Here is a 144,179-nt window from a genome sequence, read left to right on the forward strand (position 1 = left end):
CCGGTGCTGTGTGGGTGTAGCTAGATCCTGTTAGATTCTGGCATTTTTTGGAGTACACTCTACTTTCAGCCTTTTCATAACTTGTCTGCTTATGTACTGCTTTTCAATGAAAGCAGAGTAGCTAACCTGTGGTAGAGCCCTCTCCACTTGTGAAGACCACCCCCACCCCCATCTGCTCATTGTGCTAACCTCTGTGCTCTACTTCCCTGCCTGGGCTGTCCTGTTCTCGGCAATGAGGACAAACCTTTTCTGGCAATCTTCCAGATTATCTTCGGGTGGGCTGGTAATTTGTTGTACTACCAATATTCGTGGATTTTACGAGTCAAACACTATTTCTGAGGGTGAATTTGGTAATTAGTAGTGAGGGTAGAAGAGGAGCTTAGAATGATGCATGTTTCTTCTCTGCCATTTTGGATCCACCTCCATGTCCTCCTTATCTAGAGGGATAGAATAGAAACAAGCCTTAATGTCTATAACCCCTAGAGATCATTCTTTAGGCAATTGAGTAGGAGATGGAAGTGCAGATTGAAGAGTTCCCATAATTTCCATCTGTTAATTTACTTTTCTTATATTAGTCAACATTCTCCATTTTCCAGATTTGTTTTTTACAACAAATACAGGGGGATTCCAAGGACTTACAGAAAGTTGTAAGTATCCTTGGTCAAGTTGCTCTTGTACTATATCTAATAAGGCCTGAATTTTATCACTTGTTAAGGGCCACTGTTCTACCCACATTGGGGTATCTATTTTTCATTGAACAGGAACAGGTAAGAGTGTTGGCAGGCCTCGAACAGCAGCCCTGCCTAAAAAGCCAAAGTACTCATTTGTAATCCTAACTGTGGTAAGATGTCTCTTCCCCACAGATTGATGGGGATCTTTTCAAATACAAAAGGAGTAAAAACTTCTTTTTCATCTTCAAATATCCATCTCAAAGGGTTAGCATTAACTTCATCTGCTATTGATCCTCCTATGCCAGACATATAGGTGTCTGCCTTAATCTTTGGCCAATAACTGGGTCAGCTGGCACTCTAATGACTGTATAATTTGCAGCCACATCTACTAACCCTTTCAATGGTATTCCATTTACATATATAGTGAGCATAGGTTGGCCAGCTGTAACAGCTGCAATCCAGAATATTCCTAGATTCTGCTGTTGGGAGTCAGAATCTGGGTAATTATCACCAGATTGCTTATTAGGAGTCTGTATCGGTAAACCTGATACTACTACTTCTCCTGGTAATAAGTCACACATTGTCTACTTTTATTAGTGAATGGGATGTTATCTACACATTCCCCATTTTCTCTCATCAGTGTATGGATGGACACTGTTTTGTAAGCACTCTTAGGAGGTGAACTGGTCAAGCTTATTGTGTGTGGAGGCAAGTTATCTATAGGCCAGAGAAGGACAGATTTCACCTCTCCAGGGGATATCTTGGTAGCCCCAGCTACATACACCTCTATTCTCCTGAATTGTAATTCTTTTTTCCCATCAGGTTGCTTCTTGGCTAACTGATTATGTGATCCCTTTCTCCCATCAGATTTCTTCTTGTCTGGTTGGTCATGTTCGTGTACTGAACTTCTAAAGACTCTCTGGCTATAGCATCAGCTGCCATCATGACCCAAGTATTTTTTGCCTGGGGCCCTAGTGCTGGGCCTTTCATCCCATTTCTCTGAATCAATCTACATTCTGATGCTCAATGGAAGCCTCTGTTGCAGTTTGGACATGGGGTTTTGGTTCTTGTTCTCCCACCCTGTTTTCTCACTCTACCTTTATGCCAACATTGAGCTTTCAAATGCTCTGCTTTACCACACTGAAACATTGATAAGTCCCTCTGGAAGTCCCTTGCCAAAAGGGACCCTGTCTTCCCATGTTCATATCTTGGGAAGTCTGTATCATAGCCTGAGTACAAAAGGAATTTGTGCCCACTGTGGCACAGCATCTTATGATCTCATTTAAAGGAACATCTTTGTGTAGTCCTAGTATAATCCTTCTACAAACCTCATTAGCATTTTCTTTAGCAAGTTGCTTTCATCATAATTTCTGTTGCTATATTTTCACCAATAGTTCATATGACAGCTCTCTGCAGACTTCCCACAAAATGAGCAAAGGATTCCTTTGGATTTTGTGCTATTTTCATGAAGGCTTTTCCTCTATTTTGCCTTCCTAGGAGAGTGCCCCATGCTTTTATAGTAGCAACAGCAGGAATTTGCTCATATGTTGCTATAGGATAATTAATCTGTGATAAAGTGTGTGCATAAGGACTTACACCTGTTAGTTATTCAGAGGTGGGTATATTAACTCCAGGTTGCCTATTTCATTGGGCTTGTATCCTACAGAGTTCACTATACTTAGAAAGTCACAAGTTTTGTCTGGACTCTAAATATGCCCTTGCTACAGATTTCCAATCATTAGGGGTTAAAACTTCAAAAGCCAAATTTTCTAATAACATCTTAACATAAGATAATGTAGACCCATCAAGAATGCAAGATTTTTTTCAGATCTTTGATAATTTCTAGATTAAAAGAAGTGTATCTTTTCCTTTTTTTTTTTTTTTTTTTTTTGACCTGAAGAATCAAACTCTTCAATCACAGGGTACATTTCTGTTCTCAAATTAGATGTATCCTGACCTTCTTCTTCTTGGGCTTTAAGTAGTGCCTTTTGTAATCAAGTCATCATGGGGGACAGGTTGCTGTGGGTGCAGTGCTGATGATATTACTGCCCTTCCCACTTCTCCTCATCCCTCCACCTAGGAAGGTGAAATTGATGGGGAAGGTCAAGATCCTGAGACTCTGCTTAAGTTTCTTCAAATCTCCATGCCTTTCAGTTATTTTTTTTTTGGTACCATCCCTCTCCTCCTCCTCCTCTTTCTCCTTGCTTACTTGTCTGGCTGTTCTCCTTTAAACTTTTCTCTCTTTTTTAGAACTTGTGGGATCCTTTAAGACCAACTGCATTATGTATACATAATACATAAAAGTATATATGTATATATAGAATGTTTTCTTAGAAATTGAATCAGGACCATTATCACTGTAATATTCAATTACTTGCTCTCCCACTATTTTCCACTCATCTGCCTCTAATTCTTCCTTAGAGAACAAAGGGTTCATGCATTCTACTGTTTCTAAGAGTCCACCAACCTGCTCCCAAGTTACAAGCAAACTTTGTCTCTTTATTAATCTAAGTATTCTTTCTATAGACCTCCCTCAGGGTGTGGGTGGGTTGGAGGAGATTCTTTTCTTACTACCTATCCCATTTTAGCTAGAAAATGAAAGTTACCAGCTTAAGCATTAACAAAGTTTACTGCTTGTCTATTTTAATACTCACCCTATTTCTGGGTCACAGGGACTTCTTCACTGAAATTACGATCGAGCTGTGTGCAGGACTTTAGTCCATCCACATTGGTGACAATATATAATTGCTAGGCTAGCTCTCTGGAGGGCCTCAAGATCAGTGAGAGTCAGGATCAGTCAAAGTCCTTGGTCTTTAGGAGGAGAAGTGAAGGAGGTAAGCAAGCTGCCACATAGTTCATCAAAGATGGATCCTGGATGCTGGAGTCTGGATCCTAAAGTCTTTCTTCCTGAGCATGCTGCAGCAGAGAGATTCTGACCCTCTCTCTCAACCCTCCAATCTTTGCCTACGATTACCTCACCATAACACATTCAGCAAGGGCCAATCTTGAGGAGAGCCATCACCTCACCATATCATTTAAGTATATGTTGATAGAACTATTATCTCACATTGAGTAGGTACTTAGCCTTAAGTGCTCTGCTGTCAAGTACATCTTTTCAGAGTTCTAGCCCTCTACACATTTTAATGCTAGTACCATTTTTAATAATACTACTATTATTGTTACTACTATTTTTACTATTGTAGCCAGAGTCCTAAAACACAGTGGTCTGAGACTCTCACATTAGTGGAGATCAATGTCTCATACCTCTATGAGGAAGAGACTGGGCAAGAAAAGATCTGCTCTTGAATTTCTTCCAGCTCTTTGGCTTCCAATTTTGAGAGAGAAAATGAGCAATACAATTATTTTTTCAGGTCAATAAAAAGAGAGGAAAAAGACTATGAAGAAGTTAATATGTAAAATTTTGATTGTATCTCTGTTTTGAGCTTATACACAGAGAATTCAGAGGATTTTTCTTTGGGTGAAATCTAGTACTTTCTTTTGTTTGGGTCAAATTATCTTAATCTTAGTGGGGGAACCCTTTCTATATCTATTTTCTGGCATATATTATCATATGTATACTTTCTCTGAGTTTTACTCATAACTTGGAAAAATGGGTTTATTTGTTGTTTGCTTTTGTAGAGCTCATTTATTGGAAAAACATTCAAATATTGGACATAAAGATTGGAGTCTTTCTTTTCCTATTAGAAAATAATGATCAGGAATTTAACAAAACTTAAAATTACATTCCCACGACTAATAATATTTATGGAAGCAAATAGATACAATTCTATTTCAATATGTCCTTTCTCTGAGTACAGAATGGTCAAGTTCTGCTTTCTACTTCCTGCCTCCTTTTCAGGTAGAAATTAAAGACTCTCTTGAGAAAAAATAGGGTAGAGGGAGGGAAGAAAACAGAATGTCTATTATTGCCTCTTTGTAAGCCTAAACAATTCCCATGATTTTTGTGGGGGTATTCTTCTGGGGGAAATCCAGAGAGATTGAAATTTTCTGACCTTTTCAATTATTTTCCCAGAATCCTATCTTGTGGTATATAGTTATGATGGAATACTATTGCATGAAAACATATTGTGTTAGAAATGATGAGCAGGATGATTTTAGAAAAGACTGAGATGTATAGGAAGTATGCAAAGTGAAGTGAACAGAACTAGGAGAATATTGTATGTAGTAGTAGTAATAATATACGAATAAACAATTGTGAAAGACAAACCATCCTGATAAATACAATAATCCAAGACAATTCTAAAGGATTCATGATGAAAACTGCTCTTCACTTCAAGAGAGAGCACTACCAATCTCTGTGTATGATTTGGATTATAATATTTTCACAACTTGGATAGTATGGAAATATGTTCCACATGATTTCTCATATGTTATTGATATATTTCTTGCCTTCCCAATGGGTGAGAGAGGGACTAGAGAAAGGATGAGAATTTGGAAGTCAATTTTTTTTAATTAAAGCTTTTTATTTACAAAACATATGCATGGGTAATTTTTCAACATTGATCCTTACAAAACCTTTTGTTCTAAATTTTCGCCTCTCTTCCCCTACCTGCTTTCCTAGCTGGCACATAGTCCAATACATGTTAAATATGTTAAAATATATGTTATATCCAATAGGTGTATGTATATTTAGACAGTTATCTTGCTGCACAAGAAAAATCAAATCAAGAAGGAAGAAAAAAACTGAGAAAGAAAAGAAAATGTAAGCAAACAACAACAGAAATAGTGAGAATGCTATGTTGTGGTCTACACTCATGGAACTCAAAATTAAACAAAAAAAATGTTAAAAATTAAAAAAAAGGTAGAGGGTACTATTAGAATTTGTTGATCAGGATGGTTGCCTTGTCAGACCTGTGGCTCATGAATATCATTTTGGCAGCTGTGTGGAAAATGGTTTAGAAAGGAAAGACACTTGAAGTAAAAAAAAAAAAACAGCAAATTAGAGGCCAAAAGAGTCAAGGTAATAAGTCATGAAAGCCTGAATTTGAATGATGGCCATATAAGAAAAAAAATAGGGGATAAATTCACAAAATGTGGAGTTTCATATAGTCAACATGATTTAACAACTCAGCGTATGTGTGAGACAAATAGTTAGACTTGGAAGCTACACATTTTTTACATGTTATATTTGACTCTTGGAAACAATCTATAAAGTCTTTTGGAGATACATCTGTTAAATAAATTGTGTAATCAAGCTAAGTAATATAACTTGAAGTTAAAAGATGCACTATAGTTTTAAAGTAATGAGATATACTTTCTTGTACTGGATAAAGAAAATGAAGAAATTTCTATAAGAGTAACATCTTGAACCATGACATTAAAATAAGTATATAAGCCTCTCATGGTGAATGTACTGAAGAGTACTTGATTTTTTAGCCTCTCAAAATTTGCTTACTTATAATGCTACTACAATATTGTATACTCATAACATCTCTCACTCTTAACTTTTCTCTTTCTTCTTTTTAATACTGAACACTTCATCTGTCAATGCAGGAGTTATTTGCCCCCTTTTGGAAATTACTATGAATCTGCAGATGTGTATCTAATCTTTACTTTAATGATTACCAGTTCTGTGAATCAAAGCCCTTCTTTTCTATCAGAAACATTTTCCCTTGCCACAATCACCTTCAATTTTTCACTGAATAATTTCAATCTAAGCCCAGTCTTAAAATATTATACAATCTATTGGCACATTGCTTCAGTTGATCTTGTCACTCTGCTTTTTGTAAAAACCTCTGGAAAATGCCTGGCTTTTGCTCATAGCAATCTGAAATACTATTATTCATTTTTAACAAGTGTCAGATTTCACACTGTTTTGTGAGAAGATATTTCCTAGAAAGAACACTTATCACAAATTTTGCTTTCATCCCTTTATCATATGCTGTTTTAATATGCCCTGTAGTAAATATCCTCTGTGATAGAATGTTTTAGAGAGTAAGTGATGGGAAATATGACTTTATTTCTTCAAGATAGAGTTCTTTTTTTCCATTTCAAGTCAGTTATTCATAGAGAAGGCATATCTTACTCTGAAATTTACCGTGAAAAACACTTGTCAGCTGTTTATTTTGCTAAATTATTTTACTTCATATTTCTTTCTTCTCCCCTTCCAAACATTGAATAGTAGATTCCTTGCAGAAATCAAATTTCTTTAAAATATTTCCAATACACAAAGCGTTGAATCCCTGTCCAAATCTTAAATTTACCATTATTTTTCATTTTTTTTTCTTATACTTAGTTTTTCATATTACTTTTTCTGAAGTGCTTCAAAACTAAAAGTGATGGCACATAGGATAGAAATATTAAAGATGAATTATAAAAATGATGGAAAAGCATTATGAAATTAATACCGAATCTATGACCTGGACCTGTTACCTGCAGAGAAACAAAAATTGCATATATTCAAATTATCCAAAAATTTTATTTTATTATTTGATATTTATTAATTTAATCAAATTTTGATTCCAAGATTCTTTTTTCTAGAGCATATTGGTGTAGTATCATGAAACTCAAAGGAGATTAATATTAATCAATAAAATATAATTAGGAAGATAAATTTAGTATTATGTATCTATGTATATGTATATAAATACATATGTATGTAAATTTGTATGCCTAACCATTTAAAAATTGCTTACTCATAGAACTCCAGAGATTCTACTAAAAAGCTATTAGAAATAATCCACAACTTTAGCAAAGTTGCAGGATACAAAATAAAGCCACATAAATCCTCAACATTTTTATACATTACCAACAAAATCCAACAGCAAGAGATACAAAGAGAAATTCCATTTAAAATAACTGTTGATAGTATAAAATATTTGGAATCTATCTTTCACAGGAAAGTCAGAAACTATATGAGCAAAACTACAGAACACTTTCCACACAAATAAAGTCAGATCTAAACAATTGGAAAAATATCAAGTGATCTTAGATAGTTCGAGCAAATATAATAAAGATGACAATACTACCTAAACTAATCTATTTATTTATTTAACAGACTCGCAAGAAACTATTTTAATGACCTAGGAAAAAAAACAAAAACAAAAACAACAAAATTCATATGGAAGAACAAAAGATCAAGAATTTCAAGGGAACTAATGAAAAAAAAAAATAAAGGTGGCTTACCTGTACCTGATCTAAAAATATAATATAAAGCAGCAGTCACCAAGCCCTTTTGTTTTATTGGCTAAGAACTAGACTATTATAGAAAGAAATATTATAGAAAGAAAGAAACTAAATCAGTGGAATAGGTTAGGTTCACAGGACAAAATAGTCAATAACTGTAGCAATCTAGTGTTTGTAAACCCAAAGATCCCAACTTTTGGGATAAGAATTCACTATTTGACAAAAACTGCTGGGAAAACTGGAAATTAGTATGGCAGAAACTAGGCATGGATCCACACTTAACACTATTCACCAAAATAAGATCAAAATGGGTTAATGATTTAAGTATAAAGAACAAGATTATAAATAAATTAGAAGGACATAGGAACGTTTACCTTTCAGACTTGTGGAGGAGGAAGGAATTTGTGACCGAAGAAGAACTAGAGATCATTACTGATCACAAAATGAAAATTTTGATTGTATCAAATTAAAAAGCTTTTGTACAAACAAAACTAATGCAGACAAGATTAGAAGGGAAACAATAGATTGGGAAAACATTTTCACAGTTAAAGGTTCTGATAAAGACCTCATTTCCAAAATATATAGAGAATTGATTCTAATTTATGAGAATTCAAGCCATTCTCCAACTGATAAATAGTTAAAGGATATGAATGGACAATTTTCAGATGATGAAATTGAAACTATTTCTACTCATATGAAAGGATGTTCCAAATCACTATTGATCAGAGAAATGCAAATTAAGCTACTCTGAGATACCACTATACATCTTTCAGATTGGCTAAGATGACAGGAAAAGATAATGATGAATGTTGGATGGGATGTGGGAAAAGTGGGACACTGATGCATTGTTGGTGGAGTTGTGAACAGGATCTATTGAAATTCTTACAAGGTGCTAAGTAAGTGGAATTGAGGAGACAGAGGTTAAATCTAGTTTAGCATTGATTTAATCCTACAACAAATAATGCTTTCCTAGTGATATATTCATTAGTGTATACTCAGTGTGGGACATATAAGGAGGAGTTGTCAGGGCCAGAAAGAACATCAGCACTAGAAGCTTTCTGAGGTGGAGATAGATTCATTCCATCTTCCACCTTTGTGCTGGCTGCAGGCTGAAGCTGGCAGAGGCAAAGGATTAGCGGCAGAAGCTTTCTGAACCAAGGGGAGAAACAGGAAAGCTAACCAGGCCTCAGGAAAAGAGGCAAGACTTTGAAGGAAACAATAAAGGATTTGGACTTTAACTCCTGGCTGCATTTGGGGGGGGGGGAGAGAAGGAGGGCGGTTACTGAACTGAAACTAAGGCTGCCTCCAGAAGCCCTCCCCAAGAAACCTACTCCCAGAGAACAATACATTTTAGAGAAGAATATTATATTTCTGATCAAACCATTCCAGAGAGCAATTTGGAACTATGCTCAAAAAATTATCAAACTGCATACCCTTTGATTTAGTAGTTTTTCTACTGGGCTTATATCCCAAAGAGATATTGAAGAAGGGAAAGGGACCCATATGTGCAATAATGTTTGTGGCAGCCCTTTTCATAGTGACTAGAAACTGGAAATTGAATGAATGCCCATCAATTGGAGAATGGCTGGGGAAACTTATGGCATATAAATGTTATGGAATATTTTTGTTTTGTAAGGAATGACCAGCAGGATGAATTCAGAGAGGCCTGGAAAGACTTACATGAACTGATGCCAACTGAAATAAGCAGAATCAGGAGATCACTTCAACAACAATAATATCTGAGGATCAATTCTGATGGAAATGGATATCTTTGGCAATGAGAAGATCCAATTCAGTTCCAACTGATCAGTGATGAATAGATCATCTACACTCAGAGAAAGAATTCTGGGAAATGAATGTGGTCTGCTTGCATTTTTGTTTTTCTTCCCAGGTTATTTTTACTTTTCTAAATCTGATTTTTCTTGTGCAACAAGATAATTATATAAATATGTACACATATATTGTATTTAAGATATACTTTAACATGTTTGACATGTATGAGACTGCCTGCCATATAGGGGAGAGGGGAGAGGGAAGAAAGGGAAAAGTTGGAATAGAAGTGATTGCAGGAGATATTGTTGAAAAATTACCCATACCTATGTTCTGTCAATAAAAAGCTATGATTAAAAAAAATCTACTCATATATTACCCATAATGCTTTACTCTTCTGTGAAAAATTGAATATCTCCTATATATATTTTGTTTTCCATCTATGTGATCCTACCTGATAGAGTGGGAGAATATTTAAAGTAAAATTTAATCATCATTTTTTTACTGTTTTCTATTTACCATTTAATACTTCTTTGAATTATGTTTTAATGAATACCAAGGAAAGTAGGCGAGAATAATACCTGGCATTTTTTTTAAATGACAGCATTTATTAAACTTCAAAAAGCATCTATTCTTGTTTTATATAATAACTTATTTTTACTCTGCTGGCCATTGATTTATCAATTTCTCTACTTCTATTTCATGTCAGGAAAATAGTGACTTCTCTACTTCTAATGTACCTCAATAGATGTTTTTCAAGATACTGCAGCCTGCTTTTTGACCTAATCAAAACTTTGCAACAGATCTCGTCATTAAATTGAGAGAGATTCCTTTTCTCAGTTAAGATCAGAGACAGCTCTGCTTCATCCTTTATCATAGATCACAGAACACTTGAAGGAGTATCTCAAGAATACTTGAGTGTTTTATTTTCATTTGTACGGTATTCTCATTAGGAAAGCTACTAGAACCTCATCCTGAAACTATAACATTTTATTTTGTGCTATATTTTCACTCCATAAAGTGTTCTTTTGATAAATTTATTTTTTTTAAATTATTTTACCCCAAATATTTTTCCAAAAGGAGTGGTGATAATTATAACCTCCATTGCAAGTGAAAGTAATAGGATGAAATTCGGTCTTCATTGACACCATATATAAATGTTATAATCATAACCCGATCATAAATCTATTGACATAACGGGGTTGGTCCTCATATGAACCTTTTATCTTTCACAGGAATAGTACCTGGAATCTTTCTACCTTAATAGTTAATTCCAAGAAAGCTGATGCCCCAGCTTACTTCCATAGTGCTTTGAGTCCTGGGAGGGGTTCTCATGATAAAAGTAGCTTGAATATAAATTATTGAGCTTAAGTAAAATGTCTTGCAATTGTTTTGTGGAGTTTAATCAAATGTTTTTTCTTGGTAAGAAATCCTGAACTAAAGAATTTTTTTGCGTGATTTGTATAGTCATAAATTGAAAAATATGACAAATATATTAGGGACCTCCACAGAATTAAAATTATTGTAAGTGTATAGGATTTGTAGCTGAAAAGGACCCTAGAGTTCATGTAATCCAACTTCTTCATTTTATGTCTAATATATTTATCAACTACAGCTAAGTTGGGAAGGGCTTAAGGATGTACCTCACTTCAGCCCCTGTTATATAGAGACAAGGAAACTAAGGCTGTGACCAGTTAAGGTATAATAACAGAACCTCATCATAAGTGGTGTGCTTCTTCTGGGTTCATTCTCCTAACTAGCAAGGGCATCAGCATAGGATGATTGGGCTCCCAAATAGGTAAATGCTATAGTGCATAGAATTCTAGGAGCAACCTGCTAAACAATTTGCTAAACAACCTGCTAAACAATTTCTCATGATTTGCCAATTTGTCACAATTTAACCATCAGCTTGTAGATTTATTTCGTTAGCAAAAACATTTATTCAAAAGGATAGGAAAGCAACAAGAAAACTGTTCGGTTCTGCACACATATATTGTATCTAGGATATACTGTAACCTATTCAACATGTAAAGGACTGCTTGCCATCTGGGGGAGGGGGTGGAGGGAGGGAGGGGAAAAATCAGAACAGAAGTGAATGCAAGGGATAATACTGTAAAAAATTACCCTGGCATGGGTTCTATCAATAAAAAGTTACTTTAAAAAAAAGGATAGGAAAGCAGTAGGTTATAAAATGAATTTCCTATCATAAATCTGAATCATCCTCTTCCATAAACTTATAGATGTAAAATTGTCGTAAGTTACATATGTAAGGAAAATCTATGGCCAAGACAACACATGAACTTGAAATAGGAAGGCTAGAGTATCTTTTTCTTTCTGAAAATAATCTCAATGAATTTCTCTGCAGAATATATTGGTGGCAATGAAGGAATTGCCCCATTGCTCTGTAGGCCAATTAATCTTCCTTTAATGGGTGGTTCAATTGTACTTGCTCAATTAAAGGAACAGTCTTATGGCTACATCAGTCAAATCATTGGGCTGAGAGAAGTAAATCATTCTTGTGTTGGTCTTCCATACTTATGTAGACTGCATTGGACAGATCCCTTAGATATTTTGTTGTTGACAGGAAATGGCATCTGTGCTGGATAAGTTAATTTCATTGAGTTCCTTCATTCACTTTTAATGGACAGCTATAGTCTTTCAATATTTTATCACCAGCTTGTTAGGATGACATGCTCTCTTCAGCTGTTTTTTTGCCTTGATATCCCCATATGTAGTGTTAATTTGCTTTCTAAGCTAGGTCCCTAGACTAGAAGCATCCCCTCTTCTGACTCCATCAAGGTTTCAGCTCTATTTTGTTACCCATAGACAGAAAGTAGAAGTTTAGTTCTACTATTTGACATTTTTTTTTGAGAACCATGAAATTACCTCAAGAAGAGCCTCTACTTTTCTTTAATGGAGGTCAGAGTTGATTCATCCATTTATTTTTTTAGACTATTGATGGTATTTTATGCAAATAAATGAATGGCTACAAATATGAGTACAGTATGTGCTCTAAAGTAAAGCTAATTATCTCCATGACTACTTTTGTGCAGTCAAGCTATTCAAACCTCAGATTCATTCTAAATATAAGCCTTTTCTTCAGTATCTCTTTTCTTTTCAATGCCAGCTTTCACTCTTTCCGTGCTACTACTTTTCTTTGTCTTCATGGGTCAGAAAAAGTAAGAGGCTTAAAGTAGAAGGGATTGAGATCAGGAGGTTGAGATCAAGCCGGGTTGAGTAACTACAATACATTTATAGCCAGGGCAGTGAAAATAATCCAAGCATGACCGATATCCTTGGGAAAATCTGGACTGCTGATTTATCTTAGGCACAGAAAAGTACCAGTTATCACCTTTCAGTCAAAAGTCAGCAAATAGCTCAAAAAGACATTTGTATATCTCCCCAGGGAACAGGAAAGGGAGAAAAAAGAGAGTCATTGGCTCATAGACTGGCATGCTCAATCAGTAGTAAAGGTTTTACTCAGTACATTTGTTTCTCATTGGTTTATCTTCTCCCTAAGGCCTAGAACTTTCCAGTGAATCTATCAATCCAAGGTAGACATTTGGTATGAAACAAGTTGCTAAACATTTTGGGAGTGAAATGATTCAATCACTGTATAGAGTTAAATGATAACCTGCAATTTGTGTTTGCCTAAATCAGATTCACCTCTGCATTTTTGAACAATATAATTAACTTGTTTAGCATCAAATATTTCAGTGTCAGTTCAGTTAAGGTATAGAGATTAGATCCAGTGGTAAAAAAAAAAAAGTTTTGAGACAGAATAGCCATTCATGGAAAAATGTATAAAATGTATTACTTTTTCCTCAGTGACTACCTGATGACCTTGTGAATTTAAATCAATATATCTAGATATCCTATCAGCTGTGCTACTATGTCCCCCTTGAACATCAGTGGGTGGTGGCAAGATCTGCAATAGGAACTGAGAGAAATACTAAGATGGGGAAAAGCATAAATAAGGACATCAACCCTTGAAACCAAGATGGACCAAGGTAAAACTCCATAAATGCTCCATGAAGAGAGAAAAAGACTTCCAAAAAGTTATGTTTCCCTTTGGCTACATATTCCCTCTAGTTTTGACTTCATTCTCCTCAGGGATTTTGTGTTAATAAAGAAAAAAAGTATATCCTTGATTTAGAGGGATATTTCTGTAATAAATATCTTTGATACATATGTTTAATGAATGCCCTTTCTTAAAAAGAAAGAAAAGAAAAGTGAGAAATAAAGATAAGGAAAGGGAAGGGAGGGAGAGAGGAGAAGGCAGCAGAAGAAAGAGAAGAGAAAAGAAGGGGAGAGAAGAAGAGATGGAGGAAAAGAAAAGAAAGGTTAAGGAATAATCTTAAAAAGATGGGGTTTTAACCCCCCAGATTGGCAAGTCTGTTGACACTTAAGGGTCTTAGAATTTCCTGGGTAATTAGGAAGTAAGGCAACTTGTCCAGAGTCATACTGTCATGTCTCAGGGGTGAAAAAATTGAATCCATGTCTTCCCAGCTCATTAAATGTTTCTATCCACAATGTTACATTATTTTTTTTCATTTTTTTAATGCTACATTTTCTACTTCATCTTTCTTCATCTTCTTCCATATATTTGTCACACTAAATAAAGTCATTAAAAAGAAAAAACAAATGTTGGCAAATATCAGATTGTACCATAATGTTGTTAGTTCTTCAAATATCACTCAAAAGGATGTTTAAGGATACTGTGGGTTCGGATAGAATAGATTTTATCAGCAGCATCACTATCTGTGAAAATGGTGTTTCATGTAACTTACTGCTTTTGGCAGAGTTTCGAAGTATTTTTGTCACATCTAATTCCACTGTGGGTGCTGACCTCATTTTGGCCAATAGTACTTTGCTCTAAGTTGAAATAAGAGGAAAGAAAGTCTGCGAGAAAGGCCAAGTACATGTAGAATCTCATAGCAGGTGCTTTGCATTTATTTTTCCTGTCAAACTTGTAGTTCTGAACTGCTTGAAGAGGCAGAAAACTGAAAAAGAAAGATCTGAAAGACTCAAAAAAATCTCTGTGAGAAAATGCCATTGCTAAGAAAGATGACCTTTATGAATTTTGCTTTTCCTTCATGTTATTGCAACTGCTTAAGGAGTTAAATTTTGAGAAGAGTAAGAATGTACTTATCTGTAGTCTGGTGAAAGGCCATTTTTGCTAAGTAACTTTAATGTTAAAGTTAATTAGGAAATAAATTAAAGAGGAATCCATTTTTGTTGTTGAAAGTGAATTGCTAAGTGCCAAAGGATATTCCTAAGAGAAAAAAAAAAAAACTACTTTTTACTACAAGAATTTCAGTTTCTCAAGACCAATCACATTATTTCTTTATATCCCATTTTATATTTCTAGATCTGTAAGGAAATCAGTTTTTTAGAAATCATTTCAAAGGAAAGGGCTATCTGAAAAGCAATACAGCCTTCTGTGTTTTTATCTGGTAGCCTCTGTGATAGTGTCATAAACTCAAAAGCATCCAAACTTAAAACTGTAGCTGACAACAAAAGAGTAACAAACAAAAAATCACTCCTCATGTTTTGCCCTTCCCCTACTCCCTTAAGAAGGAAATGGTAAATAGGAAACTGCAAATGGGATCATGAAGAATGGAACAGGACTAAAAGGCTTGTAGAGAGCTCTGGAGAAGTATACTTGAAACAAGATGTTAACTCAGTGGAATTGATTAAATAATGGTTCTCTAGTTCACATATATACTTAATACTTAGTATGGTGATGTAATGGTTTTCTAGTTCACATATATTCAGTATGCTGTAATGATGTAATTATAATAGGGTATTTAAACTGGGGACAAAGTCAGAGGACAAAGTCAGACTCACAGGGAGACTGGTTGAGACTGGAAGATTGTCAGACTGCTGGATGAGACTGGGTCAGATTATGACAGACACAGATGGTGTAAGAGACAATAAAGACTTTGGACTAGATTCTTGTCCATTCTTGTGGTGTCTATCCTGTTGTGACCAAGACCCTTCTGGAGGACCTCCAGAAAGCTAGCCAGAACATTACAAGGACTGAACAAAAACAATCTCCTCCCAGCCCCATACCCTCCAAAAAAAGGGGGGGGGGGCAAAGCTAGGTGGTGTAGTGGATAGAATACCAACTCTGAAGTCAGAAGGACCTGAGTTCAAATCTAGTCTCAGACATTTAACATTTCTTGGTTGCACGACCCTGGGCAAGTCACTTAGCTCCAATTGCCTCAGTGGATAGAGTATCAGCCCGGAAGTCAGAAGGACCTGAGTTCAAATATGACCTCAGACCTTAATACTTCCTAGCTGTGTGTTCCTAGGCAAGTCACTTAGCCCCATGTTGGGTGCCAAAATGTAATGTCCAGACTAGCTCTCTGGAGGACTTAGGGATCAACTCAAGTTCTTGATCTTAATGGGGAAGGAGGCAGGAGAGCTACTATGTGACTGATCAAAGAAGGCATCCAGAGTCTAGAGTCTGGCATCTTCTCTTGTGTCTGTGTCTGAGAGCCCTGTCTGAGAGAATATTCCCAGTTGTCCCAGCCCTTAAATACTTCAATATGATTACATCACTATACCACACTGAGTGGAATGGTACATCACTATACTAAGGACTAAATTATATGCTTAACTATAAGTACCTTGCTGACCTAGATTCCAAGCAGAAAGAGATCTGTGTATGCATTCAATGAGATCGTTTTTTTTTAAACCTGCCTCTTGAACAAGCCATCGTAAAGGAACAACTGGGAACACTCTTTCAGCCACAGACACAAAAGAAGATTCCATTCTCCAGACTCTGGACATCATTTTTTACCAGCCACATGGTAGCAAGCCATTTAGTTTCCTTTGGCTGCATCTTCATCATCAAAAAAATAAATAAATAAAAATAAAAAGTAGGAATTATGCTAGATAGGCTCTTAAGTCCTCTTCAGTGCTAGCTATAAAATTATATAATTTTCTAATTGTAGACTTCTACCATGTGAAAGTACATGGCATATCCATTGCATGAAGGGGATGGAGGAAATAAGTTTCATTTTAAAAATATCTTTTCTATTTTACCCTGTTAAATTATCTTCTTAATGATTCTCAGAAGTTCTTTTATTTTTTAATGTTTTTTCTAAATACATGCAAAACTAATTTTCAGCATTTACCTTTGCAAAACCTTGTGTTCCAAAATTTTCTCTCTCCTTTCCCCCAATTCTTTCACAATAAGCAATCCAACAATAAATAAATAAATAAAAACAGAAATAACCAAGCAAATAACAACAAAAAAGATGAACATATTATGTTGTGATCCACATTCAATTCCCATAGTTCTGACTCTGCATACAGATGACTCTCCATCATAAATCTATTGGAATTCTCTTGAGTCACCTCAGGTTTGAAAAGAACGAAGTCCACCACAGATGATTCTCACATAATCTTGCAGTCACTGTGTACAATATTCTCCTGGTTCTACTCACTTCACGTAGCATCAGTTCATGTAAGTAATTCTAGGCTTTTCTGAAATTAGCCTGCTTGCCATTTCTCATATTCCATTACATTCATATCATAACTTATTCAGCCATTTGCAACTGATGGGCATCAAATCAATTTTCAATTCCTTGCCATTATTAAAAAGGCTGCTACAAATATTTTTGTACATGTACTCTTTAAATTATTAAAGAAACAAGTGAAAGTACAATGATTATTTGGATAACATGTATTTGAATAAGTCAATGAATCTCTCCACCGTTGAAGATTATAACCCATCCATCCCATCTCATTCTATGTGACTCTTTTCTATATTTTTACATAACTTATCTATTAAAGTTCTTTCCAGCATGGTGGGTGCTTTCTTCTTTTTTTTTTTTTTTTTAAACATTTTGTAGATAGAAGTACAGCTCTAACAGCTTAACTGCTATTCTTAATTCTCACTACATCATGTATCATGAATCTACAGATTCATTCATTTATTCATTTAATTATTTATTTAGATTTTTGGCAGTGAGGTAAAAGAGGAGATTCTTTGTCTCAATTGCTTATCTAGCCTTAATTCCTTATTGTGTGTAGCCTCAGTCAAATTGAGACATGTTGAAGACTTTAGCTTAAGAAGTCCAAGGTCTCCCATTTCAGCCAAGGTCATATCCAGTCATCTTGATCTATATTTTGCTACTGGATCCAGATGGCTATGGGCAGGGGGAGGGGGGGAGTGAGACAGGTGACATTGCAGAGCCCTCCTTCACTTAAACCAATTTACTTCCATGTGAGGGCATCACTTTCCAGATGTCATTGGCCTCTTTAAGAATGAAGGAGGGAGCCAAGATGGTGGAGAAGACATATGCAGCATTCTAAGCTCCTCTCATACGCACTTCTAATTATCAAATTCAGCCTCAAAAATAATGCTTGACTGGTAAAATCCATGAATATTGGAAGTACAACAACTTACCAGCAGAAGACAATTTGAAAGATTGCCAGAAAAGGTTTGTCCTGATCAGCGGGGATAGGCCAATGCAGGCAGGGAGATAGAACCAGAGGCTAGCATAGTGGTGGCCCACGGAGGGAGTTGTCTCCATGGCTGGAAAATTTACAGGGAGAACTCTACCACAGGTTGGCTGCTCTGCTTTGGTTGCAAAGCAGTAGATCAGCAGAGAAGTTAAAGCCAGTAGAGTATACTCCAAAAAAAAAAAAAAAAAAAGCCAGAATCTAACAGGATCTGGCTACACCCACATAGTACTGGAACTCAGTGACTCAGCACAGACCACAGGGCAGCTGTGCAGTTGCATTCTGCAGCGCAGGGCTTTTGCCCTGGGCAGTCACACTTCTGTACTGGAGCGGGGCTCAGCACAAGGAAGCCACAAATCTGCATGGGGAAGGGGGAGCTCTGCCCAGGGCAGCCATAAATCTGTACAGCAAAGTGGGGGAGAAGGAGGCACAGTTCTTCTTGGGGCAATAGAACTTCCTCAGCACCACTATGCTTCCCAGGGCAGAGACACTTCTGGTGCGGGACTCTTCCCAGGGCAACTGCTAATCCCCATAGCGGGAGTTCTGCCTGGGGTGATGACACTTCACTGCTCAGCCTCTAGTCCCAGAGCACTTGTTAATCTGCACAGCAGAGCTCTTCTCAGGGTACTTCCACAGCTTGTGCTACCCAGGGCAGAGACACTTCCAGTGTGGGGCTTTCCCCAAGGCACTTCCACAACTCTGCAGATCTTAGCAGCCTGTTTGTAGGACAACTACTGTCCATATATCTACCCCTGCTCTGCAGAGGAAGCTGGTAACCCCCTTGCCCTGAAGGCAGAACCTAAGGGTTTTTTTTTCAAAAATGAGTAAGAAGGCCAAACATATGCTAACCATCAATAGCTTCTTCATAGAAAGACAGCAGGTTTTCAAACCTGAAGAGACTAATAGTAGTCTCCAGACAAAATGCAAAAGGGGATGTAATCTGGCCCCCATCACACAAGGCTTTCCTAGAAGAAATTATAAAAGGTCTTTAAAAAGAGCTAGAAGAAAAATGGGGAATCGAAAGAGTTTGGCAAGAGAGTATAGAAAAGGTAATATCATTCACTTAAAGAAAAATTTTGTAAAGTAGAAAAAGAAAACAACTTCCTGAAATGTAAATTGGAAAAGGTAAAGAACTCCCAGGAAAGTAGGATTTGTGAATTGGAAAAAGAAAATAACATTAAAAAATAGTGAAATGGAAAAAAATTCCATAGAGCAAAACAACTCACTTAAAAACTAAATTGGACATATTCAAAAAGAAGTAAAAAAAGCTAATGAAGAAAATAAATCATTAAAAATAATAACTGAACAAATAGAAATGAATGATTCATTGAGACATCAAGAATTAGTCTAACAAAACCCAAAAAAATAAAAAAAAATAAAAAAAAATAGAAAAAAAAATGTTAAATATCTACTTGGAAAGACAACAGACCTGGAAAATAAATCTAGGAGAGATAATCGGAGGATTATTAGACTTCCTGAAAATTATGATAAAAAAAGATCCTACATATTATTTTATAGGAAATCATCAAAGAGAACTGCCAGATATAAAAGAATCAGAACGTAAAATAGGCATTGAAATAATTCATCAAACATATTCTGAAAAAGACCCTAAAATAAAAATTCCGAAGAATATTGTGGCTAAATTTCAGAACTATCAGACTAAGGAAAAAATATTCCAAGCAGCCAGAAAAAAAACAAAAACAAAAACAAACAAACAAACAAAAACAATTCAAATACCGAGGAGCCACAATAAGAATCACTCAGGTTCTAGCTGCTACCAGGTTAAAGGATCAAAGGACCTGGAATCTGATATTCTGAAAGGGAAAAGAACTGGGAATGCAACCAAGAAAAAACTACCCAGCTAAGCTGAGCATTTTCTTTCAGGGAAGAAGATGGGCATTTAATGAAACAGGTGAATTAAATTCATTTCTAATGAAAAAAACAGAGCTAAACAAAAAATTTGACCTCCAAGTATAAGACTCAAGAGACATAAAAAGAACTCTTGAGAACTCTATTTTTGTTTTGGATATACATAAAGAATGTATGATTTGATTTTACTGATATTAATAAAAAAGGGAAGTAGAAATGGAAAGGGGATAGTATCAGAAAAAGGGAAAAGGGGAGATAAAAAGGGGGAAATTACATTCCATGAAAAGGCAAATCTGAGGTAATACAGGGAGGGGGAGGAATATTGTGTGAATCTTACTCTCATCAGATTTGGCTCAAAAAGATAATAATTGACTATTTGCTTTACAGAGAAACTTCTCTCACTTCATTAAAAAGTGGGAGGGGAAAAGGGAAAAGGAAAAGAATAATAAGGGAAAGGTATAAGAAAAGGGAAGGGGCTCAAAAGGGGTGGGAGGGAGTATAAAGAGGGAGAGTTGTGCGACACAAGTGCTGCCCATAAGCATAATACTGGGGAGTGGGGTAAGAGGGGAAAGAAAAAGAAAAGCTTAAACTAGGGATAATAAGATGGCTGGAAATACAGAATTAGTAATTTTAACCATAAATGTGAATGTGATGAACTCTCCCATAAAATAGAGGCAGATAGCAGACTGGATCAAAAGCCAGAACTGTACAATATGTTGTTTACAGGAAACATTTTTAAAGCAGGGAAATACATACAGAGTAAAGGTAAAAGGCTGGAGCAGAATCTATTATGCTTCAGGTAAAGTCAAAAAAGCAGGGGTAGCCATCCTTATCTCAGACCAAGCAAAAGCAAAATTTGATCTAATTAAAAGAGATAAGGAAGAAAATTCTATCTTGTTAAAGAGTAGCATGGACAATGAAGATATTGATTAATACTAAGCTTATATGCATCAAGTGATATAGCATCTAACTTCCTAAAGGAGAAGTTAAGAGAATTGCAAGAAGAAATAGACAGCAAAACTATAATAGTAGGAGATCTCAACCTTGTACTCTCAGAATTAGATAAATCAAACCACAAAACAAATAAGAAGGAAAGTAAAGAGGTAAATAGAATATTAGAAAAGTTAGGTATGATAGATCTTTGGAGAAAACTGAATGAAGACAGAAAGGAGTACACTTTCTCAGCAGTTCATGGAACCTATATAAAAATTAGCCATATGTTAGGACATAAAGACCTCAAAATAAAAAGCAGAAAGGCAGAAATATAAATACATTCTTTTCAGATCATGATGCAATATGAACTACATTCAACAAAAAGCTAGGGGTAAATAGATCAAAAAGTAATTGGGAACTAAATAATCTCATCCTAAAGACTGATTGGGTGAAACAGCAAATCATAGACACAATTAATAATTTCACCCAAGAGAATGACAACATTGAGACAACATACCAAAATTTGTGGGATAGAGTCAAAGCTGTAATAAGGGGAAATTTCATATCTTTAGAGGTTTGCTTGAATAAACTATAGAAAGATAAAATCAATGAATTGGGCTTGCAACTTAAAAAGCTAGAAAAAGAGCAAATTAAAAACCCCCAATCAAATACTAAACTTGAAATTCTAAATTTAAAAGGAGATATTGATAAAATTGAAAGAAATAAAACTATTGAATTAATAAATAAAAGTAAGTGTTGGTTTTTGTTATGGGCCAGAACTCTGAACTTGAAACAATTTCAAGTCAGTGGAATTGATAGAGACAATAGTTATTGAATTTAGCATGGTTGAGTGTAAAGGGCTAAAACTCTTGAGTTGATGCACTGAGGTTGGACAACCAAGCAGTTAAGGCTAATTACTGATTGGACAATACTCCATTAGCATATGCTTGGAAAATGGCCCTTCCCACTATTCTATGCTGGTTCAATCTTTTGGTGTGTACAGAGAATTGTGGGAAGGATTAGAGGATGGAGTAAGACAAGCCAGAGTCACTTTGGCAGTAGATGAGGAAGAAAGAGGTCGTGGAAATCCTGCATACATCCAATTCACTTCTACCCCTGAAGACCAAGAATAAAGACCAAAGACTTTTGCCTATCCTGATTCCAGCTGATGCTAAGGTATCCAGGGTGCTAACTCAGTCTTCACAGTTGAGTATGATTTCTTTAATCCTACAAGGAAATGTTATGGATCATAACTTGAAGCAAGGTACTAAGTGGAATTGAGGAGACAATAGTTAAATCTAGTTTAGTATTGATTTAATCCTACAACAAATAATGGTTTCCTAGTGATATAATGATTGGTTTGTACTCACTGGTAGCATATAAGCTAGACATTGAGAGAAAAGCAGACAGAAGGCTGTAGGCTAAAGGTTGGAACACAAACCCTTGGACTCAGACAGATTTATCCCATCTCACACCACCTTAGTGCCAGTTTCTCCTCCTTTGCTTTTCCACTGAAACCAAGACTCCAGAAGGTCCCGAAAACAAGTGAAGGAGATAAGACTTTGAAGGCGACAATAAAAGATTTTGACTTTAACACCTGGTTATATTTGTGGTGATTACTGAACTGAAACGAAGGATGCTCTAGAGACCACAAGAAAACCTCAACAGAGAACATTACATTTTAGAGAGAATACTACATTTTGGCATCTGAATGTGGGATGGACATGATCCTGCTTTCATTCTAAAAGTCTCTGATCCTGATTTCAGTGAAAAGTCTCCTCAACCCAGAAATTACGGTGAGTACAAAAATAGACAAGGAAAGTTTGTTAAAGTGCTAAAATAGTACATCAGCTAAAATGGGACAGATGTTTAGAAAACAGCCTTCTTTTCCAATTCAAGAAAAATATGTAGAGAGTGTTGTCAGACTTATGAAAAGCCAAGATTTGATTGTAACTTGGGAGCAGATCATTGAATTTTTAGAAACAGTCCAGTACACATCTCCGTGGTTCTCTAAGGGAAAAAAATAGAATCCAGGTGAGTGGAAATTAGAAGGAGAGCAATTATGTGAATACTAATGATTATGGACCTGACTTAATTTTCAGAGACACACTTTATACATATAATTTAATATAACTGGCTTTAAGAAAGTACTTAAGTATTAGAATAAGAAAAAAAAAAAAAGAAAAGAAAGAGCAAGAGAGGGAGGATCCAGACAAACTAGGTGAAAAGGATGAAGAATCAGATAAGAATGAAGTACAATTCTGAGTGTAGTGCTTCACAGCAGAAGCCATTAGGGAATTCCCTATCCCATGACCTACTTCCCTCAATTAACCCTTCATGGGTGGAAGGAGAAGGAGGAGGGGGAGAGGCAATAACACCATCAGCACCACCTCTGAAGCAGCCTATGACAAGATGATAGAATGCACTGGTTAAGGTTAAAAAAGGAGAAGATACACTCCTTTTGATCTGGAAAAAATTAAGGATTTGAAAAAAGGTTGCACTCTTTATGGGGTTACATCATCTTATGTTAAGCTGTTACTAGAGAATTTGGCTTATGAAATCTTAAATCCTAGTGATTGGAAATCCATAGCAGGGCATGTTTAGAACCTGGACAAAAGTTGTTGTGGCTTTCTGAATATAGTGAATTATGCAGGATACAAGCCCAACACAATAAGCAAACTGAAGTTAATATACAGATCACCTTTGACCAATTACCAGGTGAAGGTCAGTACACAGACAATTCAGCACAAATTAATTACCTCATAGCAGCATATGAGCACATGGCTACTGCTACAATCAAAGCTTAGTGCTCTTCCCAGGAAAAGATGCAGGGGAAGCCTTCACAAAAATAGAGCAAGGTCCCAATGCATCTTTTGCTGATTTTGTGGGATGTTTGCAAACAGCTGTCACAAGAACCATTGGAGAAAATGCAACTACAAGGATTATGATAAGACAATTGGCTAAGGAAAATGCCAATGAAATTTGCAAAATAATTATATGGGGACTACACAAAGATACTCCTTTAGAGGAGATCATAAGACTCTGTGCTGCAGTGTGCACAAGTGCTTATTATACCCAGACTATAAAGAACATTGGAAGACAGGGTCCCTCTTGGCAGGGACTTCTAGAGAGACTTGCCAATGCTTTCAATGTGGAAAAATTGGACATCTGAAAGCTCAATGTAGGTAAAGATATGTAGTTAAAGAGATCACCATGACAAGACAGGATAAGAGCAGATACAAAACCCTATGTCCAAAATGCAAACGAGGTTTCCACTGGATCCCAGAATATAGATAGACCCAGGGAAATGGGAGGCAGGGCCCAGCTCTAAGATATCAAATAAAAAACAGGTAGAGCATGATGGCAGCAGAGGTTACACCTTTAGAAGTTCAGGCCTCTGATGTGATCAAGCAGCAAAAAAGCAATCAGATGAGAAGAAGAGATTACATAATCAATCAGCAGAAAAGCAGTCAGATAGCAGAAAGGGTTTACAATTGGGAGAATATAGGCTTTTTTAACCCGACAGAAGGGCACTTGACCAGTGCAAGTAGCTTCAATATAATCTCCAGGTAAGGAAGAGAAATCTAGAAAGTGGAAAATGGAAGGTACTAGATAGGTTAACTGCTTGGGAGAAAGAGTTTGCTTGTATTTCTACAGATGGAGAAGGAAACAGATGGGAGGCAACGAGCACCTGAACAGAGACAGAAAAAGAGAAAAACCTCGAAACAAAGGAGAAGATCTAAGAACAAAATCTGCAGGAATCATTGGATTCCCTAACACAAGATGAGACTGGTGCAGGACTTCAAAACTTGCAGGAATTATTGGATACCTGACAAGTGAAGTAATGGACAATAGATTCTTTTTGAACTATTTCTAGGACTTATGGACATTTATAATTCCTCATGTTGATTCATGTTATTTGTTTCATCACTACTAGCCTGTGTTATATTGCTATGTGCTTTATGTAATTATGTGTAATACCTCCCATATTGATGGATTTATGTATATCTGTTTTAAGAGTGAGACCCTTCAGAAACCCACTAATCTGATTTGATTTCCTATTTCCTTTGGTGTTTTCATCTCCCTTTCTGAGACGTCAGGAAGGGTATGATCACCCTTTTTTGAGCAGTCAGGGAAGGCGTGATCACCTCCTTTTTGGGGGTTCTCACCTCCTTGAGAAATCAGGGAGGTAATGAATACCTATGTTCTAAAACAGAAGAAAGCAGGAGATGTTATGGGCCAGAACTCTGAACTTGAAACAAAGGATTCTTACAAGGTACTAAGTGGAATTTATAGAGACAATAGTTATTGAATTTAGCATGGTTATTTTATTGACCTAGAAAAAATGACAAAAAAATTCGTATGAAAGAAGAAAAGGTCAAGACTTTTAAGGGAACTAATAAAAAAAATTCAAATGAAGCATTGACCCACACTTAACACCGTACACCAAGATGAGGTAAAAATGAGTTCATGATCTAGGCATAAAGAATGAGATTACAAATAAATTAGAACAACATTGGATAGTTAACCTCTCAGACCTGTGGAGGAGGAAGGAATTTGTGACCAAAGAAGAACTAGAGATCATTATGGATCACAAAATAGAAAATTTTGATTATATCAAATTGAACAGTTTTTGTACAGACAAAACTAATGCAGACAAGATTAGAAGGGAAGCAATAAACTGGGAAAACATTTTTACAGTCAAAGGTTCTAATGAAGGCCTCATTTCCAAAATATATAAAGAACTGACTCTAATTTATAAGAAATCAAGCCATTGATAAATTGTCCAATTGATAAATGGTCAAAGGATATGAACAGACAATTCTCAGACGAAGAAATTGAAACTATTTCTAGCCATATGAAAAGATGCTCCAAGTCATTATTAATCAGAGAAATGCAAATTAAGACAACTCTGAGATACTGCTACACATCTGTCAGATTGGCTAGGATGACAGGGAAAGATAATCCGGAATGTTGGAGGGAAGGTGGGAAAACTGGGACACTGGTACATTGTTGGTGGAATTGTGAATATATTCAGCCATTCTGGAGAGCAATTTGGAACTATGCTCAAAAAGTTATCAAACTGTGCATACCCTTTGATCCAGCAGTGTTACTACTGGGCTTATATCTCAAAGAGATTTTAAAGAAGGGGAAGGCACTTGTATGTGCAAGAATATTTGTGGCAGCCCTCTTTATAGTGGCCAGAAACTGGAAATTAAGTGGATGCCCATCAATTGGAGAATGGCTGAATAAATTGTGGCATATGAATGTAATGGAATATTATTGTTCTTTAAGAAATGACCAGCAGAATGATTTCAGAAAGGCTTGGAGAGATTTACATGAACTGATGCTGAGTGAAATGAGCAGGACCAGGAAATCATTATATACTTCAACAACAATACTATATGATGATCAATTTTGATGGACGTGGCTCTCTTCAGCAAGGAGATGAACCAAATCAATTCCAATAGAATAGTAATGAATTGAACCAGCTACACCCAGCGAAAGAACTCTGAGAAATGAGTATGAACCACTACATAGAATTCCCAATCCCTTTATTTTTCTCTGATTGCATTTTGATTTCCTTCATAAGTTAATTTTACATTTTTTCCAAAGCCGATTCTTTTTGTGCAGCAAAATAACTGTATGGACATGTATACATATATTGTATTTAACATATACTTTAACATTTAACATGCATTGGTCTACCTGTCATCTGGGGGAGGGGGTGGGGAGAAAAAGGAGGAAAAATTGGAACAAAAGGTTTTGCAATTGTAAACACTGAAATATTACATATATATATATTATAAATAAAAAGCTATTAAAAAAAAAGAATGAAGGGTAAACAACAAGAAAAATCAAATTCAAAGGGAAAAAAATAAGAAAAAAACAAGCAAACCAACAACAATAACAAATGTTGAAAATACTATGCTGTGATTCACATTCAGTCTCCATAGTCCTCTTTCTAGATGCAAGTGGATCTTCCCTTCACAAGTGTATTGGAATCAACTTGGATCATCTTATTATTGGAAAGAACCAAGGACATCACAGTTAATCATTACATAATCTTGTTATTGCTGTGCACAGTGTTCTCTTGGGCCTATTCACTTCACTTAGCATCAGTTTATATAAGCCTTTCCATGTTAAATTGGGATTTGTAATATTGATTTTAGATATATTTTGATAATTCTATTTTATATACTATTTTCTTTTATAACAATGGAATTTTATATTGCACATTTAAAATCATTCTGAGGTGGATTTTAAATCCAAAAGCTAGATTGCCAAAGGAGGCAATCTAGGACAGAAAATGGTTAAGAACCCCTGCTCTAAAATGTACTGGTGTGACATGGTCCCAGAGAATGATTATCAGCAGTAGAGTCAGACCAACTCAGTTCAAATCCTGTGTCTGATATTCCCTACCTACATATTTTTGGACAAGTAGTTTAACCTTCCTTTTAACATATAAAATGGAGAGAGGAGTTGCCATAGATGATTTCTCATTTCTTGCCAGCTTTAGATATGGTGATTCTTTACAAAAGCCATCATAGAGATTTTATTGAGTCACATTTTATAACAGTTTTTCAAGAGTAATACATGGAAAAGGCCATTAGTTTGTTATAAATAATAGAAATATAATAGTTCTATATTATGAAGATTCTCTTTAAATAAGGTCAGGAAGTACTATGTATTTTGAATACCAAATAATGTCACCAAAAATGAAATTGTATTCTGGCAGGAAATGACTAATTACTGATGAGAGGATCATTTCTCTTCCCCATAAAGTTGCCCCCATAAAATAAGGTTTATTGACTTGAGAGTTAGAGCAAAGACAAAAATCAATATCAAATTAGAAGAACAAAAATAAAGCTATTGAAGTAAGTTCAAACTAACATATTTAAACAAATTTTGGATACTTAAAAAAGTTATATATGGATGAAAGAATGGATATTAACATAACTATCTTCATTTCCTTTGAAAATTTCATTGTTAAAAGTTAATTTCTACAAGAGGTGGTTAATACAGTACCAGTTTTGGAGTCAGGAAGATTCCTTTTCCAGAGTTCAAATCAAGCCTCTAGTACTTACTAGCTGTTTCCCTGAACAAGTCACTTAATTCCATTTGACTCAGTTTCTTCATCTATAAAATGAGCTGGAGAAGAAAATGGCAAGCCATTCAATTATCTTAACTAAGAAAACCCCAAATGACATTATGGAAAGTTGGACATGACTGAAATGTCTAAACTTATAATCATTCTTAGCAAGTCAAAGTTTGGCCTAGGTCATCTCTGAGAAAATTCATTTAAAAGGCAATCAGCAAAAACGACTGGGCATACAGCCTGGGAATTTTGAAGCTAAAAAGATATCTGAAATAACAGAAAGAAAACTAAAGGAGAGCAAAGCTTTATTGAAAAACAGTGAAGAAGCCTCAGTTGAACAGTAGTAGTATTGGAGGCAGGGACCCATCATCCTCTGTAATTTTGGGATATAGCAATAGCTGTGGTGATTGATTACGGGTGATTGATAATAGTTACAGCAGAGTAGGTCTACAAGGAACTCAGGGCAGCACTCTCTTGAATAGCTATGGAAGGATAAGTTAGGAGATATGAAGCAATACATCAGGGCAATCCCTTCTTCCAATGACTTTGGAGCATTATTCCCCTTCCCTTTAGCTATTTGTTTCTTTTTTTTCTTCTGGCACAAAAATCTTTAGAAGATTTGTTTGCTAATTGTTTTCTGAGGGAAAATGAACAATTTTATCATGTGAGATTTGCTATTAATTGTGTTTGTCTATGTGATTGAATTAAATATTTTATCATTTGATTTCCAGGAATTTCTCTGATGTATGAGTAGAGATTGGGTCTGGGTGGGGTGGGTCTGGAAACAAGAATATATTTCATTTTCTCTTTGTGGACTTCAAGTCAAAAGAATTCTCAAAGTAGAACAGAAACACTTTTTACACTTCCGTTTGTATATAAGGAGGAGGTCATTTGGGTTGTTAGAGGTTTTGCTTTATTTTGCTTTGTTTTAATCTAAAAATAAGGTAAAGGATCCCTTCCCCCACCCTTACTCCCATTATATTGATTTCTGTAAAAGGTCAACTGGGATGGTATTGTTAAGATCAAGCTAAATCTACACATACTAGCACTATAAGCAACCATTGATTAAAATTTTTATTTTTTCCCTCAGAGTCTAGGCGGTATATTAGCAGGAAGCTTTTCAGAGTTTTGTGGTTTGTTTTTGTATTAGGGCCAACTCTACTAGCCATCCAAGCAACTTGAATTAAGGACAATACAGTGTAGTGTTATATTTGTGAATGGCCACCATGGGTATCTAATTATTAGAGAGCTAGTGCTCAGTGGCAAGATTTAACCCACACTGAAGTTTATTTGTTTTATAAATGCATATTAACTGTGATAATGATGATATCAAAGGGACTTTGAACCATACTATGGAATCTTGGAAAATACTGAACAAGGTAAATAAAAAAGAATATGACAATGTAATTGTAGTGTGTGATCTGCCTTAACTTTGTGAGACATTCCCAGATACCCAAGGTGATAATTGACTATCATGGTATGTGAATAAGGCTCACTGAATCTGCTGTTAAACCAGGCAGATGAATGAATATATTGTTCTCATAATGAGAACAAAGTGAGTTGAGGATGTTATAAAATGCCCACTAAGGGAAAAGATTCCCTCCTCAGCATCCAAGTGACCCAAGACCAAGAGCATTTTCCTTAGCAGTCAGAGTCCTCATAGCAATAGTGGAAGGGGTTAGACAGGCTTTCAACCTACTTATTTATTAAGGACTCAAGATGCAAAAGTCATGATCATTCTCAGGAGGACATTCTCATTACCTAGAAAGTGAATCTTTTCAGCCTTGCTTAGAATAGATATCCTAAATAAAGATAAAGTAGAACCATACTAATTTTGAAAAATAAAGAACCTTAGGGTCTTTTATTTTTAATCTCACATATTCTTTGAAAACAGCAATTTAAATTCATGATTCTATAGTAACAACAGATGGCACTGAGAAAACATCTATGTCAAGTTTCCAACATGTTCCAACAGAAAGGAGAAAGAACTTCTAACTTTGTACTATGATTGAAAAGATGTGGAGCAAATAATCATAACTAGATTGATACAGGTAACCATGGATTGGTATAAAATACAAATCTAAATAAGGCTGAACCAATTTGCCCCATTTACTTGAAACTGACAAGACTGATCAGCAGAATTAGGGTGAAGTTAATGACCTCAGAAACGTTTTTCCAAGCAGTCTCCTGAGGTATAGCTTACAAAGACTAAGAAAGATATGAGTTCAATTAAACAGATTACAATAATAATGACAATAATAAAATTTTAATATAGTACTTGAAGTTTGTAAAACACTTTACATACATTATCCCATTTGATATTCACAATAACCCTTAAAGGGAAGGGCTATTATTATTTTAGAGATAAGATTTTTCTTATTCTTTGTCCTTCATTCTCATAGCAAAACAAAGACTTCTTGAGGGTGGTGTCTTGACTTCCTCATGGGTTGTATTTAAGTGAGACAGAGCTGTGCAAAGTTAACAGGGTAAAACTAAACAGTACCAGCACCTCAAACTGATAGCATACAACAACTGTATTTCTACTTCTTTGATTATATTTGCTTTCTGGGTCTGAAAAGAGAGAAATAATTGGCTAAAGAGAAATGGGTGGAGCTTTCTTCATTTCTCTTTGAGCAATAGAAATACATCAGAAGACTAGCAGGATGGAAAAGAAGCTCAGAGGATCTGTAAGAATCACTCCAAATCCTGGAAAACTTTTCTCTTGTGGATTTTTAGGCCACCTTTTTCCATGTTTCTTTCTCATCATCTGTATGCTGAAAATAAACAGCCAAGAGCTCTGCCAGGATTGTTTGGTGAGGTATATTTTGCATGGTTTTAATTGAACCCAATTAGGAGCTGACTAGTTGGGTCAAAACTTCTTAGAACTCTGCATGAAATTTAGTGTTTTTTTTTTCCCTTTCATGTTTGCATGTTAAACATGCAAGGGGATTCCCAAGAAGAGGGATATCCCCTAGTCTAAGAATCATTAGTAACAACCAGAAATTTCCCTTATTAATCTTTTTTAGATATGTTCAATTCCCAAATAATTCCCCCCCCCATTTACTGTTCTGTTTCTTTGTCTTTGCTTTATTTATGTTATATATGATTACACTCTATTTTTTGCCTCAAAATCAATATAGATTGATTATCCATTACTTTAGCAAGAATTATTTTTCCTCCTTGATCTTCTTTCTGATTAATTTTAAAATCAGAAGTTGGTGGTTTAGGGGTACCCACAAGGACATTTTGGGAAATGAATTATTTTGATTGCATTGGTTATACTCCTTGAATTAGCTTCCAACTGTCCTCTTTTGTTTTAGTATGCCTTGTCTAGGAGTTTATCATAATTACAGTTCTTAAGGATTATGCAAAAAAAAAAAAAAAAAACACCAACAATGCTCTTTGAAAACATATATTTGTTAGTTTTTATTTTAAAATATTAGCAGTTTTTTTTTCTCTTAAAGCATTCTTATAACTTTCTTAATGTTATAGCTTGCATTAAGCTATAACATGGAATTATTTTGGCATAGAGAGAACAAGGTTAATTATAGTGGGTTGACACAATAATTGATTTCCTTTACTTGAAATAAAGCATTATTCTAAAAATTTAGTGAAATGACAAATAATGTATAAAATAATTAAAAATCATTATAGCTACAAAGACATCCTTTCTCTCAATAGTTACTGGAAAGGTGTATGATTTGTTCCACTAGTGGTAAGGTTACTTAGCAGCAGGATTAGTCATGTTTATTCCCTAGACACAAATAACTCCTTTGTTCATTTGGATGCAATTAAAGATTGGAATGCAGTAGCTCATACCACATTTATTAAGAAGCTGCAGGAGAGTTTTGATTTCTGAGCCAATCTTAATTCCTTAAACTATTTAATTTTGATAACTGAAAACTGGGTAATTTAGATTCTTAAATTTTCTCCTCAAAGATGAACCCCCCAAAAAAATTGGACAAGAAATTTTATTTGTATGTATTTATGTTCATCTTCAAAAGCTATGCATATAAACTTGGTAGAACATAGTGAAGTGCCCAGGTGAAAGAAAATACAGGATAACCAAAATAATGAAAATTTAAGAGCGTTTATTGCTACCGAACCCCACCAGAACAGGGTAGTCAGTATCAAGCGATTTCAGAGACACATATTTATAGAAAGAAACATAAAAGTTCCCTAATACATTTCTAATACTAAAGAAATTTCATCCTAGACAGGAGACAAAGATTATCACACTAAAGGTGCCATTCCCAGTCAGGCAATAAGACAATGAATGTTTATCAATAAATGTTATCAAGGGTTTTTTAGGGAAGCAAAATTTGGGGGTGTAAAAAATACTATCTGCATTAGGGGCGGAAGAGCTAGTAACAAACTTCTAAATACAGAGTTTCAAGATTATGTTTCTCATAATCCAAAGGGGTGCCCTTCCATTTCAATAGTTATGTGCAATTCATACATGGTACTACATTTAAAGAATCCCTTTTATTTGCTTATTACAATATGAAACATTGGTTATTTGGCTTCATCAGTTTCTTTTTCAGTTACTTACAAATTTGTTTTTGTGGGATACAGCTGTGAACTTTAATAGTTTGTAAATAACCTTTGCTTACCCACCTCCCTGTTGCTTTTACTCTCCAAACAGTATGTAATAGTGTGCACTGAGTCTGGGGTCAGAAGAACTAGGTTCAATTTCTAAAACAGCTGGTTACTTATAGGGGTATAGGTCTTGAGGACCAGTTTTTGATACTGTTATAACTATCTCCCTGTTTATAATGCTAATAACATATTGTAATTCTTTAAAATTATGAGGTTAAAAGTTAGAAACCTCTTTTATTTATGTTTTAAAGAATAGGATTTTAATACATACAATTATGATAGTGAAGAATAGTAACTTACATTACTATCTTGTGTCATTCTACTGGGAAATCTGATTTAATTTGTATTTAATTATTTATTTTTTTATAATTATTTTTAAATTATTTATAATTAATTTGACTTAACCCGAGATTAGAACTTGTATAGAAATAGATGCAATCTACTTTAGAGTCACATTGAAGATGTTCCTATTTTTAAAAGAGATTCTGAAAGCACTAGTCTGTGTTTATAGCCATGTAAACATGGTTATAGATAATGTTTAATATAATCTGTTTTTTGAATACAATTTGGGATTATTCTATTTATAGATCCCATCTAGTGTTGTTTGTTATTAAGTACCTTAAAGTAAAATCAGGTAATGGATACATTCTTACTCATTATATTTGTTCAAATAAGTCCTTGGAAAATGTTGATTCTTCCTGTTATCAAGACATATGATGTGGAAAGTGATGTCTCTTTAACCAAGATTTGAATGCTCTAAGTCACATACTCCAAGATAGCCCACCTCCTTTTTGATTAATAAGTCAGAAGTGATTAGACATCCTTAGGGACTACCTTCTCTTGAAAAGGCCTTTAAACTGTGATCCCACTGTCATTAGAGGCTTTGGTCTAAGAGAGATAGACAAAGGACCATCCTTCATTAATAACTTGCTGGTCTTATTAATAAAATAATGAAATTCCCCAGACACTATGTCCCTGGAACCTTTTAAAACATCATAGATGTTTTATAGATGCATATATAGATGTATATATGCATATATGCTTATACATATTTATATATTTTGTGTATGTGTAAATACATGCATATATACATGCATGTATGCATGTATAAAGTGTCAAAAACAATCTTTATTTATATCTATATAAATTTATATATAAATGTATAGCTATGCATCTATACATATATGTGAATACACATACAAATACATATACACAATATGTTTATTTATATCTTTCTAAATATGTTGAGTTATTTACACTGGAAATATAGCAGTCACTCACAGTCCCAATCCCAATATTGATGATCATGGAAGCTTTAATCTTCTCTGGAAAAGTTCGTTTTTTTCTAGAACAAGACTTCTTAAACTTTGTGGAGTTGCAATCTTTTTTTGCCTGGCAAATTTTTACATGACCCAGGGCATATAGGATTATAAAATAGGTATAAAAATAAAAATATACTGATAATACATTTTAATTTTGTGATCCTCACATTCAGTTACCTAACCCCACATGGGGTCAGAAACTAGAATCTAAGAAGCTTTGCTTTAGACCCAATTGATGATTTTCCATTCTTGGAAAATCACTCTATTGCTGCTATATTTAGTGTGGATACTTAAAAGGATTAGCTCTACTGTAGCTCAAAACTGGATGTGGTAGTATCTATTTATAGTTCTTACTTCTGGGAACTGAGGCTGATGGAGGATAACTTAAATATGGGAGTATCTACACAAATTTCTTTCTCTATCTACATATATGTATGTATGTATACATGCATACACAATATATGTATATGTACACTGACAAATATGTGTTTGTGTGTGTATATATACATAAATAATTGTAGGGCAGCTAGATGGCACAGTGGATAGAGTTCTAGACTCAGGAAGACTTGAGTTCAAATATGGCTTTCCTTGCTGGCTATGTGATCCTGGGCAGGTGCATTTAATCCTGTTTGCCTCAGTTTTCTCATCTGTAAAATGAGCTGGAAAAAAAAAATAGAAATATATATATATGTTTTTTTTTTCCTGAGGCAATTGGGGTTAAGTGATTTGATCAGAGTCACACAGCTAGGATGTGTTAAGTGTATGAGGTCAGATTTGAACTCAGGCCCTCTTAACTTCAGATCTGGTGCTTTATCCACTGTGCCACCTAGTTGCCCTTAAGAAATGGAAATCTTTGTAAAGAAAGCCCAAATGAGTTCAAAAAGAGTCAGATATAGTTGAAACAACAAAAAGGCAATAACAAATATATAGTTGTATGTAATATGTATGTGTGTGAGTAGGTATATAAACATACATGTGTATATACATAATGAGTGTGCAAGCATGCCAAAATACATATGCACATATAAATTTATTTTTTTTTCTTCCCAATAGAAAACAAACTCCTCAAGGGCACTGATCTTTTTTTTTTTTTTTTTTCATATTTAAGTGTATTTTCAACACATTGCATGCCTGACATGTATTAGGAACTTAACAAATGGTGGTATTAAGACAAGGAGGGTAAGACAGATTACAGTCAGGATAAATCTGGATATAGGGTTGCTTTGTGGCTATTATAATACACAATTTTAAGGATTTTGAGGGTTCAAGTAAAACAATTGCTTGCTTCAAGCTCAATATTTCACTCAAAGGAACATGAATTCTAATATAAAGGTACAAAAACTGAGTACCTGATCGTGTTTCAAAAGTACTGATTTCTGGCTTTCTCTAACCTTATGATGTACAATATATCATAATTAATAGTTAATTATGTCTTGTGATTGTAGAAATATTCTGGTTACCCATAGGAAATATTTTCAAAGAATGATGATGCATTGTTCATGTTCACATGAATCACCACATTTTTAAATTACCATGACTTTTAAAATTCCAGATAGTTTCCAAGCATCTTGAATATATAGATTACTCTCTGAATGCATATCCTTTTTATTCTTGGATTCTGTTCAACATAAATAGCAAAATGTCCATGTGGCTTTTAGGAATGAAAAATATAACTGTAGTAGCTGAAGGAGTGTTGATAACCCTTTGATTATAACTCAAGATTTTGCCCCATGAATAGAGAATGAAAACTAGTAAGAAGGTACAGATAAATCACCAACTTTCTTGGGAGTGTTTACGTATGTCCCAGCCAATTAAAAATATATTTTATATGATGATTAAAAATAACTATTAAAACATCATGGGAACATTTTTTGATGGTTAATAAAAGCAATAAATCTTTAAGAGTTGGAATTGATCTATTCAAGTTCATTCCTAATTTGTCCACCCTGACAAACATTTTAAAAACAATAGTTGAATATAAAATAAATCTCTGATGATAAACTTTTATTTTTTAGCAAAAGAAGAGAAATGCATTTCTCTTTTCAGATGCATTCCCTTATTTATTTTTCTCTTTTTTAAATGGAAGTTATTTATTATAACTTTACCCTTTTTTTTTTTTAAAGAATGACAGCCTTCTTTATCACTGATATTCTGCAATAACTTGGATTTTGACAGTCATGGTACTGTCAGCAGGTGTTGAATTGCTGCTATAAAGTCAGTAACACATGAAGTTGCTGATTTTTTGAAAAATGAATAATTCACAATGAAAAACACCTGTTTTTAACATTACTTAATTCTAAAGCTGAAATCGCAAAATTAATATTTTTGTGAGTCACAAAAATTTTAAGTAGCTGTCTTTAGATTATAATTTGTCCTCTTGTAAAATATGAAGTAAAATGGAATTGGAAATTATGAGGATCCAGGTTGTGGTAGAAATTGTATTAGAAACTGAACTGTAAGGCAGATTTAAGTCCTGACTAGATTCTGATAGTGGATGATCACTGGTTACCAAATTTATTTCCATTTCCTTCCAAACTTGAAATTTTTCCCAAGGTCAGACACCTAATTTTGCTGTCCCTTGATTTCTTCATTTGTAAAATGTGATTACCAATATTACCTATCACATGGAGTTGTTAGGAAAATCTAATAATTAGCAAACATTTAATACTTATCTTTGATATATTTAAGGCATTATGCTATATGCAAAACATAAATACTGAGCATCCTAATACATAAAGAACTTACAGTCTTCTAATAAGCTTATATACTTGAAAATTTTTTACAAAAAATAAAAATAAAAAATAGGAATAAGATATATATTTTCACTAGTATTGAATAAGGAAGCTCCCATTTGAGGGAATTTCTCTACCAATGCAGATTAGAATTTTATTTTAATCTTAACAGTCTTTATAGATTTGCCTAAAGGACTAAAAGGTTAAGCTTATGGTTACACAACTAGTATGTGTCAGAGGAGGGATTTGAATCCAGGTTCTCCTGGTTTTGAGAATAACTCTGTGAACTATTGCATACTGCCTTGGGTATGGAATAAAAACTATGTAAATGTAAATTTAGACTACACAGACAATGAGGGTAAGTTGTCCTCAGTGGAGAAGATAAAAACGTAAGGAATTCATGCTTTTCTTTTGGCTTCCTTTTCAACTAACTTTAAAAAACCCAAACTTTGCTGTTCCTAAACATCTAAGGGGAAAGTACATTGTTACTTTTATAAAGTAATTTTTGATACTTAGATGAAAGATCTTTTAGAGACAGAATAATCTCTCTAATGAATAGATTAAGCTAATGGATGTTGAATTCATGCTATTTTAATTTTACATTTTAAAATAATTATGACTTTCATTTTAGATTAGAATGAGTTAAAATAACTTAATATTTTATAAAGAAATTCCAGGTATCTGGAAATATTTTTAAAAATTCTGTCTTCTTTTAGGTTTAGAACTTTGCACACTTTATGTTATTCATTAAATAAATATTTGTTAAGGATTTGTAAGTTTGTAGTTTAAGATCCTTGCTACATGGAAAGCACTTTGTATCTCCCTAGCACTAGAAAAGTCCAAGGGAGACATGATTTTATGGAACATCTGTAGGAAATGTTATATATAATGATACCACAACAATATGTGCATGGGAGAGTTATAAAATAAAATGTTATATGAGATGCAATGGTGAAAATATCATTTCTGACTAGAGAGATCATGAAGAAAATCAAATTTGAACTGGGTTTTAAAGCTTTCATAAAATTTCATGGGGAGAAATTTCTAGACATAGTTTTTTAAGAAGTATAAGCACTGAAAAGTGTGGGATATATGCAAAGGACAAAAAGCAGTAAAATTTTGAATCCCAAATATGAGGTAAACGGGTGGCAATAGGTTTGAGTGGCCTGGAAAACTCATCAATAAGTAGATAAGATGAGTCAAGAAAGATTCTGAAGAGAGGAATTACATGTTCAAATAAAAAAAAATACAAATGTCCTTGTGAGAGTAGTATGAAGGTTGGATTGGGGTGGGAAACAAGAAGCTTAAGTTGCTGGGCTATTTCAAAATTCCATATGGAATTCTCTAAACTAATCTATTTATTTAATGCTATACCAATCAAACTCCCAGGAAACTATTTTAATGATCTAGAAAAAATAACAACAAAATTCATATGGAACAGCAAAAGATCGAGAATTTCAAGGGAATTAATGAAAAAAAAGTCAAATGAAGGTGGCCTAGCTGTACCTGATCTAAAACTATATCATAAAGCTGCAGTCACCAAAATCATTTGGTATTGTCTAAGAAACAGATTAGTTGATCAGTGGAATAGGTTAGGTTCACAAGACAAAATAGTCAATAGCTATAGCAATCTAGTGTTTGACAAACCCAAAGATCCCAACTTTTGGGATAAGAATTCATTATTTGATGAAAACTGCTGGGAAAACTGGAAATTAGTATGGCAGAAATTAGGCATGGACCCACACTTAACACCATATATCAAGATAAGATCAAAATGGCTCCATGATTTAGGCATAAAGAACGAGATCATAAATAAATTAGAGGAACATAGGATAGTTTACCTCTCAGACTTGTAAAGGAGGAAGCAATTTGTGATGAAAGAAGAACTAGAGATCATCATTGATCACAAAATAGAAAATTTTGATTACATCAAATTAAAAAGCCTTTGTGCAAACAAAACTAATGCAAACAAAATTAGAAGGGAAGCCACAAACTGGGAAAACATTTTTACGTTTAAAAGTTCTGATAAAGGCCTCATTTCCAAAATATAGAGAGAATTGATTCCAATTTATAAGAAATTAAGCCATTTTCCAATTGATAAATGGTCAAATTATTATTGATCAGAGAAATGCAAATTAAGACAACTCTGAGATACCACTATACATCTGTCAGATTGACTAGATGACAGGAAAAAATAATGATGAATGTTGGAGGGAATGTGGGAAAACTGGGACATTGATGAATTGTTGGTGGAGTTGTGAACGAATCCAACCATTCTGGAGAGCAATCTGGAATTATGCCCAAAAAGTTATCAAACTGTGCATACCCTTTGGTCCAGCAGTGCTACCACTGGGCTTATATCCCAAAATGATACTAAAGAAGGCAAAGGGACCTGTATGTGCCAAAATATTTGTGGCAGGCCTGTTTGTAAGTGGCTAGAAACTGGAAAATGAATGGATGCCCATCAATTGGAGAATGGCTGGGTAAATTGTGGTATAAGAATGTTATGGAATATTATTGTTCTGTAAGAAATGACAAGTAGGATGAATACAGAGAGGCTTGGAGAGACTTACATGAACTGATGCTAAGTGAAATGAGCAGAATCAGGAGATCATTATAAACTTCAACAGCAATATTGTATGAGGATGTATTCTGATGGAAATGGATATCTTCAACAAAGAGACCTAACTGAGTTCCAATTGATCAATAATGGACAGAAGTAGCTACACCCAGAGAAGGAACACTGGGAAATGAGTGTAAACTGTTTGCATTTTTGTTTTTCTTCCCTGATTATTTTTACCTTCTGAATCCAATTCTTACTGTGCAAAAAGAGAACTGTTTGGTTCTGCACACATATATTGTATCTAGGATATACTCTAATATATTTAACATGTATAAGACTGCTTGCCATCTAGGGGAGGGAGTGGAGGGAAGGAAGAGAAAAGTGGGAACAGAAGTGAGTGAAAGGGATAATATTGTAAAAAAAAAAAAAAATTACCCAGGCATATGTTCTGTCAATAAAAAGTTAAATTCAAAAAAAAAAAAAAAGAAAGAAATATGATAACCGCTATACATGTGAAGTCATGCAAAACATTTTTTTTTTCATATTAACCATGTTGCAAAAGATAAAAGGAAAAATAAATAAAAATGAAGTGAAAAAAATCCATATGGATAGTGATATGGTACTAAATGGCAAAGTTGGAATCCATAAAATTTGATAATATACCAAGATGTAAGAAGAGATGCAGATGAAAAAGTTCAAAATGTCATTAAAGTTTCAAGCAAGGGAAATTGCATGACTAGTGATCCCATGATGGATGAGCAGATTTGGGGAAAGATGATAAGCTCAATTTTGGATATGTTGACTTTTTGGTGCTAGTGATAAAATTAGGTAAAGATAACCTGAAGATCAGTGTCTGACCTTTGGAACAAATTCAAGATAGAAGAGAAAGAGAAGTAGATTTGGTAAGCCACAGTCAGAATCTCATAAAATTGTTTTATTTTACAAGCAATCAATTCAGTTGACACTTTAAGGGAATGTGATGTAGATATCAGTGGTAAGTTTGTCAAGTTGAGAAAGGAGCAAACTATGTTGCTAGAACTTTTAGTACATTCCTTAACTTTCCAAGTATAATTAAATAAGATTTTGAGCTAGAGTTAAATCCTTTTGAGAAGTTTCCTTTTTCCAATTTAACATTGAAATGTATGTCACTGTATATAGCAATAATTTTAAATTTCCCTCCAAAAAGGTTTTCTCAGACTAAAAGAGATTTTTTTTAAAGGAAAGTAAGAGTCTTAAGAAGACTTTATTGTGATCTCCTGCAACCCAATGATGCATATCAACAATTTAAAAGCAAATTCTTTCCTGTGGAAGCTATTTTAATTTCTATTGATTTTACTGCTATTGTGTTTCCAGAGAAAACATGTTATAGAATGCAGTGAAATTAACCATTGTCTGTTTACCTTGGTACAATAAATGTCTTTTTTTAAAGCATTCTTAATACTTGCATGGTTTATGTCATCACCTTTACCATATTATCTTGAGGTTTATGTTTCTCTGTAATTCATATGTTTATCTTCTCTATCTTGATTATCTTTTGTTATTTGGACATTCATGAACTGGTGAAAAAGAAAAAAAGAATATATGATAAATGACAAAAGAAAAAAAGAATACATGATAAATGAAAAAAAGATTTAAAAAAATCTTTTTTGTACTCACTGATACTGTTTCTCAAATGAGCATTTTAAGACAAGGAGCAAATTCTTGTCATCATTATCATGAATATGTTAAGACAGAGATGGGAGCTGATGCAAAAGGGTTTAAATTCAATTATAGATAATTTTTTTTTATTTATTCCTTGCTTCATTTGATATTTATATACAATCTATCACTGTACTATGTACTATAATATAAGAAATATTTGCCTGGTGATCTTCAGCATCTTCCTAAGGCAATTCAAATGGAAGTAAATCTGACATGGTACTGGTATATAGTTCAGATTTCACAGATAAACAACAATGAGGTCAGCACAATGGCTCTGTGGATCTTTAGTTTCTTAGGCATTCTAATCCCTTTTTTTCTTCTACACTTTTCTTCAGAGCCTCCAAAACACTGAAATAGCTCTGATAATGTATTTGTTAACCTCATCATCTGTGTGTGGATTCCTGGAAAATATACTGTCAAATATGAACTTAACAACATCATTTACTATTTTTCCTTTTGCTTCAAAAGATGATTCCATGTATGGCTGGTTTACTTCTATTTTCTTGATGCTAATTGTTAAACCAAATTTAGCACAAGTGGTAGATAATCAATTCATTTCATGAGAACAATAAAAAAATCATGCATCAATTATTTCTTCATTTTAGTCTTGACTTGTAGCCTTTTCAAGTTAAATTATTGATTGGCAGTGTTGTAACTGACCTTGATGTTGTTTTTGTCCTCAATGAAGGCCTTAGCAACAATGCTAAAAACATCATTCATAGAAGCAAGTACCTAGCCTGATTTCACTTTATTGGTGGCTGGAAAAATATAAGAGTATTATCTATTATCCAGAACCTGGGCAAGCTTGCTGTCATGAAACTGACACACAATAATGATGAACTAAATTTTGTCATAATTTTCCCTAAGTCCTCATGACTGATAGCGTCAAAGACTTTGAGTGGTGTGAACATTGTGTACAGACCTCTGTTCTACTCTGGTATTTCTTTTAGAGTTGTCAGGCAGCAAATATCATATTAATCATTACTCATTTTTTTCTGAAGTCACATTTGCTCTCAGGTAGATGACCATCTTCCAGGTGAAGGATAAACCTATTAAGGATTACTGGCAAGAATATTTCCAGCAATGACTAAGAGGGCCAGTGATTGTCAGACTTTTTATAAACCAACAAAGTCAGATAATGGCATTCTATGTAGAAAGAATCATATAGCAAGGATAGAAAGGTGAACAGTAAAGATTTGCTAGAGCTAAAGGCAGGTTAAATAGCTCAAAAGATGGAATGCTTATCCTGGAGTAGGGAAAATTTAAGTTCATATCTGACCTTAGATACTTACTAATTTTATGACCTGGTACAATTTCTGTTTGCTAGTTTTCTCATCTGTAAATTCTATGTACATATGAATATATGTAAATATTAATTAACTATTGTTATGCAACATGAGATAGAACTGAATCCCTTATGACATGTGATTTTCTCAATTGTTCTTTTTTATTTTATTATAAATTTTTATTGATAGAACATATGCCTGGGGAATTTTTTACAACATTATCCCTTGCACTCACTTCTGTTCCGACTTTTCCCTTCCCTCTCTCCACTCCTTCCCCTAGATGGCAAACAGTCTTATACATGTTAAATATTTTAGAGTATATCCTAGATACAATATATGTTTGCAGAACCGAACAATTCTCTTGTTGCACAGGAAGACTTGGATTCAGAAGGTAAAAATAACCCAGGAAGAAAAACAAAAATGCAAACAGTTTACACTCATTTCCCAGTGTTCCTTCTCTGGGTGTAGCTGCTTCTGTCCATCATTGATCAATTGGAACTGGGTTAGATCTCTTTGTCGAAGATATCCACTTCCATCAGAATACATCCTCATACAATATCGTTGTTGAAGTATATAATGATCTCCTGGTTCTGCTCATTTCACTTAGTATCAGTTCATGTAAGTCTCTCCAAGCCTCTCTGTATTCATCCTGCTGGTCATTTCTTACAGAACAATAATATTCCATAATATTCTTATACCACAATTTACCCAGCCATTCTCCAATTGATGGGCATCCATTCATTTTCCAGTTTCTAGCCACTTACAAACAGGCCTGCCACAAATATTTTGGCACATACAGGTACCTTTCCCTTCTTTAGTATCTCTTTGGGGTATAAGACCAGTAGAAATACTGCTGAACCAAAGGGTATGCACAGTTTGATAACTTTTTGAGCATAATTCCAGACTGCTCTCCAGAATGGCTGGATGTGTTCATAATTCCACCAACAATGTACCAGTGTCCCTGTTTTCCCACATCCCCTCCAACATTCTGCATTGTCTTTCCCTGTCATTCTAGCCATTATCTCAGAGTTGTCTTAATTTGCATTTCTCTGATCAATAGCAATTTGGGACACCCTTTCATATTAATAGAAATAGTTTCAATTTCATCATCTGAAAATTGTCTGTTCATATGGCTTAATTTCCTATAAATCAGAGTCAATTCTCTCTATATTTTGGAAATGAGGCCTTTATCAGAACCTTTAAGTGTAAAAATGTTTTCCCAGTTTGTTGTTTCCCTTCTAATTTTGTTTGCATTAGTTTTGCTTGTACAAAGGCTTTTTAATTTGATGTAATCAAAATGATCTCTAGTTCTTCTTTCATCACAAATTGCTTCCTCCTCCACAAGTCTGAGAGGTAAACTATCCTATGTTCCTCTAATTTATTTATGATCGTGTTCTTTATGCCTAAATCATGGAGCCATTTTGATCTTATCTTGGTATATGGTGTTAAGTGGGTCCATGCCTAATTTCTGCCATACTAATTTCCAGTTTTCCCAGCAGTTTTTGTCAAATAATGGATTCTTATCCCAAAAGTTTGATCTTTGGGTTTGTCAAACACTAGAGTGCTATAGTTATTGACTATTTTGTCTTGTGAACCTAACTATTCCACTGATCAACTAATCTATTTCTTAGCCAATACCAAATGGTTTTGGTGACTGCTGCTTTATAATATAGTTTTAGATCAGGTCCAGCTAGGCTACCTCCTTTTTCATTAATTCCCTTGAAATTCTCAATCTTTTGCTGTTCCATATGAATTTTGTTGTTATTTTTTTCTAGGTCATTAAAATAGTTTCTTGGGAGTCTGATTGGTATGGCACTATATAAATAGATTAGTTTAGGGAGTATTGTCATCTTTATTATATTTGCTCGGCCTAACCAAGAGCACTTAATATTTTTCCACTTATTTAAATCTGACTTTATTTGTGTGGAAAGTGTTTTGTAATTTTGCTCATATAATTTCTGACTTTCTTTTAGTAGACAGATTCCCAAATATTTTATTCTATCTACAGTTATTTTGAGTGGAATTTCTCTTTGTATCTCTTGCTGTTGGATTTTGTTGGTAATGTATAAAAAAAGCTGAGGATTTATGTGGATTTATTTTGTATCCTGCAACTTTGCTAAAGTTATGAATTATTTCTAATAGAATCTCTGGGGTTCTCTAAGTATACCATTATATCATCTGCAAAGAGTGATAGTTTGGTTTCCTCATTAACTACTCTAATTCCTTTAATCTCTTTCTCGACTCTTATTGCCAAGGCTAGTGTTTTTAATACAATATTGAATAATAATGATGATAGTGGGCAACCTTGTTTCACTCCTCATCTTACTATTAATTAATTATTGTTATGCAATATGAGATTGAACTGAATCCCTTATGACATGTGATTTTCTCAGTTTTTCTTAAACTTCATTTGTTTAAAATTCATTTGTTTGTTATACAGCATATATCCTTCAAAACAATTCCTGCTATTCCTAGTTTTTGAATATAAAGCAACATTAATATAGACTTCTAGTCGGGCTTTTTTATATAAAATTAGATTTCATAAATAACTTTCAATCTAACAATCAATGAGATTGTTGCATATATTACGCATTTACTATATGGCAGGCATTTCTGTTCTGAGCGCCAGGAATATAAATAAAAAAGTAAAATAGACCCTACCTATTAAAGGCTTACATTCTCATGGGAGAGAAAAATACATAACTTCAGAGAAGCTGAAGCAGCTGAAGGAGAAGTGAAATGGCTGGCAAAAGCACTCAGCATAAGATGGTATTTGAGATGAGTCTTTAATACAAGTGAATATTCAAAATAACAATGATGATGATGGAGAGCATTCTGGGCATAAGGAACAGTCAAAACAAAGGCCTAGAGATGAGATATAAGGTATTATGTATGCAAGACACAAATAGGCCAGAACTGAGGGATCATAGAGTATACAGACGAGAGTGGTATATAAAATGATAAGACATTTGTCAAATATCTAGCAGATTTTAGAAGGATACAACAAGCTAACGAAACATAACAGAGATAGATATACCTATATAGCTCACTATTACATATTTGGAAGATCATTATAATTGTAACCAGGTTGTTAGAGGTGACTAAGCTATTTAATTCAAAATCTTACTGATTCAGGAAATTTTTAAATCAAGTATATTTTTCAAATGTTAGTAGACAAATATAAGACAGTATAATTCTTAACGTATGTATCTCTTTTTATTAAAAAAACTATATAGCTAGATTTTAAATTCAAACATTTGTTTTGAGTTTGAAAACATTTTTGTCATAGCTTAGAGATGGTCTAGATATAATGTAAGATCAAGTGACTGTTCAAGAATATACCCCCAAAAAATCCTTATTCCATGTATCTCAGAAGGTATTTCAAACAAATGAAGGTCATAGTGTAGGACATTTCAATTATTTGAATACCATTTGAAGTGTTCACACTCTCTCTCCTTTCTTTCTCTCTATCTCTCTCTTGCTTTCTCTCTATGTGTGTCTCTCTCCCTCTCACTGTTTCTCAAAAGTAAACCAATTAATGATTCTTGCCCTGCTGTAGTCATTTTATTCTTCAAATGTTGGAGGATCAAAGAAAGGAAAACTTGTCTCAAATTTTATTCTCGCCAAGATGAGAAGCTGAATTTTGGGCTGGAAATCATGGGAAACTTGTGATGAAGAAATCAGTTCATTTGAGAATTTGTGAAATAGAAAGGAAAACTAATAACATTTGGATATTTAGCCCAGACTTTGGGAAATCATATATAAAGAAGGTTAAGAAGAGACATTTCTACATCTCTAAATGACCGCAAATTCCTTAGAAGTCAATCCAAGGAAGATCTGACCCTCTAAATAATGAAATTATGAAAATCAGCTCCCACTGAAGAGAAAAGATGGAATTGTTTAAAAAGGAGGAAGGTGGGGTTTGGGGACTATATATCAGCAAGACATTTTAAAGGTTATAACGAACCAAATATGAAAAGAAAGAAGAGTACTAGATGAATGCAAAGGCATTTAAGGGATCTGTCAGAATAATGCCAGGTGTACTAAAAATTACAATGAATTGGAAATGAAAAAGAAAACAAAAGGTACTGGAAATTTTTTAGCTACATTGGAGAAAAGATGAAAAGACATCAAAGAAAGATTATTCCTTGGACTACATAAAACAATGATAATGTATGACAGATCAAACAGAACTGCTCAAACTTTATCTTTTTTCTGTCAAAGAAAATTATCTTTGGATTGAAAAGATTAGGGGGAAAAGTGATTTCTGGGTAACTGATCTATTTTCCTTAGTCCAAGTAAGCCTTGATTTTAACCCAAAGATTTTTAATAATCAGGAAAGTTTCCAAGTCAGGGAAGCATATTAGGAACAGATCAGAAACATTCAGAATTCTTGATTGTGAAAATGGAACATGGATATGGCCATTCCTAAGAGCATCTGAAGTGAAGTAAAGGAATACTACTAAGTAAATTGAAGAATTCAGAGTTCAAGGTGTTTGAATAAACACCAATATGTTTTTTTTTCTTCACATTGTTTCTTTAACATCCAAATTCTATGCCCCCTTCCCCCTTTTCCCTCCTGCTCTCTGAGCAGTTAAACATGTGCATTATATAAAACATTTCCAAATTAATAATTTTGTACAAGAAGGATGAAGATGTTACGGGCCAGAACTCTGTATTTAAAACAAGGATTTTTGCAAGGTGTTAAGTCAGTGGAATTAATGAGACAATGGTTATCTAGGTTAGCATGGAGATTAATAATTCTCTACTTCAATACATGGACTTAGTACTTAATATAGTTACACAAGATTCACACCTATGATAGCATAATTAGAATAGAGCATATAAGCTGGGACAGACTCAGTCAAGGTGGGATACAGATACAGATTCATTCCATCGTCCACCTTTGTAGTGGCTGGAGGCTGAAGCACAAGTCCTCAGACTGAGAACCAGATTCATTCACTTCATCTCATGGTGATGAGATGGTGGCTGGCCTCCTGCACTTCCCCAACTGAGACCAAGGCCAGTCTGAAAGGCTCTCCAGAAAGCTGCCCAGCCCTAGGCAAGGAGACAATAAAGAATTTGGACTTTAACACCTGGCTATTCTCATGGTAATTACTGGACTGAAATGAAGGCTGGTCCCAAGACCTCCAGAAAACCAACAACAACACTACATCAAACAAAAGAAAAAAGAGAAAACATGTGAAAAATAGCATACTTTAGTCTGTATTCAAACAATACCAGTTCTTTCTCTGGAGCTAGAGATTATGTTTCATCAGAACTTTGAAATTGTCTTGGATCATTGTATTACTTGGAATAGCTAAGTTCTTCATTGAATAATATTATTGTTACTGTGTACAACATTGTCCTAGTTCTGTTTATTTCCCCATGACTTACTTTGTATAAGTCTTTCTAGGTTTTTCTGTAAATATTCTGCTTGTCATTTCTTATACCACAATGATATTCTAATACAATCATAAGTAACAGCCTGTTTAACCATCCCCCAATTGATAGGTATCTCTTTGATTTCTAATTCTTAGCCATCACAAAAAGAGCTGCTATAAATATTTTTGTGCTAAAAGGACCTTTTCCCTTTCTTTAATGTCTTTGAGCTATAGCCTCAGCAGTATATATATATATATATATGTTGAAGTCCCATAGTATGAGGATTGGTGTGAAAGAAATGTTGTAGGCATGGTAGTATATATACTATATAAATGATGTGGGAAATGCAAATGTCATGTGGTTTTGAGGCAATATAGATTAACTCTTTAAAACTGATCGTCAATAATTGATATCAATCATCAAAGAAAAGCTGGAAAGTAATGTATTTAAGCTTTATACTACTCAGTTTCTCTTGCCAGCATACTTCCAGGTCTCATCCCATTATACTAAAAACAGACTCTCTTGTATTTATGTAATTATACAACCAGGGAAAGAAACCCTAAGGAATATTTTTACTTTTTGTTCTTACATGTTACCTTGATTCCAGATTGAAGTCTCATGTTCTAAATAAAATGATGTTAAATTTGTCTTCCTATTAGAAGGAAGCTCACTGAAAGGGCAATAATCCTATGGGGCTGATATTTTAATCTCACTAAACTATAATTTTATTTTGTTCCATTAAAATCATGTCCTATTAGTCCTGCTGTGGGTAGTATTTAGTGTGCTTCAGGTATACTGAGAGAGAGGATCACTGCCATTTTAAATGATTAATAGCTTAGAAATTACTGATATTTTCTTTTAGTCTTACTTCACCAATTGAAGAGTAGATCAAGCATATTGTTCACATGGAATATGTATTTATAGAAACTCTAATGGGCAAACAGCAGTACAGAACAATTTGATTTCTGTCATGCTGGCATGACTAAGAATATATTTATAAATTGATCTTCATGAACCATATTTCAGAGCTAAAGATATGGATAAAGCCTGAAAATACAAATTTTATGAATCTAATCAATATCAGAATAGAGAAAGGATGTGTGGCTTCAATAGTATAAGAACTCACTGCACTGGTGGTAATAGCAACCCCTCTCTAACTTAATAGGTAATCTTTGCACATGATTATGATTTTATATTTCTTTACCTTGCAGTTAATTTATTGTCAACTTTTTCTGAGCAGAACTGGGCTTGTACTCAGAAGACTGATATAATGTGTCATCAGAGTGATAATAAAACCTTTTCCATCTTAATAGGAATCACTAAAGCTTTTGATTAAGTTGAATTATCTTTGTAAACCCAAAAGCATCTCCATGAAACAATAAAGTATTTGAGAAGCAGGTTAACAAGGGGTTATATTAATTAATTTGTTAAATGTCCCAGTATTTTATCAAAAATTAGATTTATAAGATTTGTCTTTAAATACTCTTATAATTTACTTGTCAATTACAATTTTGCCTTAGATAATGTTAAATGAGAAAAAATGGACATTCAACAAACTTGCAGATTTTCAGGACTTTATATCAATCAAACCTGAACATAATAGAAAATTTAACATACAAGAACCAACATCAAAGATCTGTTGCGAGGAACACAATGTGGAAAAATTGTTTATGCTTTTTTTTTTAACATGGAAAATGTATACTGTATGTTCAAGATCGACATCAAAAAAAGGGTAGCTCAAAAGAAAGATTGAGACAGAATTAAGTTAAAAATAATAATTATGTTATAAAATGAAGTGCAGAGGAAAAATATAACAGAGGCATTATAGGGGGAAGAGGGAGGAGGCCTTGTAGCTGTGAAAACCTACTCACATGAGTTAAATAGGCAACATTAGAGAGAAAGAGAGAAAGAGAGGGAGAGAGAGAGAGAGAGAGAGAGAGAGAGAGAGATGCTATGAAGAATATAGGACCCTCCAAAATCTATAAAGAAATAAGAGGAGAGGGGCAGATGGTGGGGGAAGAAGACAAGGCAGGTATCAATGTATGGGAAGAGGTCAAGTGTCACTCCTTCCAATAAAATCAAAGGTCTGGTTGACAGCAAGTGCAGTATGAGATAGGAGGCAAGGATCTTAGTGAATAGAATGGTTACAGATGATTGAAGTCCCTTTTCTCACATTAAGAGTCTGGCAAGGAGGAAATAGCAGGAATGAGTAAGCTCTCTGAGCAGGAAGTCCCCTGGGGCTGCTGTCTTCCTTCAGGGAACCCAGCAGGAAACAGAATATATTTTAATGAAAAAAATAGGGAATCTTATTTGAAAATGAATATCATTTTTGCCTCCCCCTACTTTTTCTTAAGATGATCCATACCTGCAAAGAATTTCTGACATCAACTAAGAAAGCCTCAGGCCTATAAGACTTTAGCTACATGTATTCCATGACTTGGATTTCATTCTTTTCCAAGTCTGTAGCTTTATAATTTATTTAATAATAGCTATTTAAACTTAGTTTAGGACAACATAGCAGTCCAACTCTCTATTTTTTGCTGATTGTGAAACCTTTTTTCTCTTCCTATTTAGTTATATGACATCTGAATCTGTTCCTTCATCCATACACATGTTCCTTATTACTCCTTTTTTCCTTCCTCTTCCCAGCATCCCCTCCTCTTCCAGCCACCATTGCTAGAGCAAAGAATTGCTTCAGGCTGCAGGCCTGTACTTAGTACTCGCCACTAACTTATGGAGGAAGGGCTAAAAATTCTTTCCCCTTTCTATTCTTCCTTTTAACCTTTGTCAATCTCCTTAGCAGCCAGCACTAGTCCATTCAGCATACTTTGAAGAGTGGAAAGGTCTGAGAAAACAAAAGAAACACTGAAGTGGTTAAGAGAAAAAATTCAACAGTCACTGCTGACAATCCTGAAATGAGAACTAATATTCAGGTTCCCTGAAGAGCTTCCTTTCCTCAATATAGCTAATAAATTTCTTTTCCTTACTCTTGTGTTTGCCCCTTTGCCTCATTTTTGAACTGTAGCAAATGGATGCTATTCTTATAGGACTATGCAATATTTTTATATTCATTCTATTATCTGTCCTTATTTCAACCAATTATGCCTTTTAAAAATTTACCCTAGTTGAAAACTTTTTTATAAATCTATTTTGTTCTTTTTTATGTACAAGTCCTCCCTTTTTTCCTTCTTCAAAGTTGTGCTTATTTCTGTTTACAGTTACACATTATTCAGTTTACCATCTGAATGGCCTTCTTCTTCTATTGTATTTTGGGTTCATGACATGAGATATTACCTGTACTTTCTTTCAATCTTCAAGTTACACTCTCCCTAAATCTAGGATGCATATCTGATTTAGTAATTGCAGGTAGAACCATAATGATAGATAACAGTGCTTTAAGGCTTGCAAAATCCATATATGTTATCTTATTTGTTCCTAAGAGCAATCTTATAAGGTAGATGCTATTGTTATCATCATTTTTCACATAAAGAAACTGAATCTGAAAGGAGATAAGCTACTTAGATGGTTCACACATCTGGTAAGCATCTGAGGGCAGGATAAAAGTCCCAATCTTCCTAACACAAGACTAACATTCTATTCACTATTCCATCCAAATGTTACAATGTTGTGTAAAGAACACTGAATTTGTTACCGGAAAGCCAATGGTCAAATTCTTATTCTACTCTTTTTGAATTTAGATAAGTAACTTCTTTAGGGTTCAGTTTCAATCGCTGTAAAAATCAGAGGCCAAACTATATGGTCCCTGTGCTCTTTTATTAGGGTATCTGAAGGGCACAATGGATAGAGTTATAGATGTAAAATGGAGTCAGAAGAGCTTATATTCTGATGTTCAAATCTGGTCTCAGACACTCATTAACTGGGTCACCTTGGGCAAATCACTTAATGTTTGCCTCAGTTTCCTCCCCTGTAGAATGGAGAAGGAAATGGCAAACTATTCCAGTATCTTTTCCAAAAAACCCGAAAATGTAGTCATGAAGAATTGAACACAATTGAAAAAATGAATGAACAAGTGCTACATTTCCTTCAAAATTTATGATTCCATTAGCCTATGGAAAATTCTAAAATTAACTATTTGCTTCCCCTTGAAGTTCCCATCATTTCTTTTCCATTAATCAGTTCCTTTTTATTGGTGAGATTCATGTACCAAATACAAATTTTCCTCAATAATTTATATAGCTCTTTGAAGTCAAAGAAATTATTGATTGCTCTGCTTTTGGCATATATGTTTTTTAAAGATGTTAATTGAATGCTTGTTAAATTTTCTAATTACTGAACTAACAAATCACACAGTTTTTCTTGTGTTAAGATGAATCATATAGTTCAGCTATCATGGTATAATTGAGCTCACTGAGAAACACCATCACTCTACTCCAGTTGCCCCATTATAATCACTACATTGATAAAAAGAAATATTTTAGATCTTACAGCTGAAAGAGACCTTAGGGATAATTCAGTGCAATGTCTCATCTTTCAGGTGAGGAAACTGAGTGCCAGAACAATTAAGTTACTTGCCAGTATCCAAAGCTAGCTAATTAGATAGTAAAGACTGGATTAGAATTCACCTCTTCTGATTTCCAGGTCAGTACTCTATCCATTTCATTACATGGTATCTATTATTGCAGAAATGTGAACCAGGATTGTTTGGGAACCTTGATTTTTGTATTTTTTAAAAAATAAAGTTTGTACCCATGAATGTCAAGAAGTGGAGGCATTATAGAGTTATTAACCATTTTTTGGGAAGCTAGCAGTTAAATTTAAATCAATTCAAAAGTTGTGAATTATATGTGGTTGCCAAGATATTTGAAGGTGACCTGGGACATGTGTCTAATGCAGAGCTTATCTTGTTATCACTGTGAGATTATGATACTTTGGAATCAGCATCCTGGAATTGTCACCTAAAAAAATCCCTTAATTTAAAAAATGGTCTTTAAATGCATAGCAAAACAGAAGGACAATTAAAGGTAATCATTGTCTATTATCATTACCATTGGTTCTACTAATGAGTTCTGTGACTGGTTTCAGAATTAAAATGCTACTCCTGAGAAAGCTTATCAACCTAAGTAAGTGACTCTTTATCACTTTGCCCTTAAATAGCTTGTGTTCTGAGCCTTTGAGTTTGGGGAGCAGTACTAAAAGAAACTCTTTATAAAAGAGCTATTAGTCTTGTGCAGTCTAGTATTTGACAGCTCATGAGGTTACACAGACCATTACATTACCAACATCATTTCCAATTCCTTTGGCATCTCCTCTAGCAACTCCGCAGAAATACCTCAGCTGTTTTTGTTTCTAACCTATAACAGATTATGAAAGAGAAATATCTTTGTTCAGGATTTTTTTTCTTAAGTGCTTTTTTAAAGCACTATATTTTTGTGCCATCTCCATAATTCAGGTGGGAAAAGATCAATAAAGGTAGTTTGCAAAAGCATTTTCTTCAGCTTATTAGCTTTTTAGAAAGAACTTATTTGGCAATCAGAATTTATCCAAATAAGGCTGAATATACTTCACCTTTGTAGAAGTATTCTGAAGTAAGCTATATTTGAAACTATAGATAATATTTGAATGAGCTATTTGTCTTTGATTCATTTTCTTCAATTACTTTGATCTATGATCTCACTGATATAGGTATTCCCCTCAATTACAAAGATTTTCCTCCTCATTCATGCCTGCCTAACATGTGCAAACACTTATTCAAATCCTCTGGTAAATTTGCCACAGAGAGTCTGTCAAATGTCCTGGAAGCTTTCCTGATTTTCTCCTAATATCAAGAATACTAGTAGAGAACAGGCTGTCCACCTGTTATTTCTTTACTATGTCAAATGAATAGACGAATAAATCAAACAATCCATAAACATTTAAGAGCTACTATAAAAACAGTTCCTGCCTGCAAGAAACTCTCATTCTAATGGGGAGAGGGTATTATGGGTTTTCCTGAAGTTATGCTTTATTCTAAGTCTTTCTTCTAGTTCTGGATGTTGATGCATCTCTCCATTGCCATTTGAATTATAGAGATTTTTTTTTTTCTTCAGAGACTGGTGTTCTGTATTTGGTAGCCATACAATACTAGGAGAATATTGATTTTTTTTTTTAAATGGGCCTTTGTTTCCAAGAGAAAGAAGGGAAAGGAGCTTTGTAATTTCCCAAAAGCATTCTAGCCCAATTTTTAGTGAAACAAAATCTGTCTCTCTTTCTGGGCAGACAATGCATTTCATCCATACATTTGAATGGATTAATATAACTCATAAATTGAGATAGTCTTAGAATTTGAAATTGATCATTTTTCAAAAGGACTAACAACCATATCTACCTATGATAAAAGGCAGTATAGCATAAACACTGTATGTTTGTAGTTTTAGAATATACTTCTTGTCTTAACATTTCTATGTATCTTTCTAAACTAAATTTAATCTGAATAGATATTGCCATATTTATTTTTTTAAAAATAGATATTATATGTTTCTTAATTAAATTTGGTTGGGTTTGTTCAAAACATTTCTATGGTGCTTAAAAATAGTCTATAACCATTCTCTACCAGATTGGGGAGACCAAATTGCAGATTGAAAGATATCAGCAAGAATATGAATAGCTATCATTCACAACAATTCAGTTAATTGGATAATTTAAGTTTAATTTTACTAATGAAACATTTTAGGTTCAGAGAGTTTAAGTGACTTTTCCAAGATCACACACACAGTGTCTGTCACATAGTAAATACTTTATAAATACATATTGACCGATTAATGTGGCTGGTGTTTTGGGATGAGCCTGACTCAAGCAAGGAGTTTGGTATTTTATGTTCAATATTGGAATGAAATGAAACACATACAGATTGTTCAAATATTTTTAAAAGACATTTAGTTAGCCATAGTCAGAGACTAGGCTCAGATATTATTCTCAAACAATAGATGAACAGAAAAGTCAGCCAATCAACTAGTACAGATATTTATTGTCTCCTTTATGCCAGGAATTGTGCTACATGCAATAGGAATATTCAAAAGGAATATGAAATGGAGATACCCCAAAATACCTAGCTATCTGAAGCTCCTGTGTTGCACATTTTCAACAGGCAGGTATGACTAAAGTTCCTTGTGAAATTTTTTATACTCAAGTAACCAGAAAGTAATGTCAGCAGTCTTTAGTCTTCTGAACTAGACAACTTTCCAGGATGATTTCAATACTTTTAAGAAAAAGCTAACCTAACTTTCATTGGGATAAATGAAAATATTCTATTTTTAAAACCAGTTTTTCTGGAACATTAATTCATTGTTGGTGGATTGTGAATGGATTCAGCCATTCTGGAGAACAATTTGAAACTATGCCCGAAGAGCTATCAAACTGTGCATACCCTTTGATCCAACAGTGTTTCTCTTATTTGAAGAATTTGTAATGGTCATTCTTTTTGGCAAAAGATAGGCTTCTTTAGGAGAAGAGGTTGCAGACAAAATGAAAAGGTATAATAGACACCAGGAATGGTAAATGTGAAATAGAATTTGGGAGAGCATATAGTTATCAAGGAAGGGATTTTAACAATTAACAATGGAAAGGATAAATTCCCTAGTGAAACTCACAATTAACCAGGAGAAATGGATTACTCCATGAGGTGAGAGAATATCTTTAACTCTCAGGTCAAATCCATAGGGGAGATTTAGTACCCTAAAAGATTTAATCAGTTAGTTATAAGAAAGGAAAAGACACCATGAAGCCTAGGAGGGGATGAGATGAAAGATATTTTGAGGTATGGATTGGGGGAGGGAGGCGAGGACAAAGATACTACAAACTGTGGTAGGCTTAACTCAAAGGTGTTCAGCAGAGGTGGTTTATAGAGGATAGATTTATAGGAAAAGTTTCTGACTGAATACACTAAGGTGGGGCTACCTACAGCCTTCCCAGAGGGAATCTCCCTTAGTGAACTTCCTCTTATCAGTACTTCAAACATTCTCTACCAACCCCACCTAGTTACTCAGGACCTCATCATTACCACAGCTAATATAGCAGAGAATTGGGATTTAACCATTATTCCAACACTGTATCAGAGCAGTATCCTTTCTTATATTTCCTCACAGTCCTCTTTGCCCCATTACACACATACCCCTTATTTATTGCCTCAAGTTCAGTCAGGACTACCTCTAAGAAATGATCTTCTATATTATTATGAAAGATAAGTCTGATATAGAGGTCACATAGTATTGCTTGTGAGACTGGGTTCAGATGTTATTCTCAAACAATAGATGAACAAGCTATTTTACAGAAAAGTATAGAATTACCCAATAAGACTGAAATAATTCTAAGAATTGGATCAAGGTTCCATGTGCTTTCCCAAGTTAATCTGTGACTAGACTTTAATTAAGAAATATATCCTCAATAAAATACAAGAAAGTTTTGATTTGGTTTCTTAGCAGCTTTCTTGCTTTAGTGATTTTATTCTATTGATCTTAAATTTCTAGCATGCTTTTATATAATCTATAAAGAAAAAGGTCATCATATGTGGGTACCATATTGCTCTTTTCCTTTGAACAATGTCTTATTTACCATATAAGTTCCTGAGAAGTTTTCCTATACTAGCTGTTAAATACATAGATCACATTCAAGTTCAAGGCTAATTCTAGACAAAAATCATCATAATGTATCCAAAAATCTATGTACTACACTTATGACATCTCACCTACTTACTCCTTATCATTCAGAGTGCCTCTCCTGTTAGTTTTCTCTTGAGGTTTTAATCTCTGCTTAAGTTTTGCAACTATTTCCTTAATAAATATAATGGTTATTTTAATAGGTGGTGATTAGTATGACCAAAAATTCTATAAGGACCAATAGCTAGATTTTCTAATAGTAGAATTCCAGATATCTTGACAGTAAATAGGAGAGAGATTTTGAGCAGGCAAGAGACCTAACAAATCATATCACTTAAGTTGTGACTCATTCATGGAATTGCTGTTAAAATATACTTTCACAATAAAAGGATAAATAAACTCTTTAGTTCTGTCACTTGTGAGGAGAAGCAAACCTATAGAAATAAGGAAGAAGAATGAGAATGATTGAAACCATCTGACATGATTTCCCTTGTAAATCTCTGTATTCTCAGTTGTTCCTCTGTATTTTCTTTCTTTCCGGTTTCAATCACTGAACTTACTACCTATTTTGTTGTCAGACACTGTGCTAAGCACTGGGGGATGTTGGAATCATTACAAATTGTTAAGTCATTAGAGTTGATAGAGACAATAATTATCTAATTTAGTATGATTGATCTAATCCTATAAGGAGATGTTATGGGCCAGAAGAAACAAGGTAGTAAATAGAACTGATAGACAATAGAGAGCTCATATAAGCAAGAAATATTTAAGTACTCATTGGAGTTCACATATTTGGGAAATTTCAGGGTTTAGTATGAGATATCTGAATTCACACCTCCCTTGAAGCTTTTAGGGCCAGACAGCACTATGGGAGATACCCCACAATTCCTCTCTCTCATATATAAGAAACAGACAGAGGCTCTTGGACAGAATTCAGCTGAATTACATGGAGAGGGGAGCATCAAGTTGGAAGAAGCTATGAGTGGAGAGTTCAGCTGAATTACATTGGAGAGGAGCACTCTGGGCCAAACACAGAGCACTCTGGGAGAGCCAGAACTCTCGGAGGCAAGAAAGATTCATTACAACTTTTACCTTGGTGCTGGCTGGAGGCAGAGGCAGAAGCAAAGGACAAAGCTGCAAGAGCTCTTAGAACCAAGCAGAGAGATAGGCCTCTAAGCTAACCGGGCTATATTGGAGACAATAAAAGATCTGAACTTTTATCACCTGGCTGCATTTGGGGTAAATATTGATCTGAACTGAAACTAAGGCTGTCTCCAGAAAACCTCCCCGAGAAACCTGCTTTCTCCCAGAGAGAATCTTCTCATATTATATTTTAAAGAAGAAAAAGATCACCACAAGGGGATATAAAAAAAAAAAAAAAGCAAGAGATAGTTATTGTTTTCAAGGAGCTCATACTCTAAAAGAGGGAGGAAGAAAACAGAATCTGCAATCTCTAGATATCTAGAATTTCACTTTAATTCTTGGGAAAATTCAAGAAGTGATCATTAAAGAGATCTTAAAAAGGTAAAAGGTGATTATAAAGAGTCAGTATCATTTCATCACTACTAAATGATGACTAAAATCATAGTTTAAGGAAATGTTGTGAATATTTTTAGATTTTAAGAATTAATTTATTAATTAAATATTACCTAGATTTTGGCAACACTTTTGATAATATATCTAAAGTTTTTTTTTTTAAATAACATGACAAGATGTGGATTAGCTAATAAGTTAGTCAGATAGATTTAGACCTAGTTGGATTGTCAAATTCAAAGATTTTCTATTAATAAGTAAATATCACTATGACAAGAAATCTCCAATAGAGTACTTACTCCACATATTTCTGCATATTTGAGTTCTCCTTAACACTTTTAACAACTTGGATAATGGCATGATGGCAATTTCTTCAAATTTATGGTCATCACAGAAACAGTAGGAATACCTAATGATATATATATATACATATATGTATATATATATATATATATATATGTATATATACTTATATTCTTGTTTTTTTCAGTTGTCAAATCTATGATTCTATGGGGGAAAAATTGAATAGGAACAAAATTAAAAGAAAATAGAATACTTTTGGTAGAAAACTACCAAAACTCTCCACCAAGCAAGTGGATGATCTGGAGTCACATTGTAATATTTTTGAACACAATAAATAACATGGAATAATGATTGCTGTTTTTTTCCTAATACTATGAGATGCAGTAACTTTGAATGTAAAACAAATCTCTCAATTCCAGAGCATTCCAGTTTTAGCGGTTTTTTGTTTTTTTGTTTTTACCAATTATACAAACCATTCCCTGTCTACATAGGTCTTTCTAATTTATTCCCAGTCCTAGCTCAATCCTCTATGAACTATACACTCAGCTTCCAAACCTCTCATAAAAACAAACAAAACATAGAAATATTCACATAAAAAAAATACTGCCCTCTCTCCAAAATTTTCTTTGGTCATGACAAATTTCAACTTGAAGAAACACAGTGGGATTTAGTTAATCTGATGTTTCTTCACTCAAAATTCCTTGTTTTCAGTCTTTTTGCCTTTTCTTTAATTTTACTGGGTTTCATCCATTGTATCTAGTTTTAGATACCTCTAAATTGAAGTTGAATCTTTCCTTCAGAATTTAGGGATGTAAAAGTGAATCTTGAAGGAAGGCATCATGATAACCAAGAAAGAAATCTGAATTTGTAGAATATCTGGATTTGATTACCTCTATCAGTTAGTATTTTGTGTGACTTTAGGCAACCTGAAGAAAAGGTTGTCTGGGTCATAGTTTCCTTATCTGTAAAATCATAACATAGGATTGTGTATCATAAGGTTCCTCTGAATTCTGAATGGTATGATTTTATGACAAAAATAGTTTGAACTTAACATCCTCTGACCCTCTTTATCCTGGAGCAACTGCTTCAAGGGAGTATCAGACTCCAGAAAGTATATGGAGTGTCTTCAATCCAAAAAATCAATTCAGAACTCCTGGTTATATTTATAGCAGGCTAAAACAAAAGTTGTTTTGCTTTATGTTTATTTAAATACTTATAAATCATGGAGTAGGAGGGAGACTCTATTCTTCCCAATATTTTCTCTTTGTAGAAAAGTTTATTATGTAATGATTATTTGTATAGAGTATTTGTTCTTGTATCTATGCTTTTAACTATTTTATGGGCCATCATAAGGAAAATACATTTATAATATTTAAATCTTAAAATTATAAATTAATATAAATATCTTAGAAAATTTCAAATATATCTATTAAGTTACCCAAATACAGAAAGAGGTATATACTGTTCCCCATTAGTTTTAGGAAAACAAATCATACAGTATATAAGTAGAAAATAGAATATGTGAATAAAGTATATCATATGGTAAAATGTGAAAAGTCTCTCTCAAAAAGTGATTATGAAAGGCAACTCAGTCTTTCACTGTTCTTATTCTGATGCTGTATCTGTTACTCAGAGTCTGACCCCAGGTCAGGTCATCATAGCTTTTCCATGACTCTGTTTCATCTGTAATATGGAAATAATAGTATTTTAACTATTTGCAATATTGTTGTAGAGAAAGAACTTTGCAAAAACAATTTTTTAAACTAAAATTTCTAGGGAAACTATAGCTGTATAATAAGGCTTCTTAAACTTTTTCCATTTATGCCCCTCCATTTTTTTTCATTTTTAATGGTATTTTATTTTTCCAAATACATGCAAAGATGATTTTCAACATTCACTTTTGCCAAACCTTGTGTTCTGATTTTTTTCTCCCTTCCTTTCCCTCTCCTTCTATCCCCTCCCCAAGATAGCAAGTAATCTGAAATAGATTAAGCACATGCAATTCTACTAAACATATTTTCTCATTTGTCATGGTATGCAAGAAAAATCAAATCAGAAATTGGGGGGAGGGGGGACCATATGAAAGAAAAAACAAACAAGCAAACAAACAACAAAAAGGTGAAAATACTGTGCTTTGATCAGTCTCCACAGTTCTCTCTCTGGATGTGGATAGCACTTTATTTTTTTAATTTTTTATTTATTTTATGGGGAAAAAAAGAGTAAAAAAAAAAAAAAACAACAACAAAGGAAGACAAAACAAAATAAAACAGAACAGAATAGAATATTGTCAGATAGCCATTAGAACATCAGGGAGGATTCAAAATATATAACAATAAATTACCAGTTCAAAAATGGATATATGATAATAGAAGAAATTATATTCATGAGTGTCCATTTTTCCTTTACTTCCTTGTAGGTTGTTCTTTTATTCTCTGTTGCTCACATTTTTACTTTATTCTTTTTTTTCCCCTTTTCATCCCCTCCACCTATAGCTAGGCAGGGATATATTTATATAGTTAAGACTAAAGTTAAGCAAGGATATATTTATTAAGCAAGGATATATTTATTTATACATATATAGATATATACACACACACAGACACACACACATACAGACACACACACACACTAACCCCCCACATACACAGGCACATATCTTTCCTTTCACTTCTTAACTCTTCACATTAATTCTGCTCCTTAACTTGCCTTGCAATTACTTAACATTCTCCACACATGAATTCTTCTTTTCTTCTAACCCCACCCTTTGTTTCTCCTTGTGCCCATCCCTCCTCCCTTATTTCTTTATAGATTTTGGAGAGTGCTATAGTCTTCATGATACACACACACACACACACACACACACACACACACTTGTCTATTTAACCTATTCCTGATATAAATAGGTTTTCAGAACTATAAGCAAGCCCTCCTCTCTCCTCTAATCCCTTTGTGTCTATTCTTCCTCTGCACCACATTTGTATAACATAATTACTATTTTTACTGTAATTTTGCCTGAATCTTTCTTTTGATTTACCAATTGCTGATGTCAATCTTAAACATACTTTTTCATGTAAAAAAAAAAAAGATAAACAATTTGTCCATGTTAAGTTCCTTGAAACTGATTTTTGATATTGCTTTTATGTTAAATTTTCTATTGAGTTCAAGTTTGGTTGAAAGAAAGTCCTAAAAATCTGCAAGTTTGTTGAATGTCCATTTTTTTCCACTCAATATTATGGATGATTTTCCTGGATGTGATAATTTTAGCCACAGACCTAGTTCTTTTGATTGCCACAATATTTGATTCCAGGACCTGCATCAGGCCACATCTAAAATATAGTTTTGATTTCTTTCTTTGAAAATTTTCCATTCATATTCTTTGATCACTTCTCAATTGGGGAATGAATCGTATTCTTATAAATTTGAGTCAATTCTTTATATATTTTAGAAATGAAGCCTTTATCAGAAACACTGGTTGTAAAAAACTTTTCTAGTTTTTACTTCCCTTCTAATCTTGATTGCATTGGCTTGGTTTGTATAAAACCTTTTAAATTTAATGTAATTAAAATTATTCATTTTGCATCATCAGTTCATGTAAATCTTTCCAGGCCTTTCTAAAATCAGCTTGTCCATCATTTTTTATAGAATAATAAAATTCCATTATCTTCATATACCACAACTTGTTCAGCAGTTCCGCAACTGATGGGCATCCACTCCTTTTCTAATTGTTTGCTACCACAAAATAATCTGCTAAAAACATTTTTGTACATATAGGTTTTTTTTTCCCTCCTTGATGATTTTTTTAAAGATACAGCCCTAATGGCATTGCTGGGTCAAAGGGTATACAGTTTTATAGTCTTTTGTGTATAGTTCCAAATTCTTCTTCCAAATGGCTGAATCATTTCACAACTCCAGCAAAAATCTTTTCATATGGTTAGAAATAGTTTCAATTTCTTCATCTGAAAATTGATTTTTTATAAATTAGAGTCAGTTCTCTCTATATTTTGGAAACGAGGTCTTTATCATAACCTTTGACTGTAAAAATGTTTTCTTAGTTTATTGTTTCCCTTCTAATTTTGTCTGCATTAGTTTTGTTTGCACAAAATCTTTTCAATTTGATGTAATTAAAATTTTCTATTTTGTGATCAATAATGATCTCTAGTTCTTCTTTGGTCACAAATTCCTTCCTCTTCCATAGGTCTGAGGGGTAAACTATCTTATGTTTTTTAAAATTTATTTACAATCTTATTCTTTTTTTTTTTTTAATTTGATAGCTTTTTTTTTTTTTTTTTACAAGATATATGCATGGGTAAGTTTTCAGCATTGACAATTGCAAAACCTTTTGTTCTAATTTTTCCTCTCCTTTCCTCACCCCTTTCCCCCAGATGGCAGGTAGGTAATAGAATAATGATCTCTAGTTCTTTGGTAACAAATTCCTTCCTCCACCACAGGTCTGAGAGGTAAACTATCCTATGTTCTTCTAATTTATTTATAATCTTATTCTTTATGCCTAGATCATGAACCTGTTTTGACTTTATCTTGGTATATGTTATTAAGTGTGGGTCAATGCCTAGTTTCTGCAATACTAATTTCCAATTTTCCCAGAAGTTTTTGTCAAACAGCGACTTCTTATCCCAAAAGCTGAGGTCTTTGGGTTTGTCAAACACTAGATTATTAAAGTTATTGACTATTTTGTCCTTTGCACCTAATCTATTCCACTGATCAACTAGTCTATTTCTTAGCCAATACCAAATGGTTTTGGTGACCACTGTTTCAGAATATGGTCTTAGATCTGGTACAGCTAGACCACCTTCATTTGATTTTTTTCCATTAGTTCTTTTGTTCTTCCAGATGAATTTTGTTGATATTTTTCTAGGTCATTAAAATAGTTTTTGGGAGTCTGGTTGGTATAGCACTAAATAAATAGATTAGTTTAGATAATATTGTCATCTTTATTATATTTGCTCACCCTATCCAAGAGCAATTAATATTTTTCCAATTGGTTAGATCTAACTTTATTTGTGTGGAAAGTATTTTATAGTTTTGCTCATATAGTTCCTGACTTTCCCTTGGCAGATCAATTCCCAAATATTTTATACTATTGGCAGTTACTTTAAATGGAATTTCTCTTTGTAACTCTAACTGTTGGGTTCTGTTAGTGATATATAAGAATGCCGATGATTTCCAGCTCTATCCTTCCTTTTTGGTTTTGTTTCTGTTGGTTTTGTTTGTGCAAAACTTTTTAATTTAATGTAATCAAAACTGTCCATTTTGTCTTTCATAATGTTCTCTAGTCCATCTTTGGTCATAAATTGCTCTCCTCTCCATAGATATGATAGATAATTTCTCCCTTGTTCTCTTAATTTATTTATGGTAGCATCCTTTCTTTCCAAATTATGTACCTATTTTGATTTTATTTTGATATGGGATATAAGATGTAGATCTATGCTAAATTTCTGATATATTTTTTCCAGTTTTCCCAGAAATTTTGAGTTTTTTTTTTTTTCTCCAGAATCTGAAGTTTGGGGATTTAGCAAATACTAGATTGCTATAAGCCTTGATTATTGTGTAGTGTGTATCTAATCTATTCCACTGATCCACCACTCTATTTCTTAGCCAGTATAAAATGATTTTAATGACTGCTGCATTATAATATAATTTTAAGTTTGGTACTGCTAAGCCATCCTTTCTTTTTTTCATTAAATCTCTTAATATTCTTGACTTTTTGTTCTTCCAGGTTAATTTTGTTATTATTCCTTTTAACTCTAAAAAATAATTTGTTGGCAATTTGATGCCTATGGCATTGAACAAGTAGAGCAATTTAGGTATTTTTATTATATTTGCTAGGCCTACCCATGAGCAATTGATATTTTTTCAATTGTTTATATCTGACTTTATTTGTATGAGAAGTGTTTGTAATTATGCTTGCGTGGTTCTTGGATTTGTCTTGGTGGTAAGTTATTTTGTCTACAGTACTTTTTTAAATGGAATTTCTCTTTCTGTCTTTTGCTGTTGGACTTTGTCAGTAATACATAGAAATGCTGATGATTTGTATGGGTTTGTTTTATATCCTGCAATTTTGCTAAGGCTTTCAGATCAACAAAAGCAAGGAGGAGACAGTATTTTGTACAAAGGATACTGAATAAACCAATTTATCTAAAGCAATAAAGTCAATTAAGCCTTACATAGAGATCTCTACAGGCACAGTCTGGCTTAGAAAAAAAAAAAAAAATATATATATATATATATATATATATATATATATATATATATATATATAATATGTTTGATTGTATTTTTATTTATTTTGTTAAATATTTCCTGGTTAAAATATAACCTGTTTGGAGCATACTAGAGAGTATTATAGATAACCAGCAGCTCAAAAACTGTGTTTGGATGAACACATGGAGTATGTGAAGTGTAGTAATAATAATTCTGTAAAGCTTGTAAAGTGTTAATGTTTTAGCTAGCTGGCAAGTAGGGGAATCTGTATTCCATCCTAAAGATAACAGGAAATTAGTGAAATTTCTTGAGCACTGAAGTGAGTGTGAAAACATAAATTTGACATTTTTGTAAAGAATAGATTGGAAAGGGGAAAGACTGAGTGCATGAAAATCAATTAAAGGGTTTTTTTATCCATAAGAAAAGTGTTAAGGTATAGACTACCACAATTGCTGACAAAACTTTGAAAATGTGTTTATATGTTTAATGAGAGAATGAAGAGCAATTATAGAGGTAGCTATGCCATCAGTAGTGTAGTTAGGAATTGCTGTAGGTTAATAGGAAAAGATGATTAATTTAATTTTGTATGTGTTGAATTTCAGATAACTATGAAATGCTAAGTAGATATTGAGAAAGTTTGTATAAATGTGTGACTTGGTTTCAGAATATTTGACAATATATGATAATAGCTCATGTCTTCTGATACCACTGAAATTTAATTGAAAACTCTCAAATATTAATATTAAATATGAATAATTAGTTTTTAAATAAAAATTTTAAAAATATTACTTTAATTTAGGATATTTTAACTCATTGGGCATTTCAAATAATGGACATCTGAACAATTCAAATCAATTAAGTTCAAAAGACACTAGTAATTTGATTTTTCCTCATGTTAATGCATAAAGGTCAAGGATAAATTAAGTGTATTCTAGGATGATTATGGTTATTGTTTATTTTAGTTTAAGAATTTACAATACTTTTTTTAAAAAGTGATTTCAATAAGAGAGTATCAGAGCATATTCAAAGTATGGAAAGGATTGTAAGGAACATGGTTCTTAAGGGCTATGGCAATAAAGGTTAAGATCAAAGGGCTTCTACCAAGCTGGAAAGGCTTTATAGGTAGTGTTTACTTCACTGTAAGTCTTTGAATAGATTAATATAATCACTTGTCAGGTATATTATATATGAGATTCCTTTTTAATTATGTGCTATGTGAATTTAAAGTCTTCACATTAAAGTATTCAATCTTATCCTTTCCCTATGAAAATTTCACAACAGAAAAGTTTATCTAATCTTACCTGAAAATCCCTATTTCCTTTCTCTGTATGTCTGGATTTCTTATTTTCATAACCTAAGAAGTAGTAGTTCAATTTCTGCAGTAAGTGATTGGACAAATTTAATGATCTTGCTCTTGTACAATAGGATGTGAGGTTGCTATTAAAAAGAGAGGAAGGGAAAATGACAGAAGACAGTTAACAGCCCAGCTAAACTCTTCAAAATTCATCTAGAAACTACTTTAGAAATCTCAACTCTGAGGTACCACCACATACCTCTCAGATTGGCTAAGATGTCAGGAAAAGGTAATGACAAATGTTGGAAGAGATGTGGAAAAATCGGGACACTGCTACATTGTTGGTGAAGTTGTGAACTGATCAACCATTCCGGACAGCAATTTGGAAACATATGAAAGAGCTATCAAAATGTGCATACTCTTTGGTCCAGTAGTGTTTCTATTGGGATTATATTCCAGAGAGCTCTTAAAGGAGGGAAAGGAAGTCACATATACAGAAATGTTTGTGGCAGCCCTTTTTGTAGTGGCAAAAAACTGGAAATTGAGTGGATGATCATCAGTTGGAGAATGGCTGAATATGTTATGGTATATGAATGTTATGGAATATTACAGTTCTATAAGAAATGATCAACAGGATGAATTCAGAGAGCCCTGGAGAGGCTTATATGAACTGATGCTGATTACAATGAGCAGAATCAAAAGATCATTGTACATGGAAACAATAAGACTGTAAAATGATTAATTCTGATGGATGTGGCTCTTTTCAACAATTGAATTGGTTGAGGTCAATTCCAATGATCTTGTGATGAAGAGAGCCCAGAGAGAGGATTGTGAGAATTGGATATATATCACAACAAAGCATTTTCACTTTTTTTTGTTATTATTTGCTTACATTTTGTGTCCTTTCTCATTTTTTTTTCTTTTTGATCTGATTTTTCCTATGTAGCAAGATAATTATATAAATGTGTATACATATATTGGATTTAACATCTATTTTAACATATTTAACATATATTGGATTAGTTGCCATCTAGGGCAGAAGATGTGGGGAAGGGGGTGAAATGAAAACAAAACAAAATAAAAGAATAATATCCAAGACTAAATATGACCAAACCATAATATTTTCACCTTTGTTGTTGTTGTTTGCTTGCTTTTTGTTTTCTTTCTCATTTTTTCCTTTTTGTTTTGATTTTTCATGTGCAGCATTATAAATATGGAAATATGTATAGAAGAATTGTACATGTTTAACATATATTGGATTACTTACTGTCTAAAATAAAAATCTATTATTGAACAAAAGAAAGTGTCTTAAATCAAAGTTTGAAGCAGAGGAATAAGCAAAAGTTTGGGATAAGATTTTTTCTAGCCCAAAATAGCTCAGGTGGAAGTGTGGAAATTTGCAGACAATGATAGCAGAAGAAGGAAGAGTCTGCCTTTGGAAAGTCTCAATTAAGAGAGATAGTGAGGTGGTCAGATAACTAGTTAGAAAAAAATTACAGGTAATCCTTTCTTGGCACCGAATACAGCTGGTATTCATTGGCAACTTTTTTGCAGAAAAGCTCTAATTTCCAGTTGTAGAGAGGAGAAGAGCACTTGTGACTGTTCACAGGGGAATAGGAGTTCTGATCACAGTTCCAAAGCAGAGAGGAGCAGACCAGGATAGTAGTAACTACATGATTTTGGAAGCATCCAAAATATATAGAACTTCAGAACTAGTTCTGAAAAGAGCAAAAAACCCCTAAAGTTTAGTCCTTCCCAATCCACACTGAGCACAGTTGAAATTCAGCATAAAGTTCAGAAATAAGCTAGGGGGAAGAAAAAGAACTTGGTCATAAAAAGCTTCTATGGTGACAGGGAAGATCAAAATACAAACTCAAAAGAAGACAATAATGTGAAAACAGCAATAATCAAAGCTTCAAAAATGAATTTTGGGAAAAGCTAAAGGAAAGGCAAGAGTGGTAGATGAAAAATTGGGAAAAGAAATAAGTGATGCAAGGCATTTTCAACTGCTTGGTAAAGGGTCACATAAAAAAGAATACCTCTAAACATTAACTCACTGAAAGAACTCAAAAGATTTTAAAGGATGGAAAGGGTCCCACATGTGCAAATATGTTGGTGGCAGCCCTCTTTGTAGTGGCAAGAAATTGGAAACTGAATGGATGCTCATCAATTGGAGAATGGCTAATAAATTATGGTATTTAAATGCTATGGGATACTATTGTTCTGTAAGAAACAACCAGCAGGATGATTTCAGAGTCTTGGAGAGATCTACATGAACTGACGCAAAATGAAATGAGCAGAACCAGAGATCATTATACACAGCAACAAGAAGACTATATGATGACCAATTCTGATAGATATGGCTCTCTTGAACATTGAAATGATTTGAACCAGTTCCCCTGTGCGGTGATGAAGAGAGCCATCTACACGAAGAGAACTATGGGAACAGAGTGGGGAACACAACACAACTCTCTCTGTGTTGTTATTTGCTTGCATTTTGTTTTCTTTCTCGATTTTTCATTTATTCCTTCTTGATCTGATTTTCTTGTACAACAAGATAACTGTATAAATATGTACACATATATTGTATCTAACATGTGTTTCAACATATTTAACATATATTTGACTTATCTACCAGAAAAAGAAGTGGGGGGAAGAAGGGGAAATTTTGCAATAAAAGGTTATGCAAGGGTCAATGTTGGAAAAATTATCTATGCATATGCTTTATAAATAAAAAAGCTTCAATAAATTTTTTTAAAAAGAAAAGAACTTAAAAAGCAGAATTGAGAAATAGAAAAGGAAGAAGAGTGGGCAGGATCAATGAAGATGAAATTAGAGCAATAATTAGGAGTTACTTTGCCCAACTTAATTCTAACAAATTTGACAACCTAAGTGAAATGGAGAAATATCTACAAAAATATAGATTGCCCAGAAGAATAGAAGAGGAAATAAATTACATAAATAGCCCCATTTTGGAAAAAGAAATAGAACAAGCTATTAATCAACTCCCTAAGAAAAAATTCCCAGGAGCAGATAGATTTATATGTGAATTACAACAAACATTTAAAGAACAATTAACTCCAATACTACATATAACACACCAAGATAAGGTCAAAATGCATTCATGAGTTTATAAATAAATTAGAAGAATATAGGATAGTTTATCTCTCAGACTTTTGGAAGAGGAAGGAATTTATGACCAAAGAAGAATGAAAGATCATTATTGAACACAAAATAGAAAATTTTGATTATATCAAATTGAAAAGTTTTTGTACAAACAAAACTAATGCAGACAAGATTAGAAGGGAAGCAATAAACTGGGAAAACATTTTTACAGTCAAGGGTTCTAATAAAGGCCTATTTACAAAACATATAGAGAATTGACTCTATAAGAAATCAAGCCATTCTTCAATTGATAAATGGTCAAAAGATATGAACAGACAATTCTCAGATGAAGAAATTGAAACTATTTATAGCCATATGAAAAGATGTGCCAAGTTATTATTAATCAGAAAAATGCAAATTAAGACAATTCTGAGATGCCATTACACACCTGTCAGATTGACAGGGGAAGATAATGTGGAATATTGGAGAGGATGTGGGAAAATTGGGATGCCGATACATTGTTGGTGGAAGTGTGAATATATCCAGCCATTCTAGAAAGCAATTTGGAACTATGCTCAAAAAGTTATCAAAATGTACATACTCTTTGATCCAGCAATGTTACTACTGAGCTTATATCCCAAAGAGATTTTAAAGAAGGGGAAGGCACCTATATGTGCAAGAATGTTTGTGGCAGCCCTCTTTATAGTGGCCAGAAACTGGAAACTGAATGGATGCCCATCAATTGGAGAATGGCTGAATAAATTGTGGTATATGAATATTATGGAATATTATTGTTCAGTAAGAAATGACCAGCAGGATGATTTCAGAAAGGCCTGGAGAGACTTTGCATGAACTGATGCTGAATGAAATGAGCAGGACCAGGAGATCATTATATACTTCAACAACAATACTATATGATGATCAATTTTCATGGATGTGGCCCTCTTCAACAATGAGATGAATTAAATCAGTTCCAATAAAACAGTAATGAATTAAACCAGCTACACCCAGCAAAAGAACTCTGGGAGATTACTATGAACCACGACATAGAATTCCCAATTCCTCTATCTTTGTCTGCCTGTATTTTTGAAGTCTGATTCTTTTTGTACAGCAAAATAACTGTTTGGACTTGCATACATATACTGTATTTAACTTATACTTTAACATATTTAACATGTATTGGTCAACCTGTTATCTGGGGGAAAAGGTGGGGGAAGGAGAGGAAAAATTAAAACAAAAGATTTTGCAATTGTCAATGCTGAAAAATTACCCATGTATATATCTTGTAAATAAAAAGCTATAATAAAAAATAGAGAAGAAAAAATATTAAGACAACTCTGAGATACCACTACACACCTGTCAGATTGACTAACATGACAGGAAAAGATAATGATGAATGTTGGAGGGGATGTGGGAAAACGGGGACACTAATGCATTGTTGGTGGAGTTGTGAATGAATACAACCTCTGGAGAGCAATTTGGAACTATACTTAAAAAATTATCAAACTGTGCATAGCCTTTAATCCAGCAGTGTTACTGCTGGGCTTATATCTCTTTATAGCCCTTTTCATAGTGGCTAGAAACTGGAAATTGAAGGGATGCCCACCAATTGGAGAACGGCTGAATAAATTGTGGTATATGAATATTATAGAATATTATTGTTCTGTAAGAAATGACCAGCATTATGATTTTAGAAAGGCCTGGAGAGACTTACATGAACTGATGCTGAGTGACATGAGCAGAACCAGGAGATCATTATACACTTCAACAATAATACTGTATGAGGATATATTCTGATGGAAGTGGATATCTTCAACAAAAAGATGATCTAATTCAGTTCCAATTGATCAATGATGGACAGAATCAGCTATACCCAGAGAAGGAACACTGGGAAATAAGTGTGAACAGTTTGCATTTTTGTTTTTCTTCTCAGGTTATTTTTACTTTATGAACCCAATTCTTCCTGTGCAACCAGAGAACTCTTAGGTTCTGCACACATATACAATATATACAAGGATATATTATGACATATTTAACATGTATAAGACTACCTGCCATCTAGAGGAGGGAGTGAAGGGAGGGAAGGGAAAAGGTGGAACAGAAGTGAGTGCAAGGGATAATGTTGTAAAAAATTATCCATGCATATGTACTGTCAATAAAAAGTTATTAAAAAAAAGAAAAGGGAAAAATAAACCTCCTAGATTTAATAATTTGGAAAAGTGTATATAAAAAAAAAAAGAAATGACCAGCAGCATGAATACAGAGAGGCTTGGAGAGTTATACATGAACTGATGTGATGAAATAAGTGAAATGAGCAGAACCAGGAAATCATTATACACTTAAACAATAATACTACATGATGATCAGTTCTGATGGATGTGGCTTTCTTCAACAACGTGATGATCCAAATCAGTTCCAATTGATCTGTAATGAACAGAACCAGCTACACCCAGAGAAAGAACACTGAAAAATGAGTATGGGCCACAGCATAACATTTCCATTCTTTCTGTTACTGTTTGCTTGCAATTTTTCCCCCCTCAGGTTATTTTTACCTTCTTTCAAAATCCAATCTTTCCTGTGCAACAAGATAACTATATAAATATATTGTATTTAACATATACTTTAACATATTTAACATGTATAGGACTACCTGCCATCTAGGGGTAGGGGTAGGGGAAAGGAGAGGAAAAGTTAGAACAGAAGTTTTTGCAAGGATCAATGTTGAAAAATTATCCATGCATATATTTTTTTAAAAAGAATTAAATATTTAATTTCCAAATGATTTTTAGTCTATCTTCCCGTGACCCTTTATTGAATATTATTTTTATTGCATTGTGATCTGAAAAGCAAGGTATTTACTATTTCTTCCCTTCTTCATTTGATTGTGAGACTTTATGCCCTAATACATGATCAGTTTTTGTGTTGGTGCCATGTACTGCCAAGAAAAAGATGCATTTCTTTCTCTAGAGGTCTATCACTAGGTTTTCTAGCATCCTAGTAACGTCCTTAGTTTCTTTCTTGTTTATTTTGTGGATAGATTTGTCTGATTCTGAGAGGAGAAGGTTAAAGTTCCCACTAGAATAGTTTTGCTGTCTATTTCTCCTATAACTGGATTAAATCTTCTCTAGGAATTTACCTCCTCTACCACTTGGTGCATACACATTTAATATCATTATTATTTCATTATTTAAGGAACCCTTTATCAACATGTACTTTCCTTCCTTATCTCTTTTAAACTGTTTTTTTTTTTTTTTTTACTTTTGCCTTATCAAAGATCAGAATTGCTTTTTTTTTTTTTTTTTTTTTTTACTTCAACTGAAGCATAATGAATTCTGTTGGAGTCTTTTATCTTTACTATGTATGTGTCTTTCTTTCTGTGCCAAATCTGTTTCTTATAAACAGCACATTGTATGATTCTGTTTTTTAATTCACTCTGCTATTTCCTTCCATTTTATGGGAGAGTTCATCCCCATTTCATTCACAGTTATGATTACAGCTCTGTATTTCTCTCCATGCTATTTTTTCTCCTATATATATACTTTTGTTCTCTCTTTCCACTGTGTCTTTAGTTGTTTTTCTTTTTACCTACCCTACCTTCTCTCCATCAATCCTCCCCCTTCTCTTAATAGTATTTTTTTTTAATTTACTTCAGCCACTACCTTATCTTCTATCATCCCTCCCCCCTTCTCTTACCCTTTTTCCTTAGTGTTTCTGCCCTCCCTTCTATCCTATCCCTCCCTTTTCTTTTCCACTTTCTCCTTCTCCTTTATAGTGTAAGATAAATAAATAGCTATACTCAGTGAATGATTTATTTTCTCTTAGAACCAAAACTGATGAGATCAAGCTTCAGACCATGCTAATCCCCTTCCTTCTTTTTCTTGATTGTAATAGGTCTTTTGCACCTCTTTATGTGAACTAATTGTCCTGTTATACTTTTTTTTTCTTTTCTTTATTCTACTTTTTACAGTACAGACCTTTTCTCACTCCTTATTGTCTTTTTCTGTAATGGGTCAGAACTCTGGAGAAATATACTTGAGGCAAGGATTCTTACAGCAAGGTGTTAACTCAGTGGAACTAATAAGCCAATGGTTATCTAGTTTAGCATGGTGATTAATAGTTCTCTAGTTCAGTATGATTGATTTAACCTTACAACAAATAATGGTTCCCTAGTGATATAATGATTGGCTTATATGATGAATGGATTTAATTGTAATAGAGTATTTAAGAGGTCAGAGTCAGACCTAGAAAGAGACTAGGAGATAGAGAAGACAGAAGAGTGGAGGCTGGAGAACAGACTCAAAGATAAAGACTCTCTTGGTGGCTGTCCTGTCTCCTTCACTTCTCCACTAAGATCAAGCCCCATCTAAAGGTCCCCCAGAAAGCTAGCCTTGACACTACATTTTTCTTTGATGTCATTCTCAGAGTCCATTAACAACCACACCCTCAATCCATGTGATACCCCCTTCTGTCTGCCTAGTGACAAATACAGTTCTTAAGAGTTACAGATATCATTTTCCCATCTAGGGATGTAAATAGTTTAACCTTTAAATAATATATAAATATATATTTTCCCCTGTTTACTTTTCTATGCTTCTCTTGATTCCTGTGTTTGTAGATTAGATTTTTTTTTGTTCAGTTCAGTTTTTTTAATAGAAATGATTGAAAGTCTCTTACTTTATTAAAATTCCATCTCCTCCTGTGAAAGATGATGCTAAATTTCCCTGGATAGTTAATTCTTTATTGTAACCCCTTTGCCTTCCTGAATATGGTATTCCAGGCCCTCTAATGCTTTATTGTAGCAGCTGCCAGATTCTGGGTAATCCTGAATGTTGTTCTTTGATATTTGAATTGTTTTTGTCTGGTAGCTTGTAATAATTTTTCCTTGAGATGATAGTTTTGGAGTTTTGTAACAATATTCTTTAGGGTTTTCCTTGTGGGATCTCTTTCCAGAGGTTAATTGATAGATTTTTTTCAATGAGCATTTCCCCCTTGTTTCTAGAATATTGGAGCAATTTTCCTTAATAATCCTTTGTAGTATGCTATTCTGGTTCTTTTTTGGGTCATGGCTTTGAGGAAGGCCAATAATTTTTAAAATTTTCTTTTCTGGATCTATTTTTCAGGTCAACTGTTTTTTTCAATGATGTATTTTACATTTCCTTCTATTTTTCATTTTTTTTTTTAGTTTGTTTGATTTATTCTTGCTGTCTCTCAAAGTCACTAACTTTCATTTGAACTGTTCTAGTTTTTAATGTGTAAGTTTCTTCAGTTAACTTTTGTATCTCTTTTTCCATTTGTTAATTCAACTGTTTAGAGAGTTGTTCTCTTCAATTTAATTCCATTTAATTTCTTCAGCTTCAACCCCTTCCTTTTCCGAGTTCTTGACTCTCATGCATATCTCTCATTTCTTTTCTCATTTTTCTTTTATCTCTCTTATTAATCTTTTAAAATCTATTATGAGCATTTCCAAGAAGCCTCTCTGGGCTTAAAACCAATTCATATCACTCTTTGAGATTTCTTCTATGCACATTTTGTCTTTTTCTGAATTTGTGTTTTGGTCTGCCCTGCCACCATATAGCTTTTTATGGTCAATGTTCTTTGTGTTTCTTATTCAATTTATTTCCTTTTCTTTTGGTATTTCCTCTTTTTTACTTTTTCGATTGAGCTCTACTCTTTGGTAAAGGTGGTAATGTCCCAAATTTTCTGTGCAGATCTGAACTTTGGCTTTGAGCACAAAGGTCCTTTGTGTTTGTGGGGGTTGGCTTTGCCCAAAAAACACCCTAGTTTGGTTTTCCAGACTTTGCCTTCTGAGCTGGTTCTTGGGACTATTCCATTGATTTGCTTTTCTGCTAAACCAGGAGTGAGGGTCTTACTTGTTTATTTGCTATGGTTAAGACCCTCTCACTGGTTTTCCTAGGGTCTTTCTGAGCTGGCCTGAACACTTTTTTTAATCCAGACTTTCCTTGAACTTTTTCCAGTCTATCTTAGATGTAAAATTAAAATGCCTATAGGAAATCTAAATTTGAACATCAGAAGAAAAGCTAAGTGTAGACAAATAGGTATGAGAATTATCTTCACGGAGATGATAATTGACTATATAGGAAGTGATGCAATCACCAAGTGAAATGGCATAGAAGGAGAAGAGAAGCCAGCATAGAGATCTGGGTGGCCCTACAGTTACAAAACATGAATTGGGTGAAGATCTAGCAAAGGAGAAAATGTAGTAAGATTTCAGAAGGGAATAATGGTACAATGGAGAAACTAGGGAAGAGAATCCTTAGTGGCTTTATGTATCAAGTTTTCTTTCTGGAATCAATAAGACATGCATTTTAATATGGACTCATTCACTCACTAATTGTGTAACTTTGAGGAAGTCATTTAATCTCTCTCTCAGTTTTCCTCAGTTGTAATATAAATGTGATAATATCACCTTCTTGTTGGGATCAAATGAGACAGTATTTATAAAGAGCTTAACTCCGTTCCATAGTATTTGGTAGATAATAAATGCTTACTTGCTTTCTTTCAACAAAAATCTGGAAAATGTCTACATTTAAAAGGAGGGAGAAAGAGTTAGCACAAGTGATAGAAAAGACCTCATAAAACAGATAGGGAAAGCAAGCCATGAACTACAGAATAAGAGAAACCTTGGCAGATAGAATTTCAAGAAGCAAGATGTGGTAACCAATGTCAAAAGGTCTTTTTAAACAGCAAAATTGGTTGTCAATAACTCAACTTTTAAAACTATTATCCTATTACTTGCAAATTGCCTTTATGAAAACTTAGAGATCAGGGGCAAAATCCAAATGGTTGGAAAGGGAAAGAATTTAATTTAGATGAGACTGAAGCCCACAGACCCTTTGACTGATAATACTGCTTGGTCTTAGGTTTTAGCTGTTTCACATGAGAAACTACCTACAATCCATCATTATATAAAGCAGTTCTTTGGATTTTACTCCTATAATATATAGTTGCATTTCCCGCCCCTTAAAACATTGATGATCAGTGAGTAGTATATGGGAGCAATGGAATTTATACAATTGATCTTCTTGTGAAGCTATATTCCTAATTCTTTGGCTTTCTCAGCTTTGCTCTTGAGAGATATGCAATAAATTACTGTAGATGTTCAGTACATTAATCAAACTGACATTTGTCCTGGACAAATACAGTCAGGGAGAAATCTGCCAGTCCCTGCAATATTTTAACAGATTAACACAAAGAAGCATTCTTAATCACTGAATTTATTTCTAGGCTTTGCACTTAAAAGCCCCGGCATATCATCATTGATCTTTTAATCAAACTCATCAGCATTTATTAAGGAAGAAAAGCTTAAGGTTTAAATGGGAGCCAAAAAGCCACTTTGTTTCAGGTGTTCTTATCAGAGTCATAGAGTCAAAGGCTATCTAGTCCATACTTAAACACTAAGTTCTTTGTTAGGAAAAAAAAATATATTATCCAGATTTTACTGGAATACTTCCAATAAAGGAAGTAACTACAACCTCCTAAAGTAGCCCATTCCACAGTTGAACAACTCTGACTCTTAGGAAATATATTTCCTAAGAAATCCTTAGAAATATATTTCTTTTCAATGTTTACTCACTGATTCTGTTTCTGCCCTCTGGAACCTGTAAAGAATCATCCATTTCCTCTTCCACAGGAAAACTCTTAAGATACTTGATGCTATTTCATGTATGCCTTATTTCCCCTAATTGTTATTCAGATTAAATATATTCATTAATTAATATCAATGACATTAATTAATGTCAATTATAAGTACTCAAATTTCCTCACCATCCTGATAAGCCCATTCTGGAAGTAATCTTTATTATTAGTGCTTTTTGCCTAATGTATAGAGATAAACATGATATTCTAGATATGGTCCAACTAGGATTTAGTACTTTAATATACCACCTCTCCAGTCATGAATTTCAAGATGGAGACTAAAATTCTATTTACTTTCTTGGCTAGTAAATGGCACTGTTGGTTCTTTTGACCTTGAAATCCACTAAAAAAATTATTTTCAAACAAACTGAATTGTAATCAATATTATTTTTTAAGCTTAAATCTGTTAGTATATTGAGATCTTTGTACATTTTTATGGTTTGTCAGAAAATGTCTTTTCTTCAATAAAGGGAGATTAAGCCTGATTATAAAATATCTGCTGAAAATATGACCCATAATAATTGCTCATCATGTTATTGTGTCTATAAGAAGTATAAGAGCCAGATATTAGTCACATACAGCCCTTGACAAAAACACAGGGTGCTAATTCTGTAGTAGTGCTTCCAAGATACTCTGGTCAGGGGCTCATCCAAAAATTTCAGGGAAAACAGGAAAGATAGGATGTAGACCACCATAATCAAAATGCTGAAAAGTTTTTGAGGTCTTACCTAACAATCAGGAAAAAGTAGCGATAGACTGACTTGTGTACCCCAACATTGGAGGTAATGCAAAGTAGGGTTAAGTGATGTTGCTATACTGCATATTGTTAGAATTTCTGATGCTTGTTTCCAGTACCTGGCCAAAACTAAATTTTTCTACATTTACCTTGATTTCTAATACATATACATACATAGTTGTAATAGAACAGAAAACAACCAGGAATGTGATCATTTGGTCTTTTTTTGGAACTGTTGCAATTTAATTGTGAAACATTCATTTTCCTTATTTTCTACATCTGTAAATTCATAGCCATAGAAGGAACATAAGTAACAATTTATTCCAACCTGTCTCACATATACATTTAATGTGGTGAGAAAATTGATTCAAAGAGGTTATGAGTCTCTGGCCCAAGGTCACACAGTCAAGGGGCAGAGGCAGAATTTGAACTCAGAGATCTTCCAACTCCTGAACCAATTTACCTTTCCATTGTATTATGCTTTTATTAATATATAGCGAGAGTATTAAAATTAATTTCATTTTAGTTCTTTTAATTAAAAGTATTTTAATAATATATTTATGACAGTCAAAAGTCTTCTTATTATTTTGTTGTTTGGTGAATATAAAAGTTAAGTTTCATTAGACATGGAAAATCATTTTTGCAAAATGACAATATTTCAATTTTTGATAGTTCCTACCCATGGTAAAAAGGCTTCCAGTACAGACCCTGGGATGGATTATGTATCTGATGTTCATAGACTAGATATAAGGTGACCCCTAGGAAGTTGGCTGTATCTGGCGATGAAAATTGTTTTTGCCATAATGTGCCATAAATAGGGGAAAAACTCAATAATTGCCTTCTGATTATTTGAAAAGTAGTTTATGGAATTGAAGTAATTTTAATTACATTACTTAATATAGTCAAGGTTTTTAGTTAAGAGAAAATGGTTCTTAATTGAAAGTGGCTATTTAGAAATAAGTGATAATTTTATCAATAGAATATCACCACTTTTTAGACAATTTAACCATGTGAAGCCATATCTAACAATTCTACTACACAAAATTGTCATTAATGAAGTTTTCTATAGGAGCTATCAGCTAACTCTTGTGAAATGATGAACACATTATTCCAGAGTAAGATTCAGCAAATGTTATCTTCATGATTAGAACACATACTTTTGTTTTTGATGTTTGCAAGTTATTTTTTAATCACATGATCTCAAAGTATACTTATTTACTACATGAGAAGAATGTAGTCTTGATTATTGATCTATGTACTTGTCACTAGCAAGGGCTGTAACAGTTGGTCTGAGAGAAAAACTAATACTGAAACATTGTTACCAATTTGTTCTTTTTTTAAAGTAGTTAATTATGCAGAAAATGTAAATTAGCTTTTAATTTACTTGAAAAAACGGGATTTTTTTTTAATTAAGGAAGAACTAATAGGAAGTTGGGAATATTTGGGTGTCAACTTCCACTAAAGAAGTATCCAGCAATATAGGATAAATTTAATTTCCAAAAATGGAACTCTTGACATGATAATTAAAAGCTAGAGGGTGAGGTAAGCATAAGCGATTTCTGACTTTGAAGGTACAATCCTACTAACAAGTCCAACAATATATTTGCATTTTAATAGAGTCTGCATACAGTTCTAAAATGCTTCATGACAACAAATTATAGAAAAAAGGTAGCCAAAATGTGACATGATACTCACAGAAAGTGCATTATAATAATACATTTATTAATCACCTTAAGGCTAATACATCTTGCTCAGAACAACCCTGTGAAGTAAAGGCAAAATTCCCATTTTGTAGGTAAGAAAAATGAAGATAAATGAGTTTAAGTTTCCTGCTTATGTTCATATAGTCAGTCAAGAAATATTAATACCTATTAAGTGCCAAGCATTGTGATAAGAGTTGAGGATATCCCCTCCAAAAGAAAAAAAAAAAAAAAAAACAAAACAGTTCCTCCTCTCATATAAGTAGGAAAAGTCAGAATGGACATTGATTAAAAAACATTTGGCCTCCTGATTCACAGCCAATACTTAAGATCCTGTTTCTGGGGTCCAGCATTATATATATATATATATATATATATATATATATATATATATATATATATATATATATTAGTTGTTGAATAGTAAACATTTGCCATTAGGTATTTTGTAAAGCAACAGACATATTTAAAACTGGTTCATATGTAGAAAAAGACTCATAAGAACAGATTCAGAGTACTGACAGGAGAATCAGGAAAGGCATCTATATAAAGATCATAAATGTTAAACTATATTTTATATATGTATGTATATATGTATATATATCTTTATTACAAATATATATATATACATATATGTGTATGTATTCCCATAAAGAATAATATTGACCCCTGAGAAGAAATGAGAAAATGACTTTTTTTCTGTTTTCATTAGGAAACGAGGGAGACAATGAGTGTGAAATATTTATGTGCTGTCAAATGTTTGATGCATAAATAAATTTTGTTTGAAACATTCAAAAGGTTATAATAAGAACATTTGAATAGCAGAGAGAAATATTCAGAAATTTATTTGATTTTTAACTGTTTTATTTAAGGAGAGTGTTGATAAGTTGAAGAGTGCTCATAGGAGAAACCAAGGTGGAGAAAGATGTTGAAATTATGATAGGGTGTTGCATTTGGGTACCAAAAAATGAATATCTGATTAAATAATATTGGAAATGCACAAATAGATAGTAATTATTCAGGTGGGCAGGACTGAGAGTAAGTAGTATAATGTAGCAGCCACAGTAAGCTTATGTGATCTTGGATTCCATTAAAAATACTATCATATCTAGAAGAGGAAAGTTATTGCATTTACTTTCACAAAAACTCATCTAGAATTAGTTATAACTGCCATGATTTAAAAGGGCATCAAAAGGGTTTAGAAGAGTTCAGTCAGGATGGTGAAGTATTACCGAATGAATGAGGATATATATATATAGTCAGGAGAATACTGTAATGGGTGTATGATACTTGTTTTCTAGTGTTTAACAGAGTTTTATGTAAAGGAAGTATCATCATTTTTACTTTTTACCACAAAAGACAAAACCAAGTAAAATGGTTCAAAATTGTAAATGGGCAAATTTATCTTGGATATCAAGAAAATTGTCTTAAAATTAGAGTTACAATGGGTTGCCTGGAGAACTTATGAATTCCTCTTCCCCGAAGGTCTTCAGTTAGAGTCTACATGACCACTTTATGTGTATGCTACAATGGTAATTCTCATTGTGTACAGATTGGGTAGATTTCAACTGAGGTAACTTCTAACTTTCAAATTTTGTGATTCTATTATTGTCATATAGTATAACCCTTACTGAACATTAGAGAATTTATAATTGGGTAGAATAATTGTATACAACTAAATCTATGGGTATATTTGCATTAAATTTATTTTCCAGTAAAATAATGAAGTCTTGTTTCTTAATCCATTGTGCAACTTTAGTTTCAGAGAGGGAATATAAAAATTCCTCATTTGTTGTTTTAAATAATAAATTTGATGTGCCTTTGGATACATTCTTTTCATTGCATATGTTGCCTAAAGGGAACTAATTCTCTCTTATTCTATAGATATTACATTAATTACAATCTATTCACAAAACAACAAAAAAGGAAAAATATGACATAAAAACAAAAAGTGTCATTTAAAAAAGGGGGGAAATGAAAGTGAAGAATTTGTACTAGGTATTCTAGATCCTCATAATCTGGGTTAAAAGAAGTAACCCAAACAAAAAATTAATAAATTTATTTTCATGAGTATGAACTATTTTTTAAAAAGCAGTTTAAATATACACATTTCAATAAAATTTCACAGTAAGGAAAATTGGAGTACAAATCTAAACAGTTAGTATAAATTACAAATATATATTTTCACGTTATTCAATATCTTGGAAAAAATATAAAATGTTAAATGTTGGAATCTTTACAAACTACTAACTCATTAGAGTTGATAGATTATTGAACTGATCTTACAAGAAGATGTTTTGGGCCAGAACCTGAAACAAGATACTAAGTAGAACTAATTGATACAATGCCTGTGTTCACACCTTTACTCATTGGAGTTCACACGTTTGGGAGATTTCAGGGTTTAGTATGAGATATCTGAATTCACACCTCCTTTGAAGTTCTTAGGGCCAGAGAGCACTATGAGAGAAAACCCATAATCCCTCTCTCCGATATATAAGAAAAAAGCAGAGGCCCAGAGGAGAGTGGAGCTGAATTTAGATTGAGAAGGGAGCGTCAAGTGACTTCATTCAGAAGCCCTCTCTGAGTGAGGAGTTTTACTTTGGAACATTGACTGAGGTCGGAAAGGAGCACTCTGGGACATTGAGAGCTAGAAGCCCTCTCTCAGAGGCAAGACAGATTCAACTTGGTGCAGGCTCTGGAGGCTGAAGAAAGCAGAGGCATAAGCAAAGGACAAAGCTACAAGAGCTCTTAGAACCAAGAAGAGAGATAGGCCTCAACTAACCAGGCTATTTTGGAGGCGATAAAAGATCTGAACTTTCCGCACCTGGCTGCATTTGGATGATTATTACTTTCAACTGAAACTAAGGCTGCCTCCAGAAAACCTCCCCAAGAAACCTGCCTTCTCCCAGAGAGAACCATTCTTGTATTATTATTATAAAGAAGAACAAGAATCCCACAGTTAAACAGTTTTTAAAGGCAATACCTCTTTTTGTTGTTCTTTTTTGATAACTTATATTACTGCTATAACAAAATCTAGGCCAAGGTTTTTTTTTTGTTTGTTTGTTTGTTTGTTTTTTCTTAGTAGTTGAGATCACTGTTTCTCACCAGAATCTTTCTCTAGCTGGTCTTCAGGTGTAGATCTTCTTTGAGTCAGTGGCTCTTTCTTGGTCACAGAAATATTCTATTCATATTCTTCCTTGCTTCTGAATTCTTGAATCTCAGGAGTTTTGTTGATGTTAAGTATATTAATGATATAATGTAATCCATTAATCAACAGACATTAATGATCTTCATTAGATAAGGACAAGAATGTGTTCAATAATTTTCCTACTCTTATCCTCCTCCTTGCCTTCCTTCCACTTATTTCTTTTTCTTACATACCTTCCCTGGTAATTGAAAAGGTCTCTAAAATGTCTTCTTTTCTTTAATGGCAGAATACCAATTTCACGGTAGATGCATGAGAGAGTTCATTTCATGGATGTATATAACTATTAATCTTTTTTTTCTTTTTTTCCCAGTTTTCTCTGTTTTAAAGAGAAAGTTCATCTTACTGTAGATTCTCTTTTATTAACTTTTCGTCATTTAATTTTTTAATTATAGTGGTGACTGGATACTAAGCAGATTTTTCTTCTCTTTTGAAGAGTGAACATTGTTTCTACAATTAAGCTTTAAATAATGTTTTTCATTTTAGGGGAGGGTTAAGGAAGAATGGTAAATCAGCAAGTTTTTATCAATGAATTATGCTAGTGAGACAGCAAGAGTTTCTCCCAAAATAATTTGCAAATTAATGGCTACTACTAACATTGCTACTCTTTTCTCACTTGATCACTTTATGGCCTTCACTTGTGAAACTTTTTCATTGTTTGTTTTAATTTCTGGATGACCATTTGAAAATTCAGAAGTGGTGATCTATTTCAATATGTTTCTGATTATTACATTGACTAGCTTTATTGTTTGCTGTTTTTTTATGTGTTTGAATTAATAGTTGTTTAACAGTTCCTTCCAAATATGTTCTTGAAATTGGTTTCTACTAAAGGCACAAATGGATAACTGAACAGTTGTGTAATTAGCCTCTGTGAAAAGGCATATTTGATTTTCTTTTAATATTTAACCTCTAATAGGTGCATGATTTAGGTATAAAGGATGAATACAAAAATTAGGGGAGCATCAAATATTTTAACTGTCATCTCTATAGTTAAGGAAAGAATTTATGTCTAATTAAGATATAGAGAGGGATGTAGAAGGTAAAATGGATAATTTTGATTATATTAAATTAAAAATGTTTTGCATAAACAAAACCAATGTAGCCAAGATGAGGAGGAAAGCAGGAAATTGAAAAAAAAAAATTATAGCAAGCTTCTCTGATAAAAGTCTCATTTCTCAAAATATATCGAAAATGGAATCAAATTTATATAATTATAAGTCATTCCACAATAGATAAATGGTCAAGGGATATGAATAAGCAGTATTCAGAAGAAGAAAATAAAACTGTCTATACTCATATAAAAATAATAAATGCTCCAAATCACTATTGATTAGAGAAATACATTCTAAAATAACTCTGAGATATGCTTTATATTTATCAGATTGATTAATATGACTGAAAATAGAACTGATCAATGTTGGTAGAAATGTGGGGAAATTAATGCATAGTGGAGTTGTGAATTGATCCAACCATTCTGGAGACCAAAGGGCTAAAAAATGTATATACCCCTTGATTCAGCAATATCACTACTGGGTTAGTATCCCAAAGAGAGCAAAAAAGGAAAAGAACCTGTATGTACAAAATATTTGTAGCAGTTGGAAAAGAATTGGATATTGAAGAGATGTGCATCAATTTGGAAAAGTCCAAACAAATTGTAGTTTATGATTGTGATAGAATACATTTTGTGCCCCAAGCAATGATGAGCAGGATGCTTTCAGAAAAACCTTAGGAACATTGGGGCAGCTAGTTGGGGCAGTAGATAGAGAACCAGCCCTGAAGTGAAGAGGGCGCTTTGTTCAAATTTGACTTTAGACACTTAATACTTCCTAGCTATGTAACCCTGAGCATGTCACTTAATCCCAATCGCCTCAGCAAAAAAACAAAGCAAAACAAAAAAATATTTAGGAACATTTATATTAATTGATATAAAATGAAGCAGAAGCAGGAGACCATTGTACATAGTAACAACAACGTTGTGTAATGATCAGCTGTGAATGACTTAATTATTCTTAGCAATACAATATTCCAGTTGTGCAAAAAGCTGAAAAACTTATAGTGAAAAATGCTCTCCACCTCCAGAGAAAGATCTGATGGAGTCTGAAGCCAGATTGAAATATACTGTTTTTACTTTCTTATTTTTTTTCTCTTTTTTTGTCTTTGTTTTCTCTTGCAACATAGCTAATATAAAAATCTGCTTTGCATGATTGCACATATATATAATCTAGAGTAAATTTTTTTGCCTTTTCAAGGAGGGGTAGACTGATAAGGAATTTGAGACTCAAAATTTTTAAAGTACCTATTTGAAATATTAACAGCATTAGCAAAGTTGCAGAATATAAAATAAACCTGCATAAATCATCAGCATTTCTATATGTTACTTATAAAACCGAGTAGCAAGATTTAGAAAGGGAAATTACATTTAAAATAACTGTAGACAAAATAAAATATTTGAGTGTCTACTTGTGAAGACAAAGCACTTTTCTCACAAATAAAGTCATATCTAAACAATGGGGAAAATATCAATTGCTCATGAGTACATTGAGCTAATATAAGAAAAATGACAATTCTACCTAAATTGGTCTACTTGTTCAGTGCCATACCAATCAAATTGCCAAAAATTATTTTATACAGCTAGAAAAATGTTTGACAATTTATTTGGAAGAACAAAAGATCTAGAATATGAAAGGAATTAATGATAAAAAGATACAAAGGACAGTGGTCTACCAATGCCAGACCTAAAATTCTATTATAAAGCAGCAGTCATGAAAAATATATGGTATTGGCTAAGATATAGAGGAGAGATCAGTGGAATAGGTTAGATGCACATGACTAAATAATCAATGATTATAGTAATCTATTATTTGATAAACTCCAGCTTCCATATAAGTACTCACTATTTGATAAAAATTGCTGGGGAAACTGGAAAATAATACATCAGAAATTGAACATAGACCTACACATCATACCCCAAAGCAAACTAAAGTCAAAGTGGGTACATGATTTGGGAATAAAGGGTGATACTATCAGCAAATTATAAGAGCAAGAGATAGTTTACCTATCACATCAATGAAGAGAGGAATTTATAGTCAAAGAAAAACTAGAGAACTTTATGAAATGCAAAATGGGCAACTTTGATTACATTAAATTAAGAAGTTTTTGCACAAACAAAACCAGCACAACCAAGATTCCCATTAAGCTGGGAAAAAATTTTTATACCCAAAGTTTTTGATAAAGGCCTCATTTCTAAAATATATAAAGAACTGTATCAACTTTATAAGAATACAAATCATTCTCTAATTGATAAATGATCAAAGGATATGAAAATTTTTCAGATAAAGTAAAGCTTTCTATAGCTATATTAAAAAATGTCCAAAATCACTATTGATTAGAGAAATGTAAATTAAAACACCTCTCATATTGGCCAAGATGACAGGAAAAGATAATGATAAATGTTAGAGAAGATACAGGAAAAATAGGACACTAACACATTGTTGGTGGATCTGTAAAATGATCAATCTGGAGAGCAATTTGGAACTATGCCCAAAGGGCTATAAAACTGCACATGCTTTGATCTAGCAGTGCCACTACTAGATCCCAAAGAAACCATAAAAGGGGGAAAGGACCCAGATGTGCAAAAATATTTGCAGCAGCTCTTTTCATGGTAGCAAAGAATTGGAAAATAAGTAGATACCCATCAATTGGGACAGCTGAATAAGTTTATAGTACATGAAAGTAATGAAAATAATAAATACGTTGATTTTAGAAAGGACTGAAAAGATTTATCGAAATTGATGCTGAGTGAAACAAGAAGAAGCAGGAAAACAGTGTACGTCACAACAGCAAGATTTTGTGATGATCAGTTAAGACAGACTTTGTTCCTCTCACACTGTAGTGGATACTTTGTGGATTGTTAGATCCAATGGTTCCTTTAGAATTACCTTGGATCATTGTCCTTTATTTATTTATTTATTTTTCTATTAAACCTTTTTCTTTTTTTAATTAAAGGTTTTTATTTACATAACAGATGCATGGGTAATTTTTCAACTTTGAGCCTTGCAAAACCTTTTGTTCCAAATTTTCCCCTCCTCCCTACCCCTTCCCCTAGCTGGCAGGTAGTCCAATACATGTTAAATATGTTAAAATATATGTTAAATCCTATACACACACACACACACACACACACACACACACACACACACACACACATTTATACAGTTATCATGCTGCACAAGAAAAATCAGATCAAGAAAGAAGAAAAAGTAACTGAGAAATAAAACAAAATGCAAGCAAACAACAACAGAGAGAGTAAGAATGCTATGTTGGGGTCCACACTCAGTTCCCATGGTCCTCTCTCTGTATGTAGATGGGTCTTTTCATCACTGAATGAGTGGCACTGGTTTGAATCATCTCATTATTGAAGACAGCCATATCCATCAGAATTGATTATTGTATCGTCTTATTATTGCTGTATATAATGATCTCCTGGTTCTGTTTTTTTCACTTAGCATCAGATCCTATTAGTCTCTCCAGGATTTTCTGAAATCATCCCATTGGTCATTTCTTACAGAAATATAATATTACATACCATTCATATACCATAATTTATTCAGCCATTATCCAATTAATGGGCATCCACTCAGTTTCCAGTTTCTTGCCATTACAAAAAGGGCTGCCACAAACATATTTGAACATGTGGGTCCCTTTCCCTCCTTTAAGATCTCTTTGGGATATAGGCCCAGTAGAAACACTGCTATATCAAAGGGTATGCACAGTTTGATAACTTTTTCAGCATAGTTCCAAATTGCTTTCCAGAATTCCACAGTCTCACCAACAATGTATCAGTGTCCCAGTTTTCCCACATCCCTTTGAACATTCGTCATTATTGTTTCCTCTCATCTTAGCCAATCTGAGAGGTGTGTAGTGGTATCTCAGAGTTTTCTTAATTTTCTTTTCTCTGATAAATTGGTATTTGGAGCACCTTTTCATATGACTACAAATAGCTTCAATTTCTTCATATGAAAATTGTCTGTTCTTTCCTTTGACCATTGATCAATTGGAGAATGGCTTGAATTATTATAAATTTGAGTCAATTTTCTATATATTTTAGAAATGAAGTCTTTATCAGAGTCTTTAAATATTAAAAAAAATGTTTTCCCAGTTTATCCCTCCTCTAATGTTGTCTTTATTAGTTTTGTTTGTACAAAACCTTTTTAATTTAATATAATGAAAATCATCTATTTTGTGATCAATAATGATCTCTAGTTCTTCTTGGTCACAAATGTCTTCCTCTACAAATCTGAGAGGTAAACTCTCCTGCGTTCTTCTAATTTATTTATAATATTCTTTATGTCTAGATCATAAACCCATTTCAATCTTATCTTGGTATATGGTGTTAGGTGTGGATCAATGCCTAGTTTCTGCCATTCTAGTTTCCAATTTTCCCAGCTGTTTTTGTCAAATAGTGGATTCTTATCCCAAAAGCAGGAGTCATTGGGTTTGTCTAATACTAGATTGCTATAGTCATTGGCTATTTTGTTTTGTGAGCCTAGCCTATTGTAACTGTTCTATTTCTCAGCTACTACCAAATGGTTTTATGACTGCTGCTTTATAATATAGTTTTCGATCTGGTACAGCTAGGCCGCCTTCATTTGCTATTTTTTTTCATTAATTCCCTTGAAATTTTGTTATTATTATTTCTAGGTCAGTAAAATAGTTTCTTGGATGTTTGGTATAGCACTAAATAAATAGATTAGTTTAGATAGTATTGTCATCTTTATTATATTCACTCAATGTATCCATGAGCACTTAATATTTTTCCAATTGCTTAGATCTGACTTTATTTGTGTGAAAAGTGTTTTATAGTTTTGCTCATATAATTCCTGATTTTCCCTTGGCAAATGGATTCCCAAATATTTTATACTATCAACAGTTATTTTAAATGGAATTTCTCTTTGTATCTCTTGCTGCTGGATTTTGTTAGAAATGTATAAAAATGCTGATGATTTATTTCAATTTATTTTGTATCCTGCAACTTTACTAAAGTTGTGGATTATTTCAAATAGTTTTTAGATGATTCTCTAGGGTTCTCTAAAGTATACCATCATATCAACTGCAAAGAGTGATAATTTAGTTTCCTCATTACCTACTTTAATTCTTTTAATCTCTTTTTCTTCTCTTATTGCCAAAGCTAGCATTTCTAATACAATATTAAATAGAGATGATGATAATATACAACCTTGTTTCAATCCTGATCTTATTGGGATTGGTTCCAATTTATCCCCATTACATATGATGATTTTTAAAAGAAGCTATTGACTGTTTTAAGGAAAAAATAACTTATACTTTCTAGTTTTTTTTTTTAATAGGAATGTGTGTCAGATTTTATCAAATGCTTTTTCTGCATCTATTGAGATAATCATATGGTTTTTGTTAATTTGATTATTGATATAGTCAATTATACTAATATATATTTTTTTAATATTGAACCAGCCCTGCATTACTGGTATGAATCCTACTTGGTCATGCTTTATTATCCTGGGGGTGATTTTTTGTAATCTCCTTACTAATATTTTATTTAAGATTTATTTAAGACATCAATATTCATTAAGGAAATAGTTCTATAATTTTCTTCCTCTGTTTTCGTTCTACCTGGTTTAGGTATCAGTACCATGTCTGTGTCATAAAAGAAATTTGGTAGGAGTCCTTCATTCCCTATTTTTTCAAATAGTTTATATAGTATTGGAGTTAGTTGTTCTTTAATGTTTGGTAAAATTCACATGTAAATCCATCTGGTCCTGGGGATTTTTCTTAGGGAGTTGATTAATAGCTTGTTCTATTTCTTTATCCAGCACTGAATTGACATTTTTAGGGAAGATATTTCAGTTGTACAAAAGAAAAAAAAAACTTTATAGATGGACAGTGTAATAAAGCACTGGAATAGGTTACTGAAAAAGTCATTGGATTTTAATCCCTAAAGATCTTAATCAAACAATATAAAATTCTAACATATATCATTTAGTAAGCACTTAGGAAATACTTTTGGCCATATTCAAAACAAATATTTGTGTCATCAATTTTCTCATCTGGGATGAAATAATACTTAGTTTTGCAAAGTCCAAAGATTGGTTCTATATGAAGGTTTAAAAAATATATTGCTTCAGCATTAGGGATTTGGTCTTTTATTGTTGGTTTAATCACAAACTTATTATCTTTATTTTACTGATGAGGAACTTAAGCAGAGGCCAAGAGACTTACTTGGTGTATAACAATTAGCAAGTATCAAAAACATGTATTCCTAACTTAGTATACAGCATTTTATTCTCTCTGCCACCTAACTCTTAGCTAAGAGAGAGATAATAGGAAAAGAGGGACAGGGAGAGAGAGACCAAAAGTATGAGAGAGAGAGAGAGAGAGAGAGAGAGAGAGAGAGAGAGAGAGAGAGAGAGAAAATGTACTAATATTCCTAAAGAGAAATTCATTTTCTAAAAATTCTATGACTTAGGAAATATTTTAGCTGAAACAAATTACCATTTCAAAAAAGGCATTAATTTGTAATGGAAGCATTCTGTAACTGGAATGACTCAGGTATAATATCTTCCATGTTTCTCCAGGGCACCATTTTTTTTCAGTTTTTCCTGATCAACTTTCATATAACCAGTCAAATAGAAAATCTTGTGATCCCTTACAGCAACTCCCTCTCTACTTACATAGTAAACATCTTGATCTAGGTTCTCATCCTCTGACTATTGCAGGACTCCAGGACCAGTGGAGATTAGGGTGGCCTGGTTTAGTTGTCTTGGGATAGTGTCCACTTTTAATCCTAGAGAGGGGACAGCTCATGCATGAAGTATATCCTCCGATGAGATTAGCATTCCAATTGGAAGTTCTATGGGTAGAACTACTCGATTGTCTCCCTCTAATTGTTGGAATTGGCTAAGTCTTGGGTGGATACTATGTATAAGTCAAATAAAAGGTCTTCTTAGTCAGTGTACTCATAGCTTCAGTGTACTCTTAGATGGCCCATGGCTTTGACTGTGAGGTAGGGATATTGGGATTATGTCTATCATGTATAAGATGTATAGGGATGGGAGGGCATTAGGACAAGGATAACTGCAGGTATGATTGTTCAACTAGTTTCGACTTCTTAGATGTCCATGGAGCTGGTATGGGTTAATTTTGTTGTGAGTATAAGAATAAGAACATATAGCACTAATGAGCTAGTTAAGAAAACGATTATTAGTGTGTAGGCATGAAAATATAGGAGTTCTTCTATGATGGGGGAGGTAGCATCTTGAAAGCCCAGTTGCATAGGATAAGGCATAATAAGATATACAGGGTTTAACCCATAATTTAACTATGGCAAAGTTACGTAATGGTTGTTACTAATATCTTCTTGAGAAAGTCATAAAAGTTATGGGGTTGACTTGAAATCAATTTTTTGAGGGTTCAATTCCTTCCTTTCTCGTTTTAGGATTTAATGAATACAAGTTGCTCAAATGTGATATAGGGGAGGGCAGCTATAAAGTCATTCAATGTTAGTAGTAGTTAGTCCTCTTTTTGGTGCGAAAGCTTCTCAGATGATGAAGATTATTAAGATAACAGCTGTTAGATAAAGGAACCAATTGAAGATAGAACATTTCATGCTGTATAGGCATCTGGGTAGTCTGAATTTTGTTGAGGTATTCCTGAAAGTCCTAGGAAGTATTGGGGGAAAAAGGTTATGTTGACTCCTATAAATATAATAGAGAAATGGATTTTTGCTCATAGGTATGTAGCCTGTGAAGAGAGGGAATCAATGGACAAAGCCTCCTATAATTGCAAAGACAGCACCTATGGATAGTATATAATGGAAATCAGCTATCACATAGTATGTGTCGTGAAGGACAATGCCTAGGGATGTTAGCAAGTACGATTCCTGCGAGGCCTCCGATTGTAAAGAGGAAAATCAAGCCTAGGGCTCATAGTATAGCTGGAGATCATTTAATATTCCTTCCATGTAGTATAGCTAGTCAGCTAAATACTTTAACACCGGTAGGGATAGCAATGATTATTGTAGCTGATGTAAAATATGCCCATGTGTCTACATCTAGACCAACAGTAAACATATGATGGGCTCATACAATGAAGCCTAGGAATACAATGGATATTATTGCTCATACTATTCCCATGTAACCAAAAGATTCTTTTTTGTCTGCATAGTATGTGACGATGTGAGAAATAATTCTGAAGCCTGGTAGAATCAGAATATATACTTCTGGGTGTCCAAAGAATCAAAATAAGTGTTGGTATAAGATTGGGTCTCCTCCTCCAGCAAGGTCGAAGAATGTTGTGTTTAGGTTGAGGTCTGTTAAAAGCATTGTAATATGGGCTGCTAAAACTATCAGGGATAGGAGAAGTAGAAATTCTGTAATTATCACGGATCAGACAAATAATGATATTTAATATTGGGATATTGCAGGGAGGATAGAGGAAACTCCTGCTAGATGGAGTGAGAAAATGGCTAGATCTCCAGATGCTCCTGCGTGGGTGAGATTGATTACTAGAGATGGGTAGATGGTTCACCCCGTTCTAGCACCTGCTTCAACTGTTGAAGATGCCAGAAGTAGGAGGAATGATGGTGGGAGCAGCCAAAAACTTATGTTGTTTATTCGGGGGGAATGCTATATCTGGGGCCCCAGTTATTAGTGGCACTAATCAGTTGCCATTACTTTGTAGATTTGATCATCAGAGATTAGAGTTCAGGGCTGGCCAAGGAGACTCAGGGTGGTACCAATTATGCCTGCCAGGCACCGAATAGTAAATAAAGAGTGCCCATGTCTTTATGAATAGTCATTGAGTAATGAACATAGGTAAAATGGCTGAGCATAAGCATTGAACTGTAAATTCAAAGACAGAGATATCTCTTTTTACCAATAAATTAAAGCCAAATATCAAGGCTATTAACTAAGAGTTAGGGAGATAGACATCCTCCAGTTTAGAGGCCCAGGTAACCCACTGAGCACCCAAAAGGGCCTCCCCACCTTTTTTTTTTTTTTTCTTACAAGGCTGGGAGGCTCTGGGTGTGTTCAAAGATTAGGTGGTTTAACACTTGCTTAAGGCTTTGAAGAACTTCAGTCTAGTTTGCATCTAAGCCTTTGAATGGGCTTTGAAATATATATTACATTGAACTGCAAATTCAAAGAAGTAGATTAAGTGCTACCAGAGTTTGGGAGAGAGTTTAGCTTAATTAAAGTGCTCGATTTGCATTGGAGTGATGCAAGATAAAGCCTTGTAGTTAGTTCTTAGTTATGAGAGTGTAATGAATAGTGGGGGTTAGGGGAAGTGGGAGAGATGAGATGATTGTGGTTGCTGGGATTAATGTGGTGGGTTTTACTGAGTTGGTATATCATTGTATTTTTGAGTTGTTGGTAGAAGGGAATATGGTAAGGCTGGATGCATAGATAATTCCTATATAGAAGAATAGGTTTAGCAAAGCTGAAAGAACTACAATTCATAAAACTGGTGAGAGGCGGCAGGACTCCCAGGGAAAGAAGTGTGAGAAAGATGATGGTTGTTGGTGTTGATTTGTTTCACTGGGCTGCCAAGGGATTTGATTCTGGTGAAGTTTGAAAAGTTGAAGGTTAAGAATGTGGTGAAGGTGGCTATGCTATAGATAGTAAGGTTTAGGATAGGTGGGGTTAATGTGGACAATAATTGCTATTCAACCCATGTGGGCAATGGATGAATAGGCTAGGATTTTTCGTAGGTAGGTTTGGTTAAATCCTTCTCATTTGCCTAGGATAGTAGATAGAATTGCGAGGGTAATGTGGATATTTATATTTAGACAGGGGGCAATTTGGTAGAGGATGGTCCCTTATATTGTACACTGGGTACTGAATGAAACTTTGTTTTTTTCTTGATAGATCAATCTAGAGTAATTGATTTAAACAATTCTGAACTTTCATTAAATCTCACATTTAAATGGAATAAAACCACTCTATCTTCCAAATGAGTTTCAAATGTGACCTCAACCATTACACTAAAGAAGCCTGCCTGAAGTATAAAAACTTGTGGGATTCCCATTAGGGTCTGTGGTGAAGTACTGTTTAGCTATGGAGCAATTTACTAAAGTCTGGGTTTCCTCTTCCATTTAATAAATGAAACTTAAATGTTGCCATCAAAAACTGCTGGTCTGTTGAGCAGTGATCCATGTGAGAACAGTGAACTTCTGTCTCTGTAAATTTGTTAGTCATCTCTGAGGGAAAGGAAAGCTGACCCCATAATGTCAAATCCCATTTAGAGCTGGGGAATAGGTTGAATGAAGTACTTGATATCTTCTGAGTGGTATTAAGAAATATGCTGCAATGTAGGAGGATGAAAGCTTTGATAAATTAATGTGGAGAATATGACCTATACATATAATTTATAGTTGAATCCTATCTTTCAGAAGAAAAAAATACAGTTAATAAAGTTTCTGACTTGAATAAACAATTTGGGACTACAGATGCTTTTAAATGAGTATTTGAAACAGTGACTTTGCCCTTCCACCTTCACAGTTCCTGCAAAGGAAAAAAATTTTTTTTCCTATAAAAATGTTATTAGCTACTGCACTCTACAACTTTTTTAACAAGAACTTCCCAGATCATTGATAAAATGGCAGATGTTATGGCACAACATTAACTGTGTTTTAAAATCCTATTGAGTATTAGAATGAGCAGAGAGTGCACAAAATCACTTTCTAGAGCAATATTGATAGTCTTTTGCCTCCTCTATGCACCAAAAGCCAAGTGCGGAACTTAAGAATTTTATGGTTTTTTATTAAAGCTTTTTATTTACAAAACATATGCATAGGTAATTTTCCAACATTGACCCTTGTAAAGTCTTCTATTCTAAATTATCCCCTCTTTCCCCTACCCCCTCCCTTAGATGACAAGTAGTCCAATACATGTTAAATGTGTTAAAATATATGTTAAAACCAATATATGTATACATATTTATACAGTTATCTTGCTGCACAAGAAAAAATGAATCAATAAGGGGGAAAAACTGGGAAAGAAAACAAAATACAAGCAAACAACTACAGAAAGAGTAAGAATGCTATATTGTGGTCCATACTTAGCTCCCATGGTCTTCTCTTTGGGTGTAGATGGCTCTCTTCATCACTGAACAACTGGAATTAGTTTGAATCATCTCATTGTTGAAGAAAGCTACATCCATCAGAATTAATCATCAATTCTGTCGTTGTTGCTGTGTATAATGATCTCCTGGATCTGTTCATTTTACTTAGCATCACTCATGTACATCTCTCCAGGCATCTCCGAAATCAACCTGGTGGTTGTTTCTTACAGAATAATAATATTTCATAATATTTATGTACCATAACTTATTCAACCATTCTTCAATTGATGGGTATTCATTCAGTTTCCAGTTTCTAGCCACCAAAAAAAGGGCTGCCACAAACATTTTTGCACATGTGGGACCCTTTCCCTCCTTTAAGATCTCTATGCTCAGTAGAAACACTGTTGGATTAAAGGGTATGCACAGTTTGATAACTTTTTGAACATAGTTCCAAATTGCTCTCCAGAATGGCTGTATCTTTTCACAGTTCCACCAACAATATATCAGTGTCCTAGTTTCCCCACATCCCCTCCAATATTCATCATTATCTTTTCCTGTCATCTTAGCCAATCTGAGAGGTGAGACAGTAATATCTCAGAGTTGTTTTAATTTGCATTTCTCTGATAAATAGGTATTTGGAGCACTTTTTCATATGACTACAAAGTTTCAATTCCTTCTTCTGAAAATTGTCTAGAACTTAAGAATTTTGAAAAAATTACTTTTAACTTTTTACAATTTCTTCTCTCTCTCTCTATATATATATTTCTTCTTTATACCTTGCTCAAATCTGAATATATCTCCTCTTTGAGTTTTTTTCTCCAAGCAACACTTGTAACAAAAGATTTAAAAGAAAGATTTTTAAAAGCACTTTAACAAAATCAGTTACAAAAACAAAAAGTTACAAAAACTATGTGCAACATTACATACTCATTGTTTCCTATCCTTTTGAATGAAAGGGGAAGGAATATTTTCACAACTCTTCCCTGGAGCCAAAATTGGTCGTTATGCTGGAGCAATGTTAATTTTTCTCAAACTAAATTTTAATTTATGAATTTTAATTAATTTTGTTTGGGGTAAAATGTATTTACCTTGAATTATCTGAAGAATGCCTCAATAACATATAGTAAATCAATAAATAAAATATGACTTAGTCCTTCAAAAGAAGAAATGTTTTCTAGCCAATTGAAGAAAAGCAAATAAGATTATTTAATTCTCTTGATTATTCTTGTCCCCCAAAGAAGAGAAGAAAAATTCATATTCCTCTCTTTGTTGCAGAGATGAGAGACTATGAGTGCGAATCATTGAATATATTGTCAAAATTTGAATAATGTGTCACTCAGGGTTCCTAAATTGCTTTTTATTTTTATTTTTTTGTTATAGGGGATAATTTTATAGAAAAAGGAGATGAGAATGTATACTAAGAAATATAATATAAAAAATTAAAATCAATCCATCAAAATGATTTTAAATTATATCTTTGAATTTTGGATGTCATTAGGGACACTTGCAAAAGAAAAGGAAAATTCCAAAAAGTGATAGGGCAGGAGATCATGTCTAATTATATGCTAAATCATTTCATTATTGAAAGTAAACTTCTTAAGAACAAGATGTTTTGAGTAGCCAAACATCTTGATCATCCCAGTACAATAATTCTTTCCTTGATCTATTCATTCATTACTGAAGAAATATATCTCTGAAAGTATTTGAGAAGACAACAATTTGTGCCAAAGGAAACTACATTTAGTTTTAATTCAACCACTTGGGCTTTAATTCCAATTCTAAGGATTACTATAGCAATGGTCTTCAACCTTTTGGCCTTAGTTTCCTTACCTGTGAGGAAAAAAAGAAGAAACTGAATAATACTGCTTCAGAGTGATATAATATATCTGATATAAATAAGAATTCAGCAAAAGGTCACATTCTTTAATTTTCTGTGGATAGCAATGAATTATTTGCTCATTTTAAGATCTAGAAATAGCATGGAACCTTGTCTCTGATGAATTTCATAAAAGGAATACTCAACTATTATATAGTAGTACAGTCTCTGTACCATTACTGATTATTTCCTGATTTGTTGAGCATGGAAAGGAAGTTATTAATGTTTTTCATATCAATGGATCTATTTTGTTAGTCAGGTAATGTCTATGAATGCTTCTTAGAATGTTTTTAAACAAATAAAATGAAATTAATAGAATGATAAAAGAAACTACACAGGTGCATATGTATACATGTAGTATATACATATGCACCTGTGTAGTTTCTTTTATCATTCTTTTATTCTATATTATCATTTTATCATTCAAATATTTTAAATTATATGTATGTGTGTGCACACACATCTAATTTGTCTTAATGACATGATAGGGGACATAATTTCTTTATTGGAGAAAATATATACAATGAATCTGATAATAAAGTTGTAAATTGAACAAATATATTATATGCATGTATATACACTTAAAATATGTGTATAAAAGAGAGAAAAGAGACAAGAGAGAGCTAGAAACAGAGGCAGAGAGACTCAAAGACAGAGATAGAGATAGAGATAGAGACAGAGAAAAAATAAGTAAAGAACATTTGGTATAGAAAATTGTTAGGATTTCTCAATATTAAAAGATTTCAAATGCACGCTAATTCATCTTGGAGCACATGCTGATTTCATTTTGGGGAAAATAAGCAAAATGAATCTGGAAACAAGATTGCATATTTGAACAAACAAATTTATATTCTTATTTCACCATCAATAGAGAGTTAGTCTGGAATTGTTAGTCCCCAGGAAGATAATAAATGTTTTCTTCCTGTCTTTTCTACTGAACAAACTCAATTTGATTGATATTAATCACTTCTGGCAGGTGATGTTCAAGTTGGCTAACAGCAATCTTTTGAGAAGTTTGTCATCAGTATTAAATGATGAACTGAAATAATATAGAGAACATGAGAAGGAACATTTCCATTTTTCTCATCATCAGAATGAATGTCACAATTAAATAAGTATTTGTTGTGATTTTTTCATTTCAAATGAGCAGCTTAAAATATAAATATTTAATAAAGTTAAATATTTTCCACTTATGCTCATTTTTTAAAGGAATTTTTTTTTACAAAATTTATAAGGAGTACTTTACTGATTCCCTTTTCCTTTTCACAATCTCCACCAAATCTAAGACCAAAAAAAATCCCATTATTGTACAGAGAAATGTGTGCAAAGTAAACCCAGTACAGTAAGTCTGGAAAATGTGGATGACACTCAAGTATGACCTAATTTAAGAGACCAGTTCAACAATATATCAATCAAAATTGGTTGAAATTACTTTATACCAATTACCTTACATTAATGATAGAAAATGATAGAAATTCACTTAGGATTCTAGGTCTCTCAGAGGCATCTTAAAGATTATTTAATCCAACTCCTTCATCTAAATCATTTGCTGGAGGTGATACAGGTAGTACATGGCACAACCAGGATTTCAATTCTTATCTTGTCACTCCAAATTCAGTTGGTTATCACTTTGTTTATATTAATAGGCTACCATTGTAGTCATTAACACATTAGTCTCTATAGTTTAATAAACTTGTTTTTCTCTTAAATATGTTCCTCTCAAGAAATTATTTTGATGGAAAGGAGAGAAGAAATTTTAGGGGGAAGACTAGTGGAGGACAGACAAGAATGGGGTACATTAGGCAAAATTAGGGGGAGATTTGGAAAACCTGGAGCCATTATATAGAAAAATAAAAAGGACATTTATTAAAATCTATTGCTCAAGGCACTGTATTACTTGATATCATCTTCCCAATATCACTTTGGGAAGATATTACTATAATTTCCATTTTATAGCTAAGGAAATTGAGGTAAACAAAATATGTCACAACACTAGAAAGTTAAGATTGCACCATACAATAAAAAGTTTAAAAGTCAAATGTGTTATAAGCAGTTAGAAAAATCCACAATTTTTTTTGAGAGTGGAACACAGAAAGGCAGGTCTCAGGATTACAAAGGCAATGGTTGTTGATTTCAAATTTTTGCCCCAGTTGAATTCTAGAGAAAGCCTTGTCTCTTTTGTCTCTTTATCAGTATCTTTGGTAATTATTACTATTTTTATTTAAGATTGGTAAGAAGATTCATCTTCCTGAGTTCAAAGATAGCCTCAGATTCTAAACAATTGCAGGACTCTGAGCAAATCATTTAACTCTATGTGCCTCTATTTCCTCATCTGTAAAATGAACTGGAAATGACAAACAACTTCTGTATGTTTCCCAAGAAAATTCCAATTGAGCACATGAAGAGTCAGACATGATTGAACAAAAGCATAAAGTTATGTTTAAATGACTGCTAGATAGTATAAGATAGTACAAGAAGTAAAATAGTGAAGGGGGAGGAATATAACTTTCCTCCAAAAAATCAAGGAAGTTGATAACATTACTTAGTTTAGTAGCAGCTTGAGCATGGTGAAGTGAACAGTGACCTTGGAATTAGAAAACCAGACAATTTTTTTTATAATATCTTTTTCTTTTAAAAAAATGTTTTTTTCTTTTCAAAATCTAGGCAAAGATAGTTTTCAACATTCACCCTTACAAAATCTTGTGTTCAAAATTTTCCACCTCTCCTTTCCTCTGCACAGGAAGTAATCCAATAATACGTGCCATTCTTCTAAACATAGTTCCACATTTGTCATGATGCACCAAAAAAAAAAAAAAAAAAAAAAAAAATCAGGTCAGAAAGGAGAAAAACAACAACAAAAAACAACAATAAAAGATGAAAATACTATATACTATATTGCAATCCACATTCAGTCCTCACAGTCCTCTCTATGGGTTCAGATGGCTCTCTCCATCACAAGTATAGTGGAGTTGGCCTGCATCACCTCATTGTTGAAAAGAGCCAAGTCTGTCACAGTTAATTATCATATAATCTTGTTATACAATGTTCTCTTGATTTTACTCAGTTCATTTAGCATCAGCTCATGTAAATCTCTACAGACTTCTCTGATATCATCCTACTGATTGTTTCTTATAGAACAGTAATATTCTGTAACATACAGAACCATATATATATATATGTGTTATACCATATACCATAACTTATTCAGCCATTCCCCAAGTGATGAGCATCCATTCAGTTTCTATAAGACATGATCAGCATGATAATTTTGGAAATATGCATAGAAGAATTGTACATATTTAACATATATTACTTGCCATCTAAGGCAGGGGATAGGAGAAGGGAAGGGGAAAATTTTGTGACACAAGGTTTTGCAAGGATGTATGTTGAAAATTATCCATACATATGTTTTTATAATAAAAACTTTAATAAAAAAGTATATTCCTTTCTGTTCCTCTTCAAATTTCTGCAAAAGATTATACCTAACTTTTCTAAAATTCTAATTTACCTCATTTAACTTCTTTATTGCTTATTTTGTAGTTAGCTTTATTTAGTTGTAATAAAAGGAGGTTAAGATCCCCTACTAGTGTAGTTTTGCTGTCTATTTTTTCTTGCAACTCTCTTAACTTCTCTAGGAATCTGGATGCTATAATACTTGGTGCATATATATTTAGTACAGGCATTGCTACATTATCTACCACAAACAAGATGTGGTTTCCTTCCTAATTTCTTTTATTTAGATCTAATTTTTCCATTTGCTTCATCTGAGATTAGTATCCCTGTTTTTTTTTTTCTTTTAATTTCAACTAAAATGTAGTGGGTTCTACTCCAGTTTTTTACCTTTACTCTGTATGTATCTCTGTTTCAAAGGTGTTTCTTGTAAACAACATATTGTAGGATTCTGGTTTCTAATTCAATCTGCTTTATGCTTCCATTTTATGGGAGAGTTCATCCCATTCACAGTTAAAATTCCTAACTCTGTATTTCATGCCATCCTATTTTCCCCAAGTTATATTTTTCTCTCTCTTTTTCCCCTTCTCTCCTCACCAGTGTTTTGCTTTTGACTGCCTCTTCCCTCAATCTACTGTCCCCCTTTTCAGCTTCTCCTCTCTTTCGTATCCCTTTTCTCTTCTATTTCTTCTTTACCTTTAAGCCTCCTTCTTGCTCTTCTGCTTTTTCCTCCAACTTTCCTAGAGGGTGAGACAAGTTTGCATTATACTTCTGCTTTCACCAAATCCGATGAACTTAAGGTTCAAACAATGCTCATCTCCCTCTCTTCTTTCCCTCAGTTGTCATAGGCTTTTTTTTTTTTTTGCCTCTTCATTGATGTAATTTATCCCCATTTTACCTCCATTTTTCTTTTCTTCCTGAACAGGACTGAACAGTCCCTTTTCTACCCCTTTTCTTTTTCATATCATCACAACTTATATCTTCACCCCTAATAAAAATATACTTCTCAAGCATTACACATATCACCTTCCCATGTAAAGATGTTATCACTTTAATCTTCAAAAACATTTATATTTTCTTTCCCTTTTACCTTTTTATGCTTCTTTTGAGTTTTGTATTTGAAAATCAAATGTTCTGTTCGGCTCTGGTCTTTTCATCAAAAATAATTGAAAATTCTTTGTTTCATTGAAAAAATAATGCTTGATTTTGCTGAGTAGTTGATTCTTGTCTACAGTTCAAATTCCTTTGCTCTTCTGAATATCATATTGCAGGTCCTTTGATTTTCTAAAGTGGAAGCTGCTAAGTCTTGGTTAATCTTGATTGTGGTTCCTTGATATATGAATTGTTTCTTTCTGGCCACTTGCAGTATTTCTCCTTGATCTGATAATTCTGGAATTTAGCTACAAATTTCATTGCAGTTTTCATTTTAGGATCTTTTTCCAGGGGAGAACAGTGGATTCTTTTAATGGCTATTTTACTTTCTGGTTCTAGGACATCAGGGCAGTTTTCATTGATAATTTGTTAAAAGATGTTGTCTGAGCTTTTTTTTTTTTCTTCTTTTCACCATTGTTTGCTGGTAGTCCAATAATTCTTAGATTGTCTCTTCTGGATCAATTTTAAAAATCAGTTGTTTTGTCAATGAAGTATTTTAGATTTTTTTCTTTTTTCATGTTTTTGGTTTTGTTTGATTCTTGATGTTTCATTGAATCACACTCTTCCATTTGTCCAATTCTAATTTTTAGTGGATCATTTTCTTCACCTAGTTTTTTTTTTTTTGTTTTGTTTTGTTTTGTTTTGTTTTTTACCTCCTTTTACATTTGGCTGATTGTACTCAGTGATTTCCCCCCCCCATTTCACCAGTTCTATTTTTTAACAAGTAGTTTTATTTATTCATTTCACCATTCTATTTTTCAAGGAGTTGTTTTCTTTTTCTTTTTTTGCCACATCTAGTTTTTATGAAGTGTTTCCCTTCAGTGAATTTTTTCCCATTTCATCAAAGTATTTTTTAGTTGTTTCTTTAATCAATTTCTATGTTTCCTTTTCCAAATTCTCCTGCAAAGCTCTCATTTCCTTTCAATACTTTTCTTCTAACTCTCTTTCTATATACTTTTTGAATTCTTCAAAGAGAACTTTTTGAGTTGAAGACCAGTTCATATCTCTCTTTGAGGTTTCATCTAGAGACATTTTGCTTTTAGTGTACTCAGAGTTTGAATTCTGTTCTCCCCTGTCTTCATAAAAGCTACCTCTAGTCAGAGCTCTTTTTGCTTGTTTTTTAAAAGTTGAAGTCTATTACGAGGACACAGAAAAGATTGTCTTGAACTTTGTCTACAAAGCAACAGCAGTCTTCATTCTGTGCTGGGATCAGTGCTACTGCTGGCTTACTTTCTGTGCTAGATGACATGCCAAACTCCTACCTGTTATGCTGGGATTCAGGGGCTCACTATTTGTCTTATATATTTACATTGGAGATCTCAAAGCTTGTCTATTGATCCACTGGCTTCTAAACCAGGACAGAGTAACCAAAGCTTCTGCATTTTCATTAAGAACTTCCCGTTATATTCTTTACTTCTGCCCTGGTCATCCTATTCCATGTCTGCACTGGGCAACTTCCCCCCCTTGCCCTATTGAGACACTTTTCTGGAAGTCCTTCCAAGATATCTTCTGCTGAAAATTGTTACATTCCAAATATTTATGGATACTGTTACTCCAAAATCATTTAGAAGCTTGATATAGAGTTGATTCTGAGGGAAGCTAGCAAGAGCTCAGGATAGTTCTCTGCCATCTTTGCACTTCCTAGTCCCCCTCAAAAAAAAAAAAAAAGATTGTTGAAAGATCATTAATACTATTCATGCTTAAAACTCATGCTTTCTTCTAAAAGGAAAATAATTGAGGTCATCATCACAAATTTAAAGTATATCCTCATTTAAGCTAATGACCTTAAAACAGAGTATGAAAGGTGACTTTCATGATATTTAATATGATGCTTTAAATTTGTATTTTGAAGGTGAGATGGAATACAGTTTGAAATAGGAGTTGGTTAAAGTCAATGAGTACTTTTTATTAAGTCAATGAATAATTGTATTAATTTTCCAGATTGATATAGCACTAAATAAATAGATTAGTTTAGGAGTATTGTCATCTTCATTATATTCGCTCGATCTATCCTAGTGTGCTTAATATTTTTCTAATTATTTAAGTCTGACTTTATTTGTATGGAAAGTTTTTTGTAATTTTGCTCATATAATTCCTGACTTTCATTTGGTAGATAGATTCTCAAATATTTTATGCTATCAACAATAATTTTGAATGGAATTTCTCTTTGTATCTCTTGCTGTTGGATTTTGTTGGTGATGTATAAAAATGCTGAGGATTTATGGGCATTTATTTTGTATCCTGCTACTTTGCTGAAATTATGAGTTATTTCTAGTAGTTTTTTAGTAGACTCTCTGGGGTTCTCTAGGTATACCATCATATCATCTGCAAATAGTGATAGTTTGGTTTCCTCATTGCCTACTCTAATTCCTTTAATCTCTTTCTTGACTCTTATTGCAGAGGCTAGTGTTTCTAACACAATATTGCATAATAATGGTGATAATGGGTAACCTTGCTTCACTCCAGATCTTACTGGGAAAGGTTCCAATTTTTCCCCATTGCATATGATGCTTACTGACAGTTTTAAATATATGCTCCTGACTATTTTAAGGAAAAGTCCATTTATTCCTATGCTCTCAAGTGTTTTTGTTAGGAATGAATGTTGGATTTTATCAAATGCTTTTTCTGCATCTATTGAGATGATCATATGGTTTTTGTTTGTTTGGTTATTGATATAGTCAATTATACTAATAGTTTTCCTAATATTAAACCAGCCCTGCATTCCTGGTATAAATCCTACTTGGTTATAGTGTATTATCCTGGGGATGATTTCCTATAATCTTTTTGCTAATATTTTATTTAAGATTTTAGCATCAATATTCATTAGGGAGATTGGCCTATAATTTTCTTTCTCTGTTTTCAACCTACCTGGTTTAGGTATCAGTACCATGTCTGTGTCATAAAAGGAGTTTGGTAGGACTCCTTCCATCCCTATTTTTTCAAATAGTTTATTTAGCATTGGAGTTAATTGTTCTTTAAATGTTTGGTAGAATTCACATATAAATCCATCTGGTCCTGGGGATTTGGAGAAGAGGATTAAAATAAATCACTTCAACTTTTTATCTGATAGCTTTCCCACTGGTTAATTTTTGCTGTGGTTATTTTCTAGTTCCCAATACTTGATTAACAGGATATTATTTCATCTTGAGATTTATTTTTAAGACTTTATAATTCATCCTTCTCTGTTATGTTTATAAAAATATGCTTATTTGTACTTATGTGAAAGTGCTCATTGGCACCCATTGGATTCCTTCTCCATCTGTAGAGATACAAGCAAACCCTCGCCCCCAAGCAGTTAACCTATCTGGTCCCTTCCATTCACCACTTCTTGAATCTCTCCACATCACCTGGCAATTATCTGAAGATAGTGGAGCTGCTTACACTGGACACTGCCCTTCTGACAGTTTATAAACCCTGTCTGCTGGAGCCAATGCATCTTTATCAAAAAATAAAAAATTTATAATATAAAGAGCTAAATTTGAAAGTTATCCAGGGTTACCTGTAACTCTCCCTTTTGTTTTTCGTGGAGTGTCTTGATGTCTCTGTTTCTCCTCTCTCCTATTGCCTGTTCTTGAGGATTAAAAGGTATGCCAGTGGTGTGCAAAATCTGAAACTGTGCACAAAAGTGTGCAAAATGCCTAGAAGTATATGAAGATCCATTATCTGTTTTTATTGCTTGTGGCACATCCATGATTGCAAAAGTTTGTATAAGAAATTCAGTGACCACTCAGACAGTCTCTTTTGCTGCTGGTATTGCAAAAGTAAATTCTCAAAAGATGTCTACTACAACATGGACAAAAGCAGACAACCAAAAAATTTACAATGGGTCACATCCATTTGCCAAATTTCATTGGGTCTCAACCATGAAGGTTTTTTCTTGGATTGAGCGTAGGAGCATGGAAGGGAAGGCAAACTGTACAGGCTTTTACTATGCTTCTAGCTTCTCTTTTGTTATCCAAATTGCAAACATAAAGCTCAAGCAGCCTGATGATATTTAGAATGCAATTCTTGGGCTGCCTGAAATGAAGGAGAATTGGCTAACATGATTAGAAGGCAATCTGCCTTTGAATTTCTATTTAAAAAATAGGACCTGGAAGTCCACTATGAGAATGGACATGCAAGATATAAATCTTACCTGGATGCTTTCTCACTTGCTCTTGAAGTTCCTTAAAGAACTGATACATATTAGAAGCTACAAATTTTATTTGGGCTGTGGCAATTCTTTGTACCACACCTACTGAACAGGTCAAATCAGATATTATATTTACATCTCCTGGATAATAAGTAAGAGCTAGCAAGATTGCATACAAATCATTCTGCTGAGTGGACTGAAAAGGAGTTCTGACTACTCTCTTTTTAGTTAAGTTATGGAGTGTACAGCACAAATGTTATGTTTGGATGCATCTGTAAAGATAGTTGGTCCTTTAAGAGGTACCTTAGAAAACTTTTTTCAAAAATCCATTGCCAATTATGTAATAACCAGGTTATCTTTAATGGACCCATGTGTAAAATTTGGAGCTGTAGCCAACAACATTTGCCACTCTGGGATGTTTTCACAGCATACATTAATTTGTGCATTAGTATAAAAGGTAGTATAAAAGATCTTGTCAGGTCTTATCCCAGATAATTGTACTACTCACTTCATGGCCTTTAATAAAATTCTACCCACAAGCACTGGGTAAAGAGTATGGCTTTGGTCTGGTTGTGATGGAAGATTCACCCACTGTATCAGACAGTGTCCTTGATGATAGACTGCTGTGGGTACCTCTTTTGTAGCAAAAACTGATATTTCCAAGGGTTTTTGAGTAATTTTTACAACCACATTGGAAAAAGTCAATTCATCTTCTCTCAAGTCCTCTTAAACTTCTTTTATAAACTGGTGTGGTGAGTTTAAAGCAGTGTCTCCCCTTAAAAGGGGAGTTAAGCCTAACATTGGACACATTCATTGGATATATCCTATCAATTTCTGAAAGTCATTTGAGTTGTTTAGCTTCTCTGTTCTTGGGGAATGTGTTTGTACTCTAAGCACCTTAGGATATAATTCATATCCTAAATATTGTAAAGGGGCCTGTCTTTGAATATTTTCTGGAGCTATATGCAATTTATAGTTCCTTAGTATTTCTATGGTCTTTTATAGACATGCTTCTAACATTGCTCCTCAGGTGCACACCCAAAGATATCACCTATGTAATGTAACAACATAACTTTTGAAGATGCTTTTCTTACTTTAGTAAGAAAAGCAACTACATTTGGCATTTGACACATGGTAGGGTTATTTTTCATTCCTTATGGCAAAACTGTCCATTCATATCTTTTATAAGGCTCAACTAAATTAACTCTGGATACTGAAAAGGCAAATCTTTTCATATCCTCCTTATCCAGAAGGATAGAATAGAAGCAATCTTTAATGTCTATAACCCAAAGAGGTCATTCTCTAAGCAACTGGGTAGGAGATGGAAGTTCAGACTGAAGAGTTCCCATAGTTTCAATCTGTTCATTTACTTTTCTTAAATTAGTCAACATCCTCCATTTTCTATATATTTTACAACAAATACAAGGGAATTCCAAGGACTTAGAGAGGGTTATACGTATCCTTGGTCTAATAAAGCCTGAATTTTTTCACTAGTTAAGGGCCACTGTTCTACCCACACTGGTATATCAGTTTTCCATTGAATGGGAACAGGTCAGAGTGCAGGCAGACTTTCAGCAGCAGCCCTGTCTAAAAAGCCGAAGTACTCATTTGTAATCCTAACTGTTGTAAGATGTCTCTTCCCCATTGACTGAAGGAGACTTTTTCTACTACAAAAGGAGTAAAAATTCCTGTTTCACCTTCAAATATCTATCTCAAAGGGGTAGCACTATCTTCAGCTGCTATTGATCCTCTTATGCCAGACATATAGGTGTCTGCCTTAATCTTTGAACAATGACTAGATCAATTGGCATCTCTCATGACTGTATGATCTGCACCAGTGCCTACCAACCCTTTGGCCATTTATATAGATAGTGAGCATAGGAAAATCTGCTGTAATGGCTGCAGTCCAGAAAATTCCTGAATTCTGTTGTTGGGAGTCAAAATCTAGATAAATATAACCATATTGCTTATCAGGAGTGTGTATCAGTAAACCTGATGCTAGTAGTTCTCCTGGGTGATAGATCACACATTGTCTACCTATATTAGTGACTGGGATATTAGCTACACATTCCCCAGTTTCCCAAATCAGTGTATGGATGGATTCTGTTTTGTAAGCACTTTCAGGAGATGAAATGGTCAGGTTTACTGTGCATGAAAGCAAAGGATCTAAAGGCCAGACAGGAACTGATTTCACCTCTTCAGGGGATATCTCAGTAGTCCCAACTGCATACAACTCTAATTTCCCCAATTATAGTCCTTTTCTCCCATTAGGTTGCTTCATGGCTGACTGATCATGTCAGAGTACTGAACTTCTAAAGACTCTCTGGATATAATATCATCTGTCAGCATGCTCCAAGTGTTTTTTGCCTCAGGCCCTGGACCCAAGCCCCACTTCCCGTTTCCCTGAGTCAATCTACATTATGATGCCCAATGGAAGTCTTTGTCGCATTTTGGACATGGGGTTCTGCATCTTGTTCTCCCACCATATTTTTTATGCCTATATTGAGCTTTCTGATGACCTACTTTTTCACATTGAAAGCATTGGAGAGTCTCTCTGCAAGTCCCTTGCCAAAAGGAACCCAGTCTTCCCATGTTCTGATCTTGAATTGTCTGAATCATAGCCTGGATATAAAAGGTATTTTTGCCCACTGTGACACAGCATCTTATGATATTCTCTAAAGGAGCATCCTTGTGTAGTCCTAGTATAATTCTTCTACAAACCTCATTAGCATTTTTTCTAGCAAGTTGTCTTATTGTTATTATTGTTGTTGCATTTTCACTAATAGTTTATATGACAGCTGTCTACAGACATCCCACAAAATCAGCAAAAAGTTCATTTGGAATGTGTGCTATTTTTGTGAAGGCTTCCCCTCTATCTTCTCTTCCTGGGAGGGTAGCTCATGCTTTGATAGCAGCAGAAGGAATTTGCTCATGTGCTGCTATAGGGTAATTAATCTGCAGTAAAATGTCTGCATAAGGACCTAAACCTGCTAATTGTTCAAAAGTGACTGGTATATTAACTCCAGGTTGCCTATTTCATTGGGCTTGTATTCTACAGTGATTACTATATTCAGAAAGCCACAACAAGTTTTTTCCTAGTTCTAAACATGTCTGTGCTATACATTTTCAAACACTAGGGGTTAAAATTTCATAAGCCAAATTCTCTAATACCATCTTAACATAAGATGATATAGACCCATAAAGAGTCCAAGCCTTTTTCAAATCTTTGATAATTTCTAGATTAAAAGGAATGCATTTTCATCTTTCTTTATCTGAAGAGTCAAACTCTTCAATCACAGGGTATGTTTCTATTCTTAAATCAGATGTATCCTGTCCTTTCTCTTTAGCTTTAACTAATGCCTTTTATAATAGTGTCATATGCGGTGGACAAAACTGCTGCATAGGTGGTGCTGATGGTATCACTTCCTCTCCTACTTCTCCTCCCTCTACTCTTAGAAGGTGAAATTGAGAGAGGAAAGTCAAGAAATGGGAAATGCCCTAACGGCTCCTGAAAAGCACCACACTCCTTAATTTCATCAGCATTGTACTTAACTCTTTTCTTGTCCAACTCTTCATGCTTTTCAGCTGCTTTTTCAGTACCATCCCCCTTCTGCTCTTTCTTCTTATACTTCCTTGTCTGGCTGTCCACATTAAATTTTTTTTCTTATTTTAAAATTTTAAATCTTCCAATGATTTGTGGCAAATAGATGTAACATATGTGGACCATGTGGCCAGCCATGTACTTTTCTAAATTTTTTTGGGCCACAGTGGCCTCCCATGAGAATACTTCTTCAGTCATTAAACACTTATATAATTGCTTCTCCTTTCAGAGTTCCTAATACCATAAAGACTGACAATGGTCCAGCTTATACCTCTAAGCAGATGGTCACCTTCCTTCCCATGGTCTTCATTAAATATGTTACAGGAATTCCCTATAATGCACAAGGTTATGCCCTAGTGGAACAGGTTCATCATACTTTGAAGGCCACACTTGCTAAATAGAAAAGAGTAGGAAGTAGATGGAGTCCCCAATGGCCCACACAGGGGGATGTAGATAAGGCCTTATATGCTTACTTTTTTTTTTTTTTTTTTTTTTTTGCCTAGACAGGCGTACTGGCCTCTCTCCAGGAATGACACATTTGGCACAATCTTTAGATGGGACAGAAAACTAGGCCGCATGAAAACAGCTCTTCAAGCACCAGAGAACATTCAAAAGGTCCTTTGGAAGGATATGGAAGGATATTGATAAGGTCCATCCTCAGTGCTTTGTAGAGGACTGGAACATTTATGTCTTGCAGATCCCAATGGGGAAGGCCACTGGAGTCCAGAAAGAAGAACAAGGAAAGTTGCCTTTATTAAAACAGGAGCTAAAGAAGAAGAGGAGATGGCTCAAGAAATACCCTTGTGTGATTGGATCCAACACAATTCCTTTGTATGTCACGGATTCTATGTAATCATTTTTGTATTGTTGCTGCTTTTGCCTACTCTGCTAGGATGCTTAAATGCATTCTTAAAAATTCTATAGAGGTGTTGACAGAAGAGCTCATTTGTCAACATGAGAATATTCAGTCTTATTAATAAAAGAGGGAGAGATGTAAGGAACAATGAAGCATTGCTTTCTCTTTGAGATGTGCCACGGAGCCTGTATGCTACATCAGCTGGTAAGGGCAGGCCCACCAGATAAAAAGGAGCCTGGCTTCTGAGGCAGGAAGTTGTATCTGGATGGCATTAAAGGAAGTTCTAATAGGTTTCCTGAAATGGCAAGGGGCATGTCCTCTTGCTAGATCTCTTTCTGGGATGCAGCACTAACTCCAGAAGCCTCTCTTCTAAGGCTCCACCTATGCAGTCCTGAGTGGGATAGGCTTGGGCAATCCCAGAGAAGAGGCAGCATAAATAGACAACCCTGAGCAGAGCTTGCTCTCTTTTTTGCTCCTATACTCTTTCTTCCTGTTATCCCCACTGAGAGGATGACTGAATAAAGTCAGAATGTTTGCACCTCCCGGTTGTTCTGTGTATATGTGATATTGATTGGAGCTCCCAAACAGGTAAACTGGCCTAGTCACAGGCCACTTATGGGTAAGAAGATAGAGTAGCCTTAAAGGAAGCTTCAAGCATCATTAGGGAAAATTGGGAAAAGAATTGAACTTTTTTCTGAATGTTGCTAACCCTATATCTTTTACTCCAAGATGCCTATTGAACTGATAACCTTTCTTGTTATCTTTCTTTTCTGCCATAGCTCAATTGTATCTTTGCTCTTCAGGGCTGTGCTAGATTGGCACTCTTACCCAATTTTCTGCCTTGATAATTTATAAATGACCCCTGGAGCCCAAATTTCTCAAGTCTATTCAAACACTATTGTTATGCAATAGCACTAAAGTACAAAGGATTTTTTTTTATGCTGAGTCTAATACTTGTGAGGTCAACTAATTATAATATTCTTTATTTTAAAGAGGATAGAGTGGAGTGAATCAATCATCCCAGTCTCACATATAAAGAATATAAATTCTCAGTATCATATACAATCCTCACTCTTTTTCTTTGTATATTGAAATATTCACTTTCTATCTTTATTAAGTTCATAACAAAAAATAAAATATATATGTGTGATCATACTTATTTCTCAATTGTTCTACTTCCATACATTTTGCAATTTGGTTCTCTTCATCTGTAGAAAGGATTTTTCTTTCTGAAACTTTTCATCCCTCCCTTCCCCCATATAATGTCTGGTGCTCATCTTCAAGAACATATTTCCCTACCTTCTTTGGGCCTTTGTTGACAGTTCTCAGAAACTATTTCCTTATGTCATTTTTCTAATATTTGCCTTCTACTTTGGTCTTTATCAGCTGAAGTTTTAGAGAGATGCGCATTTTCCCAGCATATAATTATATTATTTTGAGTATCTAAGAATAAGTAAATCTTTTCTCAACAGTTTAAAAAGCATTGTGATCTGCACGGAAAATGTTTTCTGAAATTAAAAAAAAAAAAAGAATGACTTAAAAGAAATTATAAATCTTAAATAACCTAAACTTTGAGAATAACATATATGCTATGTGTATGTCAAGTTTCAACTTGACCCTGGTATCTTATACAGCTTTCTTCCAATGACAACATTTAGATGCACTTCTTATCTATGCCATTTATCTATGGCATTTAGATCTAGGAGCTAGATTCCTTATTGTGACAATAGTGTTCTTTACAGAATGTACCTATCCAAAATCAATCCATAATGAAAGAAGAGAAAGGCATTTTTTTTTTCTGCCCAGATTCCTTATCATAGAAGAACTAAAAGTGAGAAAAGAGAAAAAGCTAATGGTATATAGAAAGTTACCTTTCCCATGAGAGGGAATTCCTATTTGTATCCCTAGAAAATATGGGATAAATCATTCACATTAACTGTAACTTAGTTTGCCCATCATAAAGTGAGAATAAGAATACTTAATTAATCTCTACAAATCACGAGGATTAATGTATCTTAGATGCTTTCAAGATGAAAATTCATACAAGTATAAAGCCTCATTAATAATAAAGAAAAAGGAAATTAAGTCTTAGCATAAATATCTCAGGATATGATGACAAATTGATGTCCTCATGAACATAATTGGCATTTAAAGTTCTGAGCTGTAAGACAGAATTATATATTATAGCTATTATAATTCCACCCACATGAACAAGTATTATACATACTGGAACTCACACATTTCCTTTCTAAACATAGGCATACAACTGGAATTAATACATTCCTTCCCTGAGGTCATAAGTCTGTTGTTTACCATTCTGTATAATATTATTGAGAATTAAATGAAACTTAAGACATTTAAAAGTCTAAAAATAAAAGAACTTGGCTATAAGCTAGTTAGCTTTTTCAAACAATGATGATGGCCTCCTTTCTTTTTGATATATCTCATATTTAACTCAGGTACTTTTGAAAGTCAATTTTTATTACAAAAATTTTGAGTGGTACTAGAGAGGCTCACTTGTGGAAAAAAGACAGCTCTTGAAGACAACTTGGGTTCAAGTTTCACACTTGTTCCTAATGAGCTAACTTGACCACATTCAAGTTACTGAGCTTCTCAGTGGCCCAAACAAATATCTAATACAATAATTATTATTATTTTTTTAATTTTTGGAAACTAGTTGTTCTGCATTAAAAAAGGAAGATTTTACATTAAAATTTTCCCAATAGAAATGTAATTGGTCCAGACAGACTACACATGTATTTATTATTCAATTATACCTCCTGCTCATTACCTCATTTCTTGGCAAAGATATAGTAGTAGTTTGTCATTTCCTTCTCCAGCTCATTTTATAGATAAGGAAACTAAGGCAAACAGGGTTTCATGACTTTTCCAGCCAATGTTTGAGGCTAGATTTGAACCCACATGGAAGAGTTTTTATGATTCCAGGTCCAACACTCTTTACACTGCAATGCTTAACTGCCCGACAAGCAGGATACATACATACAGTTTTGTTCTTGGATAAGAATTGTGATTTCATTGTTTTTGGAAACTCCTACGGAGGAAAAATTCTCATTTAAATTGATCTGGCATACTTGCCATGGAGTCAAAGCCATGAAGAGAGGTATTAAGTTTTTAAATGACTTGCTCAGGATCACATATCTAGTGTTTCTCATAAGTGAGACTTAAATCTATGTCCTCTAAACTAAAACTAAAGGACTGGAATATATATATATATATATATATATATATATATATATATATGTCATAATATACACATACATGTATCCTATATGTACATGTGTGTAAGCATATGCATATACAATGCACATACCCATACATACATATTCATAAACAGATATAGTAAATACATTTATAAGCATATACATGTGTATGTACATATAATCATGTAAAATACATATTCATAAACAAATGCATAAAATACACACTGATCTTTCAGCTGTAACTCAGAAATCTGTAGTCGATTATTAGATAATAATAACAAAAGGGAAAGAATCTTTTAAAATCATTTTTACAAATTATACTTTATAACTCAGAAAAACTGATGGCATCATAGTTTAGTGAACCATAGAAGCTGATTGGCTCAGTTATAGTCTCAAATCTGTAATATCCTAATGAATGTAATTTTCAATACATCTCTGCAAAGAAAAGTTATCTTATATGAAAGAATACACATTAATTGGAAAAGACAATAATTTATAATGATACATTTAGACAAAGTAAAAAATACACATTCTAAGACAATTCTCCTTGTAGCTTTTTATGTAGGAATTTAGAGATGATAGTACAAATGAGAATGTAAATAGTAAAATATCAGAAGCAGCAGCTCACAGTTTCAATTTAGAGAAGAAATTAGATTCTCTGAAAAATAGATTAGAAAAGGAAGTGAAGACAAAGTATAGTAGAAAACAGAGATGACTGAAAATAATTTTATGGGATTGAAGAGAAAAAGTTGCACTTCTGACTAATAAAGTGCATGATTTAGCAGTATCAGAGGGATATGAAAGAAATGTGTCCTAGGAACTGTACCCTGTGAGGTTTATAATAGCCATTCACACAAAATAACAATTAGGATTGCAAAATACTTATATTCTTAGACTTTCCAAATGTAAAAATATTCAAGAATATTCAAAGTATCTTTTATTTTGGAAAAAAAATTGACTTTATAGCAGCAAAGATCTGGAAACAAAGTAAATACTTCTTGATTTGAAAATGACTAAACAAACTATGTTATAAAAATGTAATGGAAATATCACTGTGCCATAAGAAATGATGAATGTAGAAGATTCAGAGAAGCATGAGAAGATTTAAAATTATTGTTGCATAGTGAAGCAAGCAGAATTGGGGAAAATATATAGCATCTATTATAAAATAAATGTGAAAAAGAACAATAAAATTGAATGCTGAATAATTATAATGACCAAATTTGGCACCAGATAAGAACTGAACAAATGTATCTCTGTGTTCTTTTTCAGAAGGAGAATTTTAGCTATGAAATTTTTCATATAATGCTCATGAATTACTTTTTAATCTTTGTTATTCTTCTCCTGATTAATGAATGATTGTTGACTAACTCACTGGGTTACTAGATAGGCTAGGAATATATTTGGAAATAAAGGTATTGTAAAAAATAAAATGTATTATTTCAAACTAAAATTTTTAAAGAATATGTGATTATGTGAATTCCCAGCCAAATTGAGACATTCTCCCAATCAACCTGAGAAAATTGCAGGGAATGAGCCATTATTATTCCCTACCAAACTGATGGACATAAGGAATTGGTTAACATAAGGACATAGCAATTGGTTAACTGAAGAATCAGTGATTCCTTTTCATGGCGTGTATTAGTAAACTGAATGTACTCTCAAGAATACCTGGAGGAGATATTTATCCCTCACACCATCTTCCAAAGTGCAACAAGAAGAGGGCGAGCAGATTATCCACCCCCTGAACACCACCATTCACATACTGCTTCTAAGGCCTTTCTAAGCAGAAGAAATATTTGTAACATCTAAGAAGTATAATCTCAGATTCTACCTTTCTATTAAAGAAGGAAGATTTCCTGGGAAGCACCAGTTTTGGGAATTACATTATGGATAACTCCAAATTCAAGAGTTGCAGACAATGAAATTTAGGTACTAGGTCTTTAAAGAAATCAAATCTCCTCATTGATTCTGCTTCTTAGAGAAGGGTTAACAAGCTTCCTATTGATGTCCTACTTAGAGAGGAAAGCCAGTGACTTACTTTGACAATGCAGATCTAGTTAGGAGTATGATTATTCTTCAAACTGCATGCCCTATCTTTATTCCCCCCACTTCTTCAGTGGGACAGAGTATAAATTACAGGATGTAGACCACACTACTATACACATTGGATGGCTTGTAGAACTCTGTGGGAAAGAGTAATTTACTGGAATCCCAGAAGGCTGTCTTGACAGCAGTCCTAAGTTCAATTCCCTTTTAGAAGAGAACTGATCAAATATTTGACAGCTTTATGCATCTGCATTTGTTCATAGGCTCTTGTGAATTAGCACCTTGTGAATTTTCTGTGGATTTAAATAAAGACTTTATTAAACCTAATCTTCATATTATATGTTGTGGGTCTATGCACGAGGTGCCTTTATACCCCTTCTAACTAGACTTACACTATCCAAGTAACTCAATGACTTTGCTCTCTAAATAGGTCATGGCATAGGATATATTGACATGGCACTTAATAAAGTAATGAATTAAGCTGAGTAAGCTCCTTGAGTGCAAAAGCAATTAAATTTTTGCCTTGTATTTCCAAATGCTTAGCCCAGTGTTTGGTATATGGCAGACACTCAATGCTTATAGAATTGATTTGAACTTGATACATTATACTATCTTAGAGCTATTATCCTTAAGGTCAATTGTCTTTCCTTCTGCATTTCCTCCACTTCTCATAAACAAGTTATTTAATTTATTTATTTTAAGTTGATTGCTTAATAATACAAACAAGAATAGGGAGGATATTGATCAATGACCGAGGAACCCTTAAAGTTTGGTTTAGTGGAAAGAATGATGATATTAAAATCAGGAAAGCCTAACATTGAATTCTACATCAGATTCTTACTAGCTATGGATAAGTGATTTAACTTGTCCTCAATTTGCTCATCTGCAAGATGGGAGTAATTGTAACATTTGCTTACGAATATTGTAAGAATTAAATGAGATTTATAAGGTGTTCCTAAGATCTGAATGGTCTATAACTATCAGATATCAATATTATCATGATTATTATATAGATTCTTCTTTGTATTAAAAAAGAACCACACTTCAGTTGCAGAAATAAAGCATATACTGTAAGTATGTAGCAGGTTTCAACTCATCTTAGAATAGGACAACTAATACATGTATTTTTTTTCCTAGGAATCCAAATGTTATAATGAAGACTTAAGGTGTAAATAATATGAACCACTTTGTACATATATAGATATCAATAGTTTCTGACTAATAAGAATACTTGGTGACTATTGTTTACTAAGTTCAGCTTTCTATGCTTCTATATTACCATTGCAAAATTCCATTTCCTTTTAAAACACTCCAGCGAAAAAGGACAACTCTTTTTCTGACTTCATCTGTCTTTTTTTCTGCTTCAATCTCCTGCTTTCTTGGATTTCGTCAGACTTGACTTGCCCAAGTCCAAATCTTCCTTTGTTTTCAAGCTTTAGTTCACCTGTTATGTAATATTATGTACTATAGGTTGGTTGATATCTTAGGCTAATAAATTGTAAGCCCCTTGAGGTCAAAAACAAGGTTTTTCCATGCTACAAATATATCACAATACTTTTCCCTTAACAAATGGTTGTTTTATTTTATTATGGACAATAATACACATTTTGCTATTCTTTAGTGGAAAGATGGGATGATGTAAAGGTTGAGTGATGGCCTCAAAGACAGAGAATGTATATTCAAGTTGTATTTCTAACAGATATTGATTGTGGAAACCTGAATAGATCATTTAGCTTTTAGAGATCCATGAAGTTCTCTAAGATCATAAATTATTGAAAAAGTGCTGACCTGCATTGCTAATAAACCTTTACTCACTTGGGACATCTTTTGCCATTGAAATTATTGGATTACTCTTTATTTTGATGGAATATGTCGAAGTTTTCTCAAGACTAGCATTCTGTTTACTTGCTTTAGAGTTCAGGAAACAGGAAAGTATTTTTATATATGACAGACTGTTTTTCAATTCAATTTCTTTTAAACTTTAATATTTAAAGCCTCAAATTATAGAAAACCCAACAGTGAATTCTGGGTTCCAGACTTGATTGTTATTGTCAGCACCACTAGAAAAATACCTACCCCAAAATCACAGATTCAAAGAAATTTAAAATTAGAATAGACCTAAATAAAGGTCTACTGCAATCCTCTCATTATACAAATAAGAAAAATTAAGTTAAGAAATGTTTCATTATTTGCCCAAGGTGATACATCTAGCTACTGACAGCCAGGTTAAATCATTTTCCATTAAATGCTGCCTTTAGCTAAGACCAACCTGTTCTTTTGTATTACCAGGATAAAAGTGAGGGCAGAGTTCATGTCATTTACTGCAGTATAACCCACAGCCTTACACACAGTAAAAATAAGTTGAATGAATAAATTAAAACTCAGTCTAACAGATGAGACAACAGCTAAGGTGTTTTTAGCTCCAAGGAATTCAGGAATGAAACTAAATCTGGAAATATCTAATTAGTTTTTAATACCTGAGGGCTAAGGGTCTTTTTTCTTAAACTAGTTATTCAAGTCTATACACAATAGAGCAACTATTTCAATAACCTACAGCTGTCCAATTGTTTCAAGCTTAGACATCTCATCAATTTCCTACTGAACATCTTTGCCAGGATGTTATATTGATATATTAAGTTCAATAATTCTAAAAATGTTTCTTTTTTAAAAATAATTCTAAATATATATCTAAAGTTAAAGCAAAATCTAAATATGATTCTAAAAATTCTAAATTTTGAATGTCTAAAATAATCCTAAAATAATTTTTTCATCTCTATTGCTGAAACTATATAAATTTCATAAACATCAGTTGCTAACCACATTATTTTTACTTTTTGTCTTATCTTTATCTCCTCAAATATCTAAGAAGTTACTAAATCATTTGCATTTTCCTTTAAAAATATTCTTCATAAATGTCCTTTCCTGCCATCAATATGGTTGTAGTGCTTAAGTTTTCTTTGAATTATTTAATTATTATTGAATTGAAAATAATAGTTTCCTAATTGTTGTTTTTTATTAAATGCTTTTTTGTTTGTTTATTTTTGCTGAGGTAATTGGGGTTAAGTGATTTGCCCAGAGTCACACAGCTAGCAAGTGTTAAGTGTCCGAAATCAAATTTGAACTCAGGCCCTCCTGATTTCAGAGCTGGTGCTCTATCTGCGCCACCTAGCTTCCCCTAAATACTTATTTTTAAAGTTCTTCATTAAACATTGTTTAGTCTTACTGTTTTTTGTGTCTTTATTGATTTAAAAAGTTGAAGAATTCCACGATATGTTGAATATATGCTGAGCTGTTTAGCCTATCTTTTGAGATTAATAAAAGGCATATAATCACAATAGCTAATGTTTATGAAGGACTTAAAGGGTTATAAATTGCTTTTCAAATATCATTATCTCATTTTATTCTGCCAATAATGTTGTGATGTATGAACTATTATTTTTGCAGATGAAGAATATGAGACAGACACAGGTAAAGTGAATAACTCAGGATCACAGAGCTAGTAAATGTTGGAGGTACATTTTAAACTCAGGTCTTCCTTACTTTAATCCAGTACTTTAACTGGTGGTAGCACTACCCAGATGCCTCTTATTCTGTCTCTATTCTAGCTTTTTTGTCCCATGTAATATTATTCCATCTCATGTATTCTATGACTTCACTATTTAAGTTGAATTAAAACCCCTAGAACTCACATCATACTTTTTTGCCACTTTGCATAATATTTAGGAATATCTGGTTTTCCTAAACCAGGGAATAATTTTCATATCATTAGATCTCATAACACTTTTTTATTTAATGGATCTCTTTCTTATATAGTTTATTAACCTAGCTAAGTTTTGAAAATTTCAGTATTTGTGGTCATGACAATTCATGAAACCATCTTTCATCTAAGTTTTAAAGAGAGTATAGAGACAACTGGTGACCCAATGGATAGAGTTCTAGGACTTTTAATTAGAAAAACCTGAGTTCAGATTAATACTGGAAATCTGACAGCTATGTCACCCTTAGCAAAATAAACTCTTTTTGACACTTTTCTCAAATGTAAAATGAGTATAATAATAACACTTATTTCTGGATACAGCCCTCATTTGTTTTATGACTCTCCTTTTGCACTTCATTATCTACTTTTAGTGGATTGCAACTTGCACCTCTTAAAGTGCTTCTGATCACTTGATAAAGAAAGAGAGGAAGCTCTTCTCAGGGATGTCTATTGCCTCTCCTCTGGGATTGCCCAAGCCCAGCCCACTCAAAACTGCATAGGCAGAACCTACACTTAATACCGTACACCAAGATAAGGTCAAAATGGGTTCATGACCTAGGCATAAAGAATGAAATTATAAATAAATTGTAAGACCACAGGATAGTTTACCTCTCAGACTTGTGGAAGAGGAAGGAATTTATGACCAAAGAAGAACTAGAGACCACTAATGACTACAAAATAGAAAATTTTGATTATACCAAATTGAAAAGTTTTTGTATAAACAAAACTAATGCAGACAAGATTAGAAGGGAAACAATAAACTAGGAAAACATTTTTACAGTCAGGGATTCTGAGAAAGGCCTCATTTCCAAAATATAGAGAGAACTGACTCTAATTTATAAAAAATCAAGCCATTCTCCAATTGATAAATGATCAAAGGATATGAATAGACAATTCTCAGATGAAGAAATTGAGGGTAATTGTAGACATATGATAATATGCTCCAAATCATTATTAATCAGAGAAATGCAAATTAAGACAACTCTGAGATACCACTACACACCTGTCAGATTGGCTAGAGTGACAGGGAAAGATAATGCAGAATGTTGGAGGGGATGTGGGAAAACAGGGACACTGATATATTGTTGGTGGAATTGTGAACACATCCAGCCATTCTGGAGAACAATTTGGAACTACGCTCAAAAAGTTATCAAACTGTGCATACCCTTTGATCCAGCAGTGTTTCTACTGGGCTTATACCCCAAAGAGATACTAAAGAAAGGAAAGGGACCTGTATGTGCCAAAATATTTGTGGCAGCCCTGTTTGTAGTGGCTAGAAACTGGAAAATGAAAGGATGTCCATCAATTGGAGAATGGTTGAGTAAATTGTGGTATATGAATGTTATGGAATATTATTGTTCTGTAAGAAATGACCAGCAGGATGAATACAGAGAGGTTTGGAGAGACTTACATGAACTGATGCTAAGTGAAATGAGCAGAACCAGGAGATCATTATATACCTCAACAACGATATTGTATGAGGATGTATTCTGATGGAAGTGGATTTCTTCAACAAAGAGATCTAACTCAGTTTCAAATGATCAAGGATGGACAGAAGTAGCTACACCCAAAGAAAGAACACTGGGAAATGACCATAAACTGCCTGCATTTTTGTTTTTCTTCCCAGGTTATTTATGCCTTCTGAATCCAATTCTCCCTGTGCAACAAGAGAACTGTTCGGTTCTGCACACATATATTATATCTAGGATATACTGTAACCTATTTAACATGTATAGGACTGCTTGCCATCTGGGGGAGGGGATGGAGGGAGAGAGGGGAAAAATCAGAACAGAAGCGAGTGCAAGGGATAATGTTGTAAAAAATTATCCTGGCATGGGCTCTGTCAATAAAAAGTTATTTTTTAAAAAACTGCATAGGCAGAACCCTAGAAGGGAGGCTTCTGGAGTTAGTGCTGCATCCTAGGAGGAGATCTAACAAGAGGACATGTGCCTCATCATCTCAAGATACCTATTAGCAGTTCCTTTAACTCCTTCCACACACAACCCCCTGCCTCAGAGGCCAAGCCCTTTTTTGCCTCCTGGGCCTGTCCTACCAGCTGAAGTGGTATACAGGCTTCGTGGCACATCTCAAAGAAAACAAGAAAAAGTGAAGAAAATTGATTGAGAATATAAATATGAAAAAGTGGGAAAAAGGCAAAAAAAAACAATATCATTAAAACAAACATGCTTTCTATATAAGCAGAAGATAGTGAACTAAAAGACAGTATATATGTACACACACACACACACACGCACACACACACACATATATATACATATATATATATATATATATATATATATATATATGAACTTTAAGATGATGATTGTGCAATAAAAAAGCAGATTATGTTACAGTGTCTGTGGCGAGATGAGCATTGTAAGGTCCTATGAAGCATTGTTTTTGGTGAGATTTGCTATGATGAATTAAAGTCTTTATTTTCTGTTTTTTGTTTTGTTTTGTTTTGTTTTTTTGCTGGGTGTGTCATAAATACTGCTTTTAAAATTTTTATTTCTCTTTTGAAATATTTGGGGAAATCTTATTATAGGATTCAATATTCAGTGGCAAACTAATCTGGACTGATTTATCTGCTTTTTCTTGAAATATTTATTTAGAATTGATCTAATTAAAAGACATAAGAAAGGAAAGTATATCTTGTTAAAGGGTACTTTAGACAATGAAGCAATATCAATATTAAACATATATGCACCAAATAGTATAGCATCTAACTTCCTAAAGGAGAAGTTAAGAGAGTTGCAAGAATAAATAGATAGCAAAACTATATTAGTGAGAGATCTCAGCTTTGCACTTTCAGAATTAAATAAACCAAACCACAAAATGAATAAGAAAGAAATTAAAGCAGTAAATATAATATTAGAAAAAATAGATATGATAGATTTTTGGAGAAAACTGAATGATGACAGAAAGGAATATACTTTCTTCTCTGCAGTCCATGGAACCTACACAAAAATTGACCATATATTAAGATATAAAGATCTCAAAATTAAATGCAGGAAGGCAGAAATAATAAATGCTTTCTTTTCAGATCACGATACAATAAAAACTACATTCAACAAAAAGTTAGGGGTAAATAGACCAAAAAGGAATTGGAAACTAAATAATCTCATCTTAAAGAATGATTGGGTAAAACAGCAAATTATAGACACAATTAATTATTTCACTCAAGATAGTGACAATGATGAGATATCATACCAAAATTTGTGAGATGCAGCCAAAGAGGTAATAAGGGGAAATTTTATATCCTTAGAATCTTACTTGAATAAAATAGAGAAAGAGAAGATCAATGAATTGGGCTTGCAACTTAAAAAGCTAGAAAAAGACCAAATTAAAACCCCCAATCAATTACTAAACTTGAAATTCTAAAATTAAAAGGAGAAATTAATAATATTTAAAGTTTAAAAATATTGCACTAATAAATAAAACTAAGTTGGTTTTATGAAAAAAATAATAAAATAGATAAGCCTCTGGTAAATCTGATTAGAAAAAGGGGAGAGAAAAATCAAATTAGTAGTCTTAAAGATGAAAAGGGAAAACTTTCCACCAAATGAAGAGGAAATTAGAGAAATAATAAGGAATTACTTTGCCCAACTTTATGACAATAAATTTGATAACCTAAGTGAAATGGATGACTCCCTCCAAAAATATAGGCTTCTCAGATTAACAGGAGGAAGTCAATTGCAAATAGTCTCATTTCAGAAAAAGAAATAAAACAAGCTATTAATCAACTCCCTAAGAAAAAAATTCCCAGGACCAGATGGATTTACATGTGAATTCCGCCAAACATTTTAAAGAACAATTAACTCCAATGCTAAATAAACTATTTGAAAAAATAGGGAATGAAGGAGTCCTACCAAATTCCTTTTATGACACAGACATGGTACTGATACCTATACCAGGTAGGTTGAAAACAGAGAAAGAAAATATAGAGACCAATCTCCCTAATGAGTATTGATGCTAAAATCTTAAATAAGTTATTAGCAAAAAGACTACAGAAAATCATCCCCAGGATAATACACCATGATCAAGTAGGATTTATACCAGGAATGTAGGGCTAGTTCAATATTAGGAAAGCTATGAGTATAATTGGTAATATTAATAACCAGATTAACAAAAATGACATTAACAAAATTAACATATGATCATCTCAATAGATGCAGAAAAAGCATTTGATAAAATCCAACATCCATTCCTATTGAAAACACTTGAGAGTATAGGAATAAATGGACTTTTCCTTAAAATAATCAGTAGCATCTATTTAAAACCAGCAGTAAGCATCATATGTAATGGGGACAAAGTGCTGTCATTCCCAATAAGATCAGGAGTGAAACAAGGTTGCCCACTATCATGATTACTATTCAATATTGTATTAGAAATGTTAGCTTTGGCAATAAGAGCTGAGAAAGACATTAAAGGAATTAGAGTAGGTAATGAGGAAATCAAATTATCTCTCTTTGCTGATGATATGATGGTATACATAGAGAACCCCAGATATTCTACTAAAAAATTATTAGAAATAATCCACACCTTTAGCAAAGTTGCAGGATACAAAATAAACGTGGGTCATCACCATTCTTACATATCACTAACAAAATCCAACAATCAGAGTTACAAAGAGAAATTCCATTTAAAATAACTACTGATAATATGAAATACTTAGGAATCTGTCTACCAAGGGAAAATCAGAAACTTTATAAGCAAAACTATAGAATACTTTCCACACAAATTAAGTATGATCTAACCAACTGGAAAAATATTAAATGCTCTTGGATAGGGTGAGCGAATATAATAAAGATGACAATACTACCTAAATTAATCTATTTATTTAGCGCTATATCAATCAGACTCCCAAAACATTATTTTAATGACCTAGAAAAAATAACAACAAAGTTCACATGGAAAAAACAAAAGGTCAAGAATTTCAAGGGAATTAATGAAAAAAAAAAATGAAAGTGGCCTAAGTGTACCAGATCTAAAATTGTATTATAAAGCAACAGTTACCAAAACCATTTGGTATTGGCTAAGAAATAGACTAGTTGATCAGTGAAATAGATTAGGTTCAAAGGACAAAATAGTCAATAATTTTAATACTCTAATGTTTGCCAAACCCAAATACCCCAACTTTTGGAATAAGAACTTACTGTTTTACAAAAATTGTTGTAAAAGTTGGAAACTAATAGGGCAGAAAGTAGGCATTGACCCATACTTAACATCATACACCAAGGAAAGGTCAAAATGGGTTCATGACCTAGGCATAAATAATGAGATTATAAATAACTTAGAAGAACATAGGATAGTTTACCTCTCAGACCTGTGGAAGAGGAAGGAATTTATGACCAAAGAAGAACTAGAGATCATTATTGATCACAAAATAGAAAAAAAATTTTATATCAAATTGAAAAGTTTTTGTACAAACAAAACTAATGCAGACAAGATTAGAAAGGAAGGAATAGACTGGGAAAACATTTTTATAGTCAAAGCTTTTGATAAAGGCCTCATTTCCAAAATATATAGAGAATTGATTCTAATTTATAACAAATTAAGCCATTCTCCAATTGATAAATGGTCAAAGGATATGAACACACAATTCTCAGATGAAGAAATTGAAACTAGTTCTAGCCATATGAAAGGATGCTTCAAGTCATTATTAATCAGAGAGATGCAAATTAAGACAACTGAGATATCACTACACATCTATCAGATTGGCTAGAGTGACAGGGAAAGATAATGTGGAATGTTGGAGGGGATGTGGGAAAACAGGGATGTTAATACATTGTTGGTGGAACTATGAATACATCCAACCATTCTGGAGAGCAATTTGGAACTATGCTCAAAAAGTTATCAAACTGTGCATACCCTTTGATTCAGTAGTATTGCTACTGGGCTTATATCCCAAAGAGATCTTGAAGAAGAGAAACGGACCTATATGTGAAAGAATGTTTATGGATTCACTCTTTGTAGCGGCCAGAAACTGGAAATTGAATAGATGCCCATCAACTGAAGAATGGTTGAATAAATTGTGGTATATAAATATTATGGGATATTATTGTTTGGCAAGAAATTATGAACAGGATGATTTCAGAAAGGCCTGGAGAGACTTACATGAACTTTTGCTGAGTGAAATGAGCAGGACCAAGAGATCATTATATACTTCAACAACAATACTATATGATGATTAATTCTGATGGACCTGGCCATCTTCAGCAACGAGATGAATCAAATCAGTTCCAATGGAGCAGTAATGAACTGAATCAGCTACAGCCAGTGAAAGAGCTCTGGGAGATGACTAAGAGCCATTACATAGAATTCCCAATCCCTATATTTTTGTTCACTTACATTTTTGATTTCCTTCACGGGCTAATAGTACAATATTTCAGAGTCTGATTCTTTTTGTACAGCAAAATAACGGTTTGGACATGTATACTTATTCTCTATTTAATTTATACTTTAAAGTATTTAACATGTATTGGTCATCATGCCATCTAGGGGAGGGGGAAAATTGGAACAAAAAGTTTGGCAATAGTCAATGATGTAAAATTACCCATGCATATAACTTGTAAATAAAAAGGCATTAAAAATTAAAAAATAAATAAAGTGATCCTGCAACCTCCAGTTTCTCACACCCTGGATAGTTGAGCTGAAGAATAAAAGCATAAATATAAGACTTTCCAATATTCAGGATTCTAATTCTCATTCTCATTTCAGATCTCATTCTGTTGTCATGTACTTCTGAGATCATTATTGACATATATTGATCTTTTAGGTGAGAAAAATTTCCAGAACAATTGCTTATTAGAGGCTATTTAATCCTAACTTCCATATCATGTACTTGTGAAGTTTATTTTTTCATCAGTGTGTAAGATTTTACATTTATTCTATTAAATATTTCTTCTTAGATTCATCCAGTTGTTCTGTCCTACCAGTATCTTTTTATATCTGTCTCAACATAAAGGGTGTTAGCTTTCCTTCCTTCTATGGAATGTGACATCTGATAGCATGTAAGGAAATAAGAGTAGCTGCAAAACCAATGGCCCATTGAAAGTCACTTCCTCCAACAGGCAACAGGCCCGAGATAGAAGCAAGAGACAGTTCTACAGAATGTGAGCTCCCTGAAACGAGAAGGGAGCTGGTTTTGGCTAGAGGGGAATATGCTTCAGGGAAGATACAAGTACAAGAAGCCCACATTATAATAAGCCTATCCTTCAGAGACAACTCTATCTAAGAGAAATAGCATGAGAATACTGCAAAAACCTCTGTAAGGCCAGAGATTTGTTGTCTTGGTTAAATATATTCCCCATGTGTCTCTCACTAGTATATTTATTTTTTATTATTCTTTTTTAAAATTTTGAGTTCTAAATTCTCTCCCTCTCTCTAATCCCTTTCCCACCCATTATTCTAAGGGTGTGCCCATTTTTCTCCAAGATATTGTATAGTTATGGGAGAGGAATCATAGGTTTATGGAGGGAATATTTTTTGTAGATAGAGATTATGTAACTCCATTTTAGCAAATATCTTTGCTTTGTGCTAATTGTGTACAACCTAACTGGGAAAGATATGCACAAAAGGGGGGCTTGTGAGTTACAATTAAAAGAAGATGGACCCACTGAAATCTTGAATCAGTAGCTGGTCACCTTCCTAAGGAACACATTGTGCTAGTTGTGATGAGGAGGAAGCTAATATGGAAAGAAAGGCTCCTATACAAATCATTAATAAATAATTGAAACAGCACAGTGTGAAAGACTGCTCTCTGGGTGAACCACTTAGAGGCCTTTTATTACTGATTTTGATCCATTGATGATTATTTTTTGAAACTAACCATTCAATCAGTTTTAAATCCACTTAATTCTACTATTGGCCAATCCATATCTCTCCATCTTATCCTCAAGATAGTATGAGAGACTTTGTCAAATTCTTTAACTAAAACTATATATACAATGATCCCCTTATCTACCAGCCAATAAATCCTATTGAAAAGGATTTCGTCTTGTTAGATTGGAATTCATTCTTTAAGATTCAGCCCATCATTGTAACCATTTTTAGTTTTGAGATTTGTTTGGATCCGAATTCTTTCATTAATAACTTTGAAAGTCACCCTTATTTAGAAAACAACTTCTATGAGATGTAAGACTGAATATTCTTTTCTAGGCAGAGTTGGAGTCCCACAGAGGTGGAACACATAGTATAGATGTTGTCATATTGAACCGAAGTGTTGGTTCATTTTGTGGAACTGATCTTTACTGTTAATTCAATAGAGTAAAATATAAATTAGATGCCTATTTCTTAGGGCAAAAATGTCCAATTTTCATTCTTTTGTTGTTCCTAATAAAATTTCCCTCATTGCTAGACATAAAGCTCAGGTCATAAAAAGAAATATTTCAGTAATAAAATTAGCAAGACTTTAACAAACTAACAATTATTTGTCCTTCCAAACACATTGAATATTTGGATAATTCTTCTTTTAAAAGGAAACTATCCAAAAAGAGGCAGGAAGGAATGCTAGAGTCTGCCATTTCAAGAGAGATGCTAAGTTAACCTTCTTATTACTAAAGGAGAATGGGGTCTATCATTTTCTTGTTGATTTCAAGACTGCCTAATTAAAATATAAGCCATCATGTATTTCAGAGTCCAGTATTCATGAAAGATAGAAATAACCAGCTATTTACTCTATAAATACAGGGTGCTTACTGCATAATTATCCTGCCACCATATGAGATGTATAGTTTGTAATTAGTCACTAGTAACTTGGAAAATAGGATGCTTATGATACATGCACTTTGTCATCCTTTCAGAAAGTACTGCCAATTCATTTTTTACTAATGTAGCTCAAATTTTAAATAGAAGTTCTAGAAGTATTATAATGTTCAGTGGGAAAAATAATAAACAGAGTGATAACCAATAGTTTTTAATTTATAATATACAGTAAAAATGTTTATTTTCATCATAGAATATATTTAAAGTATTATGAGTGAATTGAATTGTACTAGATGCTACACAAATATTGAATTTGTTTTCTGCCCATATATTACTAGAGAAAGAAGAAGAAATTAAAAACTGATTCAATTTAATTTAACATACATTTATTAAACGCCTTCTTCATCTTCAGAGAACTATTCTACTTGCTATAGGAGAAAGATTAATAAGATGCTGTCTTGGTCCTTGTACAACATAAAATCTAATAGGGCATATTCAATATTTTAATGGATATATTGTTTAAATAATATTTCCTCCATTGATGAAGATCATCATTTTTCATGCCTTGTGCTCCTATGTGAGTCTTGTCCATGGCCACTTATAAATCCTCAATATCTGAGGGCAATAGGCCCTTTTTAATAGGTGTTTCAGCTTATTATGGCCTTATAAGTGCAATATGAATGTTTCCCACTTCTTGTCCCTTTCTCTACAGTAGAGGAATACCTTTTTCAATAATCCATATTTTGGATTATATTCCATAAAGCACTTTTTATGCATAAGTATATATTTTCAAATGTAGATACATATATATGTATATATATATTAATATATGCATGTATAATATATATATGTATATATATATATATATATATATATATATATGTCAGCTCACAGATTGAGGTAATTGAAAGTATTGTAAAATTATTGAAATGTGGCATAACCTGTACACTTCCTAGTCTAGATTCAGTCCATTGATCATCAGTAGGGCCTGACCAAATTATGTAATCATCAAATAAAAATTGCCTGTTAAACTACATTTCATTGTGTAGGCAATAGCTATTTTTATCCATTGTTTTCTTCAGTAGATTTTTAAGTTATTCTTTTTGACATGGCTGTGGATCCCACTGAAAAAAGCCCTACAGTATTTAGGAATTTGAATCAAATGGCACAAATTCATCCATAAGTGGGAAAATCTAAAAACCTCATAAATATGTATGTTAATTTAATGAATGTATATAGTCATTATATGAATATAATGAATATGTAATACATAGATATGCATAACATAAAATATTAATAAAGAATATCTAATGCAAGGTCTAAGGAGACAGCTAGATATAATGGAAAAGGTGTCAGACTTAGAAGAAGGCTCTGAAGGAGGATTCTGAGAAGATGGCAGAATCAGTTAGAAAAGTCCATGCTCTCCAGATTTCTCTTAAAAAGGAGACAAAATCGTACCTCAGGGCAAACATAGAAGAGGTAATAACAAATAGGACAGTGGTCCTCCTGGAACAATCTGAGAAGATCTGAAGAAAGATGCTAAAAAGTAGATCTGGTTTGTATGAAGTATAAACACCTCCAGGGTAGTTTTGCTATAACAAGTTCATGGGACTCTGCAATTAGCTGAATTGGAAGGTAACCTTGGGCAAAGCCATAGGAACTTTTATTCCCCAGACAATGTGGGAAGTAGGAGTCTGAATCACAAAAGTCTGAGGAAACTTCTGCTGATAAGGAACACCAGGCCAAGCTGTGCTGCTGAAACAGGTCCCTGGGGCAAGGAGGAATGAGCACATGCCAAGTGAGTACAGAAATAGTGTGATCAGAATGTTTCTGGATGTGGGCATTTACATGAGGATGCAATTCTTGGCTTCAGGTTCAGACCAAAGAATGAAGGCCAGAGGCACCAGCCCGCTACTATAGGACCAGAGGTGATTACATTAACAAGTTTTTCTTATTAAAAAACCAAATGAGCTGGCAAAAGAGAAAGAGCCCAAATATAGAAAGTTACAATGGAAATAGGAAAGACCAGGGTTCATTTTCAGAGTGCAATATAAAAAAAAAAAGCCTTTCCAACCTCAAAAAATAATGTCAAATGTCCTTCTGCCCCCCAAAAAATTCATAGAAGAACTCACAAAAGGACTTTAAACTCAAATGTGAGAGACTGAGTAAGAAAAATAAGAACAATCTAAGAAATACAAGAAGATTTTTGAAAATAAAGTCAATCAACTAGAAAAGGAATTCCAAAGACTTAAGGAAGAAAATGACTATGAAAATTAAAATTGGGCAAGCCAGTAAAGTCATGAGACCAAGAAATAATAAAGCAAAATATAATGAATGAAAAAATAGAAGAGAATGTAAGACATTTCATAAGAAAAGCAACAGATCTGGCAAACAGATCAAGAAGAGAAAACGTAAGAATAATTGGACTATTTGAAAGCTAAGACTGAAAAAAGACTTGATACAATGAAAAAATTGAAAACTGAAAAAACTTCTAAAAGTTTTAGAAGAAGAAGGGAAACTAGAAATAGAAAAAAAAACCACCAATCATCATCTGAAAGAGATCCTTTTGAGTAAAACCTACAGGAACATCATTGCTAACTTTTAAAGCCCTAGATTAAAGGGAAAAAAAATTACAAACACCAGCAACAAACAATTCAAATATGCTGGATCCACAATTAGAGTTGCACAAAACCTTACAGAGGCTATAATAAAAGACTGCTGGTTTTGCAATACTATATATCAAAACCAAAAGAACTAGGGTAACAGCCAAAAAATATTATATCCAGCAAAGCTAATCATAATCATGAATGAAAAAAAATATATTTTCACAGAATTGCCAGACTTTCAGGGTATTGTTGCAAAAAAGCCCTGAACTTAACAGAAAATTTAACATATAAGAGCCAAGAGAAATATAAAGTAAATATCAAATACTAATTCCAAGGGACTCAATAAGGACAAGCTATTTATGTCTTATAAATGAAAATATAAGCCCAATATCTAAAAGAAGGATTGGAGCAGAGCTGAGTATAATATGATTATAAAAAGCAAACCCAGGTAGGAAAAAGTAAAAATATATAATAAATAAACTTTATAAATTGAGGGGGGCAAGAACTAACACAGATGAATTAGATGGAGGATGAGAACTAGTATTTCTGAAACCCTACTCACCTCAGGAATGGATTAAAAGAAGGAATATATATATATCTGTATCTGTAATGGGGTAGAGGTTAAGTAATAGCAAGGCAGGTTAACTAGTAGAAGTAAAGAAGAAGAATCAGTAAGAATAGGAAATAAGAAATATGCACGAACAAAGTAATAGTGATCAGGAATAAAATTTATTAGAAAAAAAAGGAGGGCTAGTAATCATTGATCTCAGACAAAGTTGAAAGTAAAGTAGATTTAATCAAAAGAGAAGAATATGGAAATCAAAAGTCAACTATATTAATCAATATTGTTTTATTTTATTTTTTTATTTAATAATTACTTTATATTGACACTCGTTTCTGTTCTGATTTTTTTCCCCTCCCTCCTTCCACCCCCTCCCCTAGATGGCAAGCAGTCCTTTATGTGTTGGATATGTTGCAGTATATCCTAGATACAATATATGTTTGCAGAACCGAACAGTTCTCTTGTTGCATAGGGAGAATTGGATTCAGAAGGTATAAATAACCCGGGAAGAAAAACAAAAATGCAGATAGTTCACATTCGTTTCCCAGTGTTCTTTCTTTGGGTGTAGCTGCTTGTGTCCATCATTTATCAATTGAAACTCAGGTCTCTTTGTCAAAGAAATCCCCTTCCATCAAAATATGTCCTCATAAAATATCGTTGTCGAAGTGTATAATGATCTCCTGGTTCTGCTCATTTCACTTAGCATCAGTTCATGTAAGTCTCTCCAGTCCTCTCTGTATTCATCCTGCTGTTCATTTCTTACAGAACAATAATATTACATAACATTCATATACCACAATTTACCCAGCCATTCTCCAATTGATAGGCATCCATTCATTTTCCAGTTTCTAGCCACTACAAACAGGGCTGCTACAAACATTTTGGCACATACAGGTCCCTTTCCCTTCTTTAGTATTTCTTTGGGATATAAGCCCAATAGAAACACTGCTGGATCAAAGGGTATGCACAATTTGATAATTTTTTGGGCATAATTCCAGATTGCTCTCCAGAATGGTTGGATTCGTTCACAACTCCACCAACAATGCATTAGTGTCCCAGTTTTCCCACATCCCCTCCAACATTCATCATTATTTTTTCCTGCCATCTTAGCCAATCTGACAGGTGTGTAGTGGTATCTCAGAGTTGTCTTAATTTGCATTTCTATGATCAATAATGATTTGGAACACTCTTTCATATGAGTGGTAATAGTTTCAATTTCATCCTCTGAAAATTGTCTGTTCATATCCTTTGACCATTTATCAATTGGAGAATGGCTTGATTTCTTATAAATTTGAGTCAGTTCTCTATATATTTTGGAAATGAGGCCTTTATCAGAACCTTTAACTGTGAAGATGTTTTCCCAGTTTGTTGCTTCCCTTCTAATCTTGTTTGCATTAGTTTTATTTGTACAAAGGCTTTTTAATTTGATGTAATCAAAATTTTCTATTTTGTGATCAGTAATGGTCTCTAGTTCATCTTTGGTCACAAATTTCTTTCTCCTCCACAAGTCTGAGAGATAAACTATTCTATGTTCCTCTAATTTATTTATAATCTCGTTCTTTATGCCTAGGTCATGGACCCATTTTGATCTTATCTTGGTATATGGTGTTAAATGTGGGTCCATGCCTAATTTCTGCCATACTAATTTCCAATTATCCCAGCAGTTTTTATCAAATAATGAATTCTTTTCCCAGAAGTTAGGGGCTTTGGGTTTGTCAAACACTAGATTGCTATAGTTGACTATTGTGTCTTGTGAACCTAACCTTTTCCACTGATCCACTAATCTATTTCTTAGCCAATACCAAATGGTTTTGGTGACTGCTGCTTTATAATATAATTTTAGATCAGGTACAGCTAGGCCACCTTCATTTGATTTTTTTTTTCATTAATTCCCTTGAGATTCTCGACTTTTTATTGTTCCATATGAATTTTGTTGTTATTTTTTTCTAGATCATTAAAATATTTTCTTGGAAGTCTGATTGGTATAGCACTAAATAAATAGATTAGTTTAGGGAGTATTGTCATCTTTATTATGTTCGCTCGGCCGATCCAAGAGCACTTAATATTTTTCCAATTATTTAAGTCTGACTTTATTTGTGTGGAGACTTTTTTATAATTTTGCTCATATAATTCCTGACTTTCCTTTGGTAGATAGATTCCCAAATATTTTATAGTATCAACAGTTATTCTGAATGGAATTTCTCTTTGTATCTCTTGCTGTTGGGTTTTGTTGGTGATGTATAAAAATGCTGAGGATTTATGGGGATTTATTTTGTAGCCAGCTACTTTGCTAAAATTATGAATTATTTCCAATAGCTTTTTAGTAGAATCTCTGGGGTAATCAATATTGTTTTAGACTATTTAAAACAACTAAAATATAAGGTTGCAATATTGCTCTATTGTAGGATATGATGAGTAGGTGGATTTAGAAAAATGTAGAAAAACTTGGGCCTAAGAAGGATGATATTATTCACCTTCAGTAAAAGAGAGAACAAATAAGCATAGCACAATCTTACATAGATGTATATGGATGCATATGTGTATGAGTATAGGTATCTATTTGTATATGTGTAGATGCATACATATATACACATACATGCATACAGCACACGTACATGCATAAATACATATCTTCAGGGAGATAGGGGGAAAGGAGAGGGGAGAAAATACAGTCAAAATTGCACACAGAGAATAAAGGAAAACTTACGAAGAATCAAAGATGGACAGTTCTGAATACAATTAGTTCTATTATTATATTTCTATATATTATATATTTCTCATAATGAAAATTTGTTTATATATATTCTGAAATCTTTCACATTCTGCTGTGCACATGACAAATTTTCCCCTTTTTATATTTTGTTTTTAAATTTTAAATAAATAAGTACATTAAAAAAAAGGCCTGATTGTTCTCCCTCTTCATCTTTTCCCCTTAGTTTCCCTGGCTTCCTTGACAGCTTTGTCCTTCCAAACAAATATCAGCTTATACAATAGGCATTTACTAGTCTTCCTTCTTACAAACTGCCAGTGCTTTCCCTTGGTCATTACTAATTGTATACAATGGAAATAGCTTATAGGTATATAGTTGTTTGAATTCTGTGTCCCCCAAGAGAATATAAACTTTCTGAAAACAAAGTCCATGTTTCTGCTTTCTTTATCTTCTCAATGCTTAGTACAATATCTAATTAACAGTAGATATATATTAAATAGTTGTTGACTTACTGATACAATACTTTTAACTGTTACCTTGAGCAAGCCTCAGTTTCTTTTTTTAAGTAATATTTTATTTTTCCAAATACATGCAAAGATAGTTTTCAACATTCATCTTTGCAAAACCCTATGTTTCAATTTTTTTTCTCTTCCACCCACATCTCCCACAGCACACAATACAATATAGATTAAACATGCAATTCTTCCAAACATATTTCCAAATTCATCATGCTGCACAAGAAAAAACAGATCAAAAGGGGAAAAACCATGAGATAAAAAAAAAAAACACAAGCAAGCAAGCAAATAGACAACAATAATAACAACAACAACAAAAGGGGGAAAATGCCATGCCTTGATCCACATTCACTTATAGACCCAGTAATACAACTGCTGGTTCAAAGGGTCCTTTTTCCCTCCTTTAAGATCTCTTTGGGATATAAGAACAGTAGAAATAATGCTGCATCAAAAAGTATGCAAAGTTTTATAGCCCTTTGGGCATAGTTTCAAATCATTCTCTGTTATGTCCCAGAACTTGAAACAAGGTGCTAAGTCAGTGAGACAATAGTTATCCAATTTAGCATGTTATTTAACAGTTCTCCAGTTCAGTATATGTACTTAGTACTTACTATAGTTCTATGCCTTTAATAAGAGAGCATATGTAAGCTAGGAGCCTCAGCCTGGATTCAGGCTAGAGATTCAGAAGCCAGAGAAGGCAGGCAGTAGCTCAAGCCCTCGGAACCAAGGCCAGACTGAAAGGCTCTCCAGAAAGCTGCCAAGCCCCAGGAAGGAGATAATAAAGGATCTGGACTATAAGAAAGCTAACCAGGCCACAGGAAAGAAGACAAGACTTGGAAAGTGACAATAAAGGATTTGGATTTTAATCCCTGGCTATCCATGTGGTGATTACTGAACTGAAAGGAAGGCTGCCCCCAGAGATCCCAAGAAAACCCCAACAAGAAAAGATTACATTTTAGAGAGAATATTACAGTTCTCCAGAATGGTTGGATCATTTCACAACTCTACCAATAATGCATTACTATCCCAGTTTTCTCACATCCCCTCCAACATTTATTATTATCTTTTCCTGTCATGTTAGCCAGTCTGATGAATATGAAATGCTTGTCTTAATTTTCATTTCTTCATTCAATAATGCACTTTTTCTTATGACTATCAATGGCTTTAATTTTTCCATCTGCAAATTATCTGTTCATACCCTTTGGCCATTTATAAATTGGGAAATGACTACAAGCTTCAATTTCTAAAAAAAATTCAGTTTCCTCATCTATAAGTTAGGTGGAATGACATTAAGGTAGCATGGGATATGGTATAGAGAACTGGCTTCAATATTAAGAAGAACTAGATTCAAATCTTATCTTTGGTACCTGCTATGTGTGTGATTTTGAGGAACTAGCTTACTTGCAATGTTTTAAGTAATTCTCAAAGATACTAGGATGCAGAGGTGGTGCTGACTTGCATTTGTAGAGTAAGTTCTTTTGGGATGTCCTTGTGCCAATGAGGCACACACAGACCAACTGACTCTCTACTTTATAAAGTTTTTTTTATGAAAGTATTTTGTAAATTACAAATTATGATATGAATTTAAATTATATTAAGAAAAAAGCTTCATGAAATCAGTGGCAGGACTTTTGTGTTGATACTTATAAAATAAACAGGAATTAAGAGAAAAGGGGTTCGAAAAACAATAATGCAGAATGAATAATGAAATCTTCAGTGGGAAAATATGTTGAGTAGTAATTAGTGGTCTTAAATTTGTAATGTATAATGAAAGAATAATTTTTCCAGCTAATGCTAGATATTACCTACATGCCAAGAATGATTAATCATCTTTAACCCCAAGGGACACTAGAATTAGTAAAGGCATCATGACATGTGATATTAATTCCTTGATAGAGAAGTCACAGTCCAAGGGTCAATTCATGAATTATTTTATCTATGAGTTTGGAAAGGCACATAGGCCCTCCAAAGAAAGCCAAATATACACTACATCAAGGATTAGAACCCTTTAAAACCTCAGAGAAAGAAGAATTCTATCCCTGATTGTCATTGTCATTAAAACATTCCATCTAAACTTTACAGATTCCTGAGTGAAATTTTGAAGATGAGGCAAAAACTAGGCTGTATAATTTACCATACTTTTGTTCTATCTATAGATCATACTAAAGTAAAGGGTCCCCCCAAAGAAGATGAGAAATGCACCTCTATCATTTCATTGCAGTTCTCCAGAATGGTTGGATCATTTCACAACTCTACCAATAATGCATTACTATCCCAGTTTTCTCACATCCCCTCCAACATTTATTATTATCTTTTCCTGTCATGTTAGCCAGTCTGATGAATATGAAATGCTTGTCTTAATTTTCATTTCTTCATTCAATAATGCACTTTTTCTTATGACTATCAATGGCTTTAATTTTTCCATCTGCAAATTATCTGTTCATACCCTTTGGCCATTTATAAATTGGGAAATGACTACAAGCTTCAATTTCTAAAAAAAATTCAGTTTCCTCATCTATAAGTTAGGTGGAATGACATTAAGGTAGCATGGGATATGGTATAGAGAACTGGCTTCAATATTAAGAAGAACTAGATTCAAATCTTATCTTTGGTACCTGCTATGTGTGTGATTTTGAGGAACTAGCTTACTTGCAATGTTTTAAGTAATTCTCAAAGATACTAGGATGCAGAGGTGGTGCTGACTTGCATTTGTAGAGTAAGTTCTTTTGGGATGTCCTTGTGCCAATGAGGCACACACAGACCAACTGACTCTCTACTTTATAAAGTTTTTTTTTTATGAAAGTATTTTGTAAATTACAAATTATGATATGAATTTAAATTATATTAAGAAAAAAGCTTCATGAAATCAGTGGCAGGACTTTTGTGTTGATACTTATAAAATAAACAGGAATTAAGAGAAAAGGGGTTCGAAAAACAATAATGCAGAAGGAATAATGAAATCTTCAGTGGGAAAATATGTTGAGTAGTAATTAGTGGTCTTAAATTTGTAATGTATAATGAAAGAATAATTTTTCCAGCTAATGCTAGATATTACCTACATGCCAAGAATGATTAATCATCTTTAACCCCAAGGGACACTAGAATTAGTAAAGGCATCATGACATGTGATATTAATTCCTTGATAGAGAAGTCACAGTCCAAGGGTCAATTCATGAATTATTATATCTATGAGTTTGGAAAGACACATAGGCCCTCCAAAGAAAGCCAAATATACACTACATCAAGGATTAGAACCCTTTAAAACCTCAGAGAAAGAAGAATTCTATCCCTGATTGTCATTGTCATTAAAACATTCCATCTAAACTTTACAGATTCCTGAGTGAAATTTTGAAGATGAGGCAAAAACTAGGCTGTATAATTTACCATACTTTTGTTCTATCTATAGATCATACTAAAGTAAAGGGTCCCCCCAAAGAAGATGAGAAATGCACCTCTATCATTTCATTGCAGTTCTCAGAGATCAAGAGTGAAGAATAATGCATATGCTTTTAAGATGCAAATAATTTGTTAGCTAGCTTTGTTGAGCTATTTTTTATTCTATTTTAAAAAAAATTTTTTGTAACAAATGATTCATTAAATATGGCAATGGAAAAGTAGGAAGATAAAGCAAAAAGTACCACTGCAACAATAATGCTAAAATTAATATTCAAAAGAAAATACTTGCAAATAGGAACATGACCTTTCTGGGAAAAAGAAATTTGACATCCTTATCTGGCTTGTTAGATATCTGGGAGGTACCCTTTTCATTAAACACTCTGGCAAGAGTGACACCTTTTCCACATTGTTATTTGTTGTCCTTCAGTACTTTTAGAATTCTCTTGGGAGTCTTGGGTTTATTAGCGTTCCCAGAGAATTTTCACAATTCAGGAATGAAAACAAAGAGAAGGAATAATAGAGTAACTACTGTGTCTTAAATTTTTAAGAGAAAAGGTAGAATCTGAGATTTTGTTCTTATTGTTGCTATTTTTAATATTTTGATAATTTTGTTTAAATATAATTCTAAAAAATAATTCTACATACATTTGTATTCATTTAAAGACATTATTCTGATAAAAGGTCCATTCAACAGGATATCAATAGCATTCATGACACACATGAAAATTAAGAATCCCTCTTTTTTCCGATCTCTTATTCATGATTAACTCATTTTTTTCAATGCCTTTGTATAGATCCTATAACAAATCTTTTTTCCTTATATTATCCCAGATATTAAGAATGATGTGTGAAAAATATCAGAGAATGAAAACTAGAATATTTATAGGATATGATTTACTGGTGAGTATATCAAAAGGCATAGTGTGAGAGAAGCCTAGAAATGTAGAAAAATACCAGAGCAGTAAGGATCTCATCTCAGGGAATTTATTTGATAGAAAATAGAAATCACAAAGGATTTCACTGTTAGAAAGGATGTCAGCACCCATGAAGTTAAGTGTACACCTAAAAAGAAAAACCCTCTATATAATTCCCCACAATGGTCATCTAACCTTTACTTGCAGACCTCTCATGAAGGAGAGCACACTAACTCTTGAGGATGTCCATTCAACTTTTGGATTGCTCTCATTTTTTTTTTCTCTTTTTTTTTTTAATTTTTATTTAATAATTACTTTATATTGACACTCGTTTCTGTTCCAATTTTTTTCCCTCGCTCCCTCCACCCCCTCCCCTAGATGGCAAGCAGTCCTTTATATGTTGGATATGTTGCAGTATATCCTAGATACAATATATGTTTGCAGAACCGAACAGTTCTCTTGTTGCATATGGAGAATTGGATTCAGAAGGTATAAATAACCCGGGAAGAAAAACAAAAATGCAGATAGTTCACATTCGTTTCCCAGTGTTCTTTCTTTGGGTGTAGCTGCTTTTGTCCGTCATTTATCAATTGAAACTCAGGTCTCTTTGTCAAGGAAATCCCCTTCCATCAAAATATGTCCTCATACAATATCGTTGTCGAAGTGTATAATGATCTCCTGGTTCTGCTCATTTCACTTAGCATCAGTTCATGTAAGTCTCTCCAGTCCTCTCTGTATTCATCCTGCTGGTCATTTCTTACAGAACAATAATATTCCATAACATTCATATACCATAATTTACCCAGCCATTCTCCAATTGATGGGCATCCATTCATTTTCCAGTTTCTGGCCACTACAAACAGGGCTGCTACAAACATTTTGGCACATACAGGTCCCTTTCCCTTCTTTAGTATTTCTTTGGGATATAAGCCCAATAGAAACACTGCTGGATCAAAGGGTATGCACAATTTGATAATTTTTTGGGCATAATTCCAGATTGCTCTCCAGAATGGTTGGATTCGTTCACAACTCCACCAACAATGCAATAGTGTCCCAGTTTTCCCGCATCCCCTCCAACATTCATCATTATTTTTTCCTGTCATCTTAGTCAATCTGACAGGTGTGTAGTGGTATCTCAGAGTTGTCTTAATTTGCATTTCTATGATCAATAATGATTTGGAACACTCATTCACATGAGTGGTAATAGTTTCAATTTCATCCTCTGAAAATTGTCTGTTCATATCCTTTGACCATTTATCAATTGGAGAATGGCTTGATTTCTTATAAATTTGAGTCAGTTCTCTATATATTTTGGAAATGAGGCCTTTATCAGAACCTTTAACTGTGAAAATGTTTTCCCAGTTTGTTGCTTCCCTTCTAATCTTGTTTGCATTAGTTTTATTTGTACAAAGGCTTTTTAATTTGATGTAATCAAAATTTTCTATTTTGTGATCAGTAATGGTCTCTAGTTCATCTTTGGTCACAAATTTCTTTCTCCTCCACAAGTCTGAGAGATAAACTATTCTATGTTCCTCTAATTTATTTATAATCTCGTTCTTTATGCCTAGGTCATAGACCCATTTTGATCTTATCTTGGTATATGGTGTTAAGTGTGGGTCCATGCCTAATTTCTGCCATACTAATTTCCAATTATCCCAGCAATTTTTATCAAATAATGAATTCTTTTCCCAGAAGTTAGGGGCTTTGGGTTTGTCAAACACTAGATTGCTATAATTGACTATTCTGTCTTGTGAACCTAGCCTTTTCCACTGATCCACTAATCTATTTCTTAGCCAATACCAAATGGTTTTGGTGACTGCTGCTTTATAATATAATTTTAGATCAGGTACAGCTAGGCCACCTTCATTTGATTTTTTTTCATTAATTCCCTTGAGATTCTCGACTTTTTATTGTTCCATATGAATTTTGTTGTTATTTTTTCTAGATCAATAAAATATTTTCTTGGAAGTCTGATTGGTATAGCACTAAATAAATAGATTAGTTTAGGGAGTATTGTCATCTTTATTATGTTCGCTCAGCCGATCCAAGAGCACTTAATATTTTTCCAATTATTTAAGTCTGACTTTATTTGTGTGGAGACTTTTTTATAATTTTGCTCATATAATTCCTGACTTTCCTTTGGTAGATAGATTCCCAAATATTTTATGGTATCAACAGTTATTCTGAATGGAATTTCTCTTTGTATCTCTTGCTGTTGGGTTTTGTTGGTGATGTATAAAAATGCTGAGGATTTATGGGGATTTATTTTGTAGCCAGCTACTTTGCTAAAATTATGAATTATTTCAAATAGCTTTTTAGTAGAATCTCTGGGGTTCTCTAGGTATACCATCATATCATCTGCAAAGAGTGATAGTTTGGTTTCCTCATTGCCTACTCTAATTCCTTTAATATCTTTCTCGACTCTTATTGTCGAGGCTAGTGTTTCTAATACGATATTAAATAATAATGGTGATAGTGGGCAACCTTGCTTCACTCCAGCTCTTACTGGGAAAGGTTCCAGTTTTTCCCCATTGCATATGATGCTTACTGATGGTTTTAAATATATGCTCCTGACTATTTTAAGGAAAAGTCCATTTATTCCTATGCTCTCAAGTGTTTTTATTAGGAATGGCTGTTGGATTTTATCAAATGCTTTTTCTGCATCTATTGAGATGATCATATGGTTTTTGTTTGTTTGGTTATTGATATAGTCAATTATGCTAATAGTTTTCCTAATATTGAACCAGCCCTGCATTCCTGGTATAAATCCTACTTGGTCATAGTGTATTATCCTGGTGATGATTTTCTGTAATCTTTTTGCTAATATTTTATTTAAAATTTTAGCATCAATATTCATTAGGGAGATTGGTCTATAATTTTCTTTCTCTGTTTTCAGCCTACCTGGTTTAGGTATCAGTACCATGTCTGTGTCATAAAAGGAGTTTGGTAGGACTCCTTCAATCCCTATTTTTTCAAATAGTTTATATAACATTGGAATTAATTGTTCTTTAAATGTTTGGTAGAATTCACATGTAAATCCATCTGGTCCTGGGGATTTTTTCTTAGGGAGTTGATTGATAGTTTGTTCTATTTCTTTTTCTGAGATGGGACTGTTTAGGATATTTACTTCTTCCTCTGTTAGTTTGGGCAAGCTATATTTTTGGAGGTATTTTTCTATTTCATTTAAGTTGTCGAATTTATTGGCATAAAGTTGGGCAAAGTAACTCCTAATTATTGCTCTAATTTCCTCTTCGTTAGTGGTGAGTTCTCCCTTTTCATTTTTAAGACTAACAATTTGATTTTCCTCTTTCCTTTTTTTAATCAGATTTACTAAGGGTTTGTCTATTTTGTTGGTTTTTTCATAGAACCAACTCTTAGTTTTATTAATCAATTCAATAGTTTTTTACTTTCAATTTTATTGATCTCACCTTTTATTTTTAGAATTTCAAGTTTAGTGTTTGACTGGGGTTTTTAATTTGTTCCTTTTCTAGCATTTTTAATTGCAAACCCAATTCATTGATCTTCTCTTTCTCTATTTTATACAAATAGGCCTCTAGAGATATGAAATTTCCCCTTATTACCGCTTTGGCTGCATCCCATACATTTTGGTATGATGTCTCATTATTATCGTTTTCTTGGGTGAAGTTATTAATTATGTCTATGATTTGCTGTTTCACCCAATCATTCTTTAGTATGAGATTATTTAGTTTCCAATTATTTTTTGGTCTACTTCCCCCTGCTTTTTTGTTGAATGTAATTTTCATTGCATCGTGGTCTGAAAAGGATGCATTTACTATTTCTGCCTTACTGCATTTGAGTTTGAGGTTTTTATGTCCTAATATATGGTCAATTTTTGTATAGGTTCCATGAACTGCTGAAAAGAAAGTGTATTCCTTTCTGTCTCCATTACATTTTCTCCAGAGATCTATCATATCTAACTTTTCTAGTATTCTATTTACCTCTTTGACTTCTTTCTTATTTATTTTGTGGTTTGATTTATCTAATTCTGAGAGTGCAAGGTTGAGATCTCCCACTATTATAGTTTTACTGTCTATTTCTTCTTGCAGCTCTCTTAGTTTCTCTTTTAAGAATTTAGATGCTACCCCACTTGGTGCACATATGTTTAATATAGATAGTGCTTCATTATCCATGCTACCCTTTAGCAAGATATAGTGTCCTTCCTTATCTCTTTTAATTAGGTCAATTTTTGCTTTAGCTTGATCTGAGATCAGGATGGCTACCCCTGCTTTTTTGACTTCACCTGAAGCATAGTAGATTTTGCTCCAACCTTTTACCTTTAACCTGCATGTATCTCCCCGCTTCAGGTGTGTTTCCTGTAAACAACATATTGTAGGATTCTGGCTTTTAATCCATTCTGCTAACCGCTTCCTCTTTATGGGGGAGTTTACCCCATTCACATTTATGATTAGAATGACCAATTCTGTATTACTTGCCATCTTGTTAACCCCGATTTATGCTTTTCTCCCTTCTTTCCCCTTTCCCCCCCTTCCCAGTATTAAGCTTGTGAGCACCACTTGCTTCTCACAGCCCTCCCTTTTTAGTATCCCTCCCCCCGCCTTAGAGTTCCTCCCCCTATCTTACCCCTTTCCCTCCCAGTTCCCGTATTCCCTTCCGCTTAGCTTATTCCTTCCCTTTTCACTTTTCCCTTCTCACTTTTCAATGAGGTGGGAGAAGTTTTACCATAGATTGAATATGTCTTAAGATTTTTCACTTAAAGCCAATTCTGTAGGCAGTAAGATACCCACTATATTCATCCCCCTCCATTCTTTCTCTCAGATATAATAGGTTTCCTATGCCTCTTCATGAGATGTACTACCCCCACTTTACCCTTTTTCTGATACAATGTCCTTTCCACTTCAATTTCTAGAACAAGGTATACATGTATTCTTTATACATCTATATAGTCAAAATATAGTTCCCAAGATTAATCTTTACCTTTTTAGATTTCTCTTGAGTTCTATATTTGTAGATCAAACTTTTTTTTAAGTTCTGGTTTTTTCATCAGAAATAGATGAAATTCGCTTACTTCGTTGAATGTCCATCTTCTTCCCTGGAAAAAGATGCTCATTCTCGCTGGGTAAGTTATTTTTGGTTGCATACCAAGTTCCTTAGCCTTTCGGAATATCATATTCCAGGCCCTTCGATCTTTTAATGTGGATGCTGCCAGATCCTGGGTGATCCTTATTGTGGCTCCTTGATACTTGAATTGGGTTTTTCTAGCCGCTTGCAATATTTTTTCCTTCATATGAGGGTTCTGGCATTTGGCCACTATATTCCTTGGTGTTTTGATTTTAGGATCCCTTTCAGTGGGTGATCGATGAATCCTTTCAATGTTTATTTTTTCCTCTGTTCCTATGACTTCTGGGCAGTTCTCTTTGATAATTTCTTGGAAAATAGTGTCCAGGCTCTTTTTTTCATCATGTTTTTCTGGGAATCCAATGATTCTCAGATTGTCTCTCCTGGATCTGTTTTCCAGGTCTGTTGTCTTCCCCAGAAGGTATTTCACATTTTTCTCCATTGTTTGATTTTTTTGGATTTGCTTGACTGATTCTTCTTGTCTCCTCGAGTCATTCAATTCCACTTGTTCAAGTCTGATTTTCAGTGAAGTATTCTCTTCACTCACTTTTTTAAAATCTTTTTCTAATTGTCCAATTGAGTTCTTTTGTTCTGTGGAATTTTTTTCCATTTCGCCAATTTTGTTTTCCAGTTCACCAATCCTATTTTTCAAGGATTTTACTTCTTTATCACTCTCTCTTTAACTTTCTCCACGCTCTTTTGCCAAGCCTCCCTCTCCTTTTCCCAAGCTTCCCTCTCCTTTTGCCAAGCCTCACTCTGCTTTCCCCATTTTTCTTCTAGCTCCCTTGTGAGAGCCTTTTTAATCACTTCTATGAGGTTCATCTGTGCTGAGGAACAGATGATCTCCTCCTTTGGGGATTCACCTGGGGACTGCCTGTTTTTAGTCTCCTCTGGATTTAGAGTCTGCTCTCTATCTGTGTAGAAGCTGTCAAGGGTTAAAGTCCTCTTCAGCTTCTTGCTCATTCTGTCTATTAATCAGAGACAAACTACCAAAGAAAAACTGAAAAAACTGGAGTCTTTCTTTGGGGGAGGGGTTGGGTATGTTATCGAGCTTCCTCTACAGACTGCAGGGGGCAGCAGTGAGGCACTAGCAGGACTGTGCTGCGCCTGCGCTCTGAGATCCCAGAGCGTGCTGAGTCACTGTGGGGGGGGGGGAGGGGAAAGTGGGGGACGGCCAGGTCCGGAGAGACTCCAGCTGTTTGGGGTTGTATTCTTCAGCCCCGGTGTTTTTAGCTTCTCTGCTGGGCTGCTGACTTGCTGCTGGAGCAAAGTATCCAAACCTGTAGCGAAGCTCTCCCCGCAGAGACGGCTGTGATCACTCCCCACCCCCTCTCCAGTCTGCTCCCGTGCTCTCACTGCCGCTGCCCTCAGCCTGCGCCCGATCTAAAACTGCCCCAGCCCTCCAGTAAAGACAGACCTTTCTTGGCGGATCTCAAGGATGGCTTCTCTTGGTAACTATATGTGGGTTTTTTTCAGTCAAGCATTGATTCAGAGGCTTGTAATGAAGTGGATAGTGAGAGAAAGCGTGGAGCTTATGCAGCTGTGAGCCTCCTCTCTGCCATCTTAACCGGAAGTCCCCGATTC

General features: G+C 33.7%; 1 long non-coding RNA gene across 1 annotated transcript; it reads left to right on the forward strand.

Moving 5' to 3' along the window:
* The first annotated feature begins 30,643 nt into the window (after positions 1-30,643).
* LOC127553562 (uncharacterized) lies at positions 30,644-109,597 on the forward strand. Its single transcript, XR_007951774.1, has 2 exons — positions 30,644-30,779; positions 108,707-109,597. It is a non-coding gene; the product is annotated as an uncharacterized LOC127553562 (long non-coding RNA).
* Positions 109,598-144,179: the final 34,582 nt, after the last annotated feature.

Source organism: Antechinus flavipes, chromosome 3 (assembly GCF_016432865.1).
Source record: "Antechinus flavipes isolate AdamAnt ecotype Samford, QLD, Australia chromosome 3, AdamAnt_v2, whole genome shotgun sequence".
NCBI classification, from domain to species: Eukaryota; Metazoa; Chordata; class Mammalia; order Dasyuromorphia; family Dasyuridae; genus Antechinus; species Antechinus flavipes.